The sequence below is a fragment of the Macaca fascicularis genome, chromosome 13 (genome assembly GCF_037993035.2).
Source record: "Macaca fascicularis isolate 582-1 chromosome 13, T2T-MFA8v1.1".
NCBI lineage: Eukaryota > Metazoa > Chordata > Mammalia > Primates > Cercopithecidae > Macaca > Macaca fascicularis.
The window spans coordinates 24,974,855-25,119,033 of NC_088387.1; positions in this window are offsets into that span (position 1 = coordinate 24,974,855).

Below are 144,179 nucleotides of genomic sequence, written 5' to 3' on the forward strand. Positions count from 1 at the left end.
CACAGAGTTACATCTCTATTTCGTGGATCTCTTTGCTAGCCTTATTTCTGAGGAATCTGAGAACAGATATTTCGGATCCCTTGGAAGACTATAGGGCCAAAGGAAATATCCTCCGATAACAAAGAGAAAGAAGCTTTCTGAGAAACTTCTTTGTGTTCTGTGAAATCATCTCACAGAGTTACAGCTTTCCCCTCAAGAAGACTTTCGCCAAGACAGTTCTTGTGGAATTGGCAAAGTGATATTTGGAAGCCCATAGAGGTCTACGGTGAAAAAGGAAATATCTTCAGATGAAATCTGGAAAGAAGCTTTCTGAGAAACTGCTTAGTGTTCTGTTAATTCATCTCACAGAGTTACATCTGTATTTCGTTTATCTTTTTATTAGCCTTATTTCTGTGGAATCTGAGAACAGATATTTCAGATCCCTTGGAAGACTATAGGGCCAAAGGAAATATTCTCCGATAACAAAGAGAAAGAAGCTTTCTGAGAAACTTCTTTGTGTTCTGTGAAATCATCTCACAGAGTTACAGCTTTCCCCTCAAGAAGCCTTTCGCTAAGACAGTTCTTGTGGAATTGGCAAAGTGATATTTGGAAGCACCTAGAGGGCTATGGTGAAAAAGGAAATATCCTCAGATGAAATCTGGAAAGAAGCTTTCTGAGAAACTGCTTAGTGTTCTGTTAATTCATCTCACAGAGTTACATCTGTATTTCGTGGATCTCTTTGCTAGCCTTATTTCTGTGGAATCTGAGAACAGATATTTCAGATCCCTTCTAAGACTATAGGGCCAAAGGAAATATCCTCCGATAACAAAGAGAAAGAAGCTTTCTGAGAAACTTCTTTGTGTTCTGTGAAATCATCTCACAGAGTTACAGCTTTCCCCTCAAGAAGCCTTTCGCTAAGACAGTTCTTGTGGAATTGGCAAAGTGATATTTGGGAGCCCATAGAGGGCGATGGTGAAAATGGAAATATCCTTGGATAAAATCTGGAAAGAAGCTTTCTGAGAAACTGCTTAGTGTTCTGTTAATTCATCTCAAAGAGTTACATCTGTGTTTCGTGCATCTCTTTGCTAGCCTTATTTCTGTGGAATCTGAGAACAGATATTTCGGATTCCTTGGAAGACTATAGGGCCAAAGGAAATATCCTCCGATAACAAAGAGAAAGAAGCTTTCTGAGAAACTTCTTTGTGTTCTGTGAAATCATCTCACAGAGTTACAGCTTTCCCCTCAAGAAGCCTTTCGCTAAGACAGTTCTTGTCGATTTGGCAAAGTGATATTTGGAAGCCCATAGAGGGCTATGGTGAAAAAGGAAATATCCTCAGATGAAATCTGGAAAGAAGCTTTCTGAGAAACTGCTCAGTGTTCTGTTAATTCATCTCACAGAGTTACATCTGTGTTTCGTGGATCTCTTTGCTAGCCTTATTTCTGTGGAATATGTGAACAGATATTTCGGATCCCTTGGAAGACTATAGGGCCAAAGGAAATATCCTCCGATAACAAAGAGAAAGAATCTTATGAGAAACTTCTTTGTGTTCTGTGAAATCATCTCACAGAGTTACAGCTTTCCCCTCAAGAAGCCTTTCGCTAAGGCAGTTCTTGTTGAATTGGCAAAGTGATATTTGGAAGCCCATAGAGGGCTAGGGTGAAAAAGGAAATATCCTCAGAGGAAATCTGGAAAGAAGCTTTCTGAGAAACTGCTTAGTGTTCTGTTAATTCATCTCACAGAGTTACATCTGTATTTCGTGGATCTCTTTGCTAGCCTTATTTCTGTGGAATCTGAGAACAGATATTACGGATCCCTTGGAAGACTATAGGGCCAAAGGAAATATCCTCCGATAACAAAGAGAAAGAAGGTTTCTGAGAAACTTCTTTGTGTTCTGTGAAATCATCTCACAGAGTTACAGCTTTCCCCTCAAGAAGCCTTTCGCTAAGACAGTTCTTGTGGAATTGGCAAAGTGATATTTGGAAGCCCATAGAGGGCTATGGTGAAAAAGTAAATATCCTCAGATGAAATCTGGAAAGAAGCTTTCTGAGAAACTGCTTAGTGTTCTGTTAATTCATCTCACAGAGTTTCATCTGTATTTCGGGATCTCTTTGCTAGCCTTATTTCTGTGGAATCTGAGAACAGATATTTCGGATCCCTTGGAAGACTATAGGGCCAAAGGAAATATCCTCCAATAACAAAGAGAAAGAAGATTCCTGAGAAACTTCTTTGTGTTCTGTGAAATCATCTCACAGAGTTACAGCTTCCCTCTCAAGAAGCCTTTCGCTGAGACAGTTCTTGTGGAATTGGAAAAGTGATATTTGGAAGCCCATAGAGGGCTATGGTGAAAAAGGAAATATCCTCAGATGAAATCTGGAAAGAAGCTTTCTGAGAAACTGCTTAGTGTTCTGTTAATTCATCTCACAGAGTTACATCTGTATTTCGTGGTTCTCTTTGGTAGCCTTATTTCTGTGGAATCTGAGATCAGATATTTCGGATCCCTTTGAAGACTATAGGGCCAAAGGAAATATCCTCCGATAACAAAGAGAAAGAAGCTTTCTGAGAAACTACTTTGTGTTCTGTGAAATAATCTCACAGAGTTACAGCTTTCTCCTCAAGAAGCCTTTCGCTAAGACAGTTCTTGTGGAATTGGCAAAGTGATATTCGGAAGTCCATAGAGGGCTATGGTGAAAATGCAAATTTCCTCAGAGGAAATCTGGAAAGAAGCTTTCTGAGAAACTGCTTAGTGTTCTGTTAATTCACCTCACAGAGTTACATCTGTATTTCGTGGATCACTTTGCTAGCCTTATTTCTGTGGAATCTGAGAACAGATATTTCGGATCTCTTGGAAGACTATAGGGCCAAAGGAAATAACCTCCGATAACAAAGAGAAAGAAGCTTTCTGAGAAACTTCTTTGTGTTCTGTGAAATCATCTCACAGAGTTACAGCTTTCCCCTCAAGAAGACTTTCGCCAAGACAGTTCTTGTGGAATTGGCAAAGTGATATTTGGAAGCCCCTAGAGGTCTACGGTGAAAATGGAAATATCTTCAGATGAAATCTGGAAAGAAGCTTTCTGAGAAACTGCTTAGTGTTCTGTTAATTCATCTCACAGAGTTACATCTGTATTTCGGGGATCTCTTTGCTAGCCTTATTTCTGTGGAATCTGAGAACAGATATTTCGGATCCCTTGGAAGACTATAGGGCCAAAGGAAATATTCTCCGATAACAAAGAGAAAGAAGCTTTCTGAGAAACTTCTTTGTGTTCTGTGAAATCATCTCACAGAGTTACAGCTTTCCCCTCAAGAAGCCTTTCGCTAAGACAGTTCTTGTGGAATTGGCAAAGTGATATTTGGAAGCACCTAGAGGGCTATGGTGAAAAAGGAAATATCCTTAGATGAAATCTGGAAAGAAGCTTTCTGAGAAACTGCTTAGTGTTCTGTTAATTCATCTCACAGAGTTACATCTGTATTTCGTGGATCTCTTTGCTAGCCTTATTTCTGTGGAATCTGAGAACAAATATTTCAGATCCCTTCGAAGACTATAGGGCCAAAGGAAATATCCTCCGATAACAAAGAGAAAGAAGCTTTCTGAGAAACTTCTTTGTGTTCTGTGAAATCATCTCACAGAGTTACAGCTTTCCCCTCAAGAAGCATTTCGCTAAGACAGTTCTTGTGGAATTGGCAAAGTGATATTTGGAAGCCCATAGAGGGCTAGGGTGAAAAAGGAAATATCCTCGGAGAAAATCTGGAAAGAAGCTTTCTGAGAAACTGCTTAGTGTTCTGTTAATTCATCTCACAGAGTTACATCTGTATTTCGTGGATCTCTTTGCTAGCCTTTTTTCTGTGGAATCTGAGAACAGATATTTCTGATCCCTTGGAAGACTATAGGGCCAAAGGAAATATCCTCCGATAACAAAGAGAAAGAAGCTTTCTGAGAAACTTCTTTGTGTTCTGTGAAATCATCTCACAGAGTTACTGCTTTCCCCTCAAGAAGCCTTTCGCTAAGACAGTTCTTGTGGAATTGGCAAAGTGATATTTGGAAGCCCATAGAGGACTATGGTGAACAAGGAAATATCCTCAGATGAAATCTGGAAAGAAGCTTTCTGAGAAAATGCTTAGTGTTCTGTTAATTCATCTCACAGTGTTACATCTGTATTTCGCGGATCTCTTTGCTAGCCTTATTTCTGTGGAATCTGAGAACACATATTTCGGATCCTTTGGAAGACTATAGGGCCAAAGGAAATATCCTCCGATAACAAAGAGAAACAAGCTTTCTGAGAAACTTCTTTGTGTTCTGTGAAATCATCTCACACAGTTACAGCTTTCCCCTCAAGAAGCCTTTCGCTAAGACAGTTCTTGTGGAATTGGCAATGTGATATTCGGAAGCCCATAGAGGGCTATGGTGAAAATGGAAATTTCCTCAGATGAAATCTGGAAAGAAGCTTTCTGAGAAACTGCTTAGTGTTCCGTTAATTCATCTCACAGAGTTACATCTGTATTTCGTGGATCTCTTTGCTAGCCTTATTTCTGTGGAATCTGAGAACAGATATATCGGATCCCTTGGAAGACTATAGGGCCAAAGGAAATATCCTCCGATAACAAAGAGAAAGAAGCTTTCTGAGAAACTTCTTTGTGTTCTTTGAAATCATCTCACACAGTTACAGCTTTCCCCTCAAGAAGCCTTTCGCTAAGACAGTTCTTGTGGAATTGGCAAAGTGATATTTGGGAGCCCATAGAGGGCGATGGTGAAAATGGAAATATCCTCGGATGAAATCTGAAAAGAAGCTTTCTGAGAAACTGCTTAGTGTTCTGTTAATTCATCTCACAGAGGTACATCTCTATTTCGTGGATCTCTTTGCTAGCCTTATTTCTGTGGAATATGAGAACAGATATTTCGGATCACTTGGAAAACTATAGGACCAAAGGAAATATCCTCCGATAACAAAGAGAAAGAAGCTTTCTGAGAAACTTCTTTGTGTTCTGTGAAATCATCTCACAGAGTTACAGCTTTCCCCTCAAGAAGGCTTTCGCCAAGAGAGTTCTTGTGGAATTGGCAAAGTGATATTTGGAAGCACCTATAGGGCTATGGTGAAAAAGGAAATATCCTCAGATGAAATCTGGAAAGAAGCTTTCTGAGAAACTGCTTAGTGTTCTGTTAATTCATCTCACAGAGTTACATCTCTATTTCGTGGATCTCTTTGCTAGCCTTATTTCTGTGGAATATGAGAACAGATATTTCGGATCACTTGGAAAACTATAGGGCCAAAGGAAATATCCTCCGATAACAAAGAGAAAGAAGCTTTCTGAGAAACTTCTTTGTGTTCTGTGAAATCATCTCACAAAGTTACAGCTTTCCCCTCAAGAAGCCTTTCGCTAAGACAGATCTTGTGGAATTGGCAAAGTGATATTCGGAAGCCCATAGAGGGCTATGGTGAAAATGGAAATTTCCTCAGATGAAATCTGGAAAGAAGCTTTCTGAGAAACTGCTTAGTGTTCCGTTAATTCATCTCACAGAGTTACATCTGTATTTCGTGGATCTCTTTGCTAGCCTTATTTCTGTGGAATCTGAGAACAGATATTTCGGATCCCTTGGAAGACTATAGGGCCAAAGGAAATATCCTCCGATAACAAAGAGAAAGAAGCTTTCTGAGAAACTTCTTTGTGTTCTCTGAAATCATCTCACAGAGTTACAGCTTTCCCCTCAAGAAGCCTTTCGCTAAGACAGTTCTTGTGGAATTGGCAAAGTGATGTTTGGAAGCCCTTAGAGGGCTATGGTGAAAAAGGAAATATCCTCAGATGAAATCTGGAAAGAAGCTTTCTGAGAAACTGATTAGTGTTCTCTTAATTCATCTCACAGAGTTACATCTGTATTTCATGGATCTCTTTGCTAGCCTTATTTCTGTGGAATCTGAAAACAGATATTTCGGATCCCTTGGAAGACTATAGGGCCAAAGGAAATATCCTCCGATATGAAAGAGAAATAAGCTTTCTGAGAAACTTCTTTGTGTTCTGTGAAATCATATCACAGAGTTACAGCTTTACCCTCAAGAAGCCTTTCGCTAAGACAGTTCTTGTGGAATTGGCAAAGTGATATTTGGAAGCCCATAGAGGGCTATGGTGAAAATGGAAATATCCTCAGAGGAAATCCGGAAAGAAGCTTTCTGAGAAACTGCTTAGTGTTCTGTTAATTCATCTCACAGAGTTACATCTGTATTTCGTGGATCTCTTTGCTAGCCTTATTTCTGTGGAATATGAGAACAGATATTTCGGATCACTTGGAAAACTATAGGGCCAAAGGAAATATCCTCCGATAACAAAGAGAAAGAAGCTTTCTGAGAAACTTCTTTGTGTTCTGTGAAATCATCTCACAGAGTTACAGCTTTCCCCTCAAGAAGCCTTTCGCTAAGACAGTTCTTGTGGATTTGGCAAAGTGATATTTGGAAGCCCATAGAGGGCTATGGTGAAAAAGGAAATATCCTCAGATGAAATCTGGAAAGAAGCTTTCTGAGAAACTGCTTAGTGTTCTGTTAATTCATCTCACAGAGTTACATCTGTGTTTCGTGGATCTCTTTGCTAGCCTTATTTCTGTGGAATATGTGAACAGATATTTCGGATCCCTTGGAAGACTATAGGGCCAAAGGAAATATATCCTCCGATAACAAAGAGAAAGAATCTTATGAGAAACTTCTTTGTGTTCTGTGAAATCATCTCACAGAGTTACAGCTTTCCCCTCAAGAAGCCTTTCGCTAAGACAGTTCTTGTGGAATTGGCAAAGTGATATTTGAAAGCCCATAGAGGGCTAGGGTGAAAAAGGAAATATCCTCTGAGGAAATCTGGAAAGAAGCTTTCTGAGAAACTGCTTAGTGTTCTGTTAATTCATCTCACAGAGTTACATCTGTATTTCGTGGATCTCTTTGCTAGCCTTTTTTCTGTGGAATCTGAGAACAGATATTACGGATCCCTTGGAAGACTATAGGGCCAAAGGAAATATCCTCCGATAACAAAGAGAAAGAAGCTTTCTGAGAAACTTCTTTGTGTTCTGTAAATCATCTCACAGAGTTACAGCTTTCCTCTCAAGAAGCCTTTCGCTGAGACAGTTCTTTTGGAATTGGAAAAGTGATATTTGGAAGCCCTTAGAGGGCTAGGGTGAAAAAGGAAATATCCTCAGATGAAATCTGGAAAGAAGCTTTCTGAGAAACTGCTTAGTGTTCTGTTAATTCATCTCACAGAGTTACATCTGTATTTCGTGGTTCTCTTTGGTAGCCTTATTTCTGTGGAATCTGAGAACAGATATTTCAGATCCCTTCGAAGACTATAGGGCCAAAGGAAATATCCTCCGATAACAAAGAGAAAGAAGCTTTCTGAGAAACTTCTTTGTGTTCTGTGAAATCATCTCACAGAGTTACAGCTTTCCCCTCAAGAAGCCTTTCGCTGAGACAGTTCTTGTGGAATTGGCAATGTGATATTTGGGAGCCCATAGAGGGCGATGGTGAAAATGGAAATATCCTCGCATGAAATCTGGAAAGAAGCTTTCTGAGAAACTGCTTAGTGTTCTGTTAATTCATCTCATAGAGTTACATCTCTATTTCGTGGATCTCTTTGCTAGCCTTATTTCTGTGGAATATGAGAACAGATATTTCGGATCACTTGGAAAACTATAGGGCCAAAGGAAATATCCTCCGATAACAAAGAGAAAGAAGCTTTCTGAGAAACTTCTTTGTGTTCTGTGAAATCATCTCACAAAGTTACAGCTTTCCCCTCAAGAAGCCTTTCGCTAAGACAGTTCTTGTGGAATTGGCAATGTGATATTCGGAAGCCCATAGAGGGCTATGGTGAAAATGGAAATTTCCTCAGATGAAATGTGGAAAGAAGCTTTCTGAGAAACTGCTTAGTGTTCCGTTAATTCATCTCACAGAGTTACATCTGTATTTCGTGGATCTCTTTGCTAGCCTTATTTCTGTGGAATCTGAGAACAGATATTTCGGATCCCTTGGAAGACTATAGGGCCAAAGGAAATATCCTCCGATAACAAAGAGAAAGAAGCTTTCTGAGAAACTTCTTTGTGTTCTCTGAAATCATCTCACAGAGTTACAGCTTTCCCCTCAAGAAGCCTTTCGCTAAGACAGTTCTTGTGGAATTGGCAAAGTGATATTTGGAAGCCCTTAGAGGGCTATGGTGAAAAAGGAAATATCCTCAGATGAAATCTGGAAAGAAGCTTTCTGAGAAACTGATTAGTGTTCTGTTAATTCATCTCACAGAGTTACATCTGTATTTCGTGGATCTCTTTGCTAGCCTTATTTCTGTGGAATCTGAAAACAGATATTTCGGATCCCTTGGAAGACTATAGGGCCAAAGGAAATATCCTCCGATAACAAAGAGAAATAAGCTTTCTGAGAAACTTCTTTGTGTTCTGTGAAATCATCTCACAGAGTTACAGCTTTACCCTCAAGAAGCCTTTCGCTAAGACAGTTCTTGTGGAATTGGCAAAGTGATATTTGGAAGCCCATAGAGGGCTATGGTGAAAAAGGAAATATCCTCAGAGGAAATCTGGAAAGAAGCTTTCTGAGAAACTGCTTAGTGTTCTGTTAATTCATCTCACAGAGTTACATCTGTATTTCGTGGATCTCTTTGCTAGCCTTATTTCTGTAGAATCTGAGAACAGATATTTCGGAACCCTTGGAAGACTACAGGGACAAAGGAAATATCCTCCGATAACAAAGAGAAATAAGCTTTCTGAGAAACTTCTTTGTGTTCTGTGAAATCATCTCACATAGTTACAGCTTTCCCCTCAAGAAGCCTTTCGCTAAGACAGTTCTTGTGGAATTGGCAAAGTGATATTTGGAAGCCCATAGAGGGCAACGGTGAAAATGGAAATATCTTCAGATGAAATCTGGAAAGAAGCTTTCTGAGAAACTGCTTAGTGTTCTGTTAATTCATCTCACAGAGTTAAATCTGTATTTCGTGGATCTCTTTGCTAGCCTTATTTCTGTGGAATCTGAGAACAGATATTTCGGATCCCTTGGAAGACTATAGGGACAAAGGAAATATCCTCCGATAACAAAGAGAAAGAAGCTTTCTGAGAAACTTCTTTGTGTTATGTGAAATCATCTCACAGAGTTACAGCTATCCCCTCAAGAAGCCTTTCGCTAAGACAGTTCTTGTGGAATTGGCAAAGTGATATTTGGAAGCCCATAGAGGGCAACGGTGAAAATGGAAATATCTTCAGATGAAATCTAGAAAGAAGATTTCTGAGAAACTGCTTAGTGTTCTGTTAATTCATCTCACAGAGTAACATCTGTATTTCCTGGATCTCTTTGCTAGCCTTATTTCTGTGGAATCTGAGAACAGACATTTCGGATCCCTTGGAAGACTATAGGGCCAAAGGAAATATCCTCCGATAACAAAGAGAAAGAAGCTTTCTGAGAAACTTCTTTGTGTTCTGTGAAATCATCTCACACAGTTACAGCTTTCCCCTCAAGAAGCCTTTCGCTAAGACAGTTCTTGTGGAATTGGCAAAGTGATATTTGGGAGCCCATAGAGGGCGATGGTGAAAATGGAAATATCCTCGGATGAAATCTGGAAAGAAGCTTTCTGAGAAACTGCTTAGTGTTCTGTTAATTCATCTCACAGAGTTACATCTCTATTTCGTGGATCTCTTTGCTAGCCTTATTTCTGTGGAATATGAGAACAGATATTTCGGATCACTTGGAAAACTATAGGGCCAAAGGAAATATCCTCCGATAACAAAGAGAAAGAAGCTTTCTGAGAAACTTCTTTGTGTTCTGTGAAATCATCTCACAGAGTTACAGCTTTCCCCTCAAGAAGCCTTTCGCTAAGACAGTTCTTGTGGATATGGCAAAGTGATATTTGGAAGCCCATAGAGGGCTATGGTGAAAAAGGAAATATCCTCAGATGAAATCTGGAAAGAAGCTTTCTGAGAAACTGCTTAGTGTTCTGTTAATTCATCTCACAGAGTTACATCTGTGTTTCGTGGATCTCTTTGCTAGCCTTATTTCTGTGGAATATGTGAACAGATATTTCGGATCCCTTGGAAGACTATAGGGCCAAAGGAAATATCCTCCGATAACAAAGAGAAAGAATCTTATGAGAAACTTCTTTGTGTTCGGTGAAATCATCTCACAGAGTTACAGCTTTCCCCTCATAAGCCTTTCGCTAAGACAGTTCTTGTGGAATTGGCAAAGTGATATTTGAAAGCCCATAGAGGGCTAGGGTGAAAAAGGAAATATCCTCTGAGGAAATCTGGAAAGAAGCTTTCTGAGAAACTGCTTAGTGTTCTGTTAATTCATCTCACAGAGTTACATCTGTATTTCGTGGATCTCTTTGCTAGCCTTATTTCTGTGGAATCTGAGAACAGATATTACGGATCCCTTGGAAGACTATAGGGCCAAAGGAAATATCCTCCGATAAAAAAGAGAAAGAAGCTTTCTGAGAAACTTCTTTGTGTTCTGTGAAATCATCTCACAGAGTTACAGCTTTCCTCTCAAGAAGCCTTTCGCTGACACAGTTCTTGTGGAATTGGAAAAGTGATATTTGGAACCCTTAGAGGGCTAGGGTGAAAAAGGAAATATCCTCAGATGAAATCTGGAAAGAAGCTTTCTGAGAAACTGCTTAGTGTTCTGTTAATTCATCTCACAGAGTTACATCTGTATTTCGTGGTTCTCTTTGGTAGCCTTATTTCTGTGGAATCTGAGAACAGATATTTCAGATCCCTTCGAAGACTATAGGGCCAAAGGAAATATCCTCCGATAACAAAGAGAAAGAAGCTTTCTGAGAAACTTCTTTGTGTTCTGTGAAATCATCTCACAGAGTTACAGCTTTCCCCTCAAGAAGCCTTTCGCTAAGACAGTTCTTGTGGAATTGGCAATGTGATATTTGGGAGCCCATAGAGGGCGATGGTGAAAATGGAAATATCCTCGGATGAAATCTGGAAAGAAGCTTTCTGAGAAACTGCTTAGTGTTCTGTTAATTCATCTCATAGAGTTACATCTCTATTTCGTGGATCTCTTTGCTAGCCTTATTTCTGTGGAATATGAGAACAGATATTTCGGATCACTTGGAAAACTATAGGGCCAAAGGAAATATCCTCCGATAACAAAGAGAAAGAAGCTTTCTGAGAAACTTCTTTGTGTTCTGTGAAATCATCTCACAAAGTTACAGCTTTCCCCTCAAGAAGCCTTTCGCTAAGACAGTTCTTGTGGAATTGTCAATGTGATATTCGGAAGCCCATAGAGGGCTATGGTGAAAATGGAAATTTCCTCAGATGAAATCTGGAAAGAAGCTTTCTGAGAAACTGCTTAGTGTTCCGTTAATTCATCTCACAGAGTTACATCTGTATTTCGTGGATCTCTTTGCTAGCCTTATTTCTGTGGAATCTGAGAACAGATATTTCGGTTCCCTTGGAAGACTATAGGACCAAAGGAAATATCCTCCGATAACAAAGAGAAAGAAGCTTTCTGAGAAACTTCTTTGTGTTCTCTGAAATCATCTCACAGAGTTACAGCTTTCCCCTCAAGAAGCCTTTCGCTAAGACAGTTCTTGTGGAATTGGCAAAGTGATATTTGGAAGCCCTTAGAGGGCTATGGTGAAAAAGGAAATATCCTCAGATGAAATCTGGAAAGAAGCTTTCTGAGAAACTGATTAGTGTTCTGTTAATTCATCTCACAGAGTTACATCTGTATTTCGTGGATCTCTTTGCTAGCCTTATTTCTGTGGAATCTGAAAACAGATATTTCGGATCCCTTGGAAGACTATAGGCCCAAAGGAAATATCCTCCGATAACAAAGAGAAATAAGCTTTCTGAGAAACTTCTTTGTGTTCTGTGAAATCATCTCACAGAGTTACAGCTTTACCCTCAAGAAGCCTTTCGCTAAGACAGTTCTTATGGAATTGGCAAAGTGATATTTGGAAGCCCATAGAGGGCTATGGTGAAAAAGGAAATATCCTCAGAGGAAATCTGGAAAGAAGCTTTCTGAGAAACTGCTTAGTGTTCTGTTAATTCATCTCACAGAGTTACATCTGTATTTCGTGGATCTCTTTGCTAGCCTTATTTCTGTAGAATCTGAGAACAGATATTTCGGATCCCTTGGAAGACTACAGGGACAAAGGAAATATCCTCCGATAACAAAGACAAATAAGCTTTCTGAGAAACTTCTTTGTGTTCTGTGAAATCATCTCACATAGTTACAGCTTTCCCCTCAAGAAGCCTTTCGCTAAGACAGTTCTTGTGGAATTGGCAAAGTGATATTTGGAAGCCCATAGAGGGCAACGGTGAAAATGGAAATATCTTCAGATGAAATCTGGAAAGAAGCTTTCTGAGAAACTGCTTAGTGTTCTGTTAATTCATCTCACAGAGTTAAATCTGTATTTCGTGGATCTCTTTGCTAGCCTTATTTCTGTGGAATCTGAGAACAGATATTTCGGATCCCTTGGAAGACTATAGGGCCAAAGGAAATATCCTCCGATAACAAAGAGAAAGAAGCTTTCTGAGAAACTTCTTTGTGTTCTGTGAAATCATCTCACAGAGTTACAGCTTTCCCCTCAAGAAGCCTTTCGCTAAGACAGTTCTTGTGTAATTGGCAAAGTGATATTTGGAAGCCCATAGAGGGCTAGGGTGAAAAAGGAAATATCCTCAGATGAAATCTGGAAAGAAGCTTTCTGAGAAACTGCTTAGTGTTCTGTTAATTCATCTCACAGAGTTACATCTCTATTTCGTGGATCTCTTTGCTAGCCTTATTTCTGAGGAATCTGAGAACAGATATTTCAGATCCCTTGGAAGACTATAGGGCCAAAGGAAATATCCTCTGATAACAAAGAGAAAGAAGCTTTCTGAGACACTTCTTTGTGTTCTGTGAAATCATCGCACAGAGTTACAGCTTTCCCCTCAAGAAGACTTTCGCCAAGACAGTTCTTGTGGAATTGACAAAGTGATATTTGGAAGCCCATAGAGGTCTACGGTGAAAATGGAGATATCTTCAGATGAAATCTGGAAGGAAGCTTTCTGAGAAACTGCTTAGTGTTCTGTTAATTCATCTCACAGAGTTACATCTGTATTTCGTGGATCTCTTTGCTAGCCTTATTTCTGTGGAATCTGAGAACAGATATTACGGATCCCTTGGAAGACTATAGGGCCAAAGGAAATATCCTCCGATAACAAAGAGAAAGAAGGTTTCTGAGAAACTTCTTTGTGTTCTGTGAAATCATCTCACAGAGTTACAGCTTTCCCCTCAAGAAGCCTTTCGCTAAGACAGTTCTTGTGGAATTGGCAAAGTGATATTTGGAAGCCCATAGAGGGCTATGGTGAAAAAGTAAATATCCTCAGATGAAATCTGGAAAGAAGCTTTCTGAGAAACTGCTTAGTGTTCTGTTAATTCATCTCACAGAGTTTCATCTGTATTTCGGGATCTCTTTGCTAGCCTTATTTCTGTGGAATCTGAGAACAGATATTTCGGATCCCTTGGAAGACTATAGGGCCAAAGGAAATATCCTCCAATAACAAAGAGAAAGAAGATTCCTGAGAAACTTCTTTGTGTTCTGTGAAATCATCTCACAGAGTTACAGCTTCCCTCTCAAGAAGCCTTTCGCTGAGACAGTTCTTGTGGAATTGGAAAAGTGATATTTGGAAGCCCATAGAGGGCTATGGTGAAAAAGGAAATATCCTCAGATGAAATCTGGAAAGAAGCTTTCTGAGAAACTGCTTAGTGTTCTGTTAATTCATCTCACAGAGTTACATCTGTATTTCGTGGTTCTCTTTGGTAGCCTTATTTCTGTGGAATCTGAGATCAGATATTTCGGATCCCTTTGAAGACTATAGGGCCAAAGGAAATATCCTCCGATAACAAAGAGAAAGAAGCTTTCTGAGAAACTACTTTGTGTTCTGTGAAATAATCTCACAGAGTTACAGCTTTCTCCTCAAGAAGCCTTTCGCTAAGACAGTTCTTGTGGAATTGGCAAAGTGATATTCGGAAGTCCATAGAGGGCTATGGTGAAAATGCAAATTTCCTCAGAGGAAATCTGGAAAGAAGCTTTCTGAGAAACTGCTTAGTGTTCTGTTAATTCACCTCACAGAGTTACATCTGTATTTCGTGGATCACTTTGCTAGCCTTATTTCTGTGGAATCTGAGAACAGATATTTCGGATCTCTTGGAAGACTATAGGGCCAAAGGAAATAACCTCCGATAACAAAGAGAAAGAAGCTTTCTGAGAAACTTCTTTGTGTTCTGTGAAATCATCTCACAGAGTTACAGCTTTCCCCTCAAGAAGACTTTCGCCAAGACAGTTCTTGTGGAATTGGCAAAGTGATATTTGGAAGCCCCTAGAGGTCTACGGTGAAAATGGAAATATCTTCAGATGAAATCTGGAAAGAAGCTTTCTGAGAAACTGCTTAGTGTTCTGTTAATTCATCTCACAGAGTTACATCTGTATTTCGGGGATCTCTTTGCTAGCCTTATTTCTGTGGAATCTGAGAACAGATATTTCGGATCCCTTGGAAGACTATAGGGCCAAAGGAAATATTCTCCGATAACAAAGAGAAAGAAGCTTTCTGAGAAACTTCTTTGTGTTCTGTGAAATCATCTCACAGAGTTACAGCTTTCCCCTCAAGAAGCCTTTCGCTAAGACAGTTCTTGTGGAATTGGCAAAGTGATATTTGGAAGCACCTAGAGGGCTATGGTGAAAAAGGAAATATCCTTAGATGAAATCTGGAAAGAAGCTTTCTGAGAAACTGCTTAGTGTTCTGTTAATTCATCTCACAGAGTTACATCTGTATTTCGTGGATCTCTTTGCTAGCCTTATTTCTGTGGAATCTGAGAACAAATATTTCAGATCCCTTCGAAGACTATAGGGCCAAAGGAAATATCCTCCGATAACAAAGAGAAAGAAGCTTTCTGAGAAACTTCTTTGTGTTCTGTGAAATCATCTCACAGAGTTACAGCTTTCCCCTCAAGAAGCATTTCGCTAAGACAGTTCTTGTGGAATTGGCAAAGTGATATTTGGAAGCCCATAGAGGGCTAGGGTGAAAAAGGAAATATCCTCGGAGAAAATCTGGAAAGAAGCTTTCTGAGAAACTGCTTAGTGTTCTGTTAATTCATCTCACAGAGTTACATCTGTATTTCGTGGATCTCTTTGCTAGCCTTTTTTCTGTGGAATCTGAGAACAGATATTTCTGATCCCTTGGAAGACTATAGGGCCAAAGGAAATATCCTCCGATAACAAAGAGAAAGAAGCTTTCTGAGAAACTTCTTTGTGTTCTGTGAAATCATCTCACAGAGTTACTGCTTTCCCCTCAAGAAGCCTTTCGCTAAGACAGTTCTTGTGGAATTGGCAAAGTGATATTTGGAAGCCCATAGAGGACTATGGTGAACAAGGAAATATCCTCAGATGAAATCTGGAAAGAAGCTTTCTGAGAAAATGCTTAGTGTTCTGTTAATTCATCTCACAGTGTTACATCTGTATTTCGCGGATCTCTTTGCTAGCCTTATTTCTGTGGAATCTGAGAACACATATTTCGGATCCTTTGGAAGACTATAGGGCCAAAGGAAATATCCTCCGATAACAAAGAGAAACAAGCTTTCTGAGAAACTTCTTTGTGTTCTGTGAAATCATCTCACACAGTTACAGCTTTCCCCTCAAGAAGCCTTTCGCTAAGACAGTTCTTGTGGAATTGGCAATGTGATATTCGGAAGCCCATAGAGGGCTATGGTGAAAATGGAAATTTCCTCAGATGAAATCTGGAAAGAAGCTTTCTGAGAAACTGCTTAGTGTTCCGTTAATTCATCTCACAGAGTTACATCTGTATTTCGTGGATCTCTTTGCTAGCCTTATTTCTGTGGAATCTGAGAACAGATATATCGGATCCCTTGGAAGACTATAGGGCCAAAGGAAATATCCTCCGATAACAAAGAGAAAGAAGCTTTCTGAGAAACTTCTTTGTGTTCTTTGAAATCATCTCACACAGTTACAGCTTTCCCCTCAAGAAGCCTTTCGCTAAGACAGTTCTTGTGGAATTGGCAAAGTGATATTTGGGAGCCCATAGAGGGCGATGGTGAAAATGGAAATATCCTCGGATGAAATCTGAAAAGAAGCTTTCTGAGAAACTGCTTAGTGTTCTGTTAATTCATCTCACAGAGGTACATCTCTATTTCGTGGATCTCTTTGCTAGCCTTATTTCTGTGGAATATGAGAACAGATATTTCGGATCACTTGGAAAACTATAGGACCAAAGGAAATATCCTCCGATAACAAAGAGAAAGAAGCTTTCTGAGAAACTTCTTTGTGTTCTGTGAAATCATCTCACAGAGTTACAGCTTTCCCCTCAAGAAGGCTTTCGCCAAGAGAGTTCTTGTGGAATTGGCAAAGTGATATTTGGAAGCACCTATAGGGCTATGGTGAAAAAGGAAATATCCTCAGATGAAATCTGGAAAGAAGCTTTCTGAGAAACTGCTTAGTGTTCTGTTAATTCATCTCACAGAGTTACATCTCTATTTCGTGGATCTCTTTGCTAGCCTTATTTCTGTGGAATATGAGAACAGATATTTCGGATCACTTGGAAAACTATAGGGCCAAAGGAAATATCCTCCGATAACAAAGAGAAAGAAGCTTTCTGAGAAACTTCTTTGTGTTCTGTGAAATCATCTCACAAAGTTACAGCTTTCCCCTCAAGAAGCCTTTCGCTAAGACAGATCTTGTGGAATTGGCAAAGTGATATTCGGAAGCCCATAGAGGGCTATGGTGAAAATGGAAATTTCCTCAGATGAAATCTGGAAAGAAGCTTTCTGAGAAACTGCTTAGTGTTCCGTTAATTCATCTCACAGAGTTACATCTGTATTTCGTGGATCTCTTTGCTAGCCTTATTTCTGTGGAATCTGAGAACAGATATTTCGGATCCCTTGGAAGACTATAGGGCCAAAGGAAATATCCTCCGATAACAAAGAGAAAGAAGCTTTCTGAGAAACTTCTTTGTGTTCTCTGAAATCATCTCACAGAGTTACAGCTTTCCCCTCAAGAAGCCTTTCGCTAAGACAGTTCTTGTGGAATTGGCAAAGTGATGTTTGGAAGCCCTTAGAGGGCTATGGTGAAAAAGGAAATATCCTCAGATGAAATCTGGAAAGAAGCTTTCTGAGAAACTGATTAGTGTTCTCTTAATTCATCTCACAGAGTTACATCTGTATTTCATGGATCTCTTTGCTAGCCTTATTTCTGTGGAATCTGAAAACAGATATTTCGGATCCCTTGGAAGACTATAGGGCCAAAGGAAATATCCTCCGATATGAAAGAGAAATAAGCTTTCTGAGAAACTTCTTTGTGTTCTGTGAAATCATATCACAGAGTTACAGCTTTACCCTCAAGAAGCCTTTCGCTAAGACAGTTCTTGTGGAATTGGCAAAGTGATATTTGGAAGCCCATAGAGGGCTATGGTGAAAATGGAAATATCCTCAGAGGAAATCCGGAAAGAAGCTTTCTGAGAAACTGCTTAGTGTTCTGTTAATTCATCTCACAGAGTTACATCTGTATTTCGTGGATCTCTTTGCTAGCCTTATTTCTGTGGAATATGAGAACAGATATTTCGGATCACTTGGAAAACTATAGGGCCAAAGGAAATATCCTCCGATAACAAAGAGAAAGAAGCTTTCTGAGAAACTTCTTTGTGTTCTGTGAAATCATCTCACAGAGTTACAGCTTTCCCCTCAAGAAGCCTTTCGCTAAGACAGTTCTTGTGGATTTGGCAAAGTGATATTTGGAAGCCCATAGAGGGCTATGGTGAAAAAGGAAATATCCTCAGATGAAATCTGGAAAGAAGCTTTCTGAGAAACTGCTTAGTGTTCTGTTAATTCATCTCACAGAGTTACATCTGTGTTTCGTGGATCTCTTTGCTAGCCTTATTTCTGTGGAATATGTGAACAGATATTTCGGATCCCTTGGAAGACTATAGGGCCAAAGGAAATATATCCTCCGATAACAAAGAGAAAGAATCTTATGAGAAACTTCTTTGTGTTCTGTGAAATCATCTCACAGAGTTACAGCTTTCCCCTCAAGAAGCCTTTCGCTAAGACAGTTCTTGTGGAATTGGCAAAGTGATATTTGAAAGCCCATAGAGGGCTAGGGTGAAAAAGGAAATATCCTCTGAGGAAATCTGGAAAGAAGCTTTCTGAGAAACTGCTTAGTGTTCTGTTAATTCATCTCACAGAGTTACATCTGTATTTCGTGGATCTCTTTGCTAGCCTTTTTTCTGTGGAATCTGAGAACAGATATTACGGATCCCTTGGAAGACTATAGGGCCAAAGGAAATATCCTCCGATAACAAAGAGAAAGAAGCTTTCTGAGAAACTTCTTTGTGTTCTGTAAATCATCTCACAGAGTTACAGCTTTCCTCTCAAGAAGCCTTTCGCTGAGACAGTTCTTTTGGAATTGGAAAAGTGATATTTGGAAGCCCTTAGAGGGCTAGGGTGAAAAAGGAAATATGCTCAGATGAAATCTGGAAAGAAGCTTTCTGAGAAACTGCTTAGTGTTCTGTTAATTCATCTCACAGAGTTACATCTGTATTTCGTGGTTCTCTTTGGTAGCCTTATTTCTGTGGAATCTGAGAACAGATATTTCAGATCCCTTCGAAGACTATAGGGCCAAAGGAAATATCCTCCGATAACAAAGAGAAAGAAGCTTTCTGAGAAACTTCTTTGTGTTCTGTGAAATCATCTCACAGAGTTACAGCTTTCCCCTCAAGAAGCCTTTCGCTGAGACAGTTCTTGTGGAATTGGCAATGTGATATTTGGGAGCCCATAGAGGGCGATGGTGAAAATGGAAATATCCTCGCATGAAATCTGGAAAGAAGCTTTCTGAGAAACTGCTTAGTGTTCTGTTAATTCATCTCATAGAGTTACATCTCTATTTCGTGGATCTCTTTGCTAGCCTTATTTCTGTGGAATATGAGAACAGATATTTCGGATCACTTGGAAAACTATAGGGCCAAAGGAAATATCCTCCGATAACAAAGAGAAAGAAGCTTTCTGAGAAACTTCTTTGTGTTCTGTGAAATCATCTCACAAAGTTACAGCTTTCCCCTCAAGAAGCCTTTCGCTAAGACAGTTCTTGTGGAATTGGCAATGTGATATTCGGAAGCCCATAGAGGGCTATGGTGAAAATGGAAATTTCCTCAGATGAAATGTGGAAAGAAGCTTTCTGAGAAACTGCTTAGTGTTCCGTTAATTCATCTCACAGAGTTACATCTGTATTTCGTGGATCTCTTTGCTAGCCTTATTTCTGTGGAATCTGAGAACAGATATTTCGGATCCCTTGGAAGACTATAGGGCCAAAGGAAATATCCTCCGATAACAAAGAGAAAGAAGCTTTCTGAGAAACTTCTTTGTGTTCTCTGAAATCATCTCACAGAGTTACAGCTTTCCCCTCAAGAAGCCTTTCGCTAAGACAGTTCTTGTGGAATTGGCAAAGTGATATTTGGAAGCCCTTAGAGGGCTATGGTGAAAAAGGAAATATCCTCAGATGAAATCTGGAAAGAAGCTTTCTGAGAAACTGATTAGTGTTCTGTTAATTCATCTCACAGAGTTACATCTGTATTTCGTGGATCTCTTTGCTAGCCTTATTTCTGTGGAATCTGAAAACAGATATTTCGGATCCCTTGGAAGACTATAGGGCCAAAGGAAATATCCTCCGATAACAAAGAGAAATAAGCTTTCTGAGAAACTTCTTTGTGTTCTGTGAAATCATCTCACAGAGTTACAGCTTTACCCTCAAGAAGCCTTTCGCTAAGACAGTTCTTGTGGAATTGGCAAAGTGATATTTGGAAGCCCATAGAGGGCTATGGTGAAAAAGGAAATATCCTCAGAGGAAATCTGGAAAGAAGCTTTCTGAGAAACTGCTTAGTGTTCTGTTAATTCATCTCACAGAGTTACATCTGTATTTCGTGGATCTCTTTGCTAGCCTTATTTCTGTAGAATCTGAGAACAGATATTTCGGAACCCTTGGAAGACTACAGGGACAAAGGAAATATCCTCCGATAACAAAGAGAAATAAGCTTTCTGAGAAACTTCTTTGTGTTCTGTGAAATCATCTCACATAGTTACAGCTTTCCCCTCAAGAAGCCTTTCGCTAAGACAGTTCTTGTGGAATTGGCAAAGTGATATTTGGAAGCCCATAGAGGGCAACGGTGAAAATGGAAATATCTTCAGATGAAATCTGGAAAGAAGCTTTCTGAGAAACTGCTTAGTGTTCTGTTAATTCATCTCACAGAGTTAAATCTGTATTTCGTGGATCTCTTTGCTAGCCTTATTTCTGTGGAATCTGAGAACAGATATTTCGGATCCCTTGGAAGACTATAGGGACAAAGGAAATATCCTCCGATAACAAAGAGAAAGAAGCTTTCTGAGAAACTTCTTTGTGTTATGTGAAATCATCTCACAGAGTTACAGCTATCCCCTCAAGAAGCCTTTCGCTAAGACAGTTCTTGTGGAATTGGCAAAGTGATATTTGGAAGCCCATAGAGGGCAACGGTGAAAATGGAAATATCTTCAGATGAAATCTAGAAAGAAGATTTCTGAGAAACTGCTTAGTGTTCTGTTAATTCATCTCACAGAGTAACATCTGTATTTCCTGGATCTCTTTGCTAGCCTTATTTCTGTGGAATCTGAGAACAGACATTTCGGATCCCTTGGAAGACTATAGGGCCAAAGGAAATATCCTCCGATAACAAAGAGAAAGAAGCTTTCTGAGAAACTTCTTTGTGTTCTGTGAAATCATCTCACACAGTTACAGCTTTCCCCTCAAGAAGCCTTTCGCTAAGACAGTTCTTGTGGAATTGGCAAAGTGATATTTGGGAGCCCATAGAGGGCGATGGTGAAAATGGAAATATCCTCGGATGAAATCTGGAAAGAAGCTTTCTGAGAAACTGCTTAGTGTTCTGTTAATTCATCTCACAGAGTTACATCTCTATTTCGTGGATCTCTTTGCTAGCCTTATTTCTGTGGAATATGAGAACAGATATTTCGGATCACTTGGAAAACTATAGGGCCAAAGGAAATATCCTCCGATAACAAAGAGAAAGAAGCTTTCTGAGAAACTTCTTTGTGTTCTGTGAAATCATCTCACAGAGTTACAGCTTTCCCCTCAAGAAGCCTTTCGCTAAGACAGTTCTTGTGGATATGGCAAAGTGATATTTGGAAGCCCATAGAGGGCTATGGTGAAAAAGGAAATATCCTCAGATGAAATCTGGAAAGAAGCTTTCTGAGAAACTGCTTAGTGTTCTGTTAATTCATCTCACAGAGTTACATCTGTGTTTCGTGGATCTCTTTGCTAGCCTTATTTCTGTGGAATATGTGAACAGATATTTCGGATCCCTTGGAAGACTATAGGGCCAAAGGAAATATCCTCCGATAACAAAGAGAAAGAATCTTATGAGAAACTTCTTTGTGTTCGGTGAAATCATCTCACAGAGTTACAGCTTTCCCCTCATAAGCCTTTCGCTAAGACAGTTCTTGTGGAATTGGCAAAGTGATATTTGAAAGCCCATAGAGGGCTAGGGTGAAAAAGGAAATATCCTCTGAGGAAATCTGGAAAGAAGCTTTCTGAGAAACTGCTTAGTGTTCTGTTAATTCATCTCACAGAGTTACATCTGTATTTCGTGGATCTCTTTGCTAGCCTTATTTCTGTGGAATCTGAGAACAGATATTACGGATCCCTTGGAAGACTATAGGGCCAAAGGAAATATCCTCCGATAAAAAAGAGAAAGAAGCTTTCTGAGAAACTTCTTTGTGTTCTGTGAAATCATCTCACAGAGTTACAGCTTTCCTCTCAAGAAGCCTTTCGCTGACACAGTTCTTGTGGAATTGGAAAAGTGATATTTGGAACCCTTAGAGGGCTAGGGTGAAAAAGGAAATATCCTCAGATGAAATCTGGAAAGAAGCTTTCTGAGAAACTGCTTAGTGTTCTGTTAATTCATCTCACAGAGTTACATCTGTATTTCGTGGTTCTCTTTGGTAGCCTTATTTCTGTGGAATCTGAGAACAGATATTTCAGATCCCTTCGAAGACTATAGGGCCAAAGGAAATATCCTCCGATAACAAAGAGAAAGAAGCTTTCTGAGAAACTTCTTTGTGTTCTGTGAAATCATCTCACAGAGTTACAGCTTTCCCCTCAAGAAGCCTTTCGCTAAGACAGTTCTTGTGGAATTGGCAATGTGATATTTGGGAGCCCATAGAGGGCGATGGTGAAAATGGAAATATCCTCGGATGAAATCTGGAAAGAAGCTTTCTGAGAAACTGCTTAGTGTTCTGTTAATTCATCTCATAGAGTTACATCTCTATTTCGTGGATCTCTTTGCTAGCCTTATTTCTGTGGAATATGAGAACAGATATTTCGGATCACTTGGAAAACTATAGGGCCAAAGGAAATATCCTCCGATAACAAAGAGAAAGAAGCTTTCTGAGAAACTTCTTTGTGTTCTGTGAAATCATCTCACAAAGTTACAGCTTTCCCCTCAAGAAGCCTTTCGCTAAGACAGTTCTTGTGGAATTGTCAATGTGATATTCGGAAGCCCATAGAGGGCTATGGTGAAAATGGAAATTTCCTCAGATGAAATCTGGAAAGAAGCTTTCTGAGAAACTGCTTAGTGTTCCGTTAATTCATCTCACAGAGTTACATCTGTATTTCGTGGATCTCTTTGCTAGCCTTATTTCTGTGGAATCTGAGAACAGATATTTCGGTTCCCTTGGAAGACTATAGGACCAAAGGAAATATCCTCCGATAACAAAGAGAAAGAAGCTTTCTGAGAAACTTCTTTGTGTTCTCTGAAATCATCTCACAGAGTTACAGCTTTCCCCTCAAGAAGCCTTTCGCTAAGACAGTTCTTGTGGAATTGGCAAAGTGATATTTGGAAGCCCTTAGAGGGCTATGGTGAAAAAGGAAATATCCTCAGATGAAATCTGGAAAGAAGCTTTCTGAGAAACTGATTAGTGTTCTGTTAATTCATCTCACAGAGTTACATCTGTATTTCGTGGATCTCTTTGCTAGCCTTATTTCTGTGGAATCTGAAAACAGATATTTCGGATCCCTTGGAAGACTATAGGCCCAAAGGAAATATCCTCCGATAACAAAGAGAAATAAGCTTTCTGAGAAACTTCTTTGTGTTCTGTGAAATCATCTCACAGAGTTACAGCTTTACCCTCAAGAAGCCTTTCGCTAAGACAGTTCTTATGGAATTGGCAAAGTGATATTTGGAAGCCCATAGAGGGCTATGGTGAAAAAGGAAATATCCTCAGAGGAAATCTGGAAAGAAGCTTTCTGAGAAACTGCTTAGTGTTCTGTTAATTCATCTCACAGAGTTACATCTGTATTTCGTGGATCTCTTTGCTAGCCTTATTTCTGTAGAATCTGAGAACAGATATTTCGGATCCCTTGGAAGACTACAGGGACAAAGGAAATATCCTCCGATAACAAAGACAAATAAGCTTTCTGAGAAACTTCTTTGTGTTCTGTGAAATCATCTCACATAGTTACAGCTTTCCCCTCAAGAAGCCTTTCGCTAAGACAGTTCTTGTGGAATTGGCAAAGTGATATTTGGAAGCCCATAGAGGGCAACGGTGAAAATGGAAATATCTTCAGATGAAATCTGGAAAGAAGCTTTCTGAGAAACTGCTTAGTGTTCTGTTAATTCATCTCACAGAGTTAAATCTGTATTTCGTGGATCTCTTTGCTAGCCTTATTTCTGTGGAATCTGAGAACAGATATTTCGGATCCCTTGGAAGACTATAGGGCCAAAGGAAATATCCTCCGATAACAAAGAGAAAGAAGCTTTCTGAGAAACTTCTTTGTGTTCTGTGAAATCATCTCACAGAGTTACAGCTTTCCCCTCAAGAAGCCTTTCGCTAAGACAGTTCTTGTGTAATTGGCAAAGTGATATTTGGAAGCCCATAGAGGGCTAGGGTGAAAAAGGAAATATCCTCAGATGAAATCTGGAAAGAAGCTTTCTGAGAAACTGCTTAGTGTTCTGTTAATTCATCTCACAGAGTTACATCTCTATTTCGTGGATCTCTTTGCTAGCCTTATTTCTGAGGAATCTGAGAACAGATATTTCAGATCCCTTGGAAGACTATAGGGCCAAAGGAAATATCCTCTGATAACAAAGAGAAAGAAGCTTTCTGAGACACTTCTTTGTGTTCTGTGAAATCATCGCACAGAGTTACAGCTTTCCCCTCAAGAAGACTTTCGCCAAGACAGTTCTTGTGGAATTGACAAAGTGATATTTGGAAGCCCATAGAGGTCTACGGTGAAAATGGAGATATCTTCAGATGAAATCTGGAAGGAAGCTTTCTGAGAAACTGCTTAGTGTTCTGTTAATTCATCTCACAGAGTTACATCTGTAATTCGTGGATCTCTTTGCTAGCCTTATTTCTGTGGAATCTGAGAACAGATATTTCGGATCCCTTGGAAGACTATAGGGCCAAAGGAAATATCTTCCGATAACAAAGAGAAAGAAGCTTTCTGAGAAACTTCTTTGTGTTCTGTGAAATCATCTCACAGAGTTACAGCTTTCCCCTCAAGAAGCCTTTCGCTAAGACAGTTCTTGTGGAATTGGCAAAGTGATATTTGGAAGCCCATAGAGGGCAACGGTGAAAATGGAAATATCTTCAGATGAAATCTAGAAAGAAGCTTTCTGAGAAACTGCTTAGTGTTCTGTTAATTCATCTCACAGAGTAACATCTGTATTTCCTGGATTTCTTTGCTAGCCTTATTTCTGTGGAATCTGAGAACAGACATTTCGGATCCCTTGGAAGACTATAGGGCCAAAGGAAATATCCTCCGATAACAAAGAGAAAGAAGCTTTCTGAGAAACTTCTTTGTGTTCTGTGAAATCATCTCACACAGTTACAGCTTTCCCCTCAAGAAGCCTTTCGCTAAGACAGTTCTTGTGGAATTGGCAAAGTGATATTTGGGAGCCCATAGAGGGCGATGGTGAAAATGGAAATATCCTCGGATAAAATCTGGAAAGAAGCTTTCTGAGAAACTGCTTAGTGTTCTGTTAATTCATCTCACAGAGTTACATCTCTATTTCGTGGATCTCTTTGCTAGCCTTATTTCTGTGGAATATGAGAACAGATATTTCGGATCATTTGAAAAACTATAGGGCCAAAGGAAATATCCTCCGATAACAAAGAGAAAGAAGCTTTCTGAGAAACTTCTTTGTGTTCTGTGAAATCATCTCACAGAGTTACAGTTTTCCCCTCAAGAAGCCTTTCGCTAAGACAGTTCTTGTGGATTTGGCAAAGTGATATTTGGAAGCCCATAGAGGGCTATGGTGAAAAAGGAAATATCCTCAGATGAAATCTGGAAAGAAGCTTTCTGAGAAACTGCTTAGTGTTCTGTTAATTCATCTCACAGAGTTACATCTGTGTTTCGTGGATCTCTTTGCTAGCCTTATTTCTGTGGAATATGTGAACAGATATTTCGGATCCCTTGGAAGACTATAGGGCCAAAGGAAATATCCTCCGATAACAAAGAGAAAGAAGCTTTCTGAGAAACTTCTTTGTGTTCTCTGAAATCATCTCACAGAGTTACAGCTTTCCCCTCAAGAAGCCTTTCGCTAAGACAGTTCTTGTGGAATTGGCAAAGTGATATTTGGGAGCTCTTAGAGGGCTATGGTGAAAAAGGAAATATCCTCAGATGAAATCTGGAAAGAAGCTTTCTGAGAAACTGATTAGTGTTCTGTTAATTCATCTCACAGAGTTACATCTCTATTTCGTGGATCTCTTTGCTAGCCTTATTTCTGTGGAATATGAGAACAGATATTTCGGATCATTTGAAAAACTATAGGGCCAAAGGAAATATCCTCCGATAACAAAGAGAAAGAAGCTTTCTGAGAAACTTCTTTGTGTTCTGTGAAATCATCTCACAGAGTTACAGCTTTCCCCTCAAGAAGCCTTTCGCTAAGACAGTTCTTGTGGATTTGGCAAAGTGATATTTGGAAGCCCATAGAGGGCTATGGTGAAAAAGGAAATATCCTCAGATGAAATCTGGAAAGAAGCTTTCTGAGAAACTGCTTAGTGTTCTGTTAATTCATCTCACAGAGTTACATCTGTGTTTCGTGGATCTCTTTGCTAGCCTTATTTCTGTGGAATATGTGAACAGATATTTCGGATCCCTTGGAAGACTATAGGGCCAAAGGAAATATCCTCCGATAACAAAGAGAAAGAAGCTTTCTGAGAAACTTCTTTGTGTTCTCTGAAATCATCTCACAGAGTTACAGCTTTCCCCTCAAGAAGCCTTTCGCTAAGACAGTTCTTGTGGAATTGGCAAAGTGATATTTGGGAGCCCTTAGAGGGCTATGGTGAAAAAGGAAATATCCTCAGATGAAATCTGGAAAGAAGCTTTCTGAGAAACTGATTAGTGTTCTGTTAATTCATCTCACAGAGTTACATCTGTATTTCGTGGATCTCTTTGCTAGCCTTATTTCTGTGGAATCTGAAAACAGATATTTCGGATCCCTTGGAAGACTATAGGGCCAAAGGAAATATCCTCCGATAACAAAGAGAAATAAGCTTTCTGAGAAACTTCTTTGTGTTCTGTGAAATCATCTCACAGAGTTACAGCTTTACCCTCAAGAAGCCTTTCGCTAAGACAGTTCTTGTGGAATTGGCAAAGTGATATTTGGAAGCCCATAGAGGGCTATGGTGAAAAAGGAAATATCCTCAGAGGAAATCTGGAAAGAAGCTTTCTGAGAAACTGCTTAGTGTTCTGTTAATTCATCTCACAGAGTTACATCTGTATTTCGTGGATCTCTTTGCTAGCCTTATTTCTGTAGAATCTGAGAACAGATATTTCGGATCCCTTGGAAGACTACAGGGACAAAGGAAATATCCTCCGATAACAAAGAGAAATAAGCTTTCTGAGAAACTTCTTTGTGTTCTGTGAAATCATCTCACATAGTTACAGCTTTCCCCTCAAGAAGTCTTTCGCTAAGACAGTTCTTGTGGAATTGGCAAAGTGATATTTGGAAGCCCATAGAGGGCAACGGTGAAAATGGAAATATCTTCAGATGAAATCTGGAAAGAAGCTTTCTGAGAAACTGCTTAGTGTTCTGTTAATTCATCTCACAGAGTTAAATCTGTATTTCGTGGATCTCTTTGCCAGCCTTATTTCTGTGGAATCTGAGAACAGATATTTCGGATCCCTTGGAAGACTATAGGGCCAAAGGAAATATCTTCCGATAACAAAGAGAAAGAAGCTTTCTGAGAAACTTCTTTGTGTTCTGTGAAATCATCTCACAGAGTTACAGCTTTCCCCTCAAGAAGCCTTTCGCTAAGACAGTTCTTGTGTAATTGGCAAAGTGATATTTGGAAGCCCATAGAGGGCTAGGGTGAAAAAGGAAATATCCTCAGATGAAATCTGGAAAGAAGCTTTCTGAGAAACTGCTTAGTGTTCTGTTAATTCATCTCACAGAGTTACATCTCTATTTCGTGGATCTCTTTGCTAGCCTTATTTCTGAGGAATCTGAGAACAGATATTTCAGATCCCTTGGAAGACTATAGGGCCAAAGGAAATATCCTCTGATAACAAAGAGAAAGAAGCTTTCTGAGACACTTCTTTGTGTTCTGTGAAATCATCGCACAGAGTTACAGCTTTCCCCTCAAGAAGACTTTCGCCAAGACAGTTCTTGTGGAATTGACAAAGTGATATTTGGAAGCCCATAGAGGTCTACGGTGAAAATGGAAATATCTTCAGATGAAATCTGGAAAGAAGCTTTCTGAGAAACTGCTTAGTGTTCTGTTAATTCATCTCACAGAGTTACATCTGTAATTCCTGGATCTCTTTGCTAGCCTTATTTCTGTGGAATCTGAGAACAGATATTTCGGATCCCTTGGAAGACTATAGGGCCAAAGGAAATATCCTCCGATAACAAAGAGAAAGAAGCTTTCTGAGAAACTTCTTTGTGTTCTGTGAAATCATCTCACAGAGTTACAGCTTTCCCCTCAAGAAGCCTTTCGCTAAGACAGTTCTTGTGGAATTGGCAAAGTGATATTTGGAAGCCCATAGAGGGCAACGGTGAAAATGGAAATATCTTCAGATGAAATCTGGAAAGAAGCTTTCTGAGAAACTGCTTAGTGTTCTGTTAATTCATCTCAGAGAGTAACATCTGTATTTCCTGGATATCTTTGCTAGCCTTACTTCTGTGGAATCTGAGAACAGACATTTCGGATCCCTTGGAAGACTATAGGGCCAAAGGAAATATCCTCCGATAACAAAGAGAAAGAAGCTTTCTGAGAAACTTCTTTGTGTTCTGTGAAATCATCTCACACAGTTACAGCTTTCCCCTCAAGAAGCCTTTCGCTAAGACAGTTCTTGTGTAATTGGCAAAGTGATATTTGGAAGCCCATAGAGGGCTAGGTTGAAAAAGGAAATATCCTCAGATGAAATCTGGAAAGAAGCTTTCTGAGAAACTGCTTAGTGTTCTGTTAATTCATCTCACAGAGTTACATCTCTATTTCGTGGATCTCTTTGCTAGTCTTATTTCTGAGGAATCTGAGAACAGATATTTCGGATCCCTTGGAAGACTATAGGGCCAAAGGAAATATCCTCTGATAACAAAGAGAAAGAAGCTTTCTGAGAAACTTCTTTGTGTTCTGTGAAATCATCTCACAGAGTTACAGCTTTCCCCTCAAGAAGACTTTCGCCAAGACAGTTCTTGTGGAATTGGCAAAGTGATATTTGGAAGCACCTAGAGGGCTATGGTGAAAAAGGAAATATCCTCAGATGAAATCTGGAAAGAAGCTTTCTGAGAAACTGCTTAGTGTTCTGTTAATTCATCTCACAGAGTTACATCTCTATTTCGTGGATCTCTTTGCTAGCCTTATTTCTGTGGAATATGAGAACAGATATTTCGGATCACTTGGAAAACTATAGGGCCAAAGGAAATATCCTCCGATAACAAAGAGAAAGAAGCTTTCTGAGAAACTTCTTTGTGTTCTGTGAAATCATCTCACAGAGTTACAGCTTTACCCTCAAGAAGCCTTTCCCTAAGACAGTTCTTGTGGAATTGGCAAAGTGATATTTGGAAGCCCATAGAGGGCTATGGTGAAAAAGGAAATATCCTCAGAGGAAATCTGGAAAGAAGCTTTCTGAGAAACTGCTTAGTGTTCTGTTAATTCATCTCACAGAGTTACATCTCTATTTCATGGATCTCTTTGCTAGTCTTATTTCTGAGGAATCTGAGAACAGATATTTCGGATCCCTTGGAAGACTATAGGGCCAAAGGAAATATCCTCTGATAACAAAGAGAAAGAAGCTTTCTGAGAAACTTCTTTGTGTTCTGTGAAATCATCTCACAGAGTTACAGCTTTCCCCTCAAGAAGACTTTCGCCAAGACAGTTCTTGTGGAATTGGCAAAGTGATATTTGGAAGCACCTAGAGGGCTATGGTGAAAAAGGAAATATCCTCAAATGAAATCTGGAAAGAAGCTTTCTGAGAAACTGCTTAGTGTTCTGTTAATTCATCTCACAGAGTTACATCTCTATTTCGTGGATCTCTTTGCTAGCCTTATTTCTGTGGAATATGAGAACAGATATTTCGGGTCACTTGGAAAACTATAGGGCCAAAGGAAATATCCTCCGATAACAAAGAGAAAGAAGCTTTCTGAGAAACTTCTTTGTGTTCTGTGAAATCATCTCACAGAGTTACAGCTTTACCCTCAAGAAGCCTTTCGCTAAGACAGTTCTTGTGGAATTGGCAAAGTGATATTTGGAAGCCCATAGAGGGCTATGGTGAAAAAGGAAATATCCTCAGAGGAAATCTGGAAAGAAGCTTTCTGAGAAACTGCTTAGTGTTCTGTTAATTCATCTCACAGAGTTACATCTGTATTTCGTGGATCTCTTTGCTAGCCTTATTTCTGTAGAATCTGAGAACAGATATTTCGGATCCCTTGGAAGACTACAGGGACAAAGGAAATATCCTCCGATAACAAAGAGAAATAAGCTTTCTGAGAAACTTCTTTGTGTTCTGTGAAATCATCTCACATAGTTACAGCTTTCCCCTCAAGAAGTCTTTCGCTAAGACAGTTCTTGTGGAATTGGCAAAGTGATATTTGGAAGCCCATAGAGGGCAACGGTGAAAATGGAAATATCTTCAGATGAAATCTGGAAAGAAGCTTTCTGAGAAACTGCTTAGTGTTCTGTTAATTCATCTCACAGAGTTAAATCTGTATTTCGTGGATCTCTTTGCCAGCCTTATTTCTGTGGAATCTGAGAACAGATATTTCGGATCCCTTGGAAGACTATAGGGCCAAAGGAAATATCTTCCGATAACAAAGAGAAAGAAGCTTTCTGAGAAACTTCTTTGTGTTCTGTGAAATCATCTCACAGAGTTACAGCTTTCCCCTCAAGAAGCCTTTCGCTAAGACAGTTCTTGTGTAATTGGCAAAGTGATATTTGGAAGCCCATAGAGGGCTAGGGTGAAAAAGGAAATATCCTCAGATGAAATCTGGAAAGAAGCTTTCTGAGAAACTGCTTAGTGTTCTGTTAATTCATCTCACAGAGTTACATCTCTATTTCGTGGATCTCTTTGCTAGCCTTATTTCTGAGGAATCTGAGAACAGATATTTCAGATCCCTTGGAAGACTATAGGGCCAAAGGAAATATCCTCTGATAACAAAGAGAAAGAAGCTTTCTGAGACACTTCTTTGTGTTCTGTGAAATCATCGCACAGAGTTACAGCTTTCCCCTCAAGAAGACTTTCGCCAAGACAGTTCTTGTGGAATTGACAAAGTGATATTTGGAAGCCCATAGAGGTCTACGGTGAAAATGGAAATATCTTCAGATGAAATCTGGAAAGAAGCTTTCTGAGAAACTGCTTAGTGTTCCGTTAATTCATCTCACAGAGTTACATCTGTAATTCCTGGATCTCTTTGCTAGCCTTATTTCTGTGGAATCTGAGAACAGATATTTCGGATCCCTTGGAAGACTATAGGGCCAAAGGAAATATCCTCCGATAACAAAGAGAAAGAAGCTTTCTGAGAAACTTCTTTGTGTTCTGTGAAATCATCTCACAGAGTTACAGCTTTCCCCTCAAGAAGCCTTTCGCTAAGACAGTTCTTGTGGAATTGGCAAAGTGATATTTGGAAGCCCATAGAGGGCAACGGTGAAAATGGAAATATCTTCAGATGAAATCTGGAAAGAAGCTTTCTGAGAAACTGCTTAGTGTTCTGTTAATTCATCTCAGAGAGTAACATCTGTATTTCCTGGATATCTTTGCTAGCCTTACTTCTGTGGAATCTGAGAACAGACATTTCGGATCCCTTGGAAGACTATAGGGCCAAAGGAAATATCCTCCGATAACAAAGAGAAAGAAGCTTTCTGAGAAACTTCTTTGTGTTCTGTGAAATCATCTCACACAGTTACAGCTTTCCCCTCAAGAAGCCTTTCGCTAAGACAGTTCTTGTGTAATTGGCAAAGTGATATTTGGAAGCCCATAGAGGGCTAGGTTGAAAAAGGAAATATCCTCAGATGAAATCTGGAAAGAAGCTTTCTGAGAAACTGCTTAGTGTTCTGTTAATTCATCTCACAGAGTTACATCTCTATTTCGTGGATCTCTTTGCTAGTCTTATTTCTGAGGAATCTGAGAACAGATATTTCGGATCCCTTGGAAGACTATAGGGCCAAAGGAAATATCCTCTGATAACAAAGAGAAAGAAGCTTTCTGAGAAACTTCTTTGTGTTCTGTGAAATCATCTCACAGAGTTACAGCTTTCCCCTCAAGAAGACTTTCGCCAAGACAGTTCTTGTGGAATTGGCAAAGTGATATTTGGAAGCACCTAGAGGGCTATGGTGAAAAAGGAAATATCCTCAGATGAAATCTGGAAAGAAGCTTTCTGAGAAACTGCTTAGTGTTCTGTTAATTCATCTCACAGAGTTACATCTCTATTTCGTGGATCTCTTTGCTAGCCTTATTTCTGTGGAATATGAGAACAGATATTTCGGATCACTTGGAAAACTATAGGGCCAAAGGAAATATCCTCCGATAACAAAGAGAAAGAAGCTTTCTGAGAAACTTCTTTGTGTTCTGTGAAATCATCTCACAGAGTTACAGCTTTACCCTCAAGAAGCCTTTCGCTAAGACAGTTCTTGTGGAATTGGCAAAGTGATATTTGGAAGCCCATAGAGGGCTATGGTGAAAAAGGAAATATCCTCAGAGGAAATCTGGAAAGAAGCTTTCTGAGAAACTGCTTAGTGTTCTGTTAATTCATCTCACAGAGTTACATCTCTATTTCATGGATCTCTTTGCTAGTCTTATTTCTGAGGAATCTGAGAACAGATATTTCGGATCCCTTGGAAGACTATAGGGCCAAAGGAAATATCCTCTGATAACAAAGAGAAAGAAGCTTTCTGAGAAACTTCTTTGTGTTCTGTGAAATCATCTCACAGAGTTACAGCTTTCCCCTCAAGAAGACTTTCGCCAAGACAGTTCTTGTGGAATTGGCAAAGTGATATTTGGAAGCACCTAGAGGGCTATGGTGAAAAAGGAAATATCCTCAAATGAAATCTGGAAAGAAGCTTTCTGAGAAACTGCTTAGTGTTCTGTTAATTCATCTCACAGAGTTACATCTCTATTTCGTGGATCTCTTTGCTAGCCTTATTTCTGTGGAATATGAGAACAGATATTTCGGGTCACTTGGAAAACTATAGGGCCAAAGGAAATATCCTCCGATAACAAAGAGAAAGAAGCTTTCTGAGAAACTTCTTTGTGTTCTGTGAAATCATCTCACAGAGTTACAGCTTTACCCTCAAGAAGCCTTTCGCTAAGACCGTTCTTGTGGAATTGGCAAAGTGATATTTGGAAGCCCATAGAGGGCTATGGTGAAAAAGGAAATATCCTCAGAGCAAATCTGGAAAGAAGCTTTCTGAGAAACTGCTTAGTGTTCTGTTAATTCATCTCACAGAGTTACATCTGTATTTCGTGGATCTCTTTGCTAGCCTTATTTCTGTGGAATCTGAGAACAGATATTTCGGATCCCTTGGAAGACTATAGGGACAAAGGAAATATCCTCCGATAACAAAGAGAAATAAGCTTTCTGAGAAACTTCTTTGTGTTCTGTGAAATCATCTCACAGAGTGACAGCTTTCGCCTCAAGAAGCCTTTCGCTAAGACAGTTCTTGTGGAATTGGCAAAGTGATATTTGGAAGCCCATAGAGGGCAACTGTGAAAATGGAAATATCATCAGATGAAATCTGGAAAGAAGCTTTCTGAGAAACTGCTTAGTGTTCTGGTAATTCATCTCACAGAGTTACCTCTGTATTTCGTGGATCTCTTTGCTAGCCTTATTTCTGTGGAATCTGAGAACAGATATTTCGGATCCCTTGGAAGACTATAGGGCCAAAGGAAATATCCTCCGATAACAAAGAGAAAGAAGCTTTCTGAGTAACTTCTTTGTGTTCTGTGAAATCATCTCACAGAGTTACCGCTTTCCCCTCAAGAAGCCTTTCGCTAAGACAGTTCTTGTGTAATTGGTAAAGTGATATTTGGAAGCCCATAGAGGGCTAGGGTGAAAAAGGAAATATCCTCAGATGAAATCTGGAAAGAAGCTTTCTGAGAAACTGCTTAGTGTTCTGTTAATTCATCTCACAGAGTTACATCTCTATTTCGTGGATCTCTTTGCTAGCCTTATTTCTGAGGAATCTGAGAACAGATATTTCGGATCCCTTGGAAGACTATAGGTCCAAAGGAAATATCCTCTGATAACAAAGAGAAAGAAGCTTTCTGAGAAACTTCTTTGTGTTCTGTGAAATCATCTCACAGAGTTACAGCTTTCCCCTGAAGAAGACTTTCGCCAAGACAGTTCTTGTGGAATTGGCAAAGTGATATTTGGAAGCCCATAGAGGTCTACGGTGAAAATGGAAATATCCTCGGATGAAATCTGGAAAGAAGCTTTCTGAGAAACTGCTTAGTGTTCTGTTAATTCATCTCACAGAGTTACATCTCTATTTCGTGGATCTCTTTGCTAGCCTTATTTCTGTGGAATATGAGAACAGATATTTCGGATCACTTGGAAAACTATAGGGCCAAAGGAAATATCCTCCGATAACAAAGAGACAGAAGCTTTCTGAGAAACTTCTTTGTGTTCTGTGAAATCATCTCACAGAGTTACAGCTTTCCCCTCAAGAAGCCTTTCGCTAAGACAGTTCTTGTGGAATTGGCAAAGTGATATTTGAAAGCCCATAGAGGGCTATGGTGAAAAAGTAAATATCCTCAGATGAAATCTGTAAAGAAGCTTTCTGAGAAACTGCTTAGTGTTCTGTTAATTCATCTCACAGAGTTACATCTGTATTTCGTGGATCTCTTTGCTAGCCTTATTTCTGTGGAATCTGAGAACAGATATTTCGGATCCCTTGGAAGACTATAGGGCCAAAGGAAATATCCTCCGATAACAAAGAGAAATAAGCTTTCTGAGAAACTTCTTTGAGTCCTGTGAAATCATCTCACAGAGTTACTGCTTTCCCCTCAAGAAGCCTTTCGCTAAGACAGTTCTTGTGGAATTGGCAAAGTGATATTTGGAAGCCCATAGAGGACTATGGTGAACAAGGAAATATCCTCAGATGAAATCTGGAAAGAAGCTTTCTGAGAAAATGCTTAGTGTTCTGTTAATTCATCTCACAGAGTTACATCTGTATTTCGCGGATCTCTTTGCTAGCCTTATTCCTGCGGAATCTGAGAACACATATTTCGGATCCTTTGGAAGACTATAGGGCCAAAGGAAATATCCTCCGATAACAAAGAGAAACAAGCTTTCTGAGAAACTTCTTTGTGTTCTGTGAAATCATCTCACAAAGTTACAGCTTTCCCCTCAAGAAGCCTTTCGCTAAGACTGTTCTTGTGGAATTGGCAATGTGATATTCGGAAGCCCATAGAGGGCTATGGTGAAAATGGAAATTTCCTCAGATGAAATCTGGAAAGAAGCTTTCTGAGAAACTGCTTAGTGTTCCGTTAATTCATCTCACAGAGTTACATCTGTATTTCGTGGATCTCTTTGCTAGCCTTATTTCTGTGGAATCTGAGAACAGATATTTCGGATCCCTTGGAAGACTATAGGGCCAAAGGAAATATCCTCCGATAACAAAGAGAAAGAAGCTTTCTGAGAAACTTCTTTGTGTTCTGTGAAATCATCTCACAGAGTTACAGCTTTCCCCTCAAGAAGCCTTTCGCTAATACAGTTCTTGTGGAATTGGCAAAGTGATATTTGGAAGCCCTTAGAGGGCTATGGTGAAAAAGGAAATATCCTCAGATGAAATCTGGAAAGAAGCTTTCTGAGAAACTGGTTAGTGTTCCGTTAATTCATCTCACAGAGTTACATCTGTATTTCGTGGATCTCTTTGCTAGCCTTATTTCTGTGGAATCTGAAAACAGATATTTCGGATCCCTTGGAAGACTATAGGGCCAAAGGAAATATCCTCCGATAACAAAGAGAAAGAAGCTTTCTGAGAAACTTCTTTGTGTTCTGTGAAATCATTTCACAGAGTTACAGCTTTACCCTCAAGAAGCCTTTCGCTAAGACAGTTCTTGTGGAATTGGCAAAGTGATATTTGGAAGCTCATAGAGGGCTATGGTGAAAAAGGAAATATCCTCAGATTATATCTAGAAAGAAGCTTTCTGAGAAACTGCTTAGTGTTCTGTTAATTCATCTCACAGAGTTACATCTCTATTTCGTGGATCTCTTTGCTAGCCTTATTTCTGAGGAATCTGAGAACAGATATTTCAGATCCCTTGGAAGACTATAGGGCCAAAGGAAATATCCTCTGATAACAAAGAGAAAGAAGCTTTCTGAGAAACTTCTTTGTGTTCTGTGAAATCATCTCACAGAGTTACAGCTTTTCCCTCAAGAAGACTTTCGCCAAGACAGTTCTTGTGGAATTGGCAAAGTGATATTTGGAAGCCCATAGAGGGCTAGGGTGAAAAAGGAAATACCCTCAGAGGAAATCTGGAAAGAAGCTTTCTGAGAAACTGCTTAGTGTTCTGTTAATTCATCTCACAGAGTTACATCTGTATTTCGTGGATCTCTTTGCTAGCCTTATTTCTGTGGAATATGTGAACAGATATTTCGGATACCTAGGAAGACTATAGGGCCAAAGGAAATATCCTCGATAACAAAGAGAAAGAAGCTTTCTGAGAAACTACTTTGTGTTCTGTGAAATAATCTCACAGAGTTACAGCTTTCTCCTCAAGAAGCCTTTCGCTAAGACAGTTCTTGTGGAATTGGCAAAGTGATATTCGGAAGCCCATAGAGGGCTATGGTGAAAATGCAAATTTCCTCAGAGGAAATCTTGAAAGAAGCTTTCTGAGAAACTGCTTAGTCTTCTGTTAATTCATCGCACAGAGTTACATCTGTATTTCGTGGATCTCTTTGCTAGCCTTATTTCTGTGGAATCTGAGAACAAATATTTCGGATCCCTTGTAAGACTATAGGGCCAAAGGAAATATCCTCCGATAACAAAGAGAAACAAGCTTTCTGAGAAACTTCTTTGTGTTCTGTGAAATCATCTCACAGAGTTACAGCTTTCCCCTCAAGAAGCCTTTCGCTAAGACAGTTCTTGTGGAATTTCAAAGTGATATTTGGAAGCCCATAGAGGGCTATGGTGAAAAAGGAAATATCCTCAGGTGATATCTGGAAAGAAGCTTTCTGAGAAACTGCTTAGTGGTCTGTTAATCATCTCACAGAGTTACATCTGTATTTCGTGGATCTCTTTGCTAGCCTTATTTCTGTGGAATCTGAGAACAGATATTTCGGATCCCTTGGAAGACTCTAGGGCCAAAGTAACTATCCTCCGATAACAAAGAGAAAGAAGCTTTCTGAGAAACTTCTTTGTGTTCTGTGAAATCATCTCACAGAGTTACAGTTTCCGCTCAGGAAGACTTTCGCTAAGACAGTTATTCTGGAATTGGCAAAGTGATATTTGGAAGCCCATAGAGGGCTATGGTGAAAAAGGAAATATCCTCAGATGAAATCTGGAAAGAAGCTTTCTGAGAAACTGCTTAGTGTTCTGTTAATTCATCTCACAGAGTTACATCTCTATTTCGTGGATCTCTTTGCTAGCCTTATTTCTGTGGAATCTGAGAACAGATATTTCGGATCCCTTGGAAGACTATAGGGCCAAAGGAAATATCCTCCGATAACAAAGAGAAAGAAGCTTTCTGAGAAACTTCTTTGTGTTCTGTGAAATCTTCTCACAGAGTAACAGCTTTCCCCTCTAGAAGACTTTCGCTAAGACAGTTCTTGTGGAATTGGCAAAGTGATATTTGGAAGCCCATAGAGGGCAACGGTGAAAATGGAAATATCTTCAGATGAAATCTGGAAAGAAGTTTTCTAAGAAACTGCTTAGTGTTCTGTTAATTCATCTCACAGAGTAACATCTGTATTTCCTGGATCTCTTTGCTAGCCTTATTTCTGTGGAATCTGAGAACAGATATTTCGGATCCCTTGGAAGACTATAGGGCCAAAGGAAATATCCTCCGATAACAAAGAGAAAGAAGCTTTCTGAGAAACTTCTTTGTGTTCTGTGAAATCATCTCACAGAGTTACAGCTTTCCCCTCAAGAAGCCTTTCGCTAAGACAGTTCTTGTGGAATTGGCAAAGTGATATTTGGAAGCCCATAGAGGGCAACGGTGAAAATGGAAATATCTTCAGATGAAATCTGGAAAGAAGCTTTCTGAGAAACTGCTTAGTGTTCTGTTAATTCATCTCAGAGAGTAACATCTGTATTTCCTGGATATCTTTGCTAGCCTTACTTCTGTGGAATCTGAGAACAGACATTTCGGATCCCTTGGAAGACTATAGGGCCAAAGGAAATATCCTCCGATAACAAAGAGAAAGAAGCTTTCTGAGAAACTTCTTTGTGTTCTGTGAAATCATCTCACACAGTTACAGCTTTCCCCTCAAGAAGCCTTTCGCTAAGACAGTTCTTGTGTAATTGGCAAAGTGATATTTGGAAGCCCATAGAGGGCTAGGTTGAAAAAGGAAATATCCTCAGATGAAATCTGGAAAGAAGCTTTCTGAGAAACTGCTTAGTGTTCTGTTAATTCATCTCACAGAGTTACATCTCTATTTCGTGGATCTCTTTGCTAGTCTTATTTCTGAGGAATCTGAGAACAGATATTTCGGATCCCTTGGAAGACTATAGGGCCAAAGGAAATATCCTCTGATAACAAAGAGAAAGAAGCTTTCTGAGAAACTTCTTTGTGTTCTGTGAAATCATCTCACAGAGTTACAGCTTTCCCCTCAAGAAGACTTTCGCCAAGACAGTTCTTGTGGAATTGGCAAAGTGATATTTGGAAGCACCTAGAGGGCTATGGTGAAAAAGGAAATATCCTCAGATGAAATCTGGAAAGAAGCTTTCTGAGAAACTGCTTAGTGTTCTGTTAATTCATCTCACAGAGTTACATCTCTATTTCGTGGATCTCTTTGCTAGCCTTATTTCTGTGGAATATGAGAACAGATATTTCGGATCACTTGGAAAACTATAGGGCCAAAGGAAATATCCTCCGATAACAAAGAGAAAGAAGCTTTCTGAGAAACTTCTTTGTGTTCTGTGAAATCATCTCACAGAGTTACAGCTTTACCCTCAAGAAGCCTTTCGCTAAGACAGTTCTTGTGGAATTGGCAAAGTGATATTTGGAAGCCCATAGAGGGCTATGGTGAAAAAGGAAATATCCTCAGAGGAAATCTGGAAAGAAGCTTTCTGAGAAACTGCTTAGTGTTCTGTTAATTCATCTCACAGAGTTACATCTCTATTTCATGGATCTCTTTGCTAGTCTTATTTCTGAGGAATCTGAGAACAGATATTTCGGATCCCTTGGAAGACTATAGGGCCAAAGGAAATATCCTCTGATAACAAAGAGAAAGAAGCTTTCTGAGAAACTTCTTTGTGTTCTGTGAAATCATCTCACAGAGTTACAGCTTTCCCCTCTAGAAGACTTTCGCCAAGACAGTTCTTGTGGAATTGGCAAAGTGATATTTGGAAGCACCTAGAGGGCTATGGTGAAAAAGGAAATATCCTCAAATGAAATCTGGAAAGAAGCTTTCTGAGAAACTGCTTAGTGTTCTGTTAATTCATCTCACAGAGTTACATCTCTATTTCGTGGATCTCTTTGCTAGCCTTATTTCTGTGGAATATGAGAACAGATATTTCGGATCACTTGGAAAACTATAGGGCCAAAGGAAATATCCTCCGATAACAAAGAGAAAGAAGCTTTCTGAGAAACTTCTTTGTGTTCTGTGAAATCATCTCACAGAGTTACAGCTTTACCCTCAAGAAGCCTTTCGCTAAGACCGTTCTTGTGGAATTGGCAAAGTGATATTTGGAAGCCCATAGAGGGCTATGGTGAAAAAGGAAATATCCTCAGAGCAAATCTGGAAAGAAGCTTTCTGAGAAACTGCTTAGTGTTCTGTTAATTCATCTCACAGAGTTACATCTGTATTTCGTGGATCTCTTTGCTAGCCTTATTTCTGTGGAATCTGAGAACAGATATTTCGGATCCCTTGGAAGACTATAGGGACAAAGGAAATATCCTCCGATAACAAAGAGAAATAAGCTTTCTGAGAAACTTCTTTGTGTTCTGTGAAATCATCTCACAGAGTGACAGCTTTCGCCTCAAGGAGCCTTTCGCTAAGACAGTTCTTGTGGAATTGGCAAAGTGATATTTGGAAGCCCATAGAGGGCAACTGTGAAAATGGAAATATCATCAGATGAAATCTGGAAAGAAGCTTTCTGAGAAACTGCTTAGTGTTCTGGTAATTCATCTCACAGAGTTACCTCTGTATTTCGTGGATCTCTTTGCTAGCCTTATTTCTGTGGAATCTGAGAACAGATATTTCGGATCCCTTGGAAGACTATAGGGCCAAAGGAAATATCCTCCGATAACAAAGAGAAAGAAGCTTTCTGAGTAACTTCTTTGTGTTCTGTGAAATCATCTCACAGAGTTACCGCTTTCCCCTCAAGAAGCCTTTCGCTAAGACAGTTCTTGTGTAATTGGTAAAGTGATATTTGGAAGCCCATAGAGGGCTAGGGTGAAAAAGGAAATATCCTCAGATGAAATCTGGAAAGAAGCTTTCTGAGAAACTGCTTAGTGTTCTGTTAATTCATCTCACAGAGTTACATCTCTATTTCGTGGATCTCTTTGCTAGCCTTATTTCTGAGGAATCTGAGAACAGATATTTCGGATCCCTTGGAAGACTATAGGTCCAAAGGAAATATCCTCTGATAACAAAGAGAAAGAAGCTTTCTGAGAAACTTCTTTGTGTTCTGTGAAATCATCTCACAGAGTTACAGCTTTCCCCTGAAGAAGACTTTCGCCAAGACAGTTCTTGTGGAATTGGCAAAGTGATATTTGGAAGCCCATAGAGGTCTACGGTGAAAATGGAAATATCCTCGGATGAAATCTGGAAAGAAGCTTTCTGAGAAACTGCTTAGTGTTCTGTTAATTCATCTCACAGAGTTACATCTCTATTTCGTGGATCTCTTTGCTAGCCTTATTTCTGTGGAATATGAGAACAGATATTTCGGATCACTTGGAAAACTATAGGGCCAAAGGAAATATCCTCCGATAACAAAGAGAAAGAAGCTTTCTGAGAAACTTCTTTGTGTTCTGTGAAATCATCTCACAGAGTTACAGCTTTCCCCTCAAGAAGCCTTTCGCTAAGACAGTTCTTGTGGAATTGGCAAAGTGATATTTGAAAGCCCATAGAGGGCTATGGTGAAAAAGTAAATATCCTCAGATGAAATCTGTAAAGAAGCTTTCTGAGAAACTGCTTAGTGTTCTGTTAATTCATCTCACAGAGTTACATCTGTATTTCGTGGATCTCTTTGCTAGCCTTATTTCTGTGGAATCTGAGAACAGATATTTCGGATCCCTTGGAAGACTATAGGGCCAAAGGAAATATCCTCCGATAACAAAGAGAAATAAGCTTTCTGAGAAACTTCTTTGAGTCCTGTGAAATCATCTCACAGAGTTACTGCTTTCCCCTCAAGAAGCCTTTCGCTAAGACAGTTCTTGTGGAATTGGCAAAGTGATATTTGGAAGCCCATAGAGGACTATGGTGAACAAGGAAATATCCTCAGATGAAATCTGGAAAGAAGCTTTCTGAGAAAATGCTTAGTGTTCTGTTAATTCATCTCACAGAGTTACATCTGTATTTCGCGGATCTCTTTGCTAGCCTTATTCCTGCGGAATCTGAGAACACATATTTCGGATCCTTTGGAAGACTATAGGGCCAAAGGAAATATCCTCCGATAACAAAGAGAAACAAGCTTTCTGAGAAACTTCTTTGTGTTCTGTGAAATCATCTCACAAAGTTACAGCTTTCCCCTCAAGAAGCCTTTCGCTAAGACTGTTCTTGTGGAATTGGCAATGTGATATTCGGAAGCCCATAGAGGGCTATGGTGAAAATGGAAATTTCCTCAGATGAAATCTGGAAAGAAGCTTTCTGAGAAACTGCTTAGTGTTCCGTTAATTCATCTCACAGAGTTACATCTGTATTTCGTGGATCTCTTTGCTAGCCTTATTTCTGTGGAATCTGAGAACAGATATTTCGGATCCCTTGGAAGACTATAGGGCCAAAGGAAATATCCTCCGATAACAAAGAGAAAGAAGCTTTCTGAGAAACTTCTTTGTGTTCTGTGAAATCATCTCACAGAGTTACAGCTTTCCCCTCAAGAAGCCTTTCGCTGAGACAGTTCTTGTGGAATTGGCAAAGTGATATTTGGAAGCCCTTAGAGGGCTATGGTGAAAAAGGAAATATCCTCAGATGAAATCTGGAAAGAAGCTTTCTGAGAAACTGGTTAGTGTTCCGTTAATTCATCTCACAGAGTTACATCTGTATTTCGTGGATCTCTTTGCTAGCCTTATTTCTGTGGAATCTGAAAACAGATATTTCGGATCCCTTGGAAGACTATAGGGCCAAAGGAAATATCCTCCGATAACAAAGAGAAAGAAGCTTTCTGAGAAACTTCTTTGTGTTCTGTGAAATCATCTCACAGAGTTACAGCTTTCCCCTCTAGAAGACTTTCGCCAAGACAGTTCTTGTGGAATTGGCAAAGTGATATTTGGAAGCACCTAGAGGGCTATGGTGAAAAAGGAAATATCCTCAAATGAAATCTGGAAAGAAGCTTTCTGAGAAACTGCTTAGTGTTCTGTTAATTCATCTCACAGAGTTACATCTCTATTTCGTGGATCTCTTTGCTAGCCTTATTTCTGTGGAATATGAGAACAGATATTTCGGATCACTTGGAAAACTATAGGGCCAAAGGAAATATCCTCCGATAACAAAGAGAAAGAAGCTTTCTGAGAAACTTCTTTGTGTTCTGTGAAATCATCTCACAGAGTTACAGCTTTACCCTCAAGAAGCCTTTCGCTAAGACCGTTCTTGTGGAATTGGCAAAGTGATATTTGGAAGCCCATAGAGGGCTATGGTGAAAAAGGAAATATCCTCAGAGCAAATCTGGAAAGAAGCTTTCTGAGAAACTGCTTAGTGTTCTGTTAATTCATCTCACAGAGTTACATCTGTATTTCGTGGATCTCTTTGCTAGCCTTATTTCTGTGGAATCTGAGAACAGATATTTCGGATCCCTTGGAAGACTATAGGGACAAAGGAAATATCCTCCGATAACAAAGAGAAATAAGCTTTCTGAGAAACTTCTTTGTGTTCTGTGAAATCATCTCACAGAGTGACAGCTTTCGCCTCAAGGAGCCTTTCGCTAAGACAGTTCTTGTGGAATTGGCAAAGTGATATTTGGAAGCCCATAGAGGGCAACTGTGAAAATGGAAATATCATCAGATGAAATCTGGAAAGAAGCTTTCTGAGAAACTGCTTAGTGTTCTGGTAATTCATCTCACAGAGTTACCTCTGTATTTCGTGGATCTCTTTGCTAGCCTTATTTCTGTGGAATCTGAGAACAGATATTTCGGATCCCTTGGAAGACTATAGGGCCAAAGGAAATATCCTCCGATAACAAAGAGAAAGAAGCTTTCTGAGTAACTTCTTTGTGTTCTGTGAAATCATCTCACAGAGTTACCGCTTTCCCCTCAAGAAGCCTTTCGCTAAGACAGTTCTTGTGTAATTGGTAAAGTGATATTTGGAAGCCCATAGAGGGCTAGGGTGAAAAAGGAAATATCCTCAGATGAAATCTGGAAAGAAGCTTTCTGAGAAACTGCTTAGTGTTCTGTTAATTCATCTCACAGAGTTACATCTCTATTTCGTGGATCTCTTTGCTAGCCTTATTTCTGAGGAATCTGAGAACAGATATTTCGGATCCCTTGGAAGACTATAGGTCCAAAGGAAATATCCTCTGATAACAAAGAGAAAGAAGCTTTCTGAGAAACTTCTTTGTGTTCTGTGAAATCATCTCACAGAGTTACAGCTTTCCCCTGAAGAAGACTTTCGCCAAGACAGTTCTTGTGGAATTGGCAAAGTGATATTTGGAAGCCCGTAGAGGTCTACGGTGAAAATGGAAATATCCTCGGATGAAATCTGGAAAGAAGCTTTCTGAGAAACTGCTTAGTGTTCTGTTAATTCATCTCACAGAGTTACATCTCTATTTCGTGGATCTCTTTGCTAGCCTTATTTCTGTGGAATATGAGAACAGATATTTCGGATCACTTGGAAAACTATAGGGCCAAAGGAAATATCCTCCGATAACAAAGAGAAAGAAGCTTTCTGAGAAACTTCTTTGTGTTCTGTGAAATCATCTCACAGAGTTACAGCTTTCCCCTCAAGAAGCCTTTCGCTAAGACAGTTCTTGTGGAATTGGCAAAGTGATATTTGAAAGCCCATAGAGGGCTATGGTGAAAAAGTAAATATCCTCAGATGAAATCTGTAAAGAAGCTTTCTGAGAAACTGCTTAGTGTTCTGTTAATTCATCTCACAGAGTTACATCTGTATTTCGTGGATCTCTTTGCTAGCCTTATTTCTGTGGAATCTGAGAACAGATATTTCGGATCCCTTGGAAGACTATAGGGCCAAAGGAAATATCCTCCGATAACAAAGAGAAATAAGCTTTCTGAGAAACTTCTTTGAGTCCTGTGAAATCATCTCACAGAGTTACTGCTTTCCCCTCAAGAAGCCTTTCGCTAAGACAGTTCTTGTGGAATTGGCAAAGTGATATTTGGAAGCCCATAGAGGACTATGGTGAACAAGGAAATATCCTCAGATGAAATCTGGAAAGAAGCTTTCTGAGAAAATGCTTAGTGTTCTGTTAATTCATCTCACAGAGTTACATCTGTATTTCGCGGATCTCTTTGCTAGCCTTATTCCTGCGGAATCTGAGAACACATATTTCGGATCCTTTGGAAGACTATAGGGCCAAAGGAAATATCCTCCGATAACAAAGAGAAACAAGCTTTCTGAGAAACTTCTTTGTGTTCTGTGAAATCATCTCACAAAGTTACAGCTTTCCCCTCAAGAAGCCTTTCGCTAAGACTGTTCTTGTGGAATTGGCAATGTGATATTCGGAAGCCCATAGAGGGCTATGGTGAAAATGGAAATTTCCTCAGATGAAATCTGGAAAGAAGCTTTCTGAGAAACTGCTTAGTGTTCCGTTAATTCATCTCACAGAGTTACATCTGTATTTCGTGGATCTCTTTGCTAGCCTTATTTCTGTGGAATCTGAGAACAGATATTTCGGATCCCTTGGAAGACTATAGGGCCAAAGGAAATATCCTCCGATAACAAAGAGAAAGAAGCTTTCTGAGAAACTTCTTTGTGTTCTGTGAAATCATCTCACAGAGTTACAGCTTTCCCCTCAAGAAGCCTTTCGCTGAGACAGTTCTTGTGGAATTGGCAAAGTGATATTTGGAAGCCCTTAGAGGGCTATGGTGAAAAAGGAAATATCCTCAGATGAAATCTGGAAAGAAGCTTTCTGAGAAACTGGTTAGTGTTCCGTTAATTCATCTCACAGAGTTACATCTGTATTTCGTGGATCTCTTTGCTAGCCTTATTTCTGTGGAATCTGAAAACAGATATTTCGGATCCCTTGGAAGACTATAGGGCCAAAGGAAATATCCTCCGATAACAAAGAGAAAGAAGCTTTCTGAGAAACTTCTTTGTGTTCTGTGAAATCATTTCACAGAGTTACAGCTTTACCCTCAAGAAGCCTTTCGCTAAGACAGTTCTTGTGGAATTGGCAAAGTGATATTTGGAAGCTCATAGAGGGCTATGGTGAAAAAGGAAATATCCTCAGATTATATCTAGAAAGAAGCTTTCTGAGAAACTGCTTAGTGTTCTGTTAATTCATCTCACAGAGTTACATCTCTATTTCGTGGATCTCTTTGCTAGCCTTATTTCTGAGGAATCTGAGAACAGATATTTCAGATCCCTTGGAAGACTATAGGGCCAAAGGAAATATCCTCTGATAACAAAGAGAAAGAAGCTTTCTGAGAAACTTCTTTGTGTTCTGTGAAATCATCTCACAGAGTTACAGCTTTTCCCTCAAGAAGACTTTCGCCAAGACAGTTCTTGTGGAATTGGCAAAGTGATATTTGGAAGCCCATAGAGGGCTAGGGTGAAAAAGGAAATACCCTCAGAGGAAATCTGGAAAGAAGCTTTCTGAGAAACTGCTTAGTGTTCTGTTAATTCATCTCACAGAGTTACATCTGTATTTCGTGGATCTCTTTGCTAGCCTTATTTCTGTGGAATATGTGAACAGATATTTCGGATACCTAGGAAGACTATAGGGCCAAAGGAAATATCCTCGATAACAAAGAGAAAGAAGCTTTCTGAGAAACTACTTTGTGTTCTGTGAAATAATCTCACAGAGTTACAGCTTTCTCCTCAAGAAGCCTTTCGCTAAGACAGTTCTTGTGGAATTGGCAAAGTGATATTCGGAAGCCCATAGAGGGCTATGGTGAAAATGCAAATTTCCTCAGAGGAAATCTTGAAAGAAGCTTTCTGAGAAACTGCTTAGTGTTCTGTTAATTCATCGCACAGAGTTACATCTGTATTTCGTGGATCTCTTTGCTAGCCTTATTTCTGTGGAATCTGAGAACAAATATTTCGGATCCCTTGTAAGACTATAGGGCCAAAGGAAATATCCTCCGATAACAAAGAGAAACAAGCTTTCTGAGAAACTTCTTTGTGTTCTGTGAAATCATCTCACAGAGTTACAGCTTTCCCCTCAAGAAGCCTTTCGCTAAGACAGTTCTTGTGGAATTTCAAAGTGATATTTGGAAGCCCATAGAGGGCTATGGTGAAAAAGGAAATATCCTCAGGTGATATCTGGAAAGAAGCTTTCTGAGAAACTGCTTAGTGGTCTGTTAATCATCTCACAGAGTTACATCTGTATTTCGTGGATCTCTTTGCTAGCCTTATTTCTGTGGAATCTGAGAACAGATATTTCGGATCCCTTGGAAGACTCTAGGGCCAAAGTAACTATCCTCCGATAACAAAGAGAAAGAAGCTTTCTGAGAAACTTCTTTGTGTTCTGTGAAATCATCTCACAGAGTTACAGTTTCCGCTCAGGAAGACTTTCGCTAAGACAGTTATTCTGGAATTGGCAAAGTGATATTTGGAAGCCCATAGAGGGCTATGGTGAAAAAGGAAATATCCTCAGATGAAATCTGGAAAGAAGCTTTCTGAGAAACTGCTTAGTGTTCTGTTAATTCATCTCACAGAGTTACATCTCTATTTCGTGGATCTCTTTGCTAGCCTTATTTCTGTGGAATCTGAGAACAGATATTTCGGATCCCTTGGAAGACTATAGGGCCAAAGGAAATATCCTCCGATAACAAAGAGAAAGAAGCTTTCTGAGAAACTTCTTTGTGTTCTGTGAAATCTTCTCACAGAGTAACAGCTTTCCCCTCTAGAAGCCTTTCGCTAAGACAGTTCTTGTGGAATTGGCAAAGTGATATTTGGAAGCCCATAGAGGGCAACGGTGAAAATGGAAATATCTTCAGATGAAATCTGGAAAGAAGTTTTCTAAGAAACTGCTTAGTGTTCTGTTAATTCATCTCACAGAGTAACATCTGTATTTCCTGGATCTCTTTGCTAGCCTTATTTCTGTGGAATCTGAGAACAGATATTTCGGATCCCTTGGAAGACTATAGGGCCAAAGGAAATATCCTCCGATAACAAAGAGAAAGAAGCTTTCTGAGAAACTTCTTTGTGTTCTGTGAAATCATCTCACACAGTTACAGCTTTCCCCTCAAGAAGCCTTTCGCTAAGACAGTTCTTGTGTAATTAGCAAAGTGATATTTGGAAGCCTATAGAGGGCTAGGGTGAAAAAGGAAATATCCTCAGATGAAATCTGGAAAGAAGCTTTCTGAGAAACTGCTTAGTGTTCTGTTAATTCATCTCACAGAGTTACATCTGTATTTCGTGGATCTCTTTGCTAGCCTTATTTCTGAGGAATCTGAGAACAGATATTTCAGATCCCTTGGAAGACTATAGGGCCAAAGGAAATATCCTCTGATAACAAAGAGAAAGAAGCTTTCTGAGAAACTTCTTTGTGTTCTGTGAAATCATCTCACAGAGTTACAGCTTTCCCCTCAAGAAGACTTTCGCCAAGACAGTTCTTGTGGAATTGGCAAAGTGATATTTGGAAGCCCATAGAGGTCTACGGTGAAAATGGAAATATCTTCAGATGAAATCTGGAAAGAAGCTTTCTGAGAAACTGCTTAGTGTTCTGTTAATTCATCTCACAGAGTTACATCTGTATTTCGTTTATCTCTTTGCTAGCCTTATTTCTGTGGAATCTGAGAACAGATATTTCTGATCCCTTGGAAGACTATAGGGCCAAAGGAAATATTCTCCGATAACAAAGAGAAAGAAGCTTTCTGAGAAACTTCTTTGTGTTCTGTGAAATCATCTCACAGAGTTACAGCTTTCCCCTCAAGAAGCCTTTCGCTAAGACAGTTCTTGTGGAATTGGCAAAGTGATATTTGGAAGCACCTAGAGGGCTAAGGTGAAAAAGGAAATATCTTCAGATGAAATCTGGAAAGAAGCTTTCTGAGAAACTGCTTAGTGTTCTGTTAATTCATCTCACAGAGTTACATCTGTGTTTCGTGGATCTCTTTGCTAGCCTTATTTCTGTGGAATATGTGAACAGATTTTTCGGATCCCTTGGAAGACTATAGGGCCAAAGGAAATATCCTCCGATAACAAAGAGAAAGAATCTTATGAGAAACTTCTTTGTGTTCTGTGAAATCATCTCACAGAGTTACAGCTTTCCCCTCAAGAAGCCTTTCGCTAAGACAGTTCTTGTGGAATTGGCAAAGTGATATGGGGAAGCCCATAGAGGGCTATGGTGAAAAAGGAAATATCCTCAGATGAAATCTGGAAAGAAGCTTTCTGAGAAACTGCTTAGTGTTCTGTTAATTCATCTCACAGAGTTACATCTGTATTTCGTGGTTCTCTTTGGTAGCCTTATTTCTGTGGAATCTGAGAACAAATATTTCGGATCCCTTTGAAGACTATAGGGCCAAAGGAAATATCCTCCGATAACAAAGAGAAAGAAGCTTTCTGAGAAACTACTTTGTGTTCTGTGAAATAATCTCACAGAGTTACAGCTTTCTCCTCAAGAAGCCTTTCGCTAAGACAGTTCTTGTGGAATTGGCAAAGTGATATTCGGAAACCCATAGAGGGCTATGGTGAAAATGCAAATTTCCTCAGAGGAAATCTGGAAAGAAGCTTTCTGAGAAAATGCTTAGTGTTCTGTTAATCATCTCACAGAGTTACATCTGTATTTCGTGGATCTCTTTGCTAGCCTTATTTCTGTGGAATCTGGGAACAGATATTTCGTATCCCTTGGAAGACTATAGGGCCAAAGTAACTATCCTCCGATAACAAAGAGACAGAAGCTTTCTGAGAAACTTCTTTGTGTTCTGTGAAATCATCTCACAGAGTTACAGTTTCCGCTAAGGAAGCCTTTCGCTAAGACAGTTCTTGTGGAATTGGCAAAGTGATATTTGGAAGCCCATAGAGGGCAACGGTGAAAATGGAAATATCTTCAGATGAAATCTGGAAAGAAGCTTTCTGAGAAACTGCTTAGTGTTCTGTTAATTCATCTCACAGAGTAACATCTGTATTTCCTGGATCTCTTTGCTAGCCTTATTTCTGTGGAATCTGAGAACAGACATTTCGGATCCCTTGGAAGACTATAGGGCCAAAGGAAATATCCTCCGATAACAAAGAGAAAGAAGCTTTCTGAGAAACTTCTTTGTGTTCTGTGAAATCATCTCACACAGTTACAGCTTTCCCCTCAAGAAGCCTTTCGCTAAGACAGTTCTTGTGTAATTTTCAAAGTGATATTTGGAAGCCCATAGAGGGCTAGGTTGAAAAAGGAAATATCCTCAGATGAAATCTGGAAAGAAGCTTTCTGAGAAACTGCTTAGTGTTCTGTTAATTCATCTCACAGAGTTACATCTCTATTTCGTGGATCTCTTTGCTAGTCTTATTTCTGAGGAATCTGAGAACAGATATTTCGGATCCCTTGGAAGACTATAGGGCCAAAGGAAATATCCTCTGATAACAAAGAGAAAGAAGCTTTCTGAGAAACTTCTTTGTGTTCTGTGAAATCATCTCACAGAGTTACAGCTTTCCCCTCAAGAAGACTTTCGCAAAGACAGTTCTTGTGGAATTGGCAAAGTGATATTTGGAAGCACCTAGAGGGCTATGGTGAAAAAGGAAATATCCTCAGATGAAATCTGGAAAGAAGCTTTCTGAGAAACTGCTTAGTGTTCTGTTAATTCATCTCACAGAGTTACATCTCTATTTCGTGGATCTCTTTGCTAGCCTTATTTCTGTGGAATCTGAGAACAGATATTTCAGATGCCTTCGAAGACTATAGGGCCAAAGGAAATATCCTCCGATAACAAAGAGAAAGATCCTTTCTGAGAAACTTCTTTGTGTTCTGTGAAATCATCTCACAGAGTTACAGCTTTCCCCTCAAGAAGCCTTTCGCTAAGACAGTTCTTGTGGAATTGGCAATGTGATATTTGGGAGCCCATAGAGGGCGATGGTGAAAATGGAAATATCCTCGGAGGAAATCTGGAAAGAAGCTTTCTGAGAAACTGCTTAGTGTTCTGTTAATTCATCTCACAGAGTTACATCTCTATTTCGTGGATCTCTTTGCTAGCCTTATTTCTGTGGAATATGAGAACAGATATTTCGGATCACTTGGAAAACTATAGGGCCAAAGGAAATATCCTCCGATAACAAAGAGAAAGAAGCTTTCTGAGAAACTTCTTTGTGTTCTGTGAAATCATCTCACAGAGTTACAGCTTTCCCCTCAAGAAGCCTTTCGCTAAGACAGTTCTTGTGGAATTGGCAAAGTGATATTTGAAAGCCCATAGAGGGCTAGGGTGAAAAAGGAAATACCCTCAGAGGAAATCTGGAAAGAAGCTTTCTGAGAAACTGCTTAGTGTTCTGTTAATTCATCTCACAGAGTTACATCTGTATTTCGTGGTTCTCTTTGGTAGCCTTATTTCTGTGGAATCTGAGAACAAATATTTCGGATCCCTTTGAAGACTATAGGGCCAAAGGAAATATCCTCCGATAACAAAGAGAAAGAAGCTTTCTGAGAAACTTCTTTGTGTTCTGTGTAATAATCTCACAGAGTTACAGCTTTCTCCTCAAGAAGCCTTTCGCTAAGACAGTTCTTGTGGAATTGGCAAAGTGATATTCGGAAGCCCATAGAGGGCTATGGTGAAAATGCAAATTTCCTCAGAGGAAATCTGGAAAGAAGCTTTCTGAGAAACTGCTTAGTGTTCTGTTAATTCATCGCACAGAGTTACATCTGTATTTCGTGGATCTCTTTGCTAGCCTTATTTCTGTGGAATCTGAGAACAAATATTTCGGATCCCTTGGAAGACTATAGGGCCAAAGGAAATATCCTCCGATAACAAAGAGAAAGAAGCTTTCTGAGAAACTTCTTTGTGTTCTGTGAAATCATCTCACAGAGTTACAGCTTTCCCCTCAAGAAGCCTTTCGCTAAGACAGTTCTTGTGGAATTTCAAAGTGATAATTTGAAGCCCATAGAGGGCTATGTTGAAAAAGGAAATATCCTCAGGTGATATCTGGAAAGAAGGTTTCTGAGAAACTGCTTAGTGTTCTGTTAATCATCTCACAGAGTTACATCTGTATTTCGTGGATCTCTTTGCTAGCCTTATTTCTGTGGAATCTGAGAACAGATATTTCGGATCCCTTGGAAGACTATAGGGCCAAAGTAACTATCCTCCGATAACAAAGAGACAGAAGCTTTCTGAGAAACTTCTTTGTGTTCTGTGAAATCATCTCACAGAGTTACAGTTTCCGCTCAGGAAGCCTTTCGCTAAGACAGTTCTTGTGGAATTGGCAAAGTGATATTTGGAAGCCCATAGAGGGCAACGGTGAAAATGGAAATATCTTCAGATGAAATCTGGAAAGAAGCTTTCTGAGAAACTGCTTAGTGTTCTGTTAATTCATCTCACAGAGTAACATCTGTATTTCCTGGATCTCTTTGCTAGCCTTATTTCTGTGGAATCTGAGAACAGACATTTCGGATCCCTTGGAAGACTATAGGGCCAAAGGAAATATCCTCCGATAACAAAGAGAAAGAAGCTTTCTGAGAAACTTCTTTGTGTTCTGTGAAATCATCTCACACAGTTACAGCTTTCCCCTTAAGAAGCCTTTCGCTAAGACAGTTCTTGTGTAATTGGCAAAGTGATATTTGGAAGCCCATAGAGGGCTAGGTTGAAAAAGGAAATATCCTCAGATGAAATCTGGAAAGAAGCTTTCTGAGAAACTGCTTAGTGTTCTGTTAATTCATCTCACAGTGTTACATCTCTATTTCGTGGATCTCTTTGCTAGTCTTATTTCTGAGGAATCTGAGAACAGATATTTCCGATCCCTTGGAAGACTATAGGGCCAAAGGAAATATCCTCTGATAACAAAGAGAAAGAAGCTTTCTGAGAAACTTCTTTGTGTTCTGTGAAATCATCTCACAGAGTTACAGCTTTCCCCTCAAGAAGACTTTCGCCAAGACAGTTCTTGTGGAATTGGCAAAGTGATATTTGGAAGCACCTAGAGGGCTATGGAGAAAAAGGAAATATCCTCAGATGAAATCTGGAAAGAAGCTTTCTGAGAAACTGCTTAGTGTTCTGTTAATTCATCTCACAGAGTTACATCTGTATTTCGTGGATCTCTTTGCTAGCCTTATTTCTGTGGAATCTGAGAACAGATATTTCAGATCCCTTCGAAGACTATAGGGCCAAAGGAAATATCCTCCGATAACAAAGAGAAAGATCCTTTCTGAGAAACTTCTTTGTGTTCTGTGAAATCATCTCACAGAGTTACAGCTTTCCCCTCAAGAAGCCTTTCGCTAAGACAGTTCTTGTGGAATTGGCAATGTGATATTTGGGAGCCCATAGAGGGCGATGGTGAAAATGGAAATATCCTCGGAGGAAATCTGGAAAGAAGCTTTCTGAGAAACTGCTTAGTGTTCTGTTAATTCATCTCACAGAGTTACATCTCTATTTCGTGGATCTCTTTGCTAGCCTTATTTCTGTGGAATATGAGAACAGATATTTCGGATCACTTGGAAAACTATAGGGCCAAAGGAAATATCCTCCGATAACAAAGAGAAAGAAGCTTTCTGAGAAACTTCTTTGTGTTCTGTGAAATCATCTCACAGAGTTACAGGTTTCCCCTCAAGAAGCCTTTCGCTAAGACAGTTCTTGTGGAATTGGCAAAGTGATATTTGAAAGCCCATAGAGGGCTATGGTGAAAAAGGAAATACCCTCAGAGGAAATCTGGAAAGAAGCTTTCTGAGAAACTGCTTAGTGTTCTGTTAATTCATCTCACAGATTTACATCTGTATTTCGTGGATCTCTTTGCTAGCCTTATTTCTGTGGAATATGTGAACAGATATTTCGGATCCCTTGGAAGACTATAGGGCCAAAGGAAATATCCTCCGATAACAAAGAGAAAGAAGCTTTCTGAGAAACTACTTTGTGTTCTGTGAAATAATCTCACAGAGTTACAGCTTTCTCCTCAAGAAGCCTTTCGCTAAGACAGTTCTTGTGGAATTGGCAAAGTGATATTCGGAAGCCCATAGAGGGCTATGGTGAAAATGCAAATTTCCTCAGAGGAAATCTGGAAAGAAGCTTTCTGAGAAACTGCTTAGTGTTCTGTTAATTCATCGCACAGAGTTACATCTGTATTTCGTGGATCCCTTTGCTAGCCTTATTTCTGTGGAATCTGAGAACAAATATTTCGGATCCCTTGGAAGACTATAGGGCCAAAGGAAATATCCTCCGATAACAAAGAGAAAGAAGCTTTCTGAGAAACTTCTTTGTGTTCTGTGAAATCATCTCACAGAGTTACAGCTTTCCCCTCAAGAAGCCTTTCGCTAAGACAGTTCTTGTGGAATTTCAAAGTGATATTTGGAAGCCCATAGAGGGCTATGGTGAAAAAGGAAATATCCTCAGGTGATATCTGGAAAGAAGCTTTCTGAGAAACTGCTTAGTGTTCTGTTAATCATCTCACAGAGTTACATCTGTATTTCGTGGATCTCTTTGCTAGCCTTATTTCTGTGGAATCTGAGAACAGATATTTGGGATCCCTTGGAAGACTCTAGGGCCAAAGTAACTATCCTCCGATAACAAAGAGAAAGAAGCTTTCTGAGAAACTTCTTTGTGTTCTGTGAAATCATCTCACAGAGTTACAGTTTCCGCTCAGGAAGCCTTTCGCTAAGACAGTTCTTGTGGAATTGGCAAAGTGATATTTGGAAGCCCATAGAGGGCTATGGTGAAAAAGGAAATATCCTCAGATTAAATCCAGAAAGAAGCTTTCTGAGAAACTGCTTAGTGTTCTGTTAATTAATCTCACAGAGTTACATCTGTATTTCGTGGATCTCTTTGCTAGCCTTATTTCTGTGGAATCTGAGAACAGATATTTCGGATCCCTTGGAAGACTATAGGGCCAAAGGAAATATCCTCCGATAACAAAGAGAAAGAAGCTTTCTGAGAAACTTCTTTGTGTTCTGTGAAATCATCTCACAGAGTTACAGCTTTCCCCTCAAGAAGCCTTTCGCTAAGACAGTTCTTGTGGAATTGGCAAAGTGATATTTGGAAGCCCTTAGAGGGCTATGGTGAAAAAGGAAATATCCTCAGATGAAATCTGGAAAGAAGCTTTCTGAGAAACTGGTTAGTGTTCCGTTAATTCATCTCACAGAGTTACATCTGTATTTCGTGGATCTCTTTGCTAGCCTTATTTCTGTGGAATCTGAAAACAGATATTTCGGATCCTTTGGAAGACTATAGGGCCAAAGGAAGTATCCTCCGATAACAAAGAGAAAGAAGCTTTCTGAGAAACTTCTTTGTGTTCTGTGAAATCATCTCACAGAGTTACAGCTTTACCCTCAAGAAGCCTTTCGCTAAGACAGTTCTTGTGGAATTGGCAAAGTGATATTTGGAAGCCCATAGAGGGCTATGGTGAAAAAGGAAATATCCTCAGATTAAATCTAGAAAGAAGCTTTCTGAGAAACTGCTTAGTGTTCTGTTAATTCAACTCACAGAGTTACATCTGTATTTCGTGGATCTCTTTGCTAGCCTTATTTCTGTGGAATCTGAGAACAGATATTTCGGATCCCTTGGAAGACTATAGGGACAAAGGAAATATCCTCCGATAACAAAGAGAAAGAAGCTTTCTGAGAAACTTCTTTGTGTTCTGTGAAATCATCTCACAGAGTTACAGCTTTCCCCTCAAGAAGCCTTTCGCTAAGACAGTTCTTGTGGAATTGGCAAAGTGATATTTGGAAGCCCATAGAGGGCAACGGTGAAAATGGAAATATCTTCAGATGAAATCTGGAAAGAAGCTTTCTGAGAAACTGCTTAGTGTTCTGTTAATTCATCTCACAGAGTTACATCTGTATTTCGTGGATCTCTTTGCTAGCCTTATTTCTGTGGAATCTGAGAACAGATATTTCGGATCCCTTGGAAGACTATAGGGCCAAAGGAAATATCCTCCGATAACAAAGAGAAAGAAGCTTTCTGAGAAACTTCTTTGTGTTCTGTGAAATCATCTCACAGAGTTACAGGTTTCCCCTCAAGAAGCCTTTCGCTAAGACAGTTCTTGTGGAATTGGCAAAGTGATATTTGAAAGCCCATAGAGGGCTAGGGTGAAAAAGGAAATACCCTCAGAGGAAATCTGGAAAGAAGCTCTCTGAGAAACTGCTTAGTGTTCTGTTAATTCATCTCACAGAGTTACATCTGTATTTCGTGGATCTCTTTGCTAGCCTTATTTCTGTGGAATATGTGAACAGATATTTCGGATTCCTTGGAAGACTATAGGGCCAAAGGAAATATCCTCCGATAACAAAGAGAAAGAAGCTTTCTGAGAAACTACTTTGTGCTCTGTGAAATAATCTCACAGAGTTACAGCTTTCTCCTCAAGAAGCCTTTCGCTAAGACAGTTCTTGTGGAATTGGCAAAGTGATAATCGGAAGCCCCTAGAGGGCTATGGTGAAAATGCAAATTTCCTCAGAGGAAATCTGGAAAGAAGCTTTCTGAGAAACTGCTTAGTGTTCTGTTAATTCATCGCACAGAGTTACATCTGTATTTCGTGGATCTCTTTGCTAGCCTTATTTCTGTGGAATCTGAGAACAAATATTTCGGATCCCTTGGAAGACTATAGGGCCAAAGGAAATAATCTCCGATAACAAAGAGAAAGAAGCTTTCTGAGAAACTTCTTTGTGTTCTGTGAAATCATCTCACAGAGTTACAGCTTTCCCCTCAAGAAGCCTTTCGCCAAGACAGTTCTTGTGGAATTTCAAAGTGATATTTGGAAGCCCATAGAGGGCTATGGTGAAAAAGGAAATATCCTCAGGTGATATCTGGAAAGAAGCTTTCTGAGAAACTGCTTAGTGTTCTGTTAATCATCTCACAGAGTTACATCTGTATTTCGTGGATCTCTTTGCTAGCCTTATTTCTGTGGAATCTGAGAACAGATATTTCGGATCCCTTGGAAGACTCTAGGGCCAAAGTAACTATCCTCCGATAACAAAGAGAAAGAAGCTTTCTGAGAAACTTCTTTGTGTTCTGTGAAATCATCTCACAGAGTTACAGTTTCCGCTCAGGAAGCCTTTCGCTAAGACAGTTCTTGTGGAATTGGCAAAGTGATATTTGGAAGCCCATAGAGGGCTAGGGTGAAAAAGGAAATATCCTCAGATTAAATCCAGAAAGAAGCTTTCTGAGAAACTGCTTAGTGTTCTGTTAATTAATCTCACAGAGTTACATCTGTATTTCGTGGATCTCTTTGCTAGCCTTATTTCTGTGGAATCTGAGAACAGATATTTCGGATCCCTTGGAAGACTATAGGGCCAAAGGAAATATCCTCCGATAACAAAGAGAAAGAAGCTTTCTGAGAAACTTCTTTGTGTTCTGTGAAATCATCTCACAGAGTTACAGCTTTCCCCTCAAGAAGCCTTTCGCTAAGACAGTTCTTGTGGAATTGGCAAAGTGATATTTGGAAGCCCTTAGAGGGCTATGGTGAAAAAGGAAATATCCTCAGATGAAATCTGGAAAGAAGCTTTCTGAGAAACTGGTTAGTGTTCCGTTAATTCATCTCACAGAGTTACATCTGTATTTCGTGGATCTCTTTGCTAGCCTTATTTCTGTGGAATCTGAAAACAGATATTTCGGATCCTTTGGAAGACTATAGGGCCAAAGGAAGTATCCTCCGATAACAAAGAGAAATAACCTTTCTGAGACACTTCTTTGTGTTCTGTGAAATCATCTCACAGAGTTACAGCTTTACCCTCAAGAAGCCTTTCGCTAAGACAGTTCTTGTGGAATTGGCAAAGTGATATTTGGAAGCCCATAGAGGGCTATGGTGAAAAAGGAAATATCCTCAGATTAAATCTAGAAAGAAGCTTTCTGAGAAACTGCTTAGTGTTCTGTTAATTCAACTCACAGAGTTACATCTGTATTTCGTGGATCTCTTTGCTAGCCTTATTTCTGTGGAATCTGAGAACAGATATTTCGGATCCCTTGGAAGACTATAGGGACAAAGGAAATATCCTCCGATAACAAAGAGAAAGAAGCTTTCTGAGAAACTTCTTTGTGTTCTGTGAAATCATCTCACAGAGTTACAGCTTTCCCCTCAAGAAGCCTTTCGCTAAGACAGTTCTTGTGGAATTGGCAAAGTGATATTTGGAAGCCCATAGAGGGCAACGGTGAAAATGGAAATATCTTCAGATGAAATCTGGAAAGAAGCTTTCTGAGAAACTGCTTAGTGTTCTGTTAATTCATCTCACAGAGTTACATCTGTATTTCGTGGATCTCTTTGCTAGCCTTATTTCTGTGGAATCTGAGAACAGATATTTCGGATCCCTTGGAAGACTATAGGGCCAAAGGAAATATCCTCCGATAACAAAGAGAAAGAAGCTTTCTGAGAAACTTCTTTGTGTTCTGTGAAATCATCTCACACAGTTACAGCTTTCCCCTCAAGAAGCCTTTCGCTAAGACAGTTCTTGTGTATTGGCAAAGTGATATTTGGAAGCCCATAGAGGGCTAGGGTGAAAAAGGAAATATCCTCAGATGAAATCTGGAAAGAAGCTTTCTGAGAAACTGCTTAGTGTTCTGTTAATTCATCTCACAGAGTTACATCTCTATTTTGTGGATCTCTTTGCTAGCCTTATTTCTGAGGAATCTGAGAACAGATATTTCGGATCCCTTGGAAGACTATAGGGCCAAAGGAAATATCCTCTGATAACAAAGAGAAAGAAGCTTTCTGAGAAACTTCTTTGTGTTCTGTGAAATCATCTCACAGAGTTACAGCTTTCCCCTCAAGAAGACTTTCGCCAAGACAGTTCTTGTGGAATTGGTAAAGTGATATTTGGAAGCCCATAGAGGTCTACGGTGAAAATGGAAATATCTACAGATGAAATCTGGAAAGAAGCTTTCTGAGAAACTGCTTAGTGTTCTGTTAATTCATCTCACAGATTTACATCTGTATTTCGTGGTTCTCTTTGGTAGCCTTATTTCTGTGGAATCTGAGAACAGATATTTCGGATCCCTTTGAAGACTATAGGGCCAAAGGAAATATCCTCCGATAACAAAGAGAAAGAAGCTTTCTGAGAGACTTCTTTGTGTTCTGTGAAATAATCTCACAGAGTTACAGCTTTCTCCTCAAGAAGCCTTTCGCTAAGACAGTTCTTGTGGAATTGGCAAAGTGATATTCGGAAGCCCATAGAGGGCTATGGTGAAAATGAAAATTTCCTCAGAGGAAATCTGGAAAGAAGCTTTCTGAGAAACTGCTTAGTGTTCTGTTAATTCATCGCACAGAGTTACATCTGTATTTCGTGGATCTCTTTGCTAGCCTTATTTCTGTGGAATCTGAGAACAAATATTTCGGATCCCTTGGAAGACTATAGGGCCAAAGGAAATATCCTCCGATAACAAAGAGAAAGAAGCTTTCTGAGAAACTTCTTTGTGTTCTGTGAAATCATCTCACAGAGTTACAGCTTTCCCCTCAAGAAGCCTTTCGCTAAGACAGTTCTTGTGGAATTTCAAAGTGATATTTGGAAGCCCATAGAGGGCTATGGTGAAAAAGGAAATATCCTCAGGTGATATCTGGAAAGAAGCTTTCTGAGAAACTCCTTAGTGTTCTGTTAATCATCTCACAGAGTTACATGTGTATTTCGTGGATCCCTTTGCTAGCCTTTTTTCTGTGGAATCTGAGAACAGATATTTCGGATCCCTTGGAAGACTATAGGGCCAAAGGAAATATCTTCCGATAACAAAGAGAAAGAAGGTTTCTGAGAAACTTCTTTGTGTTCTGTGAAATCATCTCACAGAGTTACAGCTTTCCCCTCAAGAAGCCTTTCGCTGAGACAGTTCTTGTGGAATTGGCAAAGTGATATTTGAAAGCCCGTAGGGGGCTATGGTGAAAAAGTAAATATCCTCGATGAAATCTGTAAAGGAGCTTTCTGAGAAACTGCTTAGTGTTCTGTTAATTCATCTCACAGAGTTACATCTGTATTTCGCGGATCTCTTTGCTAGCCTTATTTCTGTGGAATCTGAGAACACATATTTCGGATCCTTTGGAAGACTATAGGGCCAAAGGAAATATCCTCCGATAACAAAGAGAAAGAAGCTTTCTGAGAAACTTCTTTGTGTTCTGTGAAATCATCTCACAGAGTTACAGCTTTCCCCTCAAGAAGACTTTCGCCAAGACAGTTCTTGTGGAATTGGCAAAGTGATATTTGGAAGCCCATAGAGGGCTAGGGTGAAAAAGGAAATATCCTCAGATGAAATCTGGAAAGAAGCTTTCTGAGAAACTGGTTAGTGTTCCGTTAATTCATCTCTCAGAGTTACATCTGTATTTCGTGCATCTCTTTGCTAGCCTTATTTCTGTGGAATCTGAAAACAGATATTTCGGATCCCTTGGAAGACTACAGGGCCAAATGAAATATCCTCCGATAACAAAGAGAAATAAGCTTTCTGAGAAACTTCTTTGTGTTCTGTGAAATCATCTCACAGAGTTACAGCTTTTCCCTCAAGAAGCCTTTCGCTAAGACAGTTCTTGTGGAATTGGCAAAGTGATATTTGGAAGCCCATAGAGGGCTATGGTGAAAATGCAAATTTCCTCAGAGGAAATCTGGAAAGAAGCTTTCTGAGAAACTGCTTAGTGTTCTGTTAATTCATCGCACAGAGTTACATCTGTATTTCGTGGATCTCTTTGCTAGCCTTATTTCTGTGGAATCTGAGAACAAATATTTCGGATCCCTTGGAAGACTATAGGGCCAAAGGAAATAATCTCCGATAACAAAGAGAAAGAAGCTTTCTGAGAAACTTCTTTGTGTTCTGTGAAATCATCTCACAGAGTTACAGCTTTCCCCTCAAGAAGCCTTTCGCCAAGACAGTTCTTGTGGAATTTCAAAGTGATATTTGGAAGCCCATAGAGGGCTATGGTGAAAAAGGAAATATCCTCAGGTGATATCTGGAAAGAAGCTTTCTGAGAAACTGCTTAGTGTTCTGTTAATCATCTCACAGAGTTACATCTGTATTTCGTGGATCTCTTTGCTAGCCTTATTTCTGTGGAATCTGAGAACAGATATTTCGGATCCCTTGGAAGACTCTAGGGCCAAAGTAACTATCCTCCGATAACAAAGAGAAAGAAGCTTTCTGAGAAACTTCTTTGTGTTCTGTGAAATCATCTCACAGAGTTACAGTTTCCGCTCAGGAAGCCTTTCGCTAAGACAGTTCTTGTGGAATTGGCAAAGTGATATTTGGAAGCCCATAGAGGGCTATGGTGAAAAAGGAAATATCCTCAGATTAAATCCAGAAAGAAGCTTTCTGAGAAACTGCTTAGTGTTCTGTTAATTAATCTCACAGAGTTACATCTGTATTTCGTGGATCTCTTTGCTAGCCTTATTTCTGTGGAATCTGAGAACAGATATTTCGGATCCCTTGGAAGACTATAGGGCCAAAGGAAATATCCTCCGATAACAAAGAGAAAGAAGCTTTCTGAGAAACTTCTTTGTGTTCTGTGAAATCATCTCACAGAGTTACAGCTTTCCCCTCAAGAAGCCTTTCGCTAAGACAGTTCTTGTGGAATTGGCAAAGTGATATTTGGAAGCCCTTAGAGGGCTATGGTGAAAAAGGAAATATCCTCAGATGAAATCTGGAAAGAAGCTTTCTGAGAAACTGGTTAGTGTTCCGTTAATTCATCTCACAGAGTTACATCTGTATTTCGTGGATCTCTTTGCTAGCCTTATTTCTGTGGAATCTGAAAACAGATATTTCGGATCCTTTGGAAGACTATAGGGCCAAAGGAAGTATCCTCCGATAACAAAGAGAAATAACCTTTCTGAGACACTTCTTTGTGTTCTGTGAAATCATCTCACAGAGTTACAGCTTTACCCTCAAGAAGCCTTTCGCTAAGACAGTTCTTGTGGAATTGGCAAAGTGATATTTGGAAGCCCATAGAGGGCTATGGTGAAAAAGGAAATATCCTCAGATTAAATCTAGAAAGAAGCTTTCTGAGAAACTGCTTAGTGTTCTGTTAATTCAACTCACAGAGTTACATCTGTATTTCGTGGATCTCTTTGCTAGCCTTATTTCTGTGGAATCTGAGAACAGATATTTCGGATCCCTTGGAAGACTATAGGGACAAAGGAAATATCCTCCGATAACAAAGAGAAAGAAGCTTTCTGAGAAACTTCTTTGTGTTCTGTGAAATCATCTCACAGAGTTACAGCTTTCCCCTCAAGAAGCCTTTCGCTAAGACAGTTCTTGTGGAATTGCCAAAGTGATATTTGGAAGCCCATAGAGGGCAACGGTGAAAATGGAAATATCTTCAGATGAAATCTGGAAAGAAGCTTTCTGAGAAACTGCTTAGTGTTCTGTTAATTCATCTCACAGAGTTACATCTGTATTTCGTGGATCTCTTTGCTAGCCTTATTTCTGTGGAATCTGAGAACAGATATTTCGGATCCCTTGGAAGACTATAGGGCCAAAGGAAATATCCTCCGATAACAAAGAGAAAGAAGCTTTCTGAGAAACTTCTTTGTGTTCTGTGAAATCATCTCACACAGTTACAGCTTTCCCCTCAAGAAGCCTTTCGCTAAGACAGTTCTTGTGTATTGGCAAAGTGATATTTGGAAGCCCATAGAGGGCTAGGGTGAAAAAGGAAATATCCTCAGATGAAATCTGGAAAGAAGCTTTCTGAGAAACTGCTTAGTGTTCTGTTAATTCATCTCACAGAGTTACATCTCTATTTTGTGGATCTCTTTGCTAGCCTTATTTCTGAGGAATCTGAGAACAGATATTTCGGATCCCTTGGAAGACTATAGGGCCAAAGGAAATATCCTCTGATAACAAAGAGAAAGAAGCTTTCTGAGAAACTTCTTTGTGTTCTGTGAAATCATCTCACAGAGTTACAGCTTTCCCCTCAAGAAGACTTTCGCCAAGACAGTTCTTGTGGAATTGGTAAAGTGATATTTGGAAGCCCATAGAGGTCTACGGTGAAAATGGAAATATCTACAGATGAAATCTGGAAAGAAGCTTTCTGAGAAACTGCTTAGTGTTCTGTTAATTCATCTCACAGATTTACATCTGTATTTCGTGGTTCTCTTTGGTAGCCTTATTTCTGTGGAATCTGAGAACAGATATTTCGGATCCCTTTGAAGACTATAGGGCCAAAGGAAATATCCTCCGATAACAAAGAGAAAGAAGCTTTCTGAGAGACTTCTTTGTGTTCTGTGAAATAATCTCACAGAGTTACAGCTTTCTCCTCAAGAAGCCTTTCGCTAAGACAGTTCTTGTGGAATTGGCAAAGTGATATTCGGAAGCCCATAGAGGGCTATGGTGAAAATGAAAATTTCCTCAGAGGAAATCTGGAAAGAAGCTTTCTGAGAAACTGCTTAGTGTTCTGTTAATTCATCGCACAGAGTTACATCTGTATTTCGTGGATCTCTTTGCTAGCCTTATTTCTGTGGAATCTGAGAACAAATATTTCGGATCCCTTGGAAGACTATAGGGCCAAAGGAAATATCCTCCGATAACAAAGAGAAAGAAGCTTTCTGAGAAACTTCTTTGTGTTCTGTGAAATCATCTCACAGAGTTACAGCTTTCCCCTCAAGAAGCCTTTCGCTAAGACAGTTCTTGTGGAATTTCAAAGTGATATTTGGAAGCCCATAGAGGGCTATGGTGAAAAAGGAAATATCCTCAGGTGATATCTGGAAAGAAGCTTTCTGAGAAACTCCTTAGTGTTCTGTTAATCATCTCACAGAGTTACATGTGTATTTCGTGGATCCCTTTGCTAGCCTTTTTTCTGTGGAATCTGAGAACAGATATTTCGGATCCCTTGGAAGACTATAGGGCCAAAGGAAATATCTTCCGATAACAAAGAGAAAGAAGGTTTCTGAGAAACTTCTTTGTGTTCTGTGAAATCATCTCACAGAGTTACAGCTTTCCCCTCAAGAAGCCTTTCGCTGAGACAGTTCTTGTGGAATTGGCAAAGTGATATTTGAAAGCCCGTAGGGGGCTATGGTGAAAAAGTAAATATCCTCGATGAAATCTGTAAAGGAGCTTTCTGAGAAACTGCTTAGTGTTCTGTTAATTCATCTCACAGAGTTACATCTGTATTTCGCGGATCTCTTTGCTAGCCTTATTTCTGTGGAATCTGAGAACACATATTTCGGATCCTTTGGAAGACTATAGGGCCAAAGGAAATATCCTCCGATAACAAAGAGAAAGAAGCTTTCTGAGAAACTTCTTTGTGTTCTGTGAAATCATCTCACAGAGTTACAGCTTTCCCCTCAAGAAGACTTTCGCCAAGACAGTTCTTGTGGAATTGGCAAAGTGATATTTGGAAGCCCATAGAGGGCTAGGGTGAAAAAGGAAATATCCTCAGATGAAATCTGGAAAGAAGCTTTCTGAGAAACTGGTTAGTGTTCCGTTAATTCATCTCTCAGAGTTATATCTGTATTTCGTGCATCTCTTTGCTAGCCTTATTTCTGTGGAATCTGAAAACAGATATTTCGGATCCCTTGGAAGACTACAGGGCCAAATGAAATATCCTCCGATAACAAAGAGAAATAAGCTTTCTGAGAAACTTCTTTGTGTTCTGTGAAATCATCTCACAGAGTTACAGCTTTTCCCTCAAGAAGCCTTTCGCTAAGACAGTTCTTGTGGAATTGGCAAAGTGATATTTGGAAGCCCATAGAGGGCTATGGTGAAAATGCAAATTTCCTCAGAGGAAATCTGGAAAGAAGCTTTCTGAGAAACTGCTTAGTGTTCTGTTAATTCATCGCACAGAGTTACATCTGTATTTCGTGGATCTCTTTGCTAGCCTTATTTCTGTGGAAACTGAGAACAAATATTTCGGATCCCTTGGAAGACTATAGGGCCAAAGGAAATATCCTCCGATAACAAAGAGAAAGAAGCTTTCTGAGAAACTTCTTTGTGTTCTGTGAAATCATCTCACAGAGTTACAGCTTTCCCCTCAAGAAGCCTTTCGCTAAGACAGTTCTTGTGGAATTTCAAAGTGATATTTGGAAGCCCATAGAGGGCTATGGTAAAAAAGGAAATATCCTCAGGTGATATCTGGAAAGAAGCTTTCTGAGAAACTCCTTAGTGTTCTGTTAATCATCTCACAGAGTTACATGTGTATTTCGTGGATCCCTTTGCTAGCCTTATTTCTGTGGAATCTGAGAACAGATATTTCGGATCCCTTGGAAGACTATAGGGCCAAAGGAAATATCTTCCGATAACAAAGAGAAAGAAGGTTTCTGAGAAACTTCTTTGTGTTCTGTGAAATCATCTCACAGAGTTACAGCTTTCCCCTCAAGAAGCCTTTCGCTGAGACAGTTCTTGTGGAATTGGCAAAGTGATATTTGAAAGCCCGTAGGGGGCTATGGTGAAAAAGTAAATATCCTCGATGAAATCTGTAAAGGAGCTTTCTGAGAAACTGCTTAGTGTTCTGTTAATTCATCTCACAGAGTTACATCTGTATTTCGCGGATCTCTTTGCTAGCCTTATTTCTGTGGAATCTGAGAACACATATTTCGGATCCTTTGGAAGACTATTGGGCCAAAGGAAATATCCTCCGATAACAAAGAGAAAGAAGCTTTCTGAGAAACTTCTTTGTGTTCTGTGAAATCATCTCACAGAGTTACAGCTTTCCCCTCAAGAAGACTTTCGCCAAGACAGTTCTTGTGGAATTGGCAAAGTGATATTTGGAAGCCCATAGAGGGCTAGGGTGAAAAAGGAAATATCCTCAGATGGAATCTGGAAAGAAGCTTTCTGAGAAACTGGTTAGTGTTCCGTTAATTCATCTCTCAGAGTTACATCTGTATTTCGTGCATCTCTTTGCTAGCCTTATTTCTGTGGAATCTGAAAACAGATATTTCGGATCCTTTGGAAGACTACAGGGCCAAAGGAAATATCCTCCGATAACAAAGAGAAAGAAGCTTTCTGAGAAACTTCTTTGTGTTCTGTGAAATCATCTCACAGAGTTACAGCTTTACCCTCAAGAAGCCTTTCGCTAAGACAGTTCTTGTGGAATTGGCAAAGTGATATTTGGAAGCCCATAGAGGGCTATGGTGAAAATGCAAATTTCCTCAGAGGAAATCTGGAAAGAAGCTTTCTGAGAAACTGCTTAGTGTTCTGTTAATTCATCGCACAGAGTTACATCTGTATTTCGTGGATCTCTTTGCTAGCCTTATTTCTGTGGAATCTGAGAACAAATATTTCGGATCCCTTGGAAGACTATAGGGCCAAAGGAAATATCCTCCGATAACAAAGAGAAAGAAGCTTTCTGAGAAACTTCTTTGTGTTCTGTGAAATCATCTCACAGAGTTACAGCTTTCCCCTCAAGAAGCCTTTCGCTAAGACAGTTCTTGTGGAATTTCAAAGTGATATTTGGAAGCCCATAGAGGGCTATGGTGAAAAAGGAAATATCCTCAGGTGATATCTGGAAAGAAGCTTTCTGAGAAACTCCTTAGTGTTCTGTTAATCATCTCACAGAGTTACATGTGTATTTCGTGGATCCCTTTGCTAGCCTTATTTCTGTGGAATCTGAGAACAGATATTTCGGATCCCTTGGAAGACTATAGGGCCAAAGGAAATATCTTCCGATAACAAAGAGAAAGAAGGTTTCTGAGAAACTTCTTTGTGTTCTGTGAAATCATCTCACAGAGTTACAGCTTTCCCCTCAAGAAGACTTTCGCCAAGACAGTTCTTGTGGAATTGGCAAAGTGATATTTGGAAGCCCATAGAGGGCTAGGGTGAAAAAGGAAATATCCTCAGATGAAATCTGGAAAGAAGCTTTCTGAGAAACTGGTTAGTGTTCCGTTAATTCATCTCTCAGAGTTACATCTGTATTTCGTGCATCTCTTTGCTAGCCTTATTTCTGTGGAATCTGAAAACAGATATTTCGGATCCCTTGGAAGACTATAGGGCCAAAGGAAATATCCTCCGATAACAAAGAGAAATAAGCTTTCTGAGAAACTTCTTTGTGTTCTGTGAAATCATCTCACAGAGTTACAGCTTTACCCTCAAGAAGCCTTTCGCTAACACAGTTCTTGTGGAATTGGCAAAGTGATATTTGGAAGCCCATAGAGGGCTATGGTGAAAAAGGAAATATCCTCAGATTAAATCTAGAAAGAAGCTTTCTGAGAAACTGCTTAGTGTTCTGTTAATTCATCTCACAGAGTTACATCTATATTTCGTGGATCTCTTTGCTAGCCTTATTTCTGTGGAATCTGAGAACAGATATTTCGGATCCCTTGGAAGACTATAGGGCCAAAGGAAATATCCTCCGATAACAAAGAGAAAGAAGCTTTCGGAGAAACTTCTTTGTGTTCTGTGAAATCATCTCACAGAGTTACAGCTTTCCCCTCAAGAAGCCTTTCGCGAAGACAGTTGTTGTGGAATTGGCAAAGTGATATTTGGAAGCCCATAGAGGGCAACGGTGAAAATGGAAATATCTTCAGATGAAATCTGGAAAGAAGCTTTCTGAGAAACTGCTTAGTGTTCTGTTAATTCATCTCACAGAGTTACATCTGTATTTCCCTGATCTCTTTGCTAGCCTTATTTCTGTGGAATCTGAGAACAGATATTTCGGATCCCTTGGAAGACTATAGGGCCAAAGGAAATATCCTGCGATAACAAAGAGAAAGAAGCTTTCTGAGAAACTTCTTTGTGTTCTGTGAAATCATCTCACACAGTTACAGCTTTCCCCTCAAGAAGTCTTTCGCTAAGACAGTTCTTGTGTAATTGGCAAAGTGATATTTGGAAGCCCATAGAGGGCTATGGTGAAAATGGAAATATCCTCAGATGAAATCTGGAAAGAAGCTTTCTGAGAAACTGCTTAGTGTTCTGTTAATTCATCTCACAGAGTTACATCTCTATTTCGTGGATCTCTTTGCTAGCCTTATTTCTGAGGAATCTGAGAACAGATATTTCGGATCCCTTGGAAGACTATAGGGCCAAAGGAAATATCCTCTGATAACAAAGAGAAAGAAGCTTTCTGAGAAACTTCTTTGTGTTCTGTGAAATCATCTCACAGAGTTACAGCTTTCCCCTCTAGAAGACTTTCGCCAAGACAGTACTTGTGGAATTGGCAAAGTGATATTTGGAAGCCCCTAGAGGTCTACGGTGAAAATGGAAATATCTTCAGATGAAATCTGGAAAGAAGCTTTCTGAGAAACTGGTTAGTGTTCTGTTAATTCATCTCACAGAGTTACATCTGTATTTCGTTTATCTCTTTGCTAGCCTTATTTCTGTGGAATCTAAGAACAGATATTTCGGATCCCTTTGAAGACTATAGGGCCAAAGGAAATATTCTCCGATAACAAAGAGAAAGAAGCTTTCTGAGAAACTTCTTTGTGTTCTGTGAAATCATCTCACAGAGTTACAGCTTTCCCCTCAAGAAGCCTTTCGCTAAGACAGTTCTTGTGGAATTGGCAAAGTGATATTTGGAAGCACTTAGAGGGCTATGGTGAAAAAGGAAATATCCTCAGATGAAATCTGGAAAGAAGCTTTCTGAGAAACTGCTTAGTGTTCTGTTAATTCATCTCACAGAGTTACATCTGTATTTCGTGGATCTCTTTGCTATCCTTATTTCTGTGGAATCTGAGAACAGATATTTCAGATCCCTTCGAAGACTATAGGGCCAAAGGAAATATCCTCCGATAACAAAGAGAAAGAAGCTTTCTGAGAAACTTCTTTGTGTTCTGTGAAATCATCTCACAGAGTTACAGCTTTCCCCTCAAGAAGACTTTCGCTAAGACAGTTCTTGTGGAATTGACAAAGTGATATTTGGGAGCCCATAGAGGGCGATGGTGAAAATGGAAATATCCTTGGATGAAATCTGGAAAGAAGCTTTCTGAGAAACTGCTTAGTGTTCTGTTAATTCATCTCACAGAGTTACATCTCTATTTCGTGGATCTCTTTGCTAGCCTTATTTCTGTGGAATATGAGAACAGATAATTCGGATCACTTGGAAAACTATAGGGCCAAAGGAAATATCCTCCGATAACAAAGAGAAAGAAGCTTTCTGAGAAACTTCTTTGTGTTCTGTGAAATCATCTCACAGAGTTACAGCTTTCCCCTCAAGAAGGCTTTCGCTAAGACAGTTCTTGTGGATTTGGCAAAGTGATATTTGGAAGCCCATAGAGGGCTATGGTGAAAAAGTAAATATCCTCAGATGAAATCTGGAAAGAAGCTTTCTGAGAAACTGCTTAGTGTTCTGTTAATTCATCTCACAGAGTTACATCTGTATTTCGTGGATCTCTTTGCTAGCCTTATTTCTGAGGAATATGTGAACAGATATTTCGGATCCCTTGGAAGACTATAGGGCCAAAGGAAATATCCTCCGATAACAAAGAGAAAGAATCTTATGAGAAACTTCTTTGTGTTCTGTGAAATCATCTCACAGAGTTACAGCTTTCCCCTAAAGAAGCCTTTCGCTAAGACAGTTCTTGTTGAATTGGCAAAGTGATATTTGGAAGCCCATAGAGGGCTAGGGTGAAAAAGGAAATATCCTCAGAGGAAATCTGGAAAGAAGCTTTCTGAGAAACTCCTTAGTGTTCTGTTAATTCATCTCACAGAGTTACATCTGTATTTCGTGGATCTCTTTGCTAGCCTTATTTCTGTGGAATCTGAGAACAGATATTACGGATCCCTTGGAAGACTACAGGGCCAAAGGCAATATCCTCCGATAACAAAGAGAAAGAAGGTTTCTGAGAAACTTCTTTGTGTTCTGTGAAATCATCTCACAGAGTTACAGCTTTCCCCTCAAGAAGCCTTTCTCTAAGACAGTTCTTGTGGAATTGGCAAAGTGATATTTGGAAGGCCATAGAGGGCTATGGTGAAAAAGGAAATATCCTCAGATGAAATCTGGAAAGAAGCTTTCTGAGACACTTCTTAGTGTTCTGTTAATTCATCTCACAGAGTTACATCTGTATTTCGTGGATCTCTTTGCTAGCCTTATTTCTGTGGAATCTGAGAACAGATATTTCGGATCCCTTGGAAGACTATAGGGCCAAAGGAAATATCCTCCAATAACAAAGAGAAATAAGATTTCTGAGAAACTTCTTTGTGTTCTGTGAAATCATCTCACAGAGTTACAGCTTTCCTCTCAAGAAGCCTTTCGCTGAGACAGTTCTTGTGGAATTGGAAAAGTGATATTTGGAAGCCCATAGATGGCTATGGTGAAAAAGGAAATATCCTCAGATGAAATCTGGAAAGAAGATTTCTGAGAAACTGCTTAGTGTTCTGTTAATTCATCTCACAGAGTTACATCTGTATTTCGTGGTTCTCTTTGGTAGCCTTATTTCTGTGGAATCTGAGAACAGATATTTCGGATCCCTTTGAAGACTAAGGGCCAAAGGAAATATCCTCCGATAACAAAGAGAAAGAAGCTTTCTGAGAAACTACTTTGTGTTCTGTGAAATAATCTCACAGAGTTACAGCTTTCTCCTCAAGAAGCCTTTCGCTAAGACAGTTCTTGTGGAATTGGCAAAGTGATATTCGGAAGCCCATAGAGGGCTATGGTGAAAATGCAAATTTCCTCAGAGGAAATCTGGAAAGAAGCTTTCTGAGAAACTGCTTAGTGTTCTGTTAATCATCTCACAGAGTTACATCTGTATTTCGTGGATCTCTTTGCTAGCCTTATTTCTGTGGAATCTGAGAACAGATATTTCGGATCCCTTGGAAGACTCTAGGGCCAAAGTAACTATCCTCCGATAACAAAGAGAAAGAAGCTTTCTGAGAAACTTCTTTGTGTTCTGTGAAATCATCTCACAGAGTTAGTTTCCCCTCAGGAAGCCTTTCGCTAAGACAGTTCTTGTGGAATTGGCAAAGTGATATTTGGAAGCCCATAGAGGGCTATGATGAAAAGGGAAATATCCTCAGATGAAATCTGGAAAGAAGCTTTCTGAGAAACTGCTTAGTGTTCTGTTAATTCATCTCACAGAGTTACATCTGTATTTCGTGTATCTCTTTGCTAGCCTTATTTCTGTGGAATCTGAGAACAGATATTTCGGATCCCATGTAAGACTATAGGGCCAAAGGAAATATCCTCCGATAACAAAGAGAAAGATGCTTTCTGAGAAATTTCTTTGTGTTATCTGAAATCATCTCACAGAGTTACAGGTTTCGCCTCAAGAAGCCTTTCGCTAAGACAGTCTTGTGGAATTGGCAAAGTGATATTTGGAAGCCCATAGAGGGCTATGGTGAAAATGGAAATTTCCTCAGAGGAAATCTGGAAAGAAGCTTTCTGAGAAACTGCTTAGTGTTCTGTTAATTCATCTCACAGAGTTACATCTGTATTTCGTGGATATCTTTGCTAGCCTTATTTCTGTGGAATCTGAGTACAGATATTTCGGATCCCTTGGAAGACTATAGGGCCAAAGGAAATATCCTCCGATGACAAAGAGAAAGAAGCTTTCTGAGAAACTTCTTTGTGTTCTGTGAAATCATCTCACAGAGTTACAGCTTTCCCCTCAAGAAGCCTTTCGCTAAGACAGTTGTTGTGGAATTGGCAAAGTGATATTCGGAAGCCCATAGAGGGCTATGGTGAAAACGGAAATTTCCTCAGAGGAAATCTGGAAAGAAGCTTTCTGAGAAACTGCTTAGTGTTCTGTTAATTCATCTCACAGAGTTACATCTGTATTTCGTGGATCTCTTTGCTAGCCTTATTTCTGTGCAATCTGAGAACAGATATTTCGGATCCCTTGCAAGACTATAGGGCCAAAGGAAATATCCTCCGATAACAAAGAGAAAGAAGCTTTCTGAGAAACTTCTTTGTGTTCTGTGAAATCATCTCACAGAGTTACAGCTTTCCCCTCAAGAAGCCTTTCGCTAAGACAGTTCTTGTGGAATTGGCAAAGTGATATTCGGAAGCCCATAGAGGGCTATGTTCGCTAAGACAGTTCTTGTGGAATTGGCAAAGTGATATTCGGAAGCCCATAGAGGGCTATGGTGAAAATGGAAATATCCTCAGATGAAATCTGGAAAGAAGCTTTCTGAGAAACTGCTTAGTGTTCTGTTAATTCATCTCACCGAGTTACATCTGTATTTCGTGGATCTCTTTGCTAGCCTTATTTCTGTGGAATCTGAGAACAGATATTACGAATTCCTTGGAAGACTATAGGGCCAAAGGAAATATCCTCCGATAACAAAGAGAAAGAAGGTTTCTGAGAAACGTCTTTGTGTTCTGTGAAATCATCTCACAAAGTTACAGCTTTCCCCTCAAGAAGCCTTTCGCTAAGACAGTTCTTGTGGAATTGGCAAAGTGATATTTGGAAGCCCATAGAGGGCTATTGTGAAAAAGTAAATATCCTCAGATGAAATCTGGAAAGAAGCTTTCTGAGAAACTGCTTAGTGTTCTCTTAATTCATCTGACAGAGTTACATCTGTATTTCGGGGATCTCTTTGCTAGCCTTATTTCTGTGCAATCTGAGAACAGAAATTTCGGATCCCTTGGAAGACTATAGGGCCAAAGGAAATATCCTCCGATAACAAAGAGAAAGAAGATTTCTGAGAAACTTCTTTGTGTTCTGTGAAATCATCTCACAGAGTTACAGCTTTCCCATCAAGAAGCCTTTCGCTAAGACAGTTCTTGTGTAATTGGCAAAGTGATTTTTGGAAGCCCATAGAGGGCTATGGTGAAAAAGGAAATATCCTCAGATGAAATCTGGAAAGAAGCTTTCTGAGAAACTGCTTAGTGTTCTGTTAATTCATCTCACCGAGTTACATCTGTATTTCGTGGATCTCTTTGCTAGCCTTATTTCTGTGGAATCTGAGAACAGATATTACGAATTCCTTGGAAGACTATAGGGCCAAAGGAAATATCCTCCGATAACAAAGAGAAAGAAGGTTTCTGAGAAACATCTTTGTGTTCTGTGAAATCATCTCACAAAGTTACAGCTTTCCCCTCAAGAAGCCTTTCGCTAAGACAGTTCTTGTGGAATTGGCAAAGTGATATTTGGAAGCCCATAGAGGGCTATTGTGAAAAAGTAAATATCCTCAGATGAAATCTGGAAAGAAGCTTTCTGAGAAACTTATTAGTGTTCTGTTAATTCATCTGACAGAGTTACATCTGTATTTCGGGGATTTCTTTGCTAGCCTTATTTCTGTGCAATCTGAGAACAGATATTTCGGATCCCTTGGAAGACTATAGGGCCAAAGGAAATATCCTCTGATAACAAAGAGAAAGAAGCTTTCTGAGAAACTTCCTTGTGTTCTGCGAAATCATCTCACAGAGTTACAGCTTTCCCCTCAAGAAGACTTTCGCCAAGACAGTTCTTGTGGAATTGGCAAAGTGATATTTGGAAGCCCATAGAGGTCTACGGTGAAAATGGAAATATCTTCAGATGAAATCTGGAAAGAAGCTTTCTGAGAAACTGCTTAGTGTTCTGTTAATTCATCTCACAGAATTACATCTGTATTTCGTTTATCTCTTTGCTAGCCGGATTTCTGTGGAATCTGAGAACAGATATTTCGGATCCCTTGGAAGACTATATGGCCAAAGGAAATATTCTCCGATAAGAAAGAGAAAGAAGCTTTCTGAGAAACTTCTTTGTGTTCTGTGAAATCATCTCACAGAGTTACAGCTTTCCCCTCAAGAAGCCTTTCGCTAAGACAGTTCTTGTGGAATTGGCAAAGTGATATTTGGAAGCACCTAGAGGGCTATGATGAAAAGGGAAATATCCTCAGATGAAATCTGGAAAGAAGCTTTCTGAGAAACTGCTTAGTGTTCTGTTAATTCATCTCACAGAGTTACATCTGTATTTCGTGGATCTCTTTGCTAGCCTTTTTTCTGTGGAATCTGAGAACAGATATTTCGGATAACTTGGAAGACTATAGGGCCAAAGGAAATGTCCTCCGATAACAAAGAGATAGAAGCTTTCTGAGAAACTTCTTTGTGTTCTGTGAAATCATCTCACAGAGTTACAGCTTTCCCCTCAAGAAGCCTTTCGCTAAGACAGTTCTTGTGGAATTGGCAAAGTGATATTTGGGAGCCCATGGAGGGCGATGGTGAAAATGGAAATATCCTCGGATGAAATCTGGAAAGAAGCTTTCTGAGAAACTGCTTAGTGTTCTGTTAATTCATCTCACAGAGTTACATCTGTATTTCCTGGATCTCTTTGCTAGCCTTATTTCTGTGGAATATGAGAACAGATATTTCGGATCACTTGGAAAACTATAGGGCCAAAGGAAATATCCTCCGATAACAAAGAGAAAGAAGCTTTCTGAGAGACTTCTTTGTGTTCTGTGAAATCATCTCACAGAGTTACAGCTTTCCCCTCAAGAAGCCTTTCGCTAAGACAGTTCTTGTGGATTTGGCAAAGTGATATTTGGAAGCCCATACAGGGCTATGGTGAAAAAGGAAATATCCTCAGATGAAATCTGGAAAGAAGCTTTCTGAGAAACTGCTTAGTGTTCTGTTAATTCATCTCACAGAGTTACATCTGTGTTTCGTGGATCTCTTTGCTAGCCTTATTTCTGTGGAATATGAGAACAGATATTTCGGATCCCTTGGAAGACTATAGGGCCAAAGGAAATATCCTCCGATAACAAAGAGAAAGAAGCTTTCTGAGAAACTTCTTTGTGTTCTGTGAAATCATCTCACAGAGTTACAGCTTTCCCCTCAAGAAGCCTTTCGCTAAGACAGTTCTTGTGGAATTGGCAAAGTGATATTTGGAAGCCCATAGAGGGCTAGGGTGAAAAAGGAAATATCCTCAGAGGAAATCTGGAAAGAAGCTTTCTGAGAAACTGCTTAGTGTTCTGTTAATTCATCTCACAGAGTTACATCTGTATTTCGTGGATCTCTTTGCTAGCCTTATTTCTGTGGAATCTGGGAACAGATATTACCGATCCCTTGGAAGACTATAGGGCCAAAGGAAATATCCTCCGATAACAAAGAGAAAGAAGGTTTCTGAGAAACTTCTTTGTGTTCTGTGAAATCATCTCACAGAGTTACAGCTTTCCCCTCAAGAAGACTTACGATAAGACAGTTCTTGTGGAATTGGCAAAGTGATATTTGGAAGCCCATAGAGGGCTATGGTGAAAAAGGAAATATCCTCAGAGGAAATCTGGAAAGAAGCTTTCTGAGAAACTGCTTAGTGTTCTGTTAATTCATCTCACAGAGTTACATCTGTATTTCGTGGATCTCTTTGCTAGCCTTATTTCTTTGGAATCTGAGAACAGATATTTCGGATCCCTTGGAAGACTATAGGTACAAAGGAAATATCCTCCGATAACAAAGAGAAATAAGCTTTCTGAGAAACTTCTTTGTGTTCTGTGAAATCATCTCACAGAGTTACAGCTTTCCCCTCAAGAAGCCTTTCGCTAAGACAGTTCTTGTGGAAATGGCAAAGTGATATTTGGAAGCCCATAGAGGGCTATTGTGAAAAAGTAAATATCCTCAGATGAAATCTGGAAAGAAGCTTTCTGAGAAACTTCTTAGTGTTCTGTTATTTCATCTGACAGAGTTACATCTGTATTTCGGGGATCTCTTTGCTAGCCTTATTTCTGTGCAATCTGAGAACAGAAATTTCGGATCCCTTGGAAGACTATAGGGCCAAAGGAAATATCCTCCGATAACAAAGAGAAAGAAGATTTCTGAGAAACTTCTTTGTGTTCTGTGAAATCATCTCACAGAGTTACAGCTTTCCCATCAAGAAGCCTTTCGCTAAGACAGTTCTTGTGTAATTGGCAAAGTGATATTTGGAAGCCCATAGAGGGCTATGGTGAAAAAGGAAATATCCTCAGATGAAATCTGGAAAGAAGCTTTCTAAGAAACTGCTTAGTGTTCCGTTAATTCATCTCACAGAGTTACATCTGTTTTTCGCGGATCTCTTTGCTAGCCTTATTTCTGTGGAATTTGAGAACAGATATTTCGGATCCCTTGGAAGACTATAGGGCCAAAGGAAATATCCTCCGATAATAAAGAGAAAGAAGCTTTCTGAGAAACTTCTTTGTGTTCTGTGAAATCATCTCACACAGTTACAGCTTTCCCCTCAAGAAGCCTTTCGCTAAGACAGTTCTTGTGTAATTGGCAAAGTGATATTTGGAAGCCCAAAAAGGGCTAGGGTGATAAAGGAAATATCCTCAGATGAAATCTGGAAAGAAGCTTTCTGAGAAACTGCTTAGTGTTCTGTTAATTCATCTCACAGAGTTACATCTGTATTTCGTGGATCTCTTTGCTAGCCTTATTTCTGAGGAATCTGAGAACAGATATTTCGGATCCCTTGTAAGACTATAGGGCCAAAGGAAATATCCTCTGATAACAAAGAGAAAGAAGCTTTCTGAGAAACTTCTTTGTGTTCTGTGAAATCATCTCACAGAGTTACAGCTTTCCCCTCAAGAAGACTTTCGCCAAGACAGTTCTTGTGGAATTGGCAAAGTGATATTTGGAAGCCCATAGAGGTCTACGGTGAAAATGGAAATATCTTCAGATGAAATCTGGAAAGAAGCTTTCTGAGAAACTGCTTAGTGTTGTGCTAATTCATCTCACAGAGTTACATCTGTATTTCGTTTATCTCTTTGCTAGCCGTATTTCTGTGGAATCTGAGAACAGATATTTCGGATCCCTTGGAAGACTATAGGGCCAAAGGAAATATTCTCCGATAAGAAAGAGAAAGAAGCTTTCTGAGAAACTTCTTTGTGTTCTGTGAAATCATCTCACAGAGTTACAGCTTTCCCCTCAAGAAGCCTTTCGCTAAGACAGTTCTTGTGGAATTGGCAAAGTGATATTTGGAAGCATCTAGAGGGCTATGGTGAAAAAGGAAATATCCTCAGATGAAATCTGGAAAGAAGCTTTCTGAGAAACTGCTTAGTGTTCTGTTAATTCATCTCACAGAGTTACATCTGTATTTCGTGGATCTCTTTGCTAGCCTTTTTTCTGTGGAATCTGAGAACAGATATTTCAGATCCCTTGGAAGACTATAGGGCCAAAGGAAATATCCTCCGATAACAAAGAGAAAGAAGCTTTCTGAGAAACTTCTTTGTGTTCTGTGAAATCATCTCACAGAGTTACAGCTTTCCCCTCAAGAAGCCTTTCGCTAAGACAGTTCTTGTGGAATTGGCAAAGTAATATTTGGGAGACCATGGAGGGCGATGGTGAAAATGGAAATATCCTCGGATGAAATCTGGAAAGAAGCTTTCTGAGAAACTGCTTAGTGTTCTGTTAATTCATCTCACAGAGTTACATCTGTATTTCGTGGATCTCTTTGCTAGCCTTATTTCTGTGGAATATGAGAACAGATATTTCGGATCACTTGGAAAACTATAGGGCCAAAGGAAATATCCTCCGATAACAAAGAGAAAGAAGCTTTCTGAGAGACTTCTTTTTGTTCTGTGAAATCATCTCACAGAGTTACAGCTTTCCCCTCAAGAAGCCTTTCGCTAAGACAGTTCTTGTGGATTTGGCAAAGTGATATTTGGAAGCCCATAGAGGGCTATGGTGAAAAAGGAAATATCCTCAGATGAAATCTGGAAAGAAGCTTTCTGAGAAACTGCTTAGTGTTCTGTTAATTCATCTCACAGAGTTACATCTGTGTTTCGTGGATCTCTTTGCTAGCCTTATTTCTGTGGAATATGAGAACAGATATTTCGAATCCCTTGGAAGACTATAGGGCCAAAGGAAATATCCTCCGATAACAAAGAGAAAGAATCTTTCTGAGAAACTTCTTTGTGTTCTGTGAAATCATCTCACAGAGTTACAGCTTTCCCCTCAAGAAGCCTTTCGCTAAGACAGTTCTTGTGGAATTGGCAAAGTGATATTTGGAAGCCCATAGAGGGCTAGGGTGAAAAAGGAAATATCCTCAGAGGAAATCTGGAAAGAAGCTTTCTGAGAAACTGCTTAGTGTTCTGTTAATTCATCTCACAGAGTTACATCTGTATTTCGTGGATCTCTTTGCTAGCCTTATTTCTGTGGAATCTGGGAACAGATATTACCGTTCCCTTGGAAGACTATAGGGACAAAGGAAATATCCTCCGATAACAAAGAGAAAGAAGGTTTCTGAGAAACTTCTTTGTGTTCTGTGAAATCATCTCACAGAGTTACAGCTTTCCCCTCAAGAAGCCTTACGATAAGACAGTTCTTGTGGAATTGGCAAAGTGATATTTGAAAGCCCTTAGAGGGCTATGGTGAAAAAGTAAATATCCTCAGATGAAATCTGTAAAGAAGCTTTCTGTGAAACTGCTTACTGTTCTGTTAATTCATCTCACAGAGTTACATCTGTATTTCGTGGATCTCTTTGCTAGCCTTATTTCTGTGGAATCTGAGAACAGATATTTCGGATCCCTTGTAAGACTATAGGGCCAAAGGAAATATCCTCCGATAACAAAGAGAAAGAAGCTTTCTGAGAAACTTCTTTGTGTTCTGTGAAATCATCTCACAGAGTTACAGCTTTCCCCTCAAGAAGCCTTTCGCTAAGACAGTTCTTGTGGAATTGGCAAAGTGATATTCGGAAGCCCATAGAGGGCTATGTTCGCTAAGACAGTTCTTGTGGAATTGGCAAAGTGATATTCGGAAGTCCATAGAGGGCTATGGTGAAAATGGAAATATCCTCAGATGAAATCTGGAAAGAAGCTTTCTGAGAAACTGCTTAGTGTTCTGTTAATTCATCTCACAGAGTTACATCTGTATTTCGTGGATCTCTTTGCTAGCCTTATTTCTGTGGAATCTGACAACAGATATTACGGATTCCTTGGAAGACTATAGGGCCAAAGGAAATATCCTCCGATAACAAAGAGAAAGAATGTTTCTGAGAAACTTCTTTGTGTTCTGTGAAATCATCTCACAGAGTTACAGCTTTCCCCTCAAGAAGCCTTTCGCTAAGACAGTTCTTGTGGAATTGGCAAAGTGATATTTGGAAGCCCATAGAGGGCTATTGTGAAAAAGTAAATATCCTCAGATGAAATCTGGAAAGAAGCTTTCTGAGAAACTTCTTAGTGTTCTGTTAATTCATCTGACAGAGTTACATCTGTATTTCGGGGATCTCTTTGCTAGCCTTATTTCTGTGCAATCTGAGAACAGAAATTTCGGATCCCTTGGAAGACTATAGGGCCAAGGGAAATATCCTCCGATAACAAAGAGAAACAAGATTTCTGAGAAATTTCTTTGTGTTCTGTGAAATCATCTCACAGAGTTACAGCTTTCCCCTCAAGAAGCCTTTCGCTAAGACAGTTCTTGTGTAATTGGCAAAGTGATATTTGGAAGCCCATAGAGGGCAACGGTGAAAAAGGAAATATCCTCAGATGAAATCTGGAAAGAAGCTTTCTGAGAAACTGCTTAGTGTTCCGTTAATTCATCTCACAGAGTTACATCTGTTTTTCGCGGATCTCTTTGCTAGCCTTATTTCTGTGGAATTTGAGAACAGATATTTCGGATCCCTTGGAACACTATAGGGCCAAAGGAAATATCCTCCAATAACAAAGAGAAAGAAGCTTTCTGAGAAACTTCTTTGTGTTCTGTGAAATCATCTCACACAGTTACAGCTTTCCCCTCAAGAAGCCTTTCGCTAGACAGTTCTTGTGTAATTGGCAAAGTGATATTTGGAAGGCCATAGAGGGCTATGTTGCAAAAGGAAATATACTCAGATGAAATCTGGAAAGAAGCTTTCTGAGAAACTGCTTAGTGTTCCGTTAATTCATCTCACAGAGTTACATCTGTTTTTCGCGGATCTCTTTGCTAGCCTTATTTCTGTGGAATTTGAGAACAGATATTTCGGATCCCTTGGAAGACTATAGGGCCAAAGGAAATATCCTCCGATAACAAAGAGAAAGAAGCTTTCTGAGAAACTTCTTTGTGTTCTGTGAAATCATCTCACACAGTTACATCTTTCCCCTCAAGAAGCCTTTCGCTAAGACAGTTCTTGTGTAATTGGCAAAGTGATATTTGGAAGCCCATAGAGGGCTAGGGTGAAAAAGGAAATATCCTCAGATGAAATCTGGAAAGAAGCTTTCTGAGAAACTGCTTAGTTTTCTGTTAATTCATCTCACAGAGTTACATCTCTATTTCGTGGATCTGTTTGCTAGCCTTATTTCTGAGGAATCTGAGAACAGATATTTCGGATCCCTTGGAAGACAATAGGGCCAAAGGAAATATCCTCTGATAACAAAGAGAAAGAAGCTTTCTGAGAAACTTCTTTGTGTTCTGTGAAATCATCTCACAGAGTTACAACTTTCCCCTCAAGAAGACTTTGGCCAAGACAGTTCTTGTGGAATTGGCAAAGTGATATTTGGAAACCCATAGAGGTCTACGGTGAAAATGGAAATATCTTCAGATGAAATCTGGAAAGAAGCTTTCTGAGAAACTGCTTAGTGTTCTGTTAATTCATCTCACAGAGTTACATCTGTATTTCGTTTATCTCTTTGCTAGCCTTATTTCTGTGGAATCTGAGAACAGATATTTCGGATCCCTTGGAAGACTATAGGGCCAAAGGAAATATTCTCCGATAAGAAAGAGAAAGAAGCTTTCTGAGAAACTTCTTTGTGTTCTGTGAAATCATCTCACAGAGTTACAGCTTTACCCTCAAGAAGCCTTTCGCTAAGACAGTTCTTGTGGAATTGGCAAAGTGATATTTGGAAGCCCATGGAGGGCTATGGTGAAAAAGGAAATATCCTCAGATGAAATCTGGAAAGAAGCTTTCTGAGAAACTGCTTAGTGTTCTGTTAATTCATCTCACAGAGTTACATCTGTATTTCGTGGATCTCTTTGCTAGCCTTATTTCTGTGGAATCTGAGAACAGATATTTCAGATCCCTTGGAAGACTATAGGGCCAAAGGAAATATCCTCCGATAACAAAGAGAAAGAAGCTTTCTGAGACACTTCTTTGTGTTCTGTGAAATCATCTCACAGAGTTACAGCTTTCCCCTCAAGAAGCCTTTCGCTAAGACAGTTCTTGTGGAATTGGCAAAGTGATATTTGGGAGCCCATGGAGGGCGATGGTGAAAATGGAAATATCCTCGGATGAAATCTGGAAAGAAGCTTTCTGAGAAACTGCTTAGTGTTCTGTTAATTCATCTCACAGAGTTACATCTGTATTTCGTGGATCTCTTTGCTAGCCTTATTTCTGTGGAATATGAGAACAGATATTTCGGATCACTTGGAAAACTATAGGGCCAAAGGAAATATCCTCCGATAACAAAGAGAAAGAAGGTTTCTGAGAGACTTCTTTGTGTTCTGTGAAATCATCTCACAGAGTTACAGCTTTCCCCTCAAGAAGCCTTTCGCTAAGACAGTTCTTGTGGATTTGGCAAAGTGATATTTGGAAGCCCATGGAGGGCTATGCTGAAAAAGGAAATATCCTCAGATGAAATCTGGAAAGAAGCTTTCTGAGAAACTGCTTAGTGTTCTGTTAATTCATCTCACAGAATTACATCTGTATTTCGTGGATCTCTTTGCTAGCCTTATTTCTGTGGAATCTGAGAACAGATATTACCGATCCCTTGGAAGACTATAGGGCCAAAGGAAATATCCTCCGATAACAAAGAGAAAGAAGGTTTCTGAGAAACTTCTTTGTGTTCTGTGAAATCATCACACAGAGTTACAGCTTTCCCCTGAAGAAGCCTTACGATAAGACAGTTCTTGTGGAATTGGCAAAGTGATATTTGAAAGCCCATAGTGGGCTATGGTGAAAAAGTAAATATCCTCAGATGAAATCTGGAAAGAAGCTTTCTGAGAAACTTCTTAGTGTTCTGTTAATTCATCTGACAGAGTTACATCTGTATTTCGGGGATCTCTTTGCTAGCCTTATTTCTGTGCAATCTGAGAACAGAAATTTCGGATCCCTTGGAAGACTATAGGGCCAAAGGAAATATCCTCCGATAACAAAGAGAAAGAAGATTTCTGAGAAACTTCTTTGTGTTCTGTGAAATCATCTCACAGAGTTACAGCTTTCCCATCAAGAAGCCTTTCGCTAAGACAGTTCTTGTGTAATTGGCAAAGTGATATTTGGAAGCCCATAGAGGGCTATGGTGAAAAAGGAAATATCCTCAGATGAAATCTGGAAAGAAGCTTTCTGAGAAACTGCTTAGTGTTCCGTTAATTCATCTCACAGAGTTACATCTGTTTTTCGCGGATCTCTTTGCTAGCCTTATTTCTGTGTAATTTGAGAACAGATATTTCGGATCCCTTGGAAGACTATAGGGCCAAAGGAAATATCCTCCGATAACAAAGAGAAAGAAGCTTTCTGAGAAACTTCTTCGTGTTCTGTGAAATCATCTCACACAGTTACAGCTTTCCCCTCAAGAAGACTTTCGCTAAGACAGTTCTTGTGGAATTGCCAAAGTGATATTTGGAAGCCCATAGAGGGCTAGGGTGAAAAAGGAAATATCCTCAGATGAAATCTGGAAAGAAGCTTTCTGAGAAACTGCTTAGTGTTCTGTTAATTCATCTCACAGAGTTACATCTGTATTTCGTGGATCTCTTTGCTAGCCTTATTTCTGAGGAATCTGAGAACAGATATTTCGGATCCCTTGGAAGACTATAGGGCCAAAGGAAATATCCTCTGATAACAAAGAGAAAGAAGCTTTCTGAGAAACTTCTTTGTGTTCTGTGAAATCATCTCACAGAGTTACAGCTTTCCCCTCAAGAAGACTTTCGCCAAGACAGTTCTTGTGGAATTGGCAAAGTGATATTTGGAAGCACCTAGAGGGCTATGGTGAAAAAGGAAATATCCTCAGATGAAATCTGGAAAGAATCTTTCTGAGAAACTGCTTAGTGTTCTTTTAATTCATCTCACAGAGTTACTTCTCTATTTCGTGGATCTCTTTGCTAGCCTTATTTCTGTGGAATTTGAGAACAGATATTTCGGATCACTTGGAAAACTATAGGGCCAAAGGAAATATCCTCCGATAACAAAGAGAAAGAAGCTTTCTGAGAGACTTCTTTGTGTTCTGTGAAATCATCTCACAGAGTTACAGCTTTCCCCTCAAGAAGCCTTTTGCTAAGACAGTTCTTGTGGATTTGGCAAAGTGATATTTGGAAGCCCATAGAGGGCTATGGTGAAAAAGGAAATATCCTCAGATGAAATCTGGAAAGAAGCTTTCTGAGAAACTGCTTAGTGTTCTGTTAATTCATCTCACAGAGTTACATCTGTGTTTCGTGGATCTCTTTGCTAGCCTTATTTCTGTGGAATATGAGAACAGATATTTCGGATCCCTTGGAAGACTATAGGGCCAAAGGAAATATCCTCCGATAACAAAGAGAAAGAATCTTTCTGAGAAACTTCTTTGTGTTCTGTGAAATCATCTCACAGAGTTACAGCTTTCCCCTCAAGAAGCCTTTCGCTAAGACAGTTCTTGTGGAATTGGCAAAGTGATATTTGGAAGCCCATAGACGGCTAGGGTGAAAAAGGAAATATCCTCAGAGGAAATCTGGAAAGAAGCTTTCTGAGAAACTGCTTAGTGTTCTGTTAATTCATGTCACAGAGTTACATCTGTATTTCGTGGATCTCTTTGCTAGCCTTATTTCTGTGGAATCTGAGAACAGATATTACCGATCCCTTGGAAGACTATAGGGCCAAAGGAAATATCCTCCGATAACAAAGAGAAAGAATGTTTCTGAGAAACTTCTTTGTGTTCTGTGAAATCATCTCACAGAGTTACAGCTTTCCCCTCAAGAAGCCTTTCGCTAAGACAGTTCTTGTGGAATTGGCAAAGTGATATTTGGAAGCCCATAGAGGGCTATTGTGAAAAAGTAAATATCCTCAGATGAAATCTGGAAAGAAGCTTTCTGAGAAACTTCTTAGTGTTCTGTTAATTCATCTGACAGAGTTACATCTGTATTTCGGGGATCTCTTTGCTAGCCTTATTTCTGTGGAATCTGAGAACAGATATTACCGATCCCTTGGAAGACTATAGGGCCAAAGGAAATATCCTCCGATAACAAAGAGAAAGAAGGTTTCTGAGAAACTTCTTTGTGTTCTGTGAAATCATCACACAGAGTTACAGCTTTCCCCTGAAGAAGCCTTACGATAAGACAGTTCTTGTGGAATTGGCAAAGTGATATTTGAAAGCCCATAGAGGGCTATGGTGAAAAAGTAAATATCCTCAGATGAAATCTGGAAAGAAGCTTTCTGAGAAACTTCTTAGTGTTCTGTTAATTCATCTGACAGAGTTACATCTGTATTTCGGGGATCTCTTTGCTAGCCTTATTTCTGTGCAATCTGAGAACAGAAATTTCGGATCCCTTGGAAGACTATAGGGCCAAAGGAAATATCCTCCGATAACAAAGAGAAAGAAGATTTCTGAGAAACTTCTTTGTGTTCTGTGAAATCATCTCACAGAGTTACAGCTTTCCCATCAAGAAGCCTTTCGCTAAGACAGTTCTTGTGTAATTGGCAAAGTGATATTTGGAAGCCCATAGAGGGCTATGGTGAAAAAGGAAATATCCTCAGATGAAATCTGGAAAGAAGCTTTCTGAGAAACTGCTTAGTGTTCCGTTAATTCATCTCACAGAGTTACATCTGTTTTTCGCGGATCTCTTTGCTAGCCTTATTTCTGTGTAATTTGAGAACAGATATTTCGGATCCCTTGGAAGACTATAGGGCCAAAGGAAATATCCTCCGATAACAAAGAGAAAGAAGCTTTCTGAGAAACTTCTTCGTGTTCTGTGAAATCATCTCACACAGTTACAGCTTTCCCCTCAAGAAGCCTTTCGCTAAGACAGTTCTTGTGGAATTGGCAAAGTGATATTTGGAAGCCCATAGAGGGCTAGGTTGAAAAAGGAAATATCCTCAGATGAAATCTGGAAAGAAGCTTTCTGAGAAACTGCTTAGTGTTCTGTTAATTCATCTCACAGAGTTACATCTGTATTTCGTGGATCTCTTTGCTAGCCTTATTTCTGAGGAATCTGAGAACAGATATTTCGGATCCCTTGGAAGACTATAGGGCCAAAGGAAATATCCTCTGATAACAAAGAGAAAGAAGCTTTCTGAGAAACTTCTTTGTGTTCTGTGAAATCATCTCACAGAGTTACAGCTTTCCCCTCAAGAAGACTTTCGCCAAGACAGTTCTTGTGGAATTGGCAAAGTGATATTTGGAAGCACCTAGAGGGCTATGGTGAAAAAGGAAATATCCTCAGATGAAATCTGGAAAGAATCTTTCTGAGAAACTGCTTAGTGTTCTTTTAATTCATCTCACAGAGTTACTTCTCTATTTCGTGGATCTCTTTGCTAGCCTTATTTCTGTGGAATTTGAGAACAGATATTTCGGATCACTTGGAAAACTATAGGGCCAAAGGAAATATCCTCCGATAACAAAGAGAAAGAAGCTTTCTGAGAGACTTCTTTGTGTTCTGTGAAATCATCTCACAGAGTTACAGCTTTCCCCTCAAGAAGCCTTTCGCTAAGACAGTTCTTGTGGATTTGGCAAAGTGATATTTGGAAGCCCATAGAGGGCTATGGTGAAAAAGGAAATATCCTCAGATGAAATCTGGAAAGAAGCTTTCTGAGAAACTGCTTAGTGTTCTGTTAATTCATCTCACAGAGTTACATCTGTGTTTCGTGGATCTCTTTGCTAGCCTTATTTCTGTGGAATATGAGAACAGATATTTCGGATCCCTTGGAAGACTATAGGGCCAAAGGAAATATCCTCCGATAACAAAGAGAAAGAATCTTTCTGAGAAACTTCTTTGTGTTCTGTGAAATCATCTCACAGAGTTACAGCTTTCCCCTCAAGAAGCCTTTCGCTAAGACAGTTCTTGTGGAATTGGCAAAGTGATATTTGGAAGCCCATAGACGGCTAGGGTGAAAAAGGAAATATCCTCAGAGGAAATCTGGAAAGAAGCTTTCTGAGAAACTGCTTAGTGTTCTCTTAATTCATCTCACAGAGTTACATCTGTATTTCGTGGATCTCTTTGCTAGCCTTATTTCTGTGGAATCTGAGAACAGATATTACGGATCCCTTGGAAGACTATAGGGCCAAAGGAAATATCCTCCGATAACAAAGAGAAAGAAGGTTTCTGAGAATCTTCTTTGTGTTCTGTGAAATCATCTCACAGAGTTACAGCTTTCCCCTCAAGAAGCCTTACGATAAGACAGTTCTTGTGGAATTGGCAAAGTGATATTTGAAAGCCCATAGAGGGCTATGGTGAAAAAGTAAATATCCTCAGATGAAATCTGTAAAGAAGCTTTCTGAGAAACTGCTTAGTGTTCTGTTAATTCATCTCACCGAGTTACATCTGTATTTCGTGGATCTCTTTGCTAGCCTTATTTCTGTGGAATCTGAAAACAGATATTTCGGATCCCTTGTAAGACTACAGGGCCAAAGGAAATATCCTCCGATAACAAAGAGAAAGAAGCTTTCTGAGAAACTTCTTTGTGTTCTGTGAAATCATCTCACAGAGTTACAGCTTTCCCCTCAAGGAGCCTTTCGCTAAGACAGTTCTTGTGGAATGGGCAAAGTGATATTCGGAAGCCCATAGAGGGCTATGTTCGCTAAGACAGTTCTTGTGGAATTGGCAAAGTGATATTCGGAAGCCCATAGAGGGCTATGGGAAATATCCTCAGATGAAATCTGGAAAGAAGCTTTCTGAGAAACTGCTTAGTGTTCTGTTATTTCATCTCACAGAATTACATCTGTATTTCGTGGATCTCTTTGCTAGCCTTATTTCTGTGGAATCTGAGAACAGATATTACGGATTCCTTGGAAGACTATAGGGCCAAAGGAAATATCCTCCGATAACAAAGAGAAGGAAGGTGTCTGAGAAACTTCTTTGTGTTCTGTGAAATCATCTCACAGAGTTACAGCTTTCCCCTCAAGAAGCCTTTCGCTAAGACAGTTCTTGTGGAATTGGCAAAGTGATATTTGGAAGCCCATAGAGGGCTATTGTGAAAAAGTAAATATCCTCAGATGAAATCTGGAAAGAAGCTTTCTGAGAAACTTCTTAGTGTTCTGTTCATTCATCTGACAGAGTTACATCTGTATTTCGGGGATCTCTTTGCTAGCCTTATTTCTGTGCAATCTGAGAACAGAAATTTCGGATCCCTTGGAAGACTATAGGGCCAAAGGAAATATCCTCCGATAACAAAGAGAAAGAATCTTTCTGAGAAACTTCTTTGTGTTCTGTGAAATCATCTCACAGAGTTACAGCTTTCCCCTCAAGAAGCCTTTCGCTAAGACAGTTCTTGTGGAATTGGCAAAGTGATATTTGGAAGCCCATAGACGGCTAGGGTGAAAAAGGAAATATCCTCAGAGGAAATCTGGAAAGAAGCTTTCTGAGAAACTGCTTAGTGTTCTGTTAATTCATGTCACAGAGTTACATCTGTATTTCGTGGATCTCTTTGCTAGCCTTATTTCTGTGGCATCTGAGAACAGATATTACCGATCCCTTGGAAGACTATAGGGCCAAAGGAAATATCCTCCGATAACAAAGAGAAAGAATGTTTCTGAGAAACTTCTTTGTGTTCTGTGAAATCATCTCACAGAGTTACAGCTTTCCCCTCAAGAAGCCTTTCGCTAAGACAGTTCTTGTGGAATTGGCAAAGTGATATTTGGAAGCCCATAGAGGGCTATTGTGAAAAAGTAAATATCCTCAGATGAAATCTGGAAAGAAGCTTTCTGAGAAACTTCTTAGTGTTCTGTTAATTCATCTGACAGAGTTACATCTGTATTTCGGGGATCTCTTTGCTAGCCTTATTTCTGTGCAATCTGAGAACAGAAATTTCGGATCCCTTGGAAGACTATAGGGCCAAGGGAAATATCCTCCGATAACAAAGAGAAACAAGATTTCTGAGAAACTTCTTTGTGTTCTGTGAAATCATCTCACAGAGTTACAGCTTTCCCCTCAAGAAGCCTTTCGCTAAGACAGTTCTTGTGTAATTGGCAAAGTGATATTTGGAAGCCCATAGAGGGCAACGGTGAAAAAGGAAATATCCTCAGATGAAATCTGGAAAGAAGCTTTCTGAGAAACTGCTTAGTGTTCCGTTAATTCATCTCACAGAGTTACATCTGTTTTTCGCGGATCTCTTTGCTAGCCTTATTTCTGTGGAATTTGAGAACAGATATTTCGGATCCCTTGGAAGACTATAGGGCCAAAGGAAATATCCTCCGATAACAAAGAGAAAGAAGCTTTCTGAGAAACTTCTTTGTGTTCTGTGAAATCATCTCACACAGTTACAGCTTTCCCCTCAAGAAGCCTTTCGCTAGACAGTTCTTGTGTAATTGGCAAAGTGATATTTGGAAGCCCATAGAGGGCTATGTTGCAAAAGGAAATATACTCAGATGAAATCTGGAAAGAAGCTTTCTGAGAAACTGCTTAGTGTTCCGTTAATTCATCTCACAGAGTTACATCTGTTTTTCGCGGATCTCTTTGCTAGCCTTATTTCTGTGGAATTTGAGAACAGATATTTCGGATCCCTTGGAAGACTATAGGGCCAAAGGAAATATCCTCCGATAACAAAGAGAAAGAAGCTTTCTGAGAAACTTCTTTGTGTTCTGTGAAATCATCTCACACAGTTACATCTTTCCCCTCAAGAAGCCTTTCGCTAAGACAGTTCTTGTGTAATTGGCAAAGTGATATTTGGAAGCCCATAGAGGGCTAGGGTGAAAAAGGAAATATCCTCAGATGAAATCTGGAAAGAAGCTTTCTGAGAAGCTGCTTAGTTTTCTGTTAATTCATCTCACAGAGTTACATCTCTATTTCGTGGATCTGTTTGCAAGCCTTATTTCTGAGGAATCTGAGAACAGATATTTCGGATCCCTTGGAAGACAATAGGGCCAAAGGAAATATCCTCTGATAACAAAGAGAAAGAAGCTTTCTGAGAAACTTCTTTGTGTTCTGTGAAATCATCTCACAGAGTTACAGCTTTCCCCTCAAGAAGACTTTGGCCAAGACAGTTCTTGTGGAATTGGCAAAGTGATATTTGGAAACCCATAGAGGTCTACGGTGAAAATGGAAATATCTTCAGATGAAATCTGGAAAGAAGCTTTCTGAGAAACTGCTTAGTGTTCTGTTAATTCATCTCACAGAGTTACATCTGTATTTCGTTTATCTCTTTGCTAGCCTTATTTCTGTGGAATCTGAGAACAGATATATCGGATCCCTTGGAAGACTATAGGGCCAAAGGAAATATTCTCCGATAAGAAAGAGAAAGAAGCTTTCTGAGAAACTTCTTTGTGTTCTGTGAAATCATCTCACAGAGTTACAGCTTTACCCTCAAGAAGCCTTTCGCTAAGACAGTTCTTGTGGAATTGGCAAAGTGATATTTGGAAGCCCATGGAGGGCTATGGTGAAAAAGGAAATATCCTCAGATGAAATCTGGAAAGAAGCTTTCTGAGAAACTGCTTAGTGTTCTGTTAATTCATCTCACAGAGTTACATCTGTATTTCGTGGATCTCTTTGCTAGCCTTATTTCTGTGGAATCTGAGAACAGATATTTCAGATCCCTTGGAAGACTATAGGGCCAAAGGAAATATCCTCCGATAACAAAGAGAAAGAAGCTTTCTGAGACACTTCTTTGTGTTCTGTGAAATCATCTCACAGAGTTACAGCTTTCCCCTCAAGAAGCCTTTCGCTAAGACAGTTCTTGTGGAATTGGCAAAGTGATATTTGGGAGCCCATGGAGGGCGATGGTGAAAATGGAAATATCCTCGGATGAAATCTGGAAAGAAGCTTTCTGAGAAACTGCTTAGTGTTCTGTTAATTCATCTCACAGAGTTACATCTGTATTTCGTGGATCTCTTTGCTAGCCTTATTTCTGTGGAATATGAGAACAGATATTTCGGATCACTTGGAAAACTATAGGGCCAAAGGAAATATCCTCCGATAACAAAGAGAAAGAAGCTTTCTGAGAGACTTCTTTGTGTTCTGTGAAATCATCTCACAGAGTTACAGCTTTCCCCTCAAGAAGCCTTTCGCTAGACAGTTCTTGTGTAATTGGCAAAGTGATATTTGGAAGCCCATAGAGGGCTATGTTGCAAAAGGAAATATACTCAGATGAAATCTGGAAAGAAGCTTTCTGAGAAACTGCTTAGTGTTCCGTTAATTCATCTCACAGAGTTACATCTGTTTTTCGCGGATCTCTTTGCTAGCCTTATTTCTGTGGAATTTGAGAACAGATATTTCGGATCCCTTGGAAGACTATAGGGCCAAAGGAAATATCCTCCGATAACAAAGAGAAAGAAGCTTTCTGAGAAACTTCTTTGTGTTCTGTGAAATCATCTCACACAGTTACATCTTTCCCCTCAAGAAGCCTTTCGCTAAGACAGTTCTTGTGTAATTGGCAAAGTGATATTTGGAAGCCCATAGAGGGCTAGGGTGAAAAAGGAAATATCCTCAGATGAAATCTGGAAAGAAGCTTTCTGAGAAACTGCTTAGTTTTCTGTTAATTCATCTCACAGAGTTACATCTCTATTTCGTGGATCTGTTTGCTAGCCTTATTTCTGAGGAATCTGAGAACAGATATTTCGGATCCCTTGGAAGACAATAGGGCCAAAGGAAATATCCTCTGATAACAAAGAGAAAGAAGCTTTCTGAGAAACTTCTTTGTGTTCTGTGAAATCATCTCACAGAGTTACAGCTTTCCCCTCAAGAAGACTTTGGCCAAGACAGTTCTTGTGGAATTGGCAAAGTGATATTTGGAAACCCATAGAGGTCTACGGTGAAAATGGAAATATCTTCAGATGAAATCTGGAAAGAAGCTTTCTGAGAAACTGCTTAGTGTTCTGTTAATTCATCTCACAGAGTTACATCTGTATTTCGTTTATCTCTTTGCTAGCCTTATTTCTGTGGAATCTGAGAACAGATATTTCGGATCCCTTGGAAGACTATAGGGCCAAAGGAAATATTCTCCGATAAGAAAGAGAAAGAAGCTTTCTGAGAAACTTCTTTGTGTTCTGTGAAATCATCTCACAGAGTTACAGCTTTACCCTCAAGAAGCCTTTCGCTAAGACAGTTCTTGTGGAATTGGCAAAGTGATATTTGGAAGCCCATGGAGGGCTATGGTGAAAAAGGAAATATCCTCAGATGAAATCTGGAAAGAAGCTTTCTGAGAAACTGCTTAGTGTTCTGTTAATTCATCTCACAGAGTTACATCTGTATTTCGTGGATCTCTTTGCTAGCCTTATTTCTGTGGAATCTGAGAACAGATATTTCAGATCCCTTGGAAGACTATAGGGCCAAAGGAAATATCCTCCGATAACAAAGAGAAAGAAGCTTTCTGAGACACTTCTTTGTGTTCTGTGAAATCATCTCACAGAGTTACAGCTTTCCCCTCAAGAAGCCTTTCGCTAAGACAGTTCTTGTGGAATTGGCAAAGTGGTATTTGGGAGCCCATGGAGGGCGATGGTGAAAATGGAAATATCCTCGGATGAAATCTGGAAAGAAGCTTTCTGAGAAACTGCTTAGTGTTCTGTTAATTCATCTCACAGAGTTACATCTGTATTTCGTGGATCTCTTTGCTAGCCTTATTTCTGTGGAATATGAGAACAGATATTTCGGATCACTTGGAAAACTATAGGGCCAAAGGAAATATCCTCCGATAACAAAGAGAAAGAAGCTTTCTGAGAGACTTCTTTGTGTTCTGTGAAATCATCTCACAGAGTTACAGCTTTCCCCTCAAGAAGCCTTTCGCTAAGACAGTTCTTGTGGATTTGGCAAAGTGATATTTGGAAGCCCATGGAGGGCTATGCTGAAAAAGGAAATATCCTCAGATGAAATCTGGAAAGAAGCTTTCTGAGAAACTGCTTAGTGTTCTGTTAATTCATCTCACAGAGTTACATCTGTATTTCGTGGATCTCTTTGCTAGCCTTATTTCTGTGGAATCTGAGAACAGATATTACCGATCCCTTGGAAGACTATAGGGCCAAAGGAAATATCCTCCGATAACAAAGAGAAAGAAGGTTTCTGAGAAACTTCTTTGTGTTCTGTGAAATCATCACACAGAGTTACAGCTTTCCCCTGAAGAAGCCTTACGATAAGACAGTTCTTGTGGAATTGGCAAAGTGATATTTGAAAGCCCATAGAGGGCTATGGTGAAAAAGTAAATATCCTCAGATGAAATCTGGAAAGAAGCTTTCTGAGAAACTTCTTAGTGTTCTGTTAATTCATCTGACAGAGTTACATCTGTATTTCGGGGATCTCTTTGCTAGCCTTATTTCTGTGCAATCTGAGAACATAAATTTCGGATCCCTTGGAAGACTATAGGGCCAAAGGAAATATCCTCCGATAACAAAGAGAAAGAAGATTTCTGAGAAACTTCTTTGTGTTCTGTGAAATCATCTCACAGAGTTACAGCTTTCCCATCAAGAAGCCTTTCGCTAAGACAGTTCTTGTGTAATTGGCAAAGTGATATTTGGAAGCCCATAGAGGGCTATGGTGAAAAAGGAAATATCCTCAGATGAAATCTGGAAAGAAGCTTTCTGAGAAACTGCTTAGTGTTCCGTTAATTCATCTCACAGAGTTACATCTGTTTTTCGCGGATCTCTTTGCTAGCCTTATTTCTGTGTAATTTGAGAACAGATATTTCGGATCCCTTGGAAGACTATAGGGCCAAAGGAAATATCCTCCGATAACAAAGAGAAAGAAGCTTTCTGAGAGACTTCTTTGTGTTCTGTGAAATCATCTCACAGAGTTACAGCTTTCCCCTCAAGAAGCCTTTCGCTAAGACAGTTCTTGTGGATTTGGCAAAGTGATATTTGGAAGCCCATAGAGGGCTATGGTGAAAAAGGAAATATCCTCAGATGAAATCTGGAAAGAAGCTTTCTGAGAAACTGCTTAGTGTTCTGTTAATTCATCTCACAGAGTTACATCTGTGTTTCGTGGATCTCTTTGCTAGCCTTATTTCTGTGGAATATGAGAACAGATATTTCGGATCCCTTGGAAGACTATAGGGCCAAAGGAAATATCCTCCGATAACAAAGAGAAAGAATCTTTCTGAGAAACTTCTTTGTGTTCTGTGAAATCATCTCACAGAGTTACAGCTTTCCCCTCAAGAAGCCTTTCGCTAAGACAGTTCTTGTGGAATTGGCAAAGTGATATTTGGAAGCCCATAGACGGCTAGGGTGAAAAAGGAAATATCCTCAGAGGAAATCTGGAAAGAAGCTTTCTGAGAAACTGCTTAGTGTTCTCTTAATTCATCTCACAGAGTTACATCTGTATTTCGTGGATCTCTTTGCTAGCCTTATTTCTGTGGAATCTGAGAACAGATATTACCGATCCCTTGGAAGACTATAGGACCAAAGGAAATATCCTCCGATAACAAAGAGAAAGAAGGTTTCTGAGAATCTTCTTTGTGTTCTGTGAAATCATCTCACAGAGTTACAGCTTTCCCCTCAAGAAGCCTTACGATAAGACAGTTCTTGTGGAATTGGCAAAGTGATATTTGAAAGCCCATAGAGGGCTATGGTGAAAAAGTAAATATCCTCAGATGAAATCTGTAAAGAAGCTTTCTGAGAAACTGCTTAGTGTTCTGTTAATTCATCTCACCGAGTTACATCTGTATTTCGTGGATCTCTTTGCTAGCCTTATTTCTGTGGAATCTGAGAACAGATATTTCGGATCCCTTGTAAGACTACAGGGCCAAAGGAAATATCCTCCGATAACAAAGAGAAAGAAGCTTTCTGAGAAACTTCTTTGTGTTCTGTGAAATCATCTCACAGAGTTACAGCTTTCCCCTCAAGAAGCCTTTCGCTAAGACAGTTCTTGTGGAATGGGCAAAGTGATATTCGGAAGCCCATAGAGGGCTATGTTCGCTAAGACAGTTCTTGTGGAATTGGCAAAGTGATATTCGGAAGCCCATAGAGGGCTATGGGAAATATCCTCAGATGAAATCTGGAAAGAAGCTTTCTGAGAAACTGCTTAGTGTTCTGTTATTTCATCTCACAGAATTACATCTGTATTTCGTGGATCTCTTTGCTAGCCTTATTTCTGTGGAATCTGAGAACAGATATTACGGATTCCTTGGAAGACTATAGGGCCAAAGGAAATATCCTCCGATAACAAAGAGAAGGAAGGTGTCTGAGAAACTTCTTTGTGTTCTGTGAAATCATCTCACAGAGTTACAGCTTTCCCCTCAAGAAGCCTTTCGCTAAGACAGTTCTTGTGGAATTGGCAAAGTGATATTTGGAAGCCCATAGAGGGCTATTGTGAAAAAGTAAATATCCTCAGATGAAATCTGGAAAGAAGCTTTCTGAGAAACTTCTTAGTGTTCTGTTCATTCATCTGACAGAGTTACATCTGTATTTCGGGGATCTCTTTGCTAGCCTTATTTCTGTGCAATCTGAGAACAGAAATTTCGGATCCCTTGGAAGACTATAGGGCCAAAGGAAATATCCTCCGATAACAAAGAGAAAGAAGATTTCTGAGAAACTTCTTTGTGTTCTGTGAAATCATCTCACAGAGTTACAGCTTTCCCATCAAGAAGTCTTTCGCTAAGACAGTTCTTGTGTAATTGGCAAAGTGATATTTGGAAGCCCATAGAGGGCTGTGGTGAAAAAGGAAATATCCTCAGATGAAATCTGGAAAGAAGCTTTCTGAGAAACTGCTTAGTGTTCTGTTAATTCATCTCACAGAGTTACATCTGTATTTCGTGGATCTCTTTGCTAGCCTTATTTCTGTGGAATTAGAGAACACATATTTCGGATCCTTTGGAAGACTATAGGGCCAAAGGAAATATCCTCCAATAACAAAGAGAAACAAGCTTTCTGAGAAACTTCTTTGTGCTCTGTGAAATTATCTCACAAAGTTACAGCTTTCCCCTCAAGAAGCCTTTCGCTAAGACAGTTCTTGTGGAATTGGCAATGTGATATTCGGAAGCCCATAGAGGGCTATGGTGAAAATGGAAATTTCCTCAGATGAAATCTGGAAAGAAGCTTTCTGAGAAACTGCTTAGTGTTCCGTTAATTCATCTCGCAGAGTTACATCTGTATTTCGTGGATCTCTTTGCTAGCCTTATTTCTGTGGAATCTGAGAACAGATATTTCGGATCCCTTGGAAGACTATAGGGCCAAAGGAAATATCCTCCGATAACAAAGAGAAGAAGCTTTCTGAGAAACTTCTTTGTGTTCTGTGAAATCATCTCACAGAATTACAGCTTTCCCCTCAAGAAGCCTTTCGCTAAGACAGTTCTTGTGGAATTGGCAAAGTGATATTTGGAAGCCCTTAGAGGGCAACGGTGAAAATGGAAATATCTTCAGATGAAATCTGGAAAGAAGCTTTCTGAGAAACTGCTTAGTGTTCTGTTAATTCATCTCACAGAGTTACATCTGTATTTCGTGGATCTCTTTGCTAGCCTTATTTCTGTGGAATCTGAGAACAGATATTTCGGATCCCTTGGAAGACTATAGGGCCAAAGGAAATATCCTCCGATAACAAAGAGAAAGAAGCTTTCTGAGAAACTTCTTTGTGTTCTGTGAAATCATCTCACAGAGTTACAGCATTCCCCTCAAGAAGCCTTTCGCTAAGACAGTTCTTGTGTAATTGGCAAAGTGATATTTGGAAGCCCATAGAGGGCTAGGGTGAAAAAGGAAATATCCGCAGATGAAATCTGGAAAGAAGCTTTCTGAGAAACTGCTTAGTGTTCTGTTAATTCATCTCACAGAGTTACATCTCTATTTCGTGGATCTCTTTGCTAGCCTTATTTCTGAGGAATCTGAGAACAGATATTTCGGATCCCTTGGAAGACTATAGGGCCAAAGAAATATCCTCTGATAACAAAGAGAAAGAAGCTTTCTGAGAAACTTCTTTGTGTTCTGTGAAATCATCTCACAGAGTTACAGCTTTCCCCTCAAGAAGACTTTCGCCAAGACATTTCTTGTGGAATTGACAAAGTGATATTTGGAAGCCCATAGAGGTCTACGGTGAAAATGGAAATATCTTCAGATGAAATCTGGAAAGAAGCTTTCTGAGAAACTGCTAAGTGTTCTGTTAATTCATCTCACAGAGTTACATCTGTAATTCGTGTATCTCTTTGCTAGCCTTATTTCTGTGGAATCTGAGAACAGATATTTCGGATCCCTTGGAAGACTATAGGGCCAAAGGAAATATCCTCCAATAACAAAGTGAAATAAGATTTCTGAGAAACTTCTTTGTGTTCTGTGAAATCATCTCACAGAGATACAGCTTTCCTCTCAAGAAGCCTTTCGCGGAGCAGTTCTTGTGGAATTGGAAAAGTGATATTTGGAAGCCCATAGAGGGCTGTGGCGAAAAAGGAAATATCCTCAGATGAAATCTGGAAAGAAGCTTTCTGAGAAACTGCTTAGTGTTCTGTTAATTCATGTCACAGAGTTACATCTGTATTTCGTGGATCTCTTTGCTAGCCTTATTTCTGTGGCATCTGAGAACAGATATTACCGATCCCTTGGAAGACTATAGGGCCAAAGGAAATATCCTCCGATAACAAAGAGAAAGAATGTTTCTGAGAAACTTCTTTGTGTTCTGTGAAATCATCTCACAGAGTTACAGCTTTCCCCTCAAGAAGCCTTTCGCTAAGACAGTTCTTGTGGAATTGGCAAAGTGATATTTGGAAGCCCATAGAGGGCTATTGTGAAAAAGTAAATATCCTCAGATGAAATCTGGAAAGAAGCTTTCTGAGAAACTTCTTAGTGTTCTGTTAATTCATCTGACAGAGTTACATCTGTATTTCGGGGATCTCTTTGCTAGCCTTATTTCTGTGCAATCTGAGAACAGAAATTTCGGATCCCTTGGAAGACTATAGGGCCAAGGGAAATATCCTCCGATAACAAAGAGAAACAAGATTTCTGAGAAACTTCTTTGTGTTCTGTGAAATCATCTCACAGAGTTACAGCTTTCCCCTCAAGAAGCCTTTCGCTAAGACAGTTCTTGTGTAATTGGCAAAGTGATATTTGGAAGCCCATAGAGGGCAACGGTGAAAAAGGAAATATCCTCAGATGAAATCTGGAAAGAAGCTTTCTGAGAAACTGCTTAGTGTTCCGTTAATTCATCTCACAGAGTTACATCTGTTTTTCGCGGATCTCTTTGCTAGCCTTATTTCTGTGGAATTTGAGAACAGATATTTCGGATCCCTTGGAAGACTATAGGGCCAAAGGAAATATCCTCCGATAACAAAGAGAAAGAAGCTTTCTGAGAAACTTCTTTGTGTTCTGTGAAATCATCTCACACAGTTACAGCTTTCCCCTCAAGAAGCCTTTCGCTAGACAGTTCTTGTGTAATTGGCAAAGTGATATTTGGAAGCCCATAGAGGGCTATGTTGCAAAAGGAAATATACTCAGATGAAATCTGGAAAGAAGCTTTCTGAGAAACTGCTTAGTGTTCCGTTAATTCATCTCACAGAGTTACATCTGTTTTTCGCGGATCTCTTTGCTAGCCTTATTTCTGTGGAATTTGAGAACAGATATTTCGGATCCCTTGGAAGACTATAGGGCCAAAGGAAATATCCTCCGATAACAAAGAGAAAGAAGCTTTCTGAGAAACTTCTTTGTGTTCTGTGAAATCATCTCACACAGTTACATCTTTCCCCTCAAGAAGCCTTTCGCTAAGACAGTTCTTGTGTAATTGGCAAAGTGATATTTGGAAGCCCATAGAGGGCTAGGGTGAAAAAGGAAATATCCTCAGATGAAATCTGGAAAGAAGCTTTCTGAGAAGCTGCTTAGTTTTCTGTTAATTCATCTCACAGAGTTACATCTCTATTTCGTGGATCTGTTTGCAAGCCTTATTTCTGAGGAATCTGAGAACAGATATTTCGGATCCCTTGGAAGACAATAGGGCCAAAGGAAATATCCTCTGATAACAAAGAGAAAGAAGCTTTCTGAGAAACTTCTTTGTGTTCTGTGAAATCATCTCACAGAGTTACAGCTTTCCCCTCAAGAAGACTTTGGCCAAGACAGTTCTTGTGGAATTGGCAAAGTGATATTTGGAAACCCATAGAGGTCTACGGTGAAAATGGAAATATCTTCAGATGAAATCTGGAAAGAAGCTTTCTGAGAAACTGCTTAGTGTTCTGTTAATTCATCTCACAGAGTTACATCTGTATTTCGTTTATCTCTTTGCTAGCCTTATTTCTGTGGAATCTGAGAACAGATATATCGGATCCCTTGGAAGACTATAGGGCCAAAGGAAATATTCTCCGATAAGAAAGAGAAAGAAGCTTTCTGAGAAACTTCTTTGTGTTCTGTGAAATCATCTCACAGAGTTACAGCTTTACCCTCAAGAAGCCTTTCGCTAAGACAGTTCTTGTGGAATTGGCAAAGTGATATTTGGAAGCCCATGGAGGGCTATGGTGAAAAAGGAAATATCCTCAGATGAAATCTGGAAAGAAGCTTTCTGAGAAACTGCTTAGTGTTCTGTTAATTCATCTCACAGAGTTACATCTGTATTTCGTGGATCTCTTTGCTAGCCTTATTTCTGTGGAATCTGAGAACAGATATTTCAGATCCCTTGGAAGACTATAGGGCCAAAGGAAATATCCTCCGATAACAAAGAGAAAGAAGCTTTCTGAGACACTTCTTTGTGTTCTGTGAAATCATCTCACAGAGTTACAGCTTTCCCCTCAAGAAGCCTTTCGCTAAGACAGTTCTTGTGGAATTGGCAAAGTGATATTTGGGAGCCCATGGAGGGCGATGGTGAAAATGGAAATATCCTCGGATGAAATCTGGAAAGAAGCTTTCTGAGAAACTGCTTAGTGTTCTGTTAATTCATCTCACAGAGTTACATCTGTATTTCGTGGATCTCTTTGCTAGCCTTATTTCTGTGGAATATGAGAACAGATATTTCGGATCACTTGGAAAACTATAGGGCCAAAGGAAATATCCTCCGATAACAAAGAGAAAGAAGCTTTCTGAGAGACTTCTTTGTGTTCTGTGAAATCATCTCACAGAGTTACAGCTTTCCCCTCAAGAAGCCTTTCGCTAGACAGTTCTTGTGTAATTGGCAAAGTGATATTTGGAAGCCCATAGAGGGCTATGTTGCAAAAGGAAATATACTCAGATGAAATCTGGAAAGAAGCTTTCTGAGAAACTGCTTAGTGTTCCGTTAATTCATCTCACAGAGTTACATCTGTTTTTCGCGGATCTCTTTGCTAGCCTTATTTCTGTGGAATTTGAGAACAGATATTTCGGATCCCTTGGAAGACTATAGGGCCAAAGGAAATATCCTCCGATAACAAAGAGAAAGAAGCTTTCTGAGAAACTTCTTTGTGTTCTGTGAAATCATCTCACACAGTTACATCTTTCCCCTCAAGAAGCCTTTCGCTAAGACAGTTCTTGTGTAATTGGCAAAGTGATATTTGGAAGCCCATAGAGGGCTAGGGTGAAAAAGGAAATATCCTCAGATGAAATCTGGAAAGAAGCTTTCTGAGAAACTGCTTAGTTTTCTGTTAATTCATCTCACAGAGTTACATCTCTATTTCGTGGATCTGTTTGCTAGCCTTATTTCTGAGGAATCTGAGAACAGATATTTCGGATCCCTTGGAAGACAATAGGGCCAAAGGAAATATCCTCTGATAACAAAGAGAAAGAAGCTTTCTGAGAAACTTCTTTGTGTTCTGTGAAATCATCTCACAGAGTTACAGCTTTCCCCTCAAGAAGACTTTGGCCAAGACAGTTCTTGTGGAATTGGCAAAGTGATATTTGGAAACCCATAGAGGTCTACGGTGAAAATGGAAATATCTTCAGATGAAATCTGGAAAGAAGCTTTCTGAGAAACTGCTTAGTGTTCTGTTAATTCATCTCACAGAGTTACATCTGTATTTCGTTTATCTCTTTGCTAGCCTTATTTCTGTGGAATCTGAGAACAGATATTTCGGATCCCTTGGAAGACTATAGGGCCAAAGGAAATATTCTCCGATAAGAAAGAGAAAGAAGCTTTCTGAGAAACTTCTTTGTGTTCTGTGAAATCATCTCACAGAGTTACAGCTTTACCCTCAAGAAGCCTTTCGCTAAGACAGTTCTTGTGGAATTGGCAAAGTGATATTTGGAAGCCCATGGAGGGCTATGGTGAAAAAGGAAATATCCTCAGATGAAATCTGGAAAGAAGCTTTCTGAGAAACTGCTTAGTGTTCTGTTAATTCATCTCACAGAGTTACATCTGTATTTCGTGGATCTCTTTGCTAGCCTTATTTCTGTGGAATCTGAGAACAGATATTTCAGATCCCTTGGAAGACTATAGGGCCAAAGGAAATATCCTCCGATAACAAAGAGAAAGAAGCTTTCTGAGACACTTCTTTGTGTTCTGTGAAATCATCTCACAGAGTTACAGCTTTCCCCTCAAGAAGCCTTTCGCTAAGACAGTTCTTGTGGAATTGGCAAAGTGGTATTTGGGAGCCCATGGAGGGCGATGGTGAAAATGGAAATATCCTCGGATGAAATCTGGAAAGAAGCTTTCTGAGAAACTGCTTAGTGTTCTGTTAATTCATCTCACAGAGTTACATCTGTATTTCGTGGATCTCTTTGCTAGCCTTATTTCTGTGGAATATGAGAACAGATATTTCGGATCACTTGGAAAACTATAGGGCCAAAGGAAATATCCTCCGATAACAAAGAGAAAGAAGCTTTCTGAGAGACTTCTTTGTGTTCTGTGAAATCATCTCACAGAGTTACAGCTTTCCCCTCAAGAAGCCTTTCGCTAAGACAGTTCTTGTGGATTTGGCAAAGTGATATTTGGAAGCCCATGGAGGGCTATGCTGAAAAAGGAAATATCCTCAGATGAAATCTGGAAAGAAGCTTTCTGAGAAACTGCTTAGTGTTCTGTTAATTCATCTCACAGAGTTACATCTGTATTTCGTGGATCTCTTTGCTAGCCTTATTTCTGTGGAATCTGAGAACAGATATTACCGATCCCTTGGAAGACTATAGGGCCAAAGGAAATATCCTCCGATAACAAAGAGAAAGAAGGTTTCTGAGAAACTTCTTTGTGTTCTGTGAAATCATCACACAGAGTTACAGCTTTCCCCTGAAGAAGCCTTACGATAAGACAGTTCTTGTGGAATTGGCAAAGTGATATTTGAAAGCCCATAGAGGGCTATGGTGAAAAAGTAAATATCCTCAGATGAAATCTGGAAAGAAGCTTTCTGAGAAACTTCTTAGTGTTCTGTTAATTCATCTGACAGAGTTACATCTGTATTTCGGGGATCTCTTTGCTAGCCTTATTTCTGTGCAATCTGAGAACATAAATTTCGGATCCCTTGGAAGACTATAGGGCCAAAGGAAATATCCTCCGATAACAAAGAGAAAGAAGATTTCTGAGAAACTTCTTTGTGTTCTGTGAAATCATCTCACAGAGTTACAGCTTTCCCATCAAGAAGCCTTTCGCTAAGACAGTTCTTGTGTAATTGGCAAAGTGATATTTGGAAGCCCATAGAGGGCTATGGTGAAAAAGGAAATATCCTCAGATGAAATCTGGAAAGAAGCTTTCTGAGAAACTGCTTAGTGTTCCGTTAATTCATCTCACAGAGTTACATCTGTTTTTCGCGGATCTCTTTGCTAGCCTTATTTCTGTGTAATTTGAGAACAGATATTTCGGATCCCTTGGAAGACTATAGGGCCAAAGGAAATATCCTCCGATAACAAAGAGAAAGAAGCTTTCTGAGAGACTTCTTTGTGTTCTGTGAAATCATCTCACAGAGTTACAGCTTTCCCCTCAAGAAGCCTTTCGCTAAGACAGTTCTTGTGGATTTGGCAAAGTGATATTTGGAAGCCCATAGAGGGCTATGGTGAAAAAGGAAATATCCTCAGATGAAATCTGGAAAGAAGCTTTCTGAGAAACTGCTTAGTGTTCTGTTAATTCATCTCACAGAGTTACATCTGTGTTTCGTGGATCTCTTTGCTAGCCTTATTTCTGTGGAATATGAGAACAGATATTTCGGATCCCTTGGAAGACTATAGGGCCAAAGGAAATATCCTCCGATAACAAAGAGAAAGAATCTTTCTGAGAAACTTCTTTGTGTTCTGTGAAATCATCTCACAGAGTTACAGCTTTCCCCTCAAGAAGCCTTTCGCTAAGACAGTTCTTGTGGAATTGGCAAAGTGATATTTGGAAGCCCATAGACGGCTAGGGTGAAAAAGGAAATATCCTCAGAGGAAATCTGGAAAGAAGCTTTCTGAGAAACTGCTTAGTGTTCTCTTAATTCATCTCACAGAGTTACATCTGTATTTCGTGGATCTCTTTGCTAGCCTTATTTCTGTGGAATCTGAGAACAGATATTACCGATCCCTTGGAAGACTATAGGACCAAAGGAAATATCCTCCGATAACAAAGAGAAAGAAGGTTTCTGAGAATCTTCTTTGTGTTCTGTGAAATCATCTCACAGAGTTACAGCTTTCCCCTCAAGAAGCCTTACGATAAGACAGTTCTTGTGGAATTGGCAAAGTGATATTTGAAAGCCCATAGAGGGCTATGGTGAAAAAGTAAATATCCTCAGATGAAATCTGTAAAGAAGCTTTCTGAGAAACTGCTTAGTGTTCTGTTAATTCATCTCACCGAGTTACATCTGTATTTCGTGGATCTCTTTGCTAGCCTTATTTCTGTGGAATCTGAGAACAGATATTTCGGATCCCTTGTAAGACTACAGGGCCAAAGGAAATATCCTCCGATAACAAAGAGAAAGAAGCTTTCTGAGAAACTTCTTTGTGTTCTGTGAAATCATCTCACAGAGTTACAGCTTTCCCCTCAAGAAGCCTTTCGCTAAGACAGTTCTTGTGGAATGGGCAAAGTGATATTCGGAAGCCCATAGAGGGCTATGTTCGCTAAGACAGTTCTTGTGGAATTGGCAAAGTGATATTCGGAAGCCCATAGAGGGCTATGGGAAATATCCTCAGATGAAATCTGGAAAGAAGCTTTCTGAGAAACTGCTTAGTGTTCTGTTATTTCATCTCACAGAATTACATCTGTATTTCGTGGATCTCTTTGCTAGCCTTATTTCTGTGGAATCTGAGAACAGATATTACGGATTCCTTGGAAGACTATAGGGCCAAAGGAAATATCCTCCGATAACAAAGAGAAGGAAGGTGTCTGAGAAACTTCTTTGTGTTCTGTGAAATCATCTCACAGAGTTACAGCTTTCCCCTCAAGAAGCCTTTCGCTAAGACAGTTCTTGTGGAATTGGCAAAGTGATATTTGGAAGCCCATAGAGGGCTATTGTGAAAAAGTAAATATCCTCAGATGAAATCTGGAAAGAAGCTTTCTGAGAAACTTCTTAGTGTTCTGTTCATTCATCTGACAGAGTTACATCTGTATTTCGGGGATCTCTTTGCTAGCCTTATTTCTGTGCAATCTGAGAACAGAAATTTCGGATCCCTTGGAAGACTATAGGGCCAAAGGAAATATCCTCCGATAACAAAGAGAAAGAAGATTTCTGAGAAACTTCTTTGTGTTCTGTGAAATCATCTCACAGAGTTACAGCTTTCCCATCAAGAAGTCTTTCGCTAAGACAGTTCTTGTGTAATTGGCAAAGTGATATTTGGAAGCCCATAGAGGGCTGTGGTGAAAAAGGAAATATCCTCAGATGAAATCTGGAAAGAAGCTTTCTGAGAAACTGCTTAGTGTTCTGTTAATTCATCTCACAGAGTTACATCTGTATTTCGTGGATCTCTTTGCTAGCCTTATTTCTGTGGAATTAGAGAACACATATTTCGGATCCTTTGGAAGACTATAGGGCCAAAGGAAATATCCTCCAATAACAAAGAGAAACAAGCTTTCTGAGAAACTTCTTTGTGCTCTGTGAAATTATCTCACAAAGTTACAGCTTTCCCCTCAAGAAGCCTTTCGCTAAGACAGTTCTTGTGGAATTGGCAATGTGATATTCGGAAGCCCATAGAGGGCTATGGTGAAAATGGAAATTTCCTCAGATGAAATCTGGAAAGAAGCTTTCTGAGAAACTGCTTAGTGTTCCGTTAATTCATCTCGCAGAGTTACATCTGTATTTCGTGGATCTCTTTGCTAGCCTTATTTCTGTGGAATCTGAGAACAGATATTTCGGATCCCTTGGAAGACTATAGGGCCAAAGGAAATATCCTCCGATAACAAAGAGAAGAAGCTTTCTGAGAAACTTCTTTGTGTTCTGTGAAATCATCTCACAGAATTACAGCTTTCCCCTCAAGAAGCCTTTCGCTAAGACAGTTCTTGTGGAATTGGCAAAGTGATATTTGGAAGCCCTTAGAGGGCAACGGTGAAAATGGAAATATCTTCAGATGAAATCTGGAAAGAAGCTTTCTGAGAAACTGCTTAGTGTTCTGTTAATTCATCTCACAGAGTTACATCTGTATTTCGTGGATCTCTTTGCTAGCCTTATTTCTGTGGAATCTGAGAACAGATATTTCGGATCCCTTGGAAGACTATAGGGCCAAAGGAAATATCCTCCGATAACAAAGAGAAAGAAGCTTTCTGAGAAACTTCTTTGTGTTCTGTGAAATCATCTCACAGAGTTACAGCATTCCCCTCAAGAAGCCTTTCGCTAAGACAGTTCTTGTGTAATTGGCAAAGTGATATTTGGAAGCCCATAGAGGGCTAGGGTGAAAAAGGAAATATCCGCAGATGAAATCTGGAAAGAAGCTTTCTGAGAAACTGCTTAGTGTTCTGTTAATTCATCTCACAGAGTTACATCTCTATTTCGTGGATCTCTTTGCTAGCCTTATTTCTGAGGAATCTGAGAACAGATATTTCGGATCCCTTGGAAGACTATAGGGCCAAAGAAATATCCTCTGATAACAAAGAGAAAGAAGCTTTCTGAGAAACTTCTTTGTGTTCTGTGAAATCATCTCACAGAGTTACAGCTTTCCCCTCAAGAAGACTTTCGCCAAGACATTTCTTGTGGAATTGACAAAGTGATATTTGGAAGCCCATAGAGGTCTACGGTGAAAATGGAAATATCTTCAGATGAAATCTGGAAAGAAGCTTTCTGAGAAACTGCTAAGTGTTCTGTTAATTCATCTCACAGAGTTACATCTGTAATTCGTGTATCTCTTTGCTAGCCTTATTTCTGTGGAATCTGAGAACAGATATTTCGGATCCCTTGGAAGACTATAGGGCCAAAGGAAATATCCTCCAATAACAAAGTGAAATAAGATTTCTGAGAAACTTCTTTGTGTTCTGTGAAATCATCTCACAGAGATACAGCTTTCCTCTCAAGAAGCCTTTCGCGGAGCAGTTCTTGTGGAATTGGAAAAGTGATATTTGGAAGCCCATAGAGGGCTGTGGCGAAAAAGGAAATATCCTCAGATGAAATCTGGAAAGAAGCTTTCTGAGAAACTGCTTAGTGTTCTGTTAATTCATCTCACAGAGTTACATCTGTATTTCGTGGATCTCTTTGCTAGCCTTATTTCTGAGGAATCTGAGAACAGATATTTCAGATCCCTTCGAAGACTATAGGGCCAAAGGAAATATCCTCCGATAACAAAGAGAAAGAAGCTTTCTGAGAAACTTCTTTGTGTTCTGTGAAATCATCTCACAGAGTTACAGTTTTCCCCTCAAGAAGCCTTTCGCTAAGACAGTTCTTGTGGAATTGGCAAAGTGATATTTGGGAGCCCATAGAGGGCGATGGTGAAAATGGAAATATCCTCAGATGAAATCTGGAAAGAAGCTTTCTGAGAAACTGCTTAGTGTTCTGTTAATTCATCTCACAGAGTTACATCTGTATTTCGTGGATCTCTTTGCTAGCCTTATTTCTGTGGAATCTGAGAACAGATAATTCGGATCCCTTGGAAAACTATAGGGCCAAAGGAAATATCCTCCGATAACAAAGAGAAAGAAGCTTTCTGAGAAACTTCTTTGTGTTCTGTGAAATTATCTCACAGAGTTACAGCTTTCCCCTCAAGAAGCCTTTCGCTAAGACAGTTCTTGTGGATTTGGCAAAGTGATATTTGGAAGGCCATAGAGGGCTATGGTGAAAAAGGAAATATCCTCAGATGAAATCTGGAAAGAAGCTTTCTGAGAAACTGCTTAGTGTTCTGTTAATTCATCTCACAGAGTTACATCTGTGTTTCGTGGATCTCTTTGCTAGCCTTATTTCTGAGGAATATGTGAACAGATATTTCGGATCCCTTGGAAGACTATAGGGCCAAAGGAAATATTCTCCGATAACAAAGAGAAAGAAGCTTTCTGAGAAACTTCTTTGTGTTCTGTGAAATCATCTCACAGAGTTACAGCTTTCCCCTAAAGAAGCCTTTCGCTAAGACAGTTCTTGTTGAATTGGCAAAGTGATATTTGGAAGCCCATAGAGGGCTAGGGTGAAAAAGGAAATATCCTCAGAGGAAATCTGGAAAGAAGCTTTCTGAGAAACTGCTTAGTGTTCTGTTAATTCATCTCACAGAGTTACATCTGTATTTCGTGGATCTCTTTGCTAGCCTTATTTCTGTGGAATCTGATAACAGATATTACGGATCCCTTGGAAGACTATAGGGCCAAAGGAAATATCCTCCGATAACAAAGAGAAAGAAGGTTTCTGAGAAACTTCTTTGTGTTCTGTGAAATCATCTCACAGAGTTACAGCTTTCCCCTCAAGAAGCCTTTCTCTAAGACAGTTCTTGTGGAATTGGCAAAGTGATATTTGGAAGCCCATAGAGGGCTATGGTGAAAAAGTAAATATCCTCAGATGAAATCTGGAAAGAAGCTTTCTGAGAAACTTCTTAGTGTTCTGTTAATTCATCTCACAGAGTTACATCTGTATTTCGGGGATCTTTTGCTAGCCTTATTTCTGTGGAATCTGAGAACAGATATTTCGGATCCCTTGGAAGACTATAGGGCCAAAGGAAATATCCTCCAATAACAAAGAGAAATAAGATTTCTGAGAAACTTCTTTGTGTTCTGCGAAATCATCTCACAGAGTTACAGCTTTCTTCTCAAGAAGACTTTCGCTGAGACAGTTCTTGTGGAATTGGAAAAGTGATATTTGGAAGCCCATAGAGGGCTATGGTGAAAAAGGAAATATCCTCAGATGAAATCTGGAAAGAAGCTTTCTGAGAAACTGCTTAGTGTTCTGTTAATTCATCTCACAGAGTTACATCTGTATTTCGTGGTTCTCTTTGGTAGCCTTATTTCTGTGGAATCTGAGAACAGATATTTCGGATCCCTTTGAAGACTATGGGGCCAAAGGAAATATCCTCCGATAACAAAGAGAAAGAAGCTTTCTGAGAAACTACTTTGTGTTCTGTGAAATAATCTCACAGAGTTACAGCTTTCTCCTCAAGAAGCCTTTCGCTAAGACAGTTCTTGTGGAATTGGCAAAGTGATATTCGGAAGCCCATAGAGGGCTATGGTGAAAATGCAAATTTCCTCAGAGGAAATCTGGAAAGAAGCTTTCTGAGAAACTGCTTAGTGTTCTGTTAATTCATCGCACAGAGTTACATCGGTATTTCGTGGATCTCTTTGCTAGCCTTATTTCTGTGGAATCTGAGAACAAATATTTCGGATCCCTTGGAAGACTATAGGGCCAAAGGAAATATCCTCCGATAACAAAGAGAAAGAAGCTTTCTGAGAAACTTCTTTGTGTTCTGTGAAATCATCTCACAGAGTTACAGCTTTCCCCTCAAGAAGCCTTTCGCTAAGACCGTTCTTGTGGAATTTCAAAGTGATAATTGGAAGCCCATAGAGGGCTATGGTGAAAAAGGAAATATCCTCAGGTGATATCTGGAAAGAAGCTTTCTGAGAAACTCCTTAGTGTTCTGTTAATCATCTCACAGAGTTACATCTGTATTTCGTGGATCTCTTTGCTAGCCTTATTTCTGTGGAATCTGAGAACAGATATTTAGGATCCCTTGGAAGACTCTAGGGCCAAAGTAACTATCCTCCGATAACAAAGAGAAAGAAGCTTTCTGAGAAACTTCTTTGTGTTCTGTGAAATCATCTCACAGAGGTACAGCTTTCCCCTCAAGAAGCCTTTCGCTAAGACAGTTCTTGTGGAATTGGCAAAGTGATATTTGGAAGCCCATAGAGGGCTACGGTGAAAAAGGAGATATCCTCAGAGGAAATCTGGAAAGTAGCTTTTTGAGAAACTGCTTAGTGTTCTGTTAATTCATCTCACAGAGTTACATCTGTATTTCGTGGATCTCTTTGCTAGCCTTATTTCTGTGGAATCTGAGAACAGATATTACCGATCCCTTGGAAGACTATAGGGCCAAAGGAAATATCTTCCGATAACAAAGAGAAAGAAGGTTTCTGAGAAACTTCTTTGTGTTCTGTGAAATCATCTCACAGAGTTACAGCTTTCCACTCAAGAAGCCTTTCGCTAAGACAGTTCTTGTGGAATTGGCAAAGTGATATTCGGAAGCCCATAGAGGGCTACGTTCGCTAAGACAGTTCTTGTGGAATTGGCAAAGTGATATTCGGAAGCCCATAGAGGGCTATGGTGAAAATGGAAATATCCTCAGATGAAATCTGGAAAGAAGCTTTCTGAGAAACTGCTTAGTGTTCTGTTAATTCATCTCACAGAGTTACATCTGTATTTCGTGGATCTCTTTGCTAGCCTTATTTCTGTGGAATCTGAGAACAGATATTACGGATTCCTTGGAAGACTATAGGGCCAAAGGAAATATCCTCCGATAACAAAGAGAAAGAAGGTTTCTGAGAAACTTCTTTGTGTTCTGTGAAATCATCTCACAGAGTTACAGCTTTCCCCTCAAGAATCCTTTCGCTAAGACAGTTCTTGTGGAATTGGCAAAGTGATATTTGGAAGCCCATAGAGGGCTATTGTGAAAAAGTAAATATCCTCAGATGAAATCTGGAAAGAAGCTTTCTGAGAAACTTCTTAGTGTTCTGTTAATTCATCTGACAGAGTTACATCTGTATTTCGGGGATCTCTTTGCTAGCCTTATTTCTGTGCAATCTGAGAACAGAAATTTCGGATCCCTTGGAAGACTATAGGGCCAAAGGAAATATCCTCCGATAACAAAGAGAAAGAAGATTTCTGAGAAACTTCTTTGTGTTCTGTGAAATCATCTCACAGAGTTACAGCTTTCCCATCAAGAAGCCTTTCGCTAAGACAGTTTTTGTGGAATTGGCAAAGTGATATTTGGAAGCCCATAGAGGGCTATGGTGAAAAAGGAAATATCCTCAGATGAAATCTGGAAAGAAGCTTTTTGAGAAACTGCTTAGTGTTCCGTTAATTCATCTCACAGAGTTACGTCTGTTTTTCGCGGACCTCTTTGCTAGCCTTATTTCTGTGGAATTTGAGAACAGATATTTCGGATCCTTGGAAGACTATAGGGCCAAAGGAAATATCCTCCGATAACAAAGAGAAAGAAGCTTTCTGAGAAACTTCTTTGTGTTCTGTGAAATCATCTCACAGAGTTACAGCTTTCCCCTCAAGAAGCCTTTCGCTACGACAGTTCTTGTGGAATTGGCAAAGTGATATTCGGAAGCCCGTAGAGGGCTATGGTGAAAATGGAAATATCCTCAGAAGAAATCTGGAAAGAAGCTTTCTGAGAAACTGCTTAGTGTTCCGTTAATTCATCTCACAGAGTTACATCTCTATTTCGTGGATCTTTTTGCTAGCCTTATTTCTGTGGAATCTGAGAACAGATATTTCGGATCCCTTGGAAGACTATAGGGCCAAAGGAAATATCCTCCGATAACAAAGAGAAAGAAGCTTTCTGAGAAACTTCTTTGTGTTCTGTGAAGTCATCTCACAGAGTTACAGCTTTCCCCTCAAGAAGTCTTTCGCTAAGACAGTTCTTGTGGAATTGGCAAAGTGATATTTGGAAGGCACTAGAAGGCTATGGTGAAAAAGGAAATATCCTCAGATGAAATCTGGAAAAAAAGAAGCTTTCTGAGAAACTCCTTAGTGTTCTGTTAATTCATCTCACAGAGTTAAATCTGTATTTCGTGGATCTCTTTGCTAGCCTTATTTCTGTGGAATCTGAGAACAGATATTTCGGATCCCTTGGAAGACTATAGGGCCAAAGGAAATCTCCTCCGAAAACAAAGGGAAAGAAGCTTTCTGAGAAACTTCTTTGTGTTCTGTGAAATCATCTCACAGAGTTACAGCTTTCCCCTCAAGAAGCCATTCGCTAAAACAGTTCTTGTGGAATTAGCAAAGTGATATTTGGAAGGCCATAGAGGGCTATGGTGAAGAAGGAAATATCCTCAGATTAAATCTGGAAAGAACCTTTCTGAGAAACTGCTTAGTGTTCTATTAATTCATCTCACAGAGTTAAATCTGTATTTCGTGGACCTCTTTGCTAGCCTTATTTCTGTGGAATCTCAGAAGAGATATTTCGGATCCCTTGGAAGACTATAGGGCCAAAGGAAATCTCCTCCGATAACAAAGAGAAAGAAGCTTTCTGAGAAACTTCTTTGTTTTCTGTGAAATCATCTCACAGAGTTACAGCTTTCCCCTCAAGAAGCCTTACGATAAGACAGTTCTTGTGGAATTGGCAAAGTGATATTTGAAAGCCCATAGAGGGCTATGGTGAAAAAGTAAATATCCTCAGATGAAATCTGTAAAGAAGCTTTCTGAGAAACTGCTTAGTGTTCTGTTAATTCATCTCACAGAGTTACATCTGTATTTCGTGGATCTCTTTGCTAGCCTTATTTCTGTGGAATCTGAGAACAGATATTTCGGATCCCTTGGAAGACTATAGGGCCAAAGGAAATATCCTCCGATAACAAAGAGAAAGAAGCTTCCTGAGAAACTTCTTTGTGTTCAGTGAAATCATCTCACAGAGTTACAGCTTTCCCCTCAAGAAGCCTTTCGCTAAGACAGTTCTTGTGGAATTGGCAAAGTGATACTCGTAAGCCCATAGAGGGCTATGTTCGCTAAGACAGTTCTTGTGGAATTGGCAAAGTGATATTCGGAAGCCCATAGAGGGCTATGGTGAAAATGGAAATATCCTCAGATGAAATCTGGAAAGAAGCTTTATGAGAAACTGCTTAGTGTTCTGTTAATTCGTCTCACAGAGTTACATCTGTATTTCGTGGATCTCTTTGCTAGCCTTATTTCTGTGGAATCTGAGAACAGATATTACGGATTCCTTGGAAGACTATAGGGCCAAAGGAAATATCCTCCGATAACAAAGAGAAATAAGCTTACTGAGAAACTTCTTTCTGTTCTGTGAAATCATCTCACAGAGTTACAGCTTTACCCTCAAGAAGCCTTTCGCTAAGACAGTTCTTGTGGAATTGGCAAAGTGATATTTGGAAGCCCATAGAGGGCTATGGTGAAAAAGGAAATATCCTCAGATTAAATCTAGAAAGAAGCTTTCTGAGAAACTGCTTAGTGTTCTGTTAATTCATCTCACAGAGTTATATCTGTATTTCGTGGATCTCTTTGCTAGCCTTATTTCTGTGGAATCTGAGAACAGATATTTCGGATCCCTTGGAAGACTATAGGGCCAAAGGAAATATCCTCCGATAACAAAGAGAAAGAAGCTTTCTGAGAAACTTCTTTGTGTTCTGTGAAATCATCTCACAGAGTTACAGCTTTCCCTTCAAGAAGCCTTTCGCTAAGACAGTTCTTGTGGAATTGGCAAAGTGATATTTGGAAGCCCATAGAGGGCAACGGTGAAAATGGAAATATCTTCAGATGAAATCTGGAAAGAAGCTTTCTGAGAAACTGCTTAGTGTTCTGTTAATTCATCTCACAGAGTTACATCTGTATTTCGTGGATCTCTTTGCTAGCCTTATTTCTGTGGAATCTGAGAACAGATATTTCGGATCCCTTGGAAGACTATAGGGCCAAAGGAAATATCCTCCGATAACAAAGAGAAAGAAGCTTTCTGAGAAACTTCTTTGTGTTCTGTGAAATCATCTCACAGAGTTACAGCTTTCCCCTCAACAAGACTTTCGCCAAGACAGTTCTTGTGGAATTGGCAAAGTGATATTTGGAAGCCCATAGAGGGCTATGGTGAAAAAGGAAATATCCTCAGATGAAATCTGGAAAGAAGCTTTCTGAGAAACTGCTTAGTGTTCTGTTAATTCATCTCACAGAGTTACATCTGTATTTCGTGGATCTCTTTGCTAGCCTTATTTCTGTGGAATCTGAGAACAGATATTTCAGATCCCTTCGAAGACTATAGGGCCAAAGGAAATATCCTCCGATAACAAAGAGAAAGAAGCTTTCTGAGAAACTTCTTTGTCTTCTGTGAAATCATCTCACAGAGTTACAGCTTTCCCCTCAAGAAGCCTTTCGCTAAGACAGTTCTTGTGGAATTGGCAAAGTGATATTTGGGAGCCCATAGAGGGCGATGGTGAAAATGGAAATATCCTCGGATGAAATCTGGAAAGAAGCTTTCTGAGAAACTGCTTAGTGTTCTGTTAATTCATATCACAGAGTTACATCTCTATTTCGTGGATCTCTTTGCTAGCCTTATTTCTGTGGAATATGAGAACAGATATTTCGGATCACTTGAAAAACTATAGGGCCAAAGGAAATATCCTCCGATAACAAAGAGAAAGAAGCTTTCTGAGAAACTTCTTCGTGTTCTGTGAAATCATCTCACAGAGTTACAGCTTTCCCCTCAAGAAGCCTTTCGCTAAGACAGTTCTTGTGGATTTGGCAAAGTGATATTTGGAAGCCCATAGAGGGCTATGGTGAAAAAGGAAATATCCTCAGATGAAATCTGTAAAGAAGCTTTCTGAGAAACTGCTTAGTGTTCTGTTAATTCATCTCACAGAGTTACATCTGTATTTCGTGGATCTCTTTGCTAGCCTTATTTCTGTGGAATCTGAGAACAGATATTTCGGATCCCTTGTAAGACTATAGGGCCAAAGGAAATATCCTCCGATAACAAAGAGAAAGAAGCTTCCTGAGAAACTTCTTTGTGTTCAGTGAAATCATCTCACAGAGTTACAGCTTTCCCCTCAAGAAGCCTTTCGCTAAGACAGTTCTTGTGGAATTGGCAAAGTGATACTCGTAAGCCCATAGAGGGCTATGTTCGCTAAGACAGTTCTTGTGGAATTGGCAAAGTGATATTCGGAAGCCCATAGAGGGCTATGGTGAAAATGGAAATATCCTCAGATGAAATCTGAAAAGAAGCTTTCTGAGAAACTGCTTAGTGTTCTGTTAATTCGTCTCACAGAGTTACATCTGTATTTCGTGGATCTCTTTGCTAGCCTTATTTCTGTGGAATCTGAGAACAGATATTACGGATTCCTTGGAAGACTATAGGGCCAAAGGAAATATCCTCCGATAACAAAGAGAAATAAGCTTACTGAGAAACTTCTTTCTGTTCTGTGAAATCATCTCACAGAGTTACAGCTTTACCCTCAAGAAGCCTTTCGCTAAGACAGTTCTTGTGGAATTGGCAAAGTGATATTTGGAAGCCCATAGAGGGCTATGGTGAAAAAGGAAATATCCTCAGATTAAATCTAGAAAGAAGCTTTCTGAGAAACTGCTTAGTGTTCTGTTAATTCATCTCACAGAGTTATATCTGTATTTCGTGGATCTCTTTGCTAGCCTTATTTCTGTGGAATCTGAGAACAGATATTTCGGATCCCTTGGAAGACTATAGGGACAAAGGAAATATCCTCCGATAACAAAGAGAAAGAATCTTTCTGAGAAACTTCTTTGTGTTCTGTGAAATCATCTCACAGAGTTACAGCTTTCCCTTCAAGAAGCCTTTCGCTAAGACAGTTCTTGTGGAATTGGCAAAGTGATATTTGGAAGCCCAGAGAGGGCAACGGTGAAAATGGAAATATCTTCAGATGAAATCTGGAAAGAAGCTTTCTGAGAAACTGCTTAGTGTTCTGTTAATTCATCTCACAGAGTTACATCTGTATTTCGTGGATCTCTTTGCTAGCCTTATTTCTGTGGAATCTGAGAACAGATATTTCGGATCCCTTGGAAGACTATAGGGCCAAAGGAAATATCCTCCGATAACAAAGAGAAAGAAGCTTTCTGAGAAACTTCTTTGTGTTCTGTGAAATCATCTCACAGAGTTACAGCTTTCCCTTCAAGAAGCCTTTCGCTAAGACAGTTCTTGTGGAATTGGCAAAGTGATATTTGGAAGCCCAGAGAGGGCAACGGTGAAAATGGAAATATCTTCAGATGAAATCTGGAAAGAAGCTTTCTGAGAAACTGCTTAGTGTTCTGTTAATTCATCTCACAGAGTTACATCTGTATTTCGTGGATCTCTTTGCTAGCCTTATTTCTGTGGAATCTGAGAACAGATATTTCGGATCCCTTGGAAGACTATAGGGCCAAAGGAAATATCCTCCGATAACAAAGAGAAAGAAGCTTTCTGAGAAACTTCTTTGTCTTCTGTGAAATCATCTCACAGAGTTACAGCTTTCCCCTCAAGAAGCCTTTCGCTAAGACAGTTCTTGTGGAATTGGCAAAGTGATATTTGGGAGCCCATAGAGGGCGATGGTGAAAATGGAAATATCCTCGGATGAAATCTGGAAAGAAGCTTTCTGAGAAACTGCTTAGTGTTCTGTTAATTCATCTCACAGAGTTACATCTCTATTTCGTGGATCTCTTTGCTAGCCTTATTTCTGTGGAATATGAGAACAGATATTTCAGATCACTTGAAAAACTATAGGGCCAAAGGAAATATCCTCCGATAACAAAGAGAAAGAAGCTTTCTGAGAAACTTCTCGTGTTCTGTGAAATCATCTCACAGAGTTACAGCTTTCCACTCAAGAAGCCTTTCGCTAAGACAGTTCTTGTGGATTTGGCAAAGTGATATTTGGAAGCCCATAGAGGGCTATGGTGAAAAAGGAAATATCCTCAGATGAAATCTGGAAAGAAGCTTTCTGAGAAACTGCTTAGTGTTCTGTTAATTCATCTCACAGAGTTACATCTGTGTTTCGTGGATCTCTTTGCTAGCCTTATTTCTGTGGAATCTGAGAACAGATATTTCGGATCCCTTGGAAGACCATAGGGCCAAAGGAAATATCCTTCGATAGCAAAGAGAAAGAATCTTATGAGAAACTTCTTTGTGTTCTGTGAAATCATCTCACAGAGTTACAGCTTTCCCCTTAAGAAGCCTTTCGCTAAGACAGTTCTTGTTGAATTGGAAAAGTGATATTTGGAAGCCCATAGACGGCTAGGGTGAAAAAGAAAATATCCTCAGAGGAAATCTGGAAAGAAGCTTTCTGAGAAACTGCTTAGTGTTCTGTTAATTCATCTGACAGAGTTACATCTGTATTTCGTGGATCTCTTTGCTAGCCTTATTTCTGTGGAATCTGAGAACAGATATTACGGATCCCTTGGAAGACTACAGGGCCAAAGGAAATATCTTCCGATAACAAAGAGAAAGAAGGTTTCTGAGAAACTTCTTTGTGTTCTGTGAAATCATCTCACAGAGTTACAGCTTTCCCCTCAAGAAGCCTTTCGCTACGACAGTTCTTGTGGAATTGGCAAAGTGATATTCGGAAGCCCATAGAGGGCTATGGTGAAAAAGGAAATATCCTCAGATGAAATCTGGAAAGAAGCTTTCTGAGAAACTGCTTAGTGTTCCGTTAATTCATCTCACAGAGTTACATCTGTATTTCGTGGATCTCTTTGCTAGCCTTATTTCTGTGGAATCTGAGAACAGATATTTCGGATCCCTTGGAAGACTATAGGGCCAAAGGAAATATCCTCCGATAACAAAGAGAAAGAAACTTTCTGAGAAACTTCTTTGTGTTCTGTGAAATCATCTCAAAGAGTTACAGCTTTCCCCTCAAGGAGCCTTTCGCTAAGACAGTTCTTGTGGAATTGGCAAAGTGATATTTGGAAGCCCTTAGAGGGCTATGGTGAAAAAGGAAATATCCTCAGATTAAATCTAGAAAGAAGCTTTCTGAGAAACTGCTTAGTGTTCTGTTAATTCATCTCACAGAGTTACATCTGTATTTCGTGGATCTCTTTGCTAGCCTTATTTCTGTGGAATCTGAGAACAGATATTTCGGATCCCTTGGAAGACCATAGGGCCAAAGGAAATATCCTCCGATAACAAAGAGAAAGAAGCTTTCTGAGTAACTTCTTTGTGTTCTTTGAAATCATCTCACAGAGTTACAGCTTTCCCCTCAAGAAGCCTTTCGCTAAGACAGTTCTTGTGGAATTGGCAAAGTGATATTTGGAAGCCCATTGAGGGCAAGGGTGAAAAAGGAAATATCCTCAGATGAAATCTGGAAAGAAGCTTTCTGAGAAACTGCTTAGTGTTCTGTTAATTCATCTCACAGAGTTACATCTCTATTTCGTGGATCTCTTTGCTAGCCTTATTTCTGAGGAATCTGAGAACAGATATTTCGGATCCCTTGGAAGACGATAAGGCCAAAGGAAACATCCTCTGATAACAAAGAGAAAGAAGCTTTCTGAGAACCTTCTTTGTGTTCTGTGAAATCATCTCACAGAGTTACAGCTTTCCCCTCAAGAAGACTTTCGCTAAGACAGTTCTTGTGGAATTGGCAAAGTGATATTTGGAAGCCCATAGAGGGCTACGGTGAAAATGGAAATATCTTCACATGAAATCTGGAAAGAAGCTTTCTGAGAAACTGCTTAGTGTTCTGTTAATTCATCTCACAGAGTTACATCTGTATTTCGTGGATCTCTTTGCTAGCCTTATTTCTGTGGAATCTGAGAACAGATATTTTGGATCCCTTGGAAGACTATAGTGCCAAAGGAAATATTCTACGATAACAAAGAGAAAGAAGCTTTCTGAGAAACTTCTTTGTGTTCTGTGAAATCATCTCACAGAGTTACAGCTTTCCTCTCAAGAAGCCTTTCGCTAAGACAGTTCTTGTGGAATTGGAAAAGTGATATTTGTAAGCACCTAGAGTGCTATGGTGAAAAAGGAAATATCCTCAGATGAAATCTGGAAAGAAGCTTTCTGAGAAACTGCTTAGTGTTCTGTTAATTCATCTCACAGAGTTACATCTGTATTTCGTGGATCTCTTTGCTAGCCTTATTTCTGTGGAATCTGAGAACAGATATTTCAGATCCCTTCGAAGACTATAGGGCCAAAGGAAATATCCTCCGATAACAAAGAGAAAGAAGCTTTCTGAGAAACTTCTTTGTGTTCTGTGAAATCATCTCACTGAGTTACAGCTTTCCCCTCAAGAAGCCTTTCGCTAAGACAGTTCTTGTGGAATTGGCAAAGTGATATTTGGGAGCCCATAGAGGGCGATGGTGAAAATGGAAATATCCTCGGATGAAATCTGGAAAGAAGCTTTCTGAGAAACTGCTTAGTGTTCTGTTAATTCATCTCAGAGAGTTACATCTCTATTTCGTGGATCTCTTTGCTAGCCTTATTTCTGTGGAATATGAGAACAGATATTTCGAATCCCTTGGAAGACTATAGGGCCAAAGGAAATATCCTCCGATAACAAAGAGAAAGAATCTTTCTGTGAAACTTCTTTCTGTTCTGTGAAATCATCTCACAGAGTTAGAGCTTTCCCCTCAAGAAGCCTTTCGCTAAGACAGTTCTTGTGGAATTGGCAAAGTGATATTTGGGAGCCCATAGAGGGCTATGGTGAAAATGGAAATATCCTCAGATGAAATCTGGAAAGAAGCTTTCGGAGAAACTGCTTAGTGTTCTGTTAATTCATCTCACAGAGTTACATCTCTATTTCGTGGATCTCTTTGCTAGCCTTATTTCTGTTGGTTATGAGAACAGATATTTCGAATCACTTGGAAAACTATAGGGCCAAAGGAAATATCCTCCGATAACAAAGGGAAAGAAGCTTTCTGAGAAACTTCTTTGTGTTCTGTGAAATCATCTCACAGAGTTACAGCTTTCCCCTCAAGAAGCCTTTGGCTAAGACAGTTCTTGTGGAATTGGCAAAGTGATATTTGGAAGCCCATAGAGGGCTCTGGTGAAAAAGTAAATATCCTCAGATGAAATCTGGAAAGAAGCTTTCTGTGAAACTGCTTAGTGTTCTGTTAATTCATCTCACAGAGTTACATCTTTATTTCGTGGATCTCTTTGCTAGCCTTATTTCTGTGGAATCTGAGAACAGATATTTCGGATCCCTTGGAAGAGTATAGGGCCATAGGAAATATCCTCCGATAACAAAGAGAAAGAAGATTTCTGAGAAACTTCTTTGTGTTCTGTGAAATCATCTCACAGAGTTACAGCTTTCCTCTCATAAGCCTTTCGCTAAGTCAGTTCTTGTGGAATTGGCAAAGTGATATTTGGAAGCCCATAGAGGGCTACGGTGAAAATGGAAATATCTTCACATGAAATCTGGAAAGAAGCTTTCTGAGAAACTGCTTAGTGTTCTGTTAATTCATCTCACAGAGTTACATCTGTATTTCTTGGATCTCTTTGCTAGCCTTATTTCTGTGGAATCTGAGAACAGATATTTCGGATACCTTGGAAGACTATAGGGCCAAAGGAAATATTCTACGATAACAAAGAGAAAGAAGCTTTCTGAGAAACTTCTTTGTGTTCTGTGAAATCATCTCACAGAGTTACAGCTTTCCTCTCAAGAAGCCTTTCGCTAAGACAGTTCTTGTGGAATTGGAAAAGTGATATTTGTAAGCACCTAGAGTGCTAATGTGAAAAAGGAAATATCCTCAGATGAAATCTGGAAAGTAGCTTTCTGAGAAACTGCTTAGTGTTCTGTTAATTCATCTCACAGAGTTACATCTGTATTTCGTGGATCTCTTTGCTAGCCTTATTTCTGTGGAATCTGAGAACAGTTATTTCAGATCCCTTCGAAGACTATAGGGCCAAAGGAAATATCCTCCGATAACAAAGAGAAAGAAGCTTTCTGAGAAACTTCTTTGTGTTCTGTGAAATCATCTCACAGAGTTACAGCTTTCCCCTCAGGAAGCCTTTCGCTAAGACAGTTCTTGTGGAATTGGCAAAGTGATATTTGGGAGCCCATAGAGGGCGATGGTGAAAATGGAAATATCCTCGGATGAAATCTGGAAAGAAGCTTTCTGAGAAACTGCTTAGTGTTCTGTTAATTCATCTCACAGAGTTACATCTCTATTTCGTGGATCTCTTTGCTAGCCTTATTTCTGTGGAATGTGAGAACAGATATTTCGAATCCCTTGGAAGACTATAGGGCCAAAGGAAATATCCTCCGATAACAAAGAGAAAGAATCTTTCGGTGAAACTTCTTTCTGTTCTGTGAAACCATCTCACAGAGTTAGAGCTTTCCCCTCAAGAAGCCTTTCGCTAAGACAGTTCTTGTGGAATTGGAAAAGTGATATTTGGAAGCCCATAGAGGGCTATGGTGAAAAAGTAAATATCCTCAGATGAAATCTGGAAAGAAGCTTTCTGAGAAACTACTTAGTGTTCTGTTAATTCATCTCACAGAGTTACATCTGTATTTCGCGGATCTCTTTGCTAGCCTTATTTCTGTGGAATCTGAGAACACATATTTCGGATCCTTTGGAAGACTATAGGGCCTAAGGAAATATCCTCCGATAACAAAGAGAAACAAGCTTTCTGAGAAACTTCTTTGTGTTCTGTGAAATCATCTCACAGAGTTACAGCTTTCCCCTCAAGGAGCTTTTCGCTAAGACAATTCTTGTGGAATTGGCAAAGTGATATTTGGAAGCCCTTAGAGGGCTATGGTCAAAAAGGAAATATCCTCAGATGAAATCTGGAAAGAAGCTTTCTGAGAAACTGGTTAGTGTTCTGTTAATTCATCTCACAGAGTTACATCTGTATTTCGTGGATCTCTTTGCTAGCCTTATTTCTGTGGAATCTGAAAGCAGATATTTCGGATCCCTTGGAAGACTATAGGGCCAAAGGAAATATCCTCCGATAACAAAGAGAAATAAGCTTTCTGAGAATCTTCTTTGTGTTCTGTGAAATCATCTCACAGAGTTACAGCTTTCCCCTCAAGAAGCCTTTCGCTAAGACAGTTCTTGTGGAATTGGCAAAGTGATATTTGGAAGCCCATAGAGGGCTATGGTGAAAATGGAAATATCCTCACATGAAATTTGGAAAGAAGCTTTCGGAGAAACTGCTTAGTGTTCTGTTAATTCATCTGACAGAGTTACATCTGTATTTCGTGGATCTCTTTGCTAGCCTTGTTTCTGTGGAATCTGAGAACAGATATTTCGGATCCCTTGGAAGACTATAGGGCCAAAGGAAATATCCTCCGATAACAAAGAGAAAGAAGCTTTCTGAGAAACTTCTTTGTGTTCTGTGAAATCATCTCACAGAGTTACAGCTTTCCCCTCAAGAAGCCTTTCGCTAAGACAGTTCTTGTGTAATTGGCAAAGTGATATTTGGAAGCCCATAGAGGGCTAGGGTGAAAAAGGAAATATGCTCAGACGAAATCTGGAAAGAAGCTTTCTGAGAAACTGCTTAGTGTTCTGTTAATTCATCTCACAGAGTTACATCTGTATTTCGTGGATCTCTTTGCTAGCCTTATTTCTGTGGAATCTGAGAACAGATATTTCGGATCCCTTTGAAGACTATAGGGCCAAAGGAAATATCCTCCGATAACAAAGAGAAAGAAGCTTTCTGAGAAACTACTTTGTGTGCTGTGAAATAATCTCACAGAGTTACAGCTTTCTCCTCCAGAAGCCTTTCGCTAAGACAGTTCTTGTGGAATTGGCAAAGTGATATTCGGAAGCCCCTAGAGGGCTATGGTGAAAATGAAATTTCCTCAGAGGAAATCTGGAAAGAAGCTTTCTGAGAAACTGCTTAGTGTTCTGTTAATTCATTGCACAGAGTTACATCTGTATTTCGTGGATCTCTTTGCTAGCCTTATTTCTGTGGAATATGAGAACAGATATTTCGGATCCCTTAGAAGACTATAGGGCCAAAGGAAATATCCTCCGATAACAAAGAGAAAGAAGCTCTCTGAGAAACTTCTTTGTGTTCTGTGAAATCATCTCACAGAGTTACAGCTTTCCCCTCAAGAAGCCTTTCGCTAAGACAGTTCTTGTGGAATTGGCAAAGTGATATTTGGAAGCCCATAGAGGGCTATGGTGAAAAAGTAAATATCCTCTGATGAAATCTGGAAAGAAGCTTTCTGAGAAACTTCTTAGTGTTCTCTTAATTCATCTCTCAGAGTTACATCTGTATTTCGGGGATCTCTTTGCTAGCCTTATTTCTGTGGAATCTGAGAACAGATATTTCGGATCCCTTGGAAGACTATAGGGCCAAAGGAAATATCCTCCGATAACAAAGAGAAAGAAGCTTTCTGAGAAACTTCTTTGTGTTCTCTGAAATCATCTCACAGAGTTACAGCTTTCCCCTCAAGAAGCCTTTCGCTAAGACAGTTCTTGTGTAATTGGCAAAGTGATATTTGGAAGCCCGTAGAGGGCTATGGTGAAAAAAGAAATATCCTCAGATGAAATCTGGAAAGAAGCTTTCTTAGAAACTGCTTAGTGTTCTGTTATTTCATCTCACAGAGTTACATCTGTATTTCATGGATCTCTTTGCTAGCCTTATTTCTGTGGAATATGAGAACAGATATTTCGGATTCCTTGGAAGACTATAGGGCCAAAGGAAATATCCTCCGATAACAAAGAGAAAGAATCTTTCTGAGAAACTTCTTTGTGTTCTGTGAAAACATCTCACAGAGTTACAGCTTTCCCCTCAAGAAGCCTTTCGCTAAGACAGTTCTTGTGGAATTGGCAAAGTGATATTTGGAAGCCCATAGAGGGCAACGGTAAAAATGGAAATATCTTCAGATGAAATCTGGAAAGAAGCTTTCTGAGAAACTGCTTAGTGTTCTGTTAATTCATCTCACAGAGTTAAATCTGTATTTCGTGGATCTCTTTGCTAGCGTTATTTCTGTGGAATCTGGGAACACATATTACCGATCCCTTGGAAGACTATAGGGCCAAAGGAAATATCCTCCGATAACAAAGAGAAAGAAGGTTTCTGAGAAACTTCTTTGTGTTCTGTGAAATCATCTCACAGAGTTACAGCTTTCCCCTCAAGAAGCCTTTCGCTAAGACAGTTCTTGTGGAATTGGCAAAGTGATATTTGAAAGCCCATAGAGAGCTATGGTGAAAAAGTAAATATCCTCAGATGAAATCTGTAAAGAAGCTTTCTGAGAAACTGCTTAGTGTTCTGTTAATTCATCTCACAGAGTTACATCTGTATTTCGTGGATCTCTTTGCTAGCCTTATTTCTGTGGAATCTGAGAACAGATATTCCGGATCCCTTGGAAGACTATAGGGCCAAAGGAAATATCCTCCGATAACAAAGAGAAAGAAGCTTTCTGAGAAACTTCTTTGTGTTCTGTGAAATCATCTCACAGAGTTACAGCTTTCCCCTCAAGAAGCCTTTCGCTAAGACAGTTCAGGGCTATGGTGAAAATGGAAATATCCTCAGATGAAATCTGGAAAGAAGCTTTCTGAGAAACTGCTTAGTGTTCTGTTAATTCATCTCACAGAGTTACATCTGTATTTCATGGATCTCTTTGCTAGCCTTATTTCTGTGGAATCTGAGAACAGATATTTCGGATCCCTTGGAAGACTATAGGGCCAAAGGAAATATCCTCCGATAACAAAGAGAAAGAAGCTTTCTGAGAAACTTCTTTGTGTTCTGTGAAATCATCTCACAGAGTTACAGCTTTCCCCTCAAGAAGGCTTTCGCTAAGACAGTTCTTGTGGAATTGGCAAAATGATATTTGGAAGCCCATAGAGGGCAACGGTGAAAATGGAAATATCTTCAGATGAAATCTGGAAAGAAGCTTTCTGAGAAACTGCTTAGTGTTCTGTTAATTCATCTCACGGAGTTACATCTGTATTTCGTGGATCTCTTTGCTAGCCTTATTTCTGTGGAATCTGATAACAGATATTTCGGATCCCTTGGAAGACTATAGGGCCAAAGGAAATATCCTCCGATAACAAAGAGAAAGAAGCTTTCTGAGAATCTTCTTTGTGTTCTGTGAAATCATCTCACAGAGTTACAGCTTTCCCCTCAAGAAGCCTTTCGCTAAGACAGTTCTTGTGGAATTGGCAAAGTGATATTTGGAAGCCCATAGAGGGCTAGGGTGAAAAAGGAAATATCCTCAGATGAAATATGGAAAGAAGCTTTCTGAGAAACTGCTTAGTGTTCTGTTAATTCATCTCACAGAGTTACATCTCTATTTCGTGGATCTCTTTGCTAGCCTTATTTCTGAGGAATCTGAGAATAGATATTTCGGATCCCTTGGAAGACTATAGGGCCAAAGGAAATATCCTCTGATAACAAAGAGAAAGAAGCTTTCTGAGAAACTTCTTTATGTTCTGTGAAATCATCTCACAAAGTTACAGCTTTCCCCTCAAGAAGACTTTCGCGAAGACCCTTCTTGTGGAATTGGCAAAGTGATATTTGGAAGGCCATAGAGGGCTAGGGTGAAAAAGGAAAAATCCTCAGATGAAATCTGGAAAGAAGCTTTCTGAGAAACTGCTTAGTGTTCTGTTACTTCATCTCACAGAGTTACATCTGTATTTCGTGGATCTCTTTGCTAGCCTTATTTCTGTGGAATCTGAGAACAGATATTTCGGATCCCTTGGAAGACTATAGGGCCAAAGGAAATATCCTCCGATAACAAAGAGAAAGAAGCTTTCTGAGAAACTTCTTTGTGTTCTGTGAAATCATCTCACAGAGTTACAGCTTTCCTCTCATAAGCCTTTCGCTAAGTCAGTTCTTGTGAAATTGGCAATGTGATATTTGGAAGCCCATAGAGGGCTACGGTGAAAATGGAAATATCTTCAGATGAAATCTGGAAAGAAGCTTTCTGAGAAACTGCTTAGTGTTCTGTTAATTCATCTCACAGAGTTACATCTGTATTTCGTGGATCTCTTTGATAGCCTTATTTCTGTGGAATCTGAGAACAGATATTTCGGATCCCTTGGAAGACTAAAGGGCCAAAGGAAATATTCTCCGATAACAAAGAGAAAGAAGCTTTCTGAGAAACTTCTTTGTGTTCTGTGAAATCATCTCACAGAGTTACAGCTTTCCCCTCAAGAAGACTTTCGCTAAGACAGTTCCTGTGGAATTTCAAAGTGATATTTGGAAGCCCATAGAGGGCTACGGTGAAAAAGGAAATATCCTCAGATGAAATCTGGAAAGAAGCTTTCTGAGAAACTGCTTAGTGTTCTGTTAATCATCTCACAGAGTTACATCTGTATTTCGTGGATCTCTTTGCTAGCCTTATTTCTGTGGAATCTGAGAACAGATATTTCGGATCCCTTGGAAGACTATAGGGTCAAAGGAAATATCCTCCGAAAACAAAGAGAAAGAAGCTTTCTGAGAAACTTCTTTCTGTTCTGGGAAATCATCTCACTGAGTTACAGCTTTCCCCTCAAGAAGCCTTTCCCTAAGACAGTTCTTGTGGAATTTGCAAAGTGATATTTGGAAGCCCATAGAGGGCTATGGTGAAAAAGGAAATATCCTCAGATGAAATCTGGAAAGAAGCTTTCTGAGAAACTGCTTAGTGTTCTGTTAATTCATCTCACAGAGTTACATCTGTGTTTCGTGGATCTCTTTGCTAGCCTTACTTCTGTGGAATCTGAGAACAGATATTTCGGATCCCTTTAAAGACTCTAGGGCCAAAGTAACTATTCTCCGATAACAAAGAGAAAGAAGCTTTCTGAGAAAATTCTTTATGTTCTGTGAAATCATCTCACAGAGTTACAGTTTCCCCTCAGGAAGTCGTTCGCTAAGACAGTTCTTGTGGAATTGGCAACGTGATATTTGGAAGCCCATAGAGGGCTATGGTGAAAATGGAAATTTCCTCAGAGGAAATCTGGAAAGAAGCTTTCTGAGAAACTGCTTAGTGTTCTGTTAATTCATCTGACAGAGTTACATCTGTATTTCGTGGATCTCTTTGCTAGCCTTATTTCTGTGGAATCTGAGAACAGATATTTCGGATCCCTTGGAAGACTATAGGGCCAAAGGAAATATCCTCCGATAACAAAGAGAAAGAAGCTTTCTGAGAAACTTCTTTGTGTTCTGTGAAATCATCTCACAGAGTTACAGCTTTCCCCTCAAGAAGCCTTTCGCTAAGACAGTTCTTGTGGAATTGGCAAAGTGATATTTGGAAGCCCATACAGGGCTATGGTGAAAAAAGAAATATCCTCAGAGGAAATCTGGAAAGAAGCTTTCTGAGAAACTGCTTAGTGTTCTGTTATTTCATCTCACAGAGTTACATCTGTATTTCGTGGATCTCTTTGCTAGCCTTATTTCTGTGGAATATGAGAACAGATATTTCGGATCCCTTGGAAGACTGTAGGGCCAAAGGAAATATCCTCCGATAACAAAGAGAAAGAAGCTTTCTGAGAAACTTCTTTGTGTTCTGTGAAATCATCTCACAGAGTTACAGCTTTCCCCTCAAGAAGCCTTTCGCTAAGACAGTTCTTGTGGAATTGGCAAAGTGATATTTGGAAGCCCATAGAGGGCTAGGGTGAAAAAGGAAATATCCTCAGAGGAAATCTGGAAAGAAGCTTTCTGAGAAACTGCTTAGTGTTCTGTTAATTCATCTCACAGAGTTACATCTGTATTTCGTGGATCTCTTTGCTAGGCTTATTTCTGTGGAATCTGGGAACAGATATTACCGATCCCTTGGAAGACTATAGGGCCAAAGGAAATATCCTCCGATAACAAAGAGAAAGAAGCTTTCTGAGAAACTTCTTTGTGTTCTGTGAAATCATCTCACAGAGTTACAGCTTTCCCCTCAAGAAGCCTTTCGCTAAGACAGTTCTTGTGGAATTGGCAAAGTGATATTTGAACGCCCATAGAGGGCTATGGTGAAAAAGTAAATATCCTCAGATGAAATCTGGAAAGCAGCTTTCTGAGAAACTGCTTAGTGTTCTGTTAATTCATCTCACAGAGTTACATCTGTATTTCGTGTATCTCTTTGCTAGCCTTATTTCTGTGGAATCTGAGAGCAGATATTTCGGATCCCTTGGAAGACTATAGGGCCAAAGGAAATATCCTCCGATAACAAAGAGAAAGAAGCTTTCTGAGAAACTTCTTTGTGTTCTGTGAAATCATCTCACAGAGTTACAGCTTTCCCCTCAAGAAGCTTTTCGCTAAGACAGTTCTTGTGGAATTGGCAAAGTGATATTTGGAAGCCCATAGAGGACTATGGTGAAAAAGGAAATATCCTCAGATGAAATCTGGAAAGAAGCTTTCTGAGAAACTGCTTAGTGTTCTGTTAATTCATCTCACAGAGTCACATCTGTATTTCCTGGATCTCTTTGCTAGCCTTATTTCTGTGGAATCTGAGAACAGATATTACGGAACCCTTGGAAGACTATACGGCCAAAGGAAATATCCTCCGATAACAAAGAGAAAGAAGGTTTCTGAGAAACTTCTTTGTGTTGTGTGAAATCATCTCACAGAGTTACAGCTTTCCCCTCAAGAAGCCTTTCGCTAAGACAGTTCTTGTGGAATTGGCAAAGTGATATTTGGAAGCCCATAGAGGGCTATGGTGAAAAAGGAAATATCCTCAGATGAAATCTGGAAAGAAGCTTTCTGAGAAACTTCTTAGTGTTCTGTTAATTCATCTCACAGAGTTACATCTGTATTTCGGGGATCTCTTTGCTAGCCTTATTTCTGTGGAATCTGAGAACAGATATTTCGGATCCCTTGGAAGACTATAGGGCCAAAGGAAATATCCTCCGATAACAAAGAGAAAGAAGATTTCTGAGAAACTTCTTTGTGTTCTGTGAAATCATCTCACAGAGTTACAGCTTTCCTCTCAAGAAGCCTTTCGCTAAGACAGTTCTTGTGGAATTGGAAAAGTGATATTTGGAAGCCCATAGAGGGCTATGGTGAAAAAGGAAATATCCTCAGATGAAATCTGGAAAGAAGCTTTCTGAGAAACTGCTTAGTGTTCTGTTAATTCATCTCACAGAGTTACATCTGTATTTCGTGGTTCTCTTTGCTAGCCTTATTTCTGTGGAATCTGAGAACAGATATTTCGGATCCCTGGGAAGACTATAGGGCCAAAGGAAATATCCTCCGATAACAAAGAGAAAGAAGCTTTCTGAGAAACTACTTTGTGTTCTGTGAAATAATCTCACAGAGTTACAGCTTTCTCCTCAAGAAGCCTTTCGCTAAGACAGTTCTTGTGGAATTGGCAAAGTGATATTCGGAAGCCCATAGAGGGCTATGGTGAAAATGCAAATTTCCTCAGAGGAAAACTGGAATGAAGCTTTCTGAGAAACTGCTTAGTGTTCTGTTAATTCATCTCACAGAGTTACATCTGTATTTCGTGGATCTCTTTGCTAGCCTTATTTCTGTGGAATCTGAGAACAGATATTTCGGATCCTTTGGAAGACTATAGGGCCAAAGGAAATATCCTCCGATAACAAAGAGAAAGAAGCTTTCTGAGAAACTTCTTTGTGTTCTGTGAAATCATCTCACAGAGTTACAGCTTTCCCCTCAAGAAGACTTTCGCTAAGACAGTTCCTGTGGAATTTCAAAGTGATATTTGGAAGCCCATAGAGGGCTATGGTGAAAAAGGAAATATCCTCAGGTGATATCTGGAAAGAAGCTTTCTGAGAAACTGCTTAGTGTTCTGTTAATCATCTCACAGAGTTACATATGTATTTCTTGGATCTCTTTGCTAGCCTTATTTCTGTGCAATCTGAGAACAGATATTTCGTATCCCTTGGAAGACTATGGGGTCAAAGGAAATATCCTCCGAAAACAAAGACAAAGAGGCTTTCTGAGAAACTTCTTTGTGTTCTGTGAAATCATCTCACAGAGTTACAGCTTTCCCCTCAAGAAGCCTTTCTCTAAGACAGTTGTTGTGGAATTGGCAAAGTGATATTCGGAAGCCCATAGAGGGCTATGGTGAAAACGGAAATTTCCTCAGAGGAAATCTGGAAAGAAGCTTTCAGAGAAACTGCTTAGTGTTCTGTTAATTCATCTCACAGAGTTACATGGGTATTTTGTGGATCTCCTTGCTAGCCTTATTTCTGTGCAATCTGAGAACAGATATTTCGGATCCCTTGGAAGACTATAGGTCCAAAGGAAATATCCTCCGATAACAAAGAGAAAGAAGCTTTCTGAGAACCTTCTTTGTGTTCTGTGAAATAATCTCACAGAGTTACAGCTTTCCCCTCAAGAAGCCTTTCGCTAAGACAGTTCTTGTGGAATTGGCAAAGTGATATTTGGAAGCCCATAGAGGGCTCTGGTGAAAAAGGAAATATCCTCAGGTGAAATCTGGAAAGAAGCTTTCTGAGAAACTACTTAGTGTTCTGTTAATCATCTCACAGAGTTACATCTGTATTTCGTGGATCTCTTTGCTAGCCTTTTTTCTGTGGAATCTGACAACAGATATTTCGGATCCCTTGGAAGACTATAGGGCCAAAGGAAATATCCTCCGATAACAAAGAGAAAGAAGATTTCTGAGAAACTTCTTTGTGTTCTGTGAAATCATCTCACAGAGTTACAGCTTTCCCCTCTAGAAACCTTACGCTAAGATAGTTCTTGTGGAATTGGCAAAGTGATATTTGGAAGCCCATAGAGGGCAATGGTGAAAAAGGAAATATCCACAGATGAAATCTGGAAAGAAGCTTTCTGAGAAACTGCTTAGTGTTCTGTTAATTCATCTCACGATGTTACATCTGTATTTCGTTTATCTCTTTGCTAGCCTTATTTCTGTGGAATCTGAGAACAGATATTTCGGATCCCTTGGAAGACTATAGGGCCAAAGGAAATATCCTCCGATAACAAAGAGAAAGAAGCTTTCTGAGAAACTTCTTTGTGTTCTGTGAAATCATCTCACAGAGTTACAGCTTTCCCCTCAAGAAGCCTTTCGCTAAGACAGTTCTTGTGGAATTGGCAAAGTGATATTTGGAAGCCCTTAGAGGGCTATGGTGAAAAAGTAAATATCCTCAGATGAAATCTGGAAAGAAGCTTTCTGAGAAACTGCTTAGTGTTCTGTTAATTCATCTCACAGAGTTACATCTCTATTTCGTGGATCTCTTTGCTAGCCTTATTTCTGTGGAATCTGAGAACAGATATTTCGGATCCCTTGGAAGACTATAGGGCCAAAGGAAATATCCTCCGATAACAAAGAGAAAGAAGCTTTCTGAGAAACTTCTTTGTGTTCTGTGAAATCATCTCACAGAGTTACAGCTTTCCCCTCAAGAAGCCTTTCGCTAAGACAGTTCTTGTGGAATTGGCAAAGTGATATTTGGAAGCCCTTAGAGGGCTATGGTGAAAAAGTAAATATCCTCAGATGAAATCTGGAAAGAAGCTTTCTGAGAAACTGCTTAGTGTTCTGTTAGTTTATCTCACAGAGTTACATCTGTATTTCGTGGATCTCTTTGCTAGCCTTATTTCTGTGGAATCTGAGAACAGATATTTCGGATCCCTTGGAAGACTATAGGGCCAAAGCAAATATCCTCCGATAACAAAGAGAAAGAAGCTTTCTGAGAAACTTCTTTGTTTTCTGTGAAATCATCTCACAGAGTTACAGCTTTCCCCTCAAGAAGCCTTTCGCTAAGACAGTTCTTGTGGAATTGGCAAAGTGATATTTGAAAGCCCATAGAGGGCTATGGTGAAAAAGTAAATATCCTCAGTTGAAATCTGGAAAGAAACTTTCTGAGAAACTGCTTAGTGTTCTGTTAATTCATCTCACAGAGTTACATCTGTATTTCGTGGATCTCTTTGCTAGCCTTATTTCTGTGGAATCTGAGAACAGATATTTCGGATCCCTTGGAAGACTATAGGGCCAAAGGAAATATCCTCCGATAACAAAGAGAAAGAAGCTTTCTGAGAAACTTCTTTGTGTTCTGTGAAATCATCTCACAGAGTTACAGCTTTCCCCTCAAGAATCCTTTCACTAAGAGAATTCTTGTGGAATTGGCAAAGTGATATTTGGAAGCCCTTAGAGGGCCATGGTGAAAAAGGAAATATCCTCAGATGAAATCTGGAAAGAAGCTTTCTGAGAAACTGCTTAGTGTTCTGTTAATTCATCTCACAGAGTTAAATCTGTATTTCGTGGATCTCTTTGCTAGCGTTATTTCTGTGGAATCTGGGAACACATATTACCGATCCCTTGGAAGACTATAGGGCCAAAGGAAATATCCTCCGATAAGAAAGAGAAAGAAGGTTTCTGAGAAACTTCTTTGTGTTCTGTGAAATCATCTCACAGAGTTACAGCTTTCCCCTCAAGAAGCCTTTCGCTAAGACAGTTCTTGTGGAATTGGCAAAGTGATATTTGAAAGCCCATAGAGAGCTATGGTGAAAAAGTAAATATCCTCAGATGAAATCTGTAAAGAAGCTTTCTGAGAAACTGCTTAGTGTTCTGTTAATTCATCTCACAGAGTTACATCTGTATTTCGTGGATCTCTTTGCTAGCCTTATTTCTGTGGAATCTGAGAACAGATATTTCGGATCCCTTGGAAGACTATAGGGCCAAAGGAAATATCCTCCGATAACAAAGAGAAAGAAGCTTTCTGAGAAACTTCTTTGTGTTCTGTGAAATCATCTCACAGAGTTACAGCTTTCCCCTCAAGAAGCCTTTCGCTAAGACAGTTCTTCTGGAATTGGCAAAGTGATATTCGGAAGCCCATAGAGGGCTATGGTGAAAATGGAAATATCCTCAGATGAAATCTGGAAAGAAGCTTTCTGAGAAACTGCTTAGTGTTCCGTTAATTCATCTCACAGAGTTACATCTGTATTTCGTGGATCTCTTTGCTAGCCTTATTTCTGTGGAATCTGAGAACAGATATTTCGGATCCCTTGGAAGACTATAGGGCCACAGGAAATATCCTCCGATAACAAAGAGAAAGAAGCTTTCTGAGAAACTTCTTTGTGTTCTGTGAAATCATCTCACAGAGTTACAGCTTTCCCCTCAAGAAGCCTTTCGCTAAGACAGTTCTTGTGGAATTGGCAAAGTGATATTTGGAAGCCCTTAGAGGGCTATGGTGAAAAAGGAAATATCCTCAGATGAAATCTGGAAAGAAGCTTTCTGAGAAACTGCTTAGTGTTCTGTTAATTCATCTCACAGAGTTACATCTGTATTTCGTGGATCTCTTTGCTAGCCTTATTTCTGTGGAATCTGAGAACAGATATTTCGGATCCCTTGGAAGACTATAGGGCCAAAGGAAATATCCTCTGATAACAAAGAGAAAGAAGCTTTCTGAGAAACTTCTTTGTGTTCTGTGAAATCATCTCACAGAGTTACAGCTTTCCCCTCAAGAAGGCTTTCGCTAAGACAGTTCTTGTGGAATTGGCAAAGTGATATTTGGAAGCCCATAGAGGGCAACGGTGAAAATGGAAATATCTTCAGATGAAATCTGGAAAGAAGCTTTCTGAGAAACTGCTTAGTGTTCTGTTAATTCATCTCACAGAGTTACATCTGTATTTCGTGGATCTCTTTGCTAGCCTTATTTCTGTGGAATCTGATAACAGATATTTCGGATCCCTTGGAAGACTATAGGGCCAAAGGAAATATCCTCCGGTAACAAAGAGAAAGAAGCTTTCTGAGAAACTTCTTTGTGTTCTGTGAAATCATCTCACAGAGTTACAGCTTTCCCCTCAAGAAGCCTTTCGCTAAGACAGTTCTTGTGGAATTGGCAAAGTGATATTTGGAAGCCCATAGAGGGCTAGGGTGAAAAAGGAAATATCCTCAGATGAAATCTGGAAAGAAGCTTTCTGAGAAACTGCTTAGTGTTCTGTTAATTCATCTCACAGAGTTACATCTCTATTTCGTGGATCTCTTTGCTAGCCTTATTTCTGAGGAATCTGAGAATAGATATTTCGGATCCCTTGGAAGACTATAGGGCCAAAGGAAATATCCTCTGATAACAAAGAGAAAGAAGCTTTCTGAGAAACTTCTTTATGTTCTGTGAAATCATCTCACAAAGTTACAGCTTTCCCCTCAAGAAGACTTTCGCCAAGACCGTTCTTGTGGAATTGGCAAAGTGATATTTGGAAGGCCATAGAGGGCTAGGGTGAAAAAGGAAAAATCCTCAGATGAAATCTGGAAAGAAGCTTTCTGAGAAACTGTTTAGTGTTCTGTTACTTCATCTCACAGAGTTACATCTGTATTTCGTAGATCTCTTTGCTAGCCTTATTTCTGTGGAATCTGAGAACAGATATTTCGGATCCCTTGGAAGACTATAGGGCCAAAGGAAATATCCTCCGATAACAAAGAGAAAGAAGATTTCTGAGAAACTTCTTTGTGTTCTGTGAAATCATCTCACAGAGTTACAGCTTTCCTCTCATAAGCCTTTCGCTAAGTCAGTTCTTGTGAAATTGGCAATGTGATATTTGGAAGCCCATAGAGGGCTACGGTGAAAATGGAAATATCTTCAGATGAAATCTGGAAAGAAGCTTTCTGAGAAACTGCTTAGTGTTCTGTTAATTCATCTCACAGAGTTACATCTGTATTTTGTGGATCTCTTTGATAGCCTTATTTCTGTGGAATCTGAGAACAGATATTTCGGATCCCTTGGAAGACTATAGGGCCAAAGGAAATATTCTCCGATAACAAAGAGAAAGAAGCTTTCTGAGAAACTTCTTTGTGTTCTGTGAAATCATCTCACAGAGTTACAGCTTTCCCCTCAAGAAGCCTTTCGCTAAGACAGTTCTTGTGGAATTGGCAAAGTGATATTTGGAAGCACCTAGAGGGCTTTGGTGAAAAAGGAAATATCCTCAGATGAAATCTGGAAAGAAACTTTCTGAGAAACTGCTTAGTGTTCTGTTAATTCATCTCACAGAGTTACATCTGTATTTCGTGGATCTCTTTGCTAGCCTTATTTCTGTGGAATCTGAGAACAGATATTTCAGATCCCTTCGAAGACTATAGGGCCAAAGGAAATATCCTCCGATAACAAAGAGAAAGAAGCTTTCTGAGAAACTTCTTTGTGTTCTGTGAAATCATCTCACAGAGTTACAGCTTTCCCCTCAAGAAGCCTTTCGCTAAGACAGTTCTTGTTGAATTGGCAAAGTGATATTTGGAAGCCCATAGAGCGCTAGGGTGAAAAAGGAAATATCCTCAGAGGAAATCTGGAAAGAAGCTTTCTGAGAAACTGCTTAGTGTTCTGTTAATTCATCTCACAGAGTCACATCTGTATTTCGTGGATCTCTTTGCTAGCCTTATTTCTGTGGAATCTGAAAACAGATATTTCGGATAACTTGGAAGACTATAGGGCCAAAGGAAATATCCTCCGATAACAAAGAGAAAGAAGATTTCTGAGAAACTTCTTTGTGTTCTGTGAAATCATCTCTCAGAGTTACAGCTTTCCTCTCAAGAAGCCTTTCGCTAAGACAGTTCTTGTGGAATTGGAAAAGTGATATTTGGAAGCCCATAGAGGGCTATGGTGAAAAAGGAAATATCCTCAGATGAAATCTGGAAAGAAGCTTTCTGAGAAACTGCTTAGTGTTCTGTTAATTCATCTCACAGAGTTACATCTGTATTTCGTGGTTCTCTTTGCTAGCCTTATTTCTGTGGAATCTGAGAATAGATATTTCGGATCCCTTTGAAGACTATAGGGCCAAAGGAAATATCCTCCGATAACAAAGAGAAAGAAGCTTTCTGAGAAACTACTTTGTGTTCTGTGAAATAATCTCACAGAGTTACAGCTTTCTCCTCAAGAAGCCTTTCGCTAAGACAGTTCTTGTGGAATTGGCAAAGTGATATTCGGAAGCCCATAGAGGGCTATGGTGAAAATGCAAATTTCCTCAGAGGAAATCTGGAAAGAAGCTTTCTGAGAAACTGCTTAGTGTTCTGTTAATTCATCGCACAGAGTTACATCTGTATTTCGTGGATCTCTTTGCTAGCCTTATTTCTGTGGAATCTGAGAACAGATATTTCGGATCCCTTGGAAGACTAAAGGGCCAAAGGAAATATCCTCCGATAACAAAGAGAAAGAAGCTTTCTGAGAAACTTCTTTGTGTTCTGTGAAATCATCTCACAGAGTTACAGCTTTCCCCTCAAGAAGACTTTCGCTAAGACAGTTCCTGTGGAATTTAAAAGTGATATTTGGAAGCCCATAGAGGGCTATGGTGAAAAAGGAAATATCCTCAGGTGATATCTGGAAAGAAGCTTTCTGAGAAACTGCTTAGTGTTCTGTTAATCATCTCACAGAGTTACATCTGTATTTCGTGGATCTGTTTGCTAGCCTTATTTCTGTGGAATCTGAGAACAGATATTTCGGATCCCTTGGAAGACTATAGGGCCAAAGGAAATAACCTCCGAAAACAAAGAGAAAGAAGCTTTCTGAGAAACTTCTTTCTGTTCTGTGAAATCATCTCACTGAGTTACAGCTTTCCCCTCAAGAAGCCTTTCCCTAAGACAGTTCTTGTGGAATTGGCAAAGTGATATTTGGAAGCCCATAGAGGGCTATGGTGAAAAAGGAAATATCCTCAGATGAAATCTGGAAAGAAGCTTTCTGAGAAACTGCTTAGTGTTCTGTTAATACATCTCACAGAGTTACATCTGTGTTTCGTGGATCTCTTTGCTAGCCTTACTTCTGTGGAATCTGAGAACAGATATTTCGGATCCCTTTAAAGACTCTAGGGCCAAAGTAACTATCCTCCGATAACAAAGAGAAAGAAGCTTTCTGAGAAACTTCTTTATGTTCTGTGAAATCATCTCACAGAGTTACAGTTTCCCCTCAGGAAGTCGTTCGCTAATACAGTTCTTTTGGAATTGGCAACGTGATATTTGGAAGCCCATAGAGGGCTATGGTGAAAATGGAAATTTCCTCAGAGGAAATCTGGAAAGAAGCTTTCTGAGAAACTGCTTAGTGTTCTGTTAATTCATCTCACAGAGTTACATCTGTATTTCGTGGATCTCTTTGCTAGCCTTATTTCTGTGGAATCTGAGAACAGATATTTCGGATCCCTTTGAAGACTATAGGGCCAAAGGAAATATCCTCCGATAACAAAGAGAAAGAAGCTTTCTGAGAAACTTCTTTGTGTTCTGTGAAATCATCTCACAGAGTTACAGCTTTCCCCTCAAGAAGCCTTTCGCTAAGACAGTTGTTGTGGAATTGGCAAACTGATATTCGGAAGCCCATAGAGGGCTATGGTGAAAACGGAAATTTCCTCAGAGGAAATCTGGAAAGAAGCTTTCAGAGAAACTGCTTAGTGTTCTGTTAATTCATCTCACAGAGTTACATCGGTATTTCGTGGATCTCTTTGCTAGCCTTATTTCTGTGGAATCTGAGAACAGATATTTCGGATCCCTTGGAAGACTATAGGGCCAAAGGAAATATCCTCCGATATCAAAGAGAAAGAAGCTTTCTGAGAAACTTCTTTGTGTTCTGTGAAATCATCTCACAGAGTTACAGCTTTCCCCTCAAGAAGCCTTTCGCTAAGACAGTTCTTGTGGAATTGGCAAAGTGATATTTGGAAGCCCATAGAGGGCTCTGGTGAAAAAGGAAATATCCTCAGGTGAAATCTGGAAAGAAGCTTTCTGAGAAACTGCTTAGTGTTCTGTTAATCATCTCACAGACTTACATCTGTATTTCGTGGATCTCTTTGCTAGCCTTATTTCTGTGGAATCTGATAACAGATATTTCGGATCCCTTGGAAGACTATAGGGCCAAAGGAAATATCCTCCGGTAACAAAGAGAAAGAAGCTTTCTGAGAAACTTCTTTGTGTTCTGTGAAATCATCTCACAGAGTTACAGCTTTCCCCTCAAGAAGCCTTTCGCTAAGACAGTTCTTGTGGAATTGGCAAAGTGATATTTGGAAGCCCATAGAGGGCTAGGGTGAAAAAGGAAATATCCTCAGATGAAATCTGGAAAGAAGCTTTCTGAGAAACTGCTTAGTGTTCTGTTAATTCATCTCACAGAGTTACATCTCTATTTCGTGGATCTCTTTGCTAGCCTTATTTCTGAGGAATCTGAGAATAGATATTTCGGATCCCTTGGAAGACTATAGGGCCAAAGGAAATATCCTCTGATAACAAAGAGAAAGAAGCTTTCTGAGAAACTTCTTTATGTTCTGTGAAATCATCTCACAAAGTTACAGCTTTCCCCTCAAGAAGACTTTCGCCAAGACCGTTCTTGTGGAATTGGCAAAGTGATATTTGGAAGGCCATAGAGGGCTAGGGTGAAAAAGGAAAAATCCTCAGATGAAATCTGGAAAGAAGCTTTCTGAGAAACTGTTTAGTGTTCTGTTACTTCATCTCACAGAGTTACATCTGTATTTCGTAGATCTCTTTGCTAGCCTTATTTCTGTGGAATCTGAGAACAGATATTTCGGATCCCTTGGAAGACTATAGGGCCAAAGGAAATATCCTCCGATAACAAAGAGAAAGAAGATTTCTGAGAAACTTCTTTGTGTTCTGTGAAATCATCTCACAGAGTTACAGCTTTCCTCTCATAAGCCTTTCGCTAAGTCAGTTCTTGTGAAATTGGCAATGTGATATTTGGAAGCCCATAGAGGGCTACGGTGAAAATGGAAATATCTTCAGATGAAATCTGGAAAGAAGCTTTCTGAGAAACTGCTTAGTGTTCTGTTAATTCATCTCACAGAGTTACATCTGTATTTTGTGGATCTCTTTGATAGCCTTATTTCTGTGGAATCTGAGAACAGATATTTCGGATCCCTTGGAAGACTATAGGGCCAAAGGAAATATTCTCCGATAACAAAGAGAAAGAAGCTTTCTGAGAAACTTCTTTGTGTTCTGTGAAATCATCTCACAGAGTTACAGCTTTCCCCTCAAGAAGCCTTTCGCTAAGACAGTTCTTGTGGAATTGGCAAAGTGATATTTGGAAGCACCTAGAGGGCTTTGGTGAAAAAGGAAATATCCTCAGATGAAATCTGGAAAGAAACTTTCTGAGAAACTGCTTAGTGTTCTGTTAATTCATCTCACAGAGTTACATCTGTATTTCGTGGATCTCTTTGCTAGCCTTATTTCTGTGGAATCTGAGAACAGATATTTCAGATCCCTTCGAAGACTATAGGGCCAAAGGAAATATCCTCCGATAACAAAGAGAAAGAAGCTTTCTGAGAAACTTCTTTGTGTTCTGTGAAATCATCTCACAGAGTTACAGCTTTCCCCTCAAGAAGCCTTTCGCTAAGACAGTTCTTGTTGAATTGGCAAAGTGATATTTGGAAGCCCATAGAGCGCTAGGGTGAAAAAGGAAATATCCTCAGAGGAAATCTGGAAAGAAGCTTTCTGAGAAACTGCTTAGTGTTCTGTTAATTCATCTCACAGAGTCACATCTGTATTTCGTGGATCTCTTTGCTAGCCTTATTTCTGTGGAATCTGAAAACAGATATTTCGGATAACTTGGAAGACTATAGGGCCAAAGGAAATATCCTCCGATAACAAAGAGAAAGAAGATTTCTGAGAAACTTCTTTGTGTTCTGTGAAATCATCTCTCAGAGTTACAGCTTTCCTCTCAAGAAGCCTTTCGCTAAGACAGTTCTTGTGGAATTGGAAAAGTGATATTTGGAAGCCCATAGAGGGCTATGGTGAAAAAGGAAATATCCTCAGATGAAATCTGGAAAGAAGCTTTCTGAGAAACTGCTTAGTGTTCTGTTAATTCATCTCACAGAGTTACATCTGTATTTCGTGGTTCTCTTTGCTAGCCTTATTTCTGTGGAATCTGAGAATAGATATTTCGGATCCCTTTGAAGACTATAGGGCCAAAGGAAATATCCTCCGATAACAAAGAGAAAGAAGCTTTCTGAGAAACTACTTTGTGTTCTGTGAAATAATCTCACAGAGTTACAGCTTTCTCCTCAAGAAGCCTTTCGCTAAGACAGTTCTTGTGGAATTGGCAAAGTGATATTCGGAAGCCCATAGAGGGCTATGGTGAAAATGCAAATTTCCTCAGAGGAAATCTGGAAAGAAGCTTTCTGAGAAACTGCTTAGTGTTCTGTTAATTCATCGCACAGAGTTACATCTGTATTTCGTGGATCTCTTTGCTAGCCTTATTTCTGTGGAATCTGAGAACAGATATTTCGGATCCCTTGGAAGACTAAAGGGCCAAAGGAAATATCCTCCGATAACAAAGAGAAAGAAGCTTTCTGAGAAACTTCTTTGTGTTCTGTGAAATCATCTCACAGAGTTACAGCTTTCCCCTCAAGAAGACTTTCGCTAAGACAGTTCCTGTGGAATTTAAAAGTGATATTTGGAAGCCCATAGAGGGCTATGGTGAAAAAGGAAATATCCTCAGGTGATATCTGGAAAGAAGCTTTCTGAGAAACTGCTTAGTGTTCTGTTAATCATCTCACAGAGTTACATCTGTATTTCGTGGATCTGTTTGCTAGCCTTATTTCTGTGGAATCTGAGAACAGATATTTCGGATCCCTTGGAAGACTATAGGGCCAAAGGAAATAACCTCCGAAAACAAAGAGAAAGAAGCTTTCTGAGAAACTTCTTTCTGTTCTGTGAAATCATCTCACTGAGTTACAGCTTTCCCCTCAAGAAGCCTTTCCCTAAGACAGTTCTTGTGGAATTGGCAAAGTGATATTTGGAAGCCCATAGAGGGCTATGGTGAAAAAGGAAATATCCTCAGATGAAATCTGGAAAGAAGCTTTCTGAGAAACTGCTTAGTGTTCTGTTAATACATCTCACAGAGTTACATCTGTGTTTCGTGGATCTCTTTGCTAGCCTTACTTCTGTGGAATCTGAGAACAGATATTTCGGATCCCTTTAAAGACTCTAGGGCCAAAGTAACTATCCTCCGATAACAAAGAGAAAGAAGCTTTCTGAGAAACTTCTTTATGTTCTGTGAAATCATCTCACAGAGTTACAGTTTCCCCTCAGGAAGTCGTTCGCTAATACAGTTCTTTTGGAATTGGCAACGTGATATTTGGAAGCCCATAGAGGGCTATGGTGAAAATGGAAATTTCCTCAGAGGAAATCTGGAAAGAAGCTTTCTGAGAAACTGCTTAGTGTTCTGTTAATTCATCTCACAGAGTTACATCTGTATTTCGTGGATCTCTTTGCTAGCCTTATTTCTGTGGAATCTGAGAACAGATATTTCGGATCCCTTTGAAGACTATAGGGCCAAAGGAAATATCCTCCGATAACAAAGAGAAAGAAGCTTTCTGAGAAACTTCTTTGTGTTCTGTGAAATCATCTCACAGAGTTACAGCTTTCCCCTCAAGAAGCCTTTCGCTAAGACAGTTGTTGTGGAATTGGCAAACTGATATTCGGAAGCCCATAGAGGGCTATGGTGAAAACGGAAATTTCCTCAGAGGAAATCTGGAAAGAAGCTTTCAGAGAAACTGCTTAGTGTTCTGTTAATTCATCTCACAGAGTTACATCGGTATTTCGTGGATCTCTTTGCTAGCCTTATTTCTGTGGAATCTGAGAACAGATATTTCGGATCCCTTGGAAGACTATAGGGCCAAAGGAAATATCCTCCGATATCAAAGAGAAAGAAGCTTTCTGAGAAACTTCTTTGTGTTCTGTGAAATCATCTCACAGAGTTACAGCTTTCCCCTCAAGAAGCCTTTCGCTAAGACAGTTCTTGTGGAATTGGCAAAGTGATATTTGGAAGCCCATAGAGGGCTCTGGTGAAAAAGGAAATATCCTCAGGTGAAATCTGGAAAGAAGCTTTCTGAGAAACTGCTTAGTGTTCTGTTAATCATCTCACAGACTTACATCTGTATTTCGTGGATCTCTTTGCTAGCCTTATTTCTGTGGAATCTGAGAACAGATATTTCGGATCCCTTGGAAGACTATAGGGCCAAAGGAAATATCCTCCGATAACAAAGAGAAAGAAGCTTTCTGAGAAACTCTTTGTGTTCTGTGAAATCATCTCACAGAGTTACAGCTTTCCCCTCAAGAAGCCTTTCGCTAAGACAGTTCTTGTGGAATTGGCAAAGTGATATTTGGAAGCCCATACAGGGCTATGGTGAAAAAAGAAATATCCTCAGAGGAAATCTGGAAAGAAGCTTTCTGAGAAACTGCTTAGTGTTCTGTTATTTCATCTCACAGAGTTACATCTGTATTTCGTGGATCTCTTTGCTAGCCTTATTTCTGTGGAATATGAGAACAGATATTTCGGATCCCTTGGAAGACTATAGGGCCGAAGGAAATATCCTCCGATAACAAAGAGAAAGAAGCTTTCTGAGAAACTTCTTTGTGTTCCGTGAAATCATCTCACAGAGTTACAGCTTTCCCCTCAAGAAGCCTTTCGCTAAGACAGTTCTTGTGCAATTGGCAAAGTGATATTTGGAAGCCCATAGAGGGCTAGGGTGAAAAAAGAAATATCCTCAGAGGAAATCTGGAAAGAAGCTTTCTGAGAAACTGCTTAGTGTTCTGTTAATTCATCTCACAGAGTTACATCTGTATTTCGTGGATCTCTTTGCTAGCCTTATTTCTGTGGAATCTGGGAACAGATATTACCGATCCCTTGGAAGACTATAGGGCCAAAGGAAATATCCTCCGATAACAAAGAGAAAGAAGGTTTCTGAGAAACTTCTTTGTGTTCTGTGAAATCATCTCACAGAGTTACAGCTTTCCCCTCAAGAAGCCTTTGGCTAAGACAGTTCTTGTGGAATTGGCAAAGTGATATTTGGAAGCCCATAGAGGGCTATGGTGAAAAAGGAAATAGCCTCAGATGAGATCTGGAAAGAAGCTTTCTGAGAAACTGCGTAGTGTTCTGTTAATTCATCTCACAGAATTACCTCTGTATTTCGTGGATCTCTTGGCTATCCTTATTTCTGTGGAATCTGAGAACAGATATTTCAGATCCCTTGGAAGACTATAGGGCCAAAGGAAATATCCTCCGATAACAAAGAGAAAGAAGCTTTCTGAAAAACTTCTTTGTGTTCTGTGAAATCATCTCACAGAGTTACAGCTTTCCCCTCAAGAAGCCTTTCGCTAAGACAGTTCTTGTGGAATTGGCAAAGTGATATTTGGAAGCCCATAGAGGGCTATGGTGAAAAAGGAAATATCCTCAGATGAAATCTGGAAAGAAGCTTTCTGAGAAACTGCTTATTGTTCTGTTAATTCATCTCACTGAGTTACATCTGTATTTCGTGCATCTCTTTGCTAGCCTTATTTCTGCGGAATCTGAGAAAAGATATTTCGGATCCCTCGGAAGACTATAGGGCCAAAGGAAATATCCTCCGATAACAAAGAGAAAGAAGCTTTCTGAGAAACTTTTTTGTGTTCTGTGAAATCGTCTCACAGAGTTACAGCTTTCCCCTCAAGAAGCCTTACCCTAAGACAGTTCTTGTGGAATTGGCAAAGTGATATTTGGAAGCCCTTAGAGGGCTATGGTGAAAAAGCAAATATCCTCAGATGAGATCTGGAAAGAAGCTTTCTGAGAAACTGCTTAGTGTTCTGTTAATTTATCTCACAGAGTTACATCTGTATTTCGTGGATCTCTTTGCTAGCCTTATTTCTGTGGAATCTGAAAACAGATATTTCGGATAACTTGGAAGACTATAGGGCCAAAGGAAATATCCTCCGATAACAATGAGAAAGAAGCTTTCTGAGAAACTTCTTTGTGTTCTGTGAAATCATCTCACAGAGTTACAGCTTTCCCCTCAAGAAGCCTTTCGCTAAGACAGTTCTTGTGGAATTGGCAAAGTGATATTTGGAAGCCCATAGAGGGCTATGGTGAAAAAGTAAATATCCTCGGATGAAATCTGGAAAGAAGCTTTCTGAGAAACTGCTTAGTGTTCTGTTAATTCATCTCACAGAGTTACATCTGCATTTCGTGCATCTCTTTGCTAGCGTTATTTCTGTGGAATCTGCGGACAGATATTTCGGATCCCTTGGAAGACTATAGGGCCAAAGGAAATATCCTCCGATAACAAAGAGAAAGAATCTTTCTGAGAAACTTCTTTGTGTTCTGTGAAATCATCTCACAGAGTTACAGCTTTCCCCTCAAGAAGCCTTTCGCTAAGACAGTTCTTGTGGAATTGGCAAAGTGATATTCGGAAGCCCATAGAGGGCTATGGTGAAAATGAAAATTTCCTCAGAGGAAATCTGCAAAGAAGCTTTCTGAGAAACTGCTTAGTGTTCTGTTAATTCATCTCACAGAGTTACATCTGTATTTCGTGGATCTCTTTGCTAGCCTTATTTCTGTGGAATCTGAGAACAGATATTTCGGAACCCTTGGAAGACTATAGGGCCAAAGGAAATATCCTCCGATAACAAAGAGAAAGAAGCTTTCTGAGAAACTTCTTTGTGTTCTGTGAAATCATCTCACAGAGTTACAGCTTTCCCCTCAAGAAGCCTTTCGCTAAGACAGTTCTTGTGGAATTGGCAAAGTGATATTTGGAAGCCCATAGAGGTCTATGGTGAAAAAGGAAATATCCTCAGGTGAAATCTGGATAGAAGCTTTCTGAGAAACCGCTTAGTGTTTTGTTAATCATCTCACAGAGTTACATCTGTATTTCGTGGATCTCTTTGCTAGCCTTATTTCTGTGGAATCTGAGAACAGATATTTTGGATCCCTTGGAAGACTATAGGGCCAAAGGAAATATCTTCCGATAACAAAGAGAAAGAAGCTTTCTGAGAAACTTCTTTGTGTTCTGTGAAATCATCTAACAGAGTTACAGCTTTCCCCTCAAGAAGTCTTGTGCTAAGACAGTTCTTGTGGAATTGGCAAAGTGATATTTGGAAGCCCTTAGAGGGCTATGGTGAAAAAGGAAATATCCTCAGATGAGATCTGGAAAGAAGCTTTCTGAGAAACTGCTTAGTGTTCTGTTAATTTATCTCACAGAGTTACATCTGTATTTCGTGGATCTCTTTGCTAGCCTTATTTCTATGGAATCTGAGAACAGATGTTTCGGATCCCTCGGAAGACTATAGGGCCAAAGGAAATATCCTCCGATAACAAAGAGAAAGAAGCTTTCTGAGAAACTTCTTTGTGTTCTGTGAAATCATCTCACAGAGTTACAGCTTTCCCCTCATGAAGCCTTTCGCTAAGACAGTTCTTGTGGAATTGGCAAAGTGATATTTGGAAGCCCATAGAGGGCTATGGTGAAAAAGCAAATATCCTCAGATGAGATATGGAAAGAAGCTTTCTGAGAAACTGCTTAGTGTTCTGTTAATTTATCTCACAGTGTTACATCTGTATTTCGTGGATCTCTTTGCTAGCCTTATTTCTGTGGAATCTGAAAACAGATATTTCGGATCCCTTGAAAGACTATAGGGCCAAAGGAAATATCCTCCGATAACAAAGAGAAAGAAGCTTTCTGAGAAACTTCTTTGTGTTCTGTGAAATCATCTCACAGAGTTACAGCTTTCCCCTCAAGAAGCCTTTCGCTAAGACAGTTCTTGTGGAATTGGCAAAGTGATATTCGGAAGCCCATAGAGGGCTATGGTGAAAATGGAAATATCCTCAGATGAAATCTGGAAAGAAGCTTTCTGAGAAACTGCTTAGTGTTCTGTTAATTCATCTCACAGAGTTACATCTGTATTTCGTGGATCTCTTTGCTAGCCTTATTTCTGTGGAATCTGAGAAGAGATATTTCGGAACCCTTGGAAGACTATAGGGCCAAAGGAAATATCCTCCGATAACAAAGAGAAAGAAGCTTTCTGAGAAACTTCTTTGTGTTCTGTGAAATCATCTCACAGAGTTACAGCTTTCCCCTCAAGAAGCCTTTCGCTAAGACAGTTCTTGTGGAATTGGCAAAGTGATATTTGGAAGCCCATAGTGGTCTAGGGTGAAAAAGGAAATATCCTCAGGTGAAATCTGGATAGAAGCTTTCTGAGAAACCGCTTAGTGTTTTGTTAATCATCTCACAGAGTTACATCTGTATTTCGTGGATCTCTTTGGTAGCCTTATTTCTGTGGAATCTGAGAACAGATATTTCGGATCCCTTGGAAGACTATAGGGCCAAAGGAAATATCCTCCGATAACAAAGAGAAAGAAGATTTCTGAGAAACTTCTTTGTGTTCTGTGAAATCATCTCACAGAGTTACAGCTTTCCCCTCAAGAAGCCTTTCGCTAAGACAGTTCTTGTGGAATTGGCAAAGTGACATTTGGAAGCCCATAGAGGGCTATGGTGAAAAAGGAAATATCCTCAGAGGAAATCTGGAAAGAAGCTTTCTGAGAAACTGCTTAGTGTTCTATTAATTCGTCTCACAGAGTTACATCTCTATTTCTTGGATCTCTTTGCTCGCCTTATTTCTGTGGAATCTGAGACCAGATATTTCGGATCCCTTGGAAGACTATAGGGCCAAAGGAAATATCCTCCGATAACAAAGAGAAAGAAGATTTCTGAGAAACTTCTTTGTGTTCTGTGAAATCATCTCACAGAGTTACAGCTTTCCCCTCAAGAAGCCTTTCGCTAAGACAGTTCTTGTGGAATTGGCAAAGTGACATTTGGAAGCCCATAGAGGGCTATGGTGAAAAAGGAAATATCCTCAGAGGAAATCTGGAAAGAAGCTTTCTGAGAAACTGCTTAGTGTTCTATTAATTCGTCTCACAGAGTTACATCTATATTTCTTGGATCTCTTTGCTCGCCTTATTTCTGTGGAATCTGAGACCAGATATTTCGGATCCCTTGGAAGACTATAGGGCCAAAGGAAATATCCTCCGATAACAAAGAGAAAGAAGCTTTCTGAGAAACTTCTTTGTGTTCTCTGAAATCATCTCACAGAGTTACAGCTTTCCCCTCAAGAAGCCTTTCGCTAAGACAGTTCTTGTGGAATTGGCAAAGGGATATTTGGAAGCCCTTAGAGGGCTATGGTGAAAAAGGAAATATCCTCAGATGAAATCTGGAAAGAAGCTTTCTGAGAAACTGCTTAGTGTTCTGTTAATTCATCTCACAGAGTTACATCTGTATTTCGTGGATCTCTTTGCTAGCCTTATTTCTGTGGAATCTGAAAACAGATATTTCGGATCCCTTGTAAGACTATAGGGCCAAAGGAAATATCCTCCGATAACAAAGAGAAAGAAGCTTTCTGAGAAACTTCTTTGTGTTCTGTGAAATCATCTCACAGAGTTACAGCTTTCCCCTCAAGAAGCCTTTCGCTAAGACAGTTCTTGTGGAATTGGCAAAGTGATATTTGGAAGCCCATAGAGGGCAACGGTGAAAATGGAAATATCTACAGATGAAATCTGGAAAGAAGCTTTCTGAGAAACTGCTTAGTGTTCTGTTAATTCATCTCACAGAGTTACATCTGTATTTCGTGGATCTCTTTGCTAGCCTTATTTCTGTGGAATCTGAGAACAGATATTTCGGATCCCTTTGAAGACTATGGGCCAAAGGAAATATCCTCCGATAACAAAGAGAAAGAAGCTTTCTGAGAAACTTCTTTGTGTTCTGTGAAATCATCTCACAGAGTTACAGCTTACCCCTCAAGAAGCCTTTCGCTAAGACAGTTCTTGTGGAATTGGCAAAATGATATTTGGAAGCCCATAGAGGGCTATGGTGAAAAAGAAAATATCCTCAGATGAAATATGGAAAGAAGCTTTCTGAGAAACTGCTTAGTGTTCTGTTAATTCATCTCACAGAGTTACATCTGTATTTCGTGGATCTCTTTGCTAGCCTTATTTCTGTGGAATCTGAGAACAGATATTTCGGATCCCTTGGAAGACTATAGGGCCAAAGGAAATATCCTCCG